Source organism: Zosterops lateralis (genome assembly GCF_965231275.1).
Source record: "Zosterops lateralis genome assembly, chromosome: 7".
NCBI lineage: Eukaryota > Metazoa > Chordata > Aves > Passeriformes > Zosteropidae > Zosterops > Zosterops lateralis.
The window spans coordinates 12,501,408-12,605,335 of NC_139767.1; the positions used below are offsets into that span (position 1 = coordinate 12,501,408).

Here is a 103,928-nt window from a genome sequence, read left to right on the forward strand (position 1 = left end):
CCTCAGCGCAGGAGGAACCTCAGTGCCAGATATGGGAAACCCTTGGACATGGGGCTTTCAGTGTGAGTCCCCATGGCACCTCAGTGCTCCCCCAGCAAACACCTGGGGCCTGAGTTGGTCACACGGGGGCTGAGCCTGCAAATTAGCACCACCATTCAGGTGTCCCTCAGTCTATACTGATGCCACATGCTAAATTTATTCTGCTCCAGTTCCCTCCCCTGTTTTATAGCCTGCAGTACACTTATTCACCTCTCTGTTGCCCACCAGGTTACAAAACCTCACAGTTGATCAGTGCTCTCCAGCCAACACTTGCCATTGAACTGCCCAGGTTTGTTAATACACAATTGAGAAATAAGTGTAAATGTGTCAGGGTGATTAAGATATACACAGGTGAAGTGTAAATGTGCCAGGATGATTAAGATATACACAGGTGTCACCAGAAACAGGAAAAAGAGTGAGCATTCGGTGTGTATGAGAGAGCAGCCCGTGCTGCTTCATACTGACTCATCCAGGACTCTTAGCATCCAGATGATGCCAAAGGCAAAGAGGCTGCCTTGCAAAACCACTGGGCTGTGCCTCTGGGATTTCTTCATGCATTATCATTTTCATCTTGCTGCTGTTGGCTATAAAATAAATGTGTACATCAATACAGTAGTGGAAAGCAAGCGTCTGTTTTGAAGAGATGTTGGCATTGTTTTATAAATGTCAGCAGCTGAACAGCAGTGGGCTCTGTCACCTGCTACTGCTTCTATCACTTCCCTTCTATTAAAAATACATATTGACAATAAAAGCTCTGGCTAAAAAAAAAAAGCCCCTCCCTCCCCAGAAGAAAGACCGTGCTCTGCTCTTCTTGGAAAATCTTTAAACATGTGCTCTGTGAAATGACCTTACACATCTTCTCCCCTCCTGTGAATGCCATTGAAGTACCTCTTTTAAACCAGGCAGTAAAAAGTGAGGCTTCTGTAAGTGGTTTAATAGCAGTGCTTCTCACAGCCACAGCAGCAGCAAATGTCTGAGCTTTCTAAAATACTGTATTTTGTGCAGGCCAGGCCATGCTGTGCTGTGCCAGCCTGTCATGCACACCTCTGCACAGCCCCTGACCCTTCCCAGTGCTCTGTGCCTCTGGGCACACACAGGGCTTGTGCCACAGGCAGCAGGAATGGACATGGCCTGGCTCCAGCACCTGGTGCTTCTCGCTGAAATCCTGGGACACTGAGCACGGAGGGCTTTGCTATGCTTGGCAGGCAAGAGCTGGGCTGGAGCTGCTCCTGAGGGCTTCTCCCATCTCTTGGGGGGTCAGTGGTGAGGTCAGAATCCAGGCACATGTAGAGGTGAATTATCACATCTGACCATGCCACTGTGGATGGCACTGTTATTGTTTTATAATGGTATCAGTTTAAATTATTGTTTCCTTTTTGGTAGGTAGCTTAAGTTTTAATTGAAAAATTTTTAAAAGCATTTATTTCCTTTCTACTTAATACAGGAGAGAGAATTTGGAAAAGCATCCCATGAAAGCAAATGGGTTTCATTTCAGCAGTCCTTGCCTAAAACCTCTCTATTTGAGTTTCTGTCTCTTCTTTACTGCTTTACTTCACCAGGAGTCTCGAGGAAAGAAGGCCAGCAATGTTTACACCACAGTCCAGACTGTCACACATCTCTCAGGTTTGCAGTGGACATGCTGTAAAACACAATGGTCATGCCTGCAGTTTGCATCCCTTTACATCTCTGCATCAGAGAACTGGAAAGCAGCAAGTCCCAATACCTTTGCAGAAATCCCAGAGAGAGTGCTTTGTTCAGGAACTCAAGCACATGAACACTGCCATATAAATGTCAATCACCGTGAATCCTAAACATTGGCCATTTGTAAACTATCTGACTGCAAGTCAAATTGTTTTATGGTTAGAGGAGCATTTAATATACTATGAACAGTTTAAAGTTAGCATTTCATACTCGGAGTGATTAATGGCACCATATTGTATTTCAATTACTATGAGATACTTCCCCGTAATAAACGATGACAATAATATTCACATTAAGTCAATAAAAAGCATCTCTGAAGTGTGATGTATACATGCCATTACCACAGCCCAATGTGAAAGCATCATACAACAAGTTAGCAACACTGATAACAGAAACCCCAGCACCCCAAGCCAGATATCTGTGCCAGGCAGAGGCACTGCCCTCTACCTCAGCAATCTGCACCACCTTCTCCATTGCTTCAGGGCACAACTTCATAAACTCCAGCCTGAGAGCTGATCAGAAGGTGACTGCAAGCATGGACATCCTACAGTCATTTCCTAAGCGCTGCTACTACTACACAACAGGTCACAGCAAAGCTTTTCATCCTCTCTTTCTTTTTCCACGTGAAGCCTCATTAACTGAAAAGGGAGATGATTTTTTTCTCATACTCTTTTTAACCTGCTTGCTTGCTTTTTAATTGCTAGCTCTGATTTGAGTGCCCAACAGCACACTGACTGAAAACAGACAATTTCCACAGCCTCACACCTGGAATATAGTTTCCCATCAGAAAGTGGAAAATTAAAAAAACTCCCAAAGTAAAAACAAAAAACCAAACAAACAAAACCCCCAACCAAACAACCCCCCCCCCCAAAAAAAAAAACCAACCCCAACAACAACAACAAAAGATCAAAAAACCCGACCCTCCCAAAAAACGAAGAAAAAATTTAGTTTCAATAAACACTGAATTGTTTTGCCTTGGCATTTAAACTTAATTTTGTTTTATTTGACTAAAATAAAAAGACACTTGGCTTAGATGTCAAAACACAACAGCACATATTAAAAAATAGATATAATATTAAATAATATCTAGAAAAATATATTAAATTACTAACTGTTTTGAACAGTGTGTTTATAGTTAGCAGAAAATGTAGTAGAATGAGAAGGTGGGAGTAAACATTTTTTTTCATCATGGAAATCCAAACAAGACATTTCACCATTATCAAAACAAGAGAGAAACCCAAATAATTCACTTTGACTTTCCTGTGGAAAATCCAGACTGGCACATTCTCACAAAATGCTTCAATTAAAAAAAAACCCTGTGTGTTCTACAGATGAAAATTCCCTTCTGCTGTGGACCTTCACAGCTGCTGGTGGTGGAGGGCTCTGGATAACAGGTATCTCTCATCACACCTGGCACCTTTGTCTCTCCAATTAAGGGTCTACATCCCCATGCTGAGACCCACACCGTCCCTCTGCTCAGTGGAGGCTCACCTCAACATACCCCCCTGCTTCTCAGGTAAAATATCAGCAAGTTTGTCTCTCACTCTGTAAAAAGCAAGGCTCACTCTTTGGTGCAACCCTAAGAAGCAATGAGCAATGCACCAATAACAGTAGTATTTCATAAAACTCTACAAGGAATTTTAAAAAATAATAAAAAAAGACAAAGGCGAGAGACAAAGAGAAAAACATTTTTCTTCGTAGGTCAGCTCTAATGCACCCGGTATGAGGATTGCAGGAGTGAGAAAATCTCGGAGGGAGTCATTATCTGTAGATCACTGCCCGGGCAGACCCTAATGGCCTCTCCCAAGCTGTTAGAGGCAATTATTTCAATAAGCATTTGTCCTGCAGTGAATGGCAAGACACATGGGCATGCCTGTCCAGCCTCCCTGCTGGTCTAACGGGGAGGACACGGCCCCTGGGAGGCGGGTCCCGAGGGGACAGGAGCCCCATGCCCCCTCAGGGTGCTCTGGCCGGCGAGGACTGTGCTGGTGCCTGTTGCACAGGCCGGGTCTCTCCTCGCAGGGCTTCCAGTGCAGCTGGACCCGTGGGGCCGTGTCCTTCCCAGACTGGGCAGCTGTATTGCCGGCCATGGGCATGTCCCTCCTGCAGTCCTGCATGGACAGCCCTCCACCAACACGCTCTGCAAAGCTCTGCTGAGCTGTCCCACACCCTGCACAGCCACAGCCCCACACCACAAACTGTGCTGTTTTATAAATCCCTGATGTTATGACCAGTGGCTTTTACTAAAACAATTTAGGCCTGGCTAGAGCTCCCAGCACTGCTTTCTGGTGCTGCAGCAGCCAAGGTCTGCCCGGGTCCTGCAGACACACGGGTGACCATGTGGGCCAGGCTGGGGATCACAGTTGCATTGAAACCCTCCCACAGTGCCAGCTTCTCTGGGGGCTCGGGGAATCTTCATCCACTTCTCTGCAGCCAGCAAGAGTTGCATCTGGGGACAAGCACCGTGGCAGCCCTAAGGATCAACTCACCACAGCAATAGCAACATAATTTTATTAACTGTTTACTCTGCTCTGAAGAAGAAAATAGCAGCTGCTTCAACAAGTCTCTATTAAGGGATTCCTTTCCAAAGACCTCTTTCATTTGTACTCCTAGACTTTTCTACCAGCTTGTCAAAAGCAGGAACAAAACATGCATGACAAATACAGAGGCCATAAGCCCTGACACACACTCTATACAAGTCCAGTTTAAAGTGGAAATTACCGGTGGAAAACAAAGAAACCTCCATAGTTTATCAGTCCTAATCCCATTAATGCTAATTATATAGGTTTCTAATAAGAGTATGTAGCTCTCTTTGACACAAATCAAACTTGTACCGCTTAATGTACGGCTGGGAGATGGAGGCAGACATAGCAGTAAAACACAAGTTGAGTCTCCAGGTCAAACCAGGCCATGTCCTGATCACGCCACCCCTTGCTTTTCAAGTTTCACATTATTCATTTCTTGAAACACATGTTCCTACTTAAGCCAATGGGAAGTTTGCCATTGACTTCAAAGGGACCCAGAGAGAACTCCTGCAGCAGTTGCCCTTCTTAAGGAGAAGGGCTGTGCATCCCCAGTTTTGGCAAGGCATGAGCAATCCTGCTGGCTTATAAAATCGCACTTAACACCACAAGTGCTGGGTGAAAGTTTTTTCAGGAATACTCTGCTAACCTTCATCATGGCAACTTAGTGAAAACTACTTCCGAATTTGTGCAGAATTTAGCAAATAATTTAATAAAAATTATTAAAAAGTGTTTATATGCATGCTGTAATGACTTTGCCTAGAAAGGCATTTGTCATGGTTTCTCAGGACACTCTGTGCAGCAGAACTGCATGCTTGAAAAATGCAAGAGGGCAGTGCTTCAGCCCCCACAGTTGGTCTCCCTGGGTGGCCCCTGGTGAACTAGAGGGTAGAGGAGCCAAAGGGTGGAAAGTTTGTGGCCAGTGCTTTTCCTTCTTATCTGAATAGGAGAGGGGTCATTTGCCAACAGAGAGGTACTGACAGCAAGGGCATGGCAGCATTGTGTGTCACCCATGCAGGCCACGAAAGCCCTTGAGACACCCCTGTCAAAAACTCAGTGATGTCTTTGTGTGTTACCACAGAGAAAAAGTGATGTCAGAGACTGAGGCAGCCACTGAGCCAGCTCACCTGCTTCCAAGAATCTGTAAGAGTTTCTGGAGAGACATGTCTCCCTCAGCCTTTGCTCCTCCAAAGCTCTGTATCTGTCTCTCAACTCCTGGTTTTGGAAATCAGCAGGGATTCATCTGGCATGAAAGGCACCTGTCTTCTGCCTGGCAAGGCTGTGGCAGGCATGATGAGACCCAGCATCTCTACACTTGGCCACCCACAAACCAGGCAGAGTGTTGCAGAACAAGACTCAGAGCTTCTTGGCTACCACTTTATCACCTGCATAACCTCTTAATTTCTTTCCTCAGAACAACTTCTCAGCTCAGCTTCTGCAGGCAAGTTCTACTTTATAAAATTATTTCCCCCACTCCTTATAAAATAATCTCCTAACATTCCCTGTGACTTAACCAGTAATAACAGTTATGTGCTGTCAGCAGGAATTGCTATAGGTACAAAGGGCAGGGATGACAAACTGCTGGCCCCCTGCTGAGCACTGCCCAAGAAGAAAGGACGGGCCAACAGAGCTTCCTCAACTACCAAATCAAGTCAGACAGCCAGGAATCTCCAGCCAGAGAGACCTCAGAGGGAATCAGGTATGATAGCCACTGTGCATTAATCTGCAATTTGAGAGGATGTGGGTTCTGATGATTTGTCACTTTGGACTAAGTTTTGTTTCTCTCATGTTTAACCCACAAACTCTTGTGTTCTGGTACCAACACCCTAGGAATAATGGAGTGCTCTTGGAGTTACTGCCTTTTTTCCAGAAGGCAGGTATCTGTCTCACCCAGAGATGAGTGAGTATTCCAGTATTCCACAGGCTGAATGAGTAGCAGATGATCTGCCAAGTTCTGCTCATGCTATAGACAGAACCATGTAGACCCTCAAGGAGAATCAAAGCCAAGAAACAAAGACTGTAGTGGGGGAGAAGCCCAAAGACTGACTCTCCCTCTTGAACAATATCTGCTTTCCTTTCAGCAGTTCACAGTTGCCCAGCAGACAAGGACTGAGCCCCTAGAAGAGTTCATTTGTGAGGAATTTTTTTTTACAGGTTATGTGTTACAAGGCCTTGTTCAAAGGTCCCTCTTCAAGCAGGATGGGAGTGCAAAGAAGGAGAATCCCTGATGATGCAGCTGCTGTTGGGATGGGAAGAGGCTGCCCAAGGGAAAAGACATTTCCATCTTTTTTCATAAGAAGAGTCCCCGGTGAGATGCTCTTTAGAGGAGGAAATGCTGTGGTACCCAGGTGATGCTCCTGTGTCATGCCAGCAGAGCCAGCAAAGCCCAACCCATAAACAAGAGCAGAATTTGACTGCAGAATCTTTGTATGAATCCTGGCCACTGCTGTGCCAAGCCAGGTACTTTACTCTTCATGCACCTGTTGGGGAAGATGACAAGCTGGCCAGCAGGCAAGCAGCACAGGCTTGCTTCCCTACACGCCAACATTTCCTTATTAATTCACACATCCGCACTTGACTGTGAGAGCCACGCCTTCAGCAGCTTCTGGAACAGGACTAAAGGGAAACCCCAAGAGGATGTGAAAACAGAACCGTGAGTCTTGCAGCTTCCAGCCAAAGACAGGGTTTGCTGTTAATGCATTGCATCTTCCTCTGCAAAAAGTCTAGGGAGAAACCCCCAGTGATGCTGCTCTAAGCTTGTTTCCAGAGAACCTTCTTCTTCCCACAGGCCCCAAGTGATGTGCACAGCAGGCCCGCTCTTGATGTGTACGCTACCTCTGCTGAGATTTCAGCTCTTCTTAGCAGAGCTCTTACTGACAAAAAAGAAAAAGTCAAATCAACATTTGTCCAAAGTAATGTGTGCAATAACACAAGCCAGTCCCCAGTTACCCTCCACTGAACCATGCCAATGTTCTCATATTTTATTGTAAGACCTCCGGTAAACTACCAAAGTGTGATGTGACCCATTCATTAAAAGGGCACCAACTCAGAGATGCAGCACACAAGGGTGTCTGCTGACAGCTGCACAGCATCTCCCAAGGGTGCTGGGATCCCCAGCCCAGGCCACTCTCCAGCAGCAGCACTGCTCTGCAACAGCAACCCAGAAGGCCTACAGAGTGGACATCTCACATGGAAGCTGTAGGAGTCCAGCCTGAACTTGAGACTCAGAGGGCCTCCTTGCAGCTCATTATTATTTATTATTTGTACTGTAGAAGCACCTGAGAGCTTACTAATATGATCAGAGACTGTTTATGTCAGATGCTGAACACCAACAGAATAGCAATGATAACTGCCCTTGCCAAGAGGTTCAGAAACATACAGATGACTTTGGGCAGAAGGGAGGACTTGAAAGACACTAGAGAGAGTTGCTAGATCCAGATGGGTTCTGAGTTCTTGGTGGGACCCAAAGGAAATCACATTTCCCACTGGTTCCATTGGAGTTCCACCTCTCTGTCTCTGAAATCTCTGCCCGATCATCATATATACACAACCACAGTGGTCTTCTTCAGCATGGCTTTGTATCCTGGCTTTGAAAACTAGGAAACAGAAGCTGATCCTAATGGAAACACCACAGCCATAAGGTAAAAATTATTACAAGAAATACAAAAACCCTAGAGCACACGAACAAACCACCACAGATGAAGACTCCTTCCTCACAGTGGAAACTCAATCCTGTAATATGCTGAGCATGCTTGCTGCCTTTTCAGGACAGGGGGTCAAAAAAATCCATGACAGATCTGGATCAGACCCATTCAACTATGATTTCTAAATTCCCCCTTGAAGCATCAGGCGCTTTTTTTTGTTTTGTTTTGTTTTGTTTACCTCAGCCCAGAAAACTCAGCTGGATAATGTTTCTGCTTCAGGATGGCATGTCATGTTTTCCCATCAAGCATCTTCTGTGTCTGGCCAGTGATTAGCTTGCAAAGTCCACTGAGACTTCTGGGTGCCCTAAGCTATGATTTTGGGTTAGACCCATTCCATCTCTAATCCTGGAGAGTGCTTATTATCTGCCCTGCAATTAAGCCAATTGCAATGTCCACAGGGCACTGATTTGAAAGAGAAGGTGCATGTTTTCCAGAAGGAGGGGAGGCACAGGAACCTGCTGTGCCATAGTGTCCCCTTTTGTTGCTGAAGATCTGGGGAACAGCTTGTGACTCTCTGGAGGCCAGGAGGCACTGAGGCACCTCCACCCACTCATGCCCAGCACAGAGATGCCACCACCCTGCTTCAGTGTGTCCCGTCCAGGCAGAGTCAAGTGCCACTGATGGCTGCAAGCTACAGCCATGCTGCTCCCCAGCATGGAGACAGGAAGGGAAACAACCTCTGTTTTCTGTGTCTTGGGCTGCATCTGCCAGAAGGAAGCATGAAATACTGAACAGTCCTCCCACATCACTGAAATGTTGCTGTGCAGACGTGGGACCAACAGTATTGACCTTTCTCCAGGAACATGAGGTCTGAGAGAGATGAGAGATTGGGAAGTGAGGTATTGAGCTGGGGGAGGGATGGAGGACTTCTGGGACCTACAGAGAAGTGCTTCACTGTAGGAAAGGAAATTGTCTCCCTTTTTGCTGCTTCATGCTTGTTAGGATTTTGTTTCTCATCAGATGTGGACATGGATACAGATGCACAGACACATCAGAGTACCAGGAAGTGGCAACACTCAACAGCAGGGTCACCTTTGAGCTCTTCCACTGTGCCTCTGACAGACACCTGCCCATAAACCACCACCACAAACCTTCCACTTCCCTGGATGCAGCTTTCTGCATCCACTTCTGGAGAGGCTGAACTACAAATCCAAGCATGCTCCAGTGCATTTATCAGTACTTTCCCTCCTCTTTGATCTTTGCAAGGCTTTACAACCAATGGCAACCTCAAACCCACCAACCTGCAGGTACAACCTCTTCCTCTCTAGGAAGGACACAGCCTGAAGAATCAATGCCTCTGAACAATGCTGTCACAGGCTCTAAGCACAGCAAATCTGCATTAGCTCAGTCTGAGATGGAGGAGAGGAAGAGATGCAGCTGGCAGCCTAAACGCAAATGTGATGGTAGAAGAAACTGGTAGTCTGGACACCTAGACCAATCTGTCCTAGCTGGAGGAAGTGCTTTAATGCTTCTGTTGACTGTGCAGGAGGCCGTAGGGTTTACAATTGCATCATGAGCTGTGTACAGGGTAATTCAGTGTAGCTATTAAAACATCACTGGTACCAAAGGAGGTGTATTCTGTGAAATGTTTATAGTATGAATTGATATACTCCCTGATCGCTTTATGGCATCTTGTCTCTGCCCAAGCCAAAGCAAAGAAACACAAAATCAAGATCTAAAAGTTCCCTGCAAATCAGCCTTCTCTGGTGGGTCCCCACTAATCATCCCTTGCCATTACTTCTGGGGCAGTGGGGACACAAGTATCACAAGAGAAAGCAATCAGAGCAACCAAAATTGTGCTTCTGTGCATACTGGTGCCTTGCAGGGACCCAGCAAAGTCCTGGGAATGATTTTGCACTCCCTACTTGGAGAGGTAGAAAATGTTTTTGCCAGAGGACCTATGACAGACTCTGATAAATTCAAGCTTCTCAATGAAAACAGTGAAGACACCTTTCCTCTTTCTCTTGAAGAGCAGAAGGAACAGGGAAAAATCTTCCTTCTTTCTTCTTCTTTCCTTCTATTTTCTTTTCTTTTCTTTTCTTTTCTTTTCTTTTCTTTTTTCTTTTCTTTTCTTTTTTTTCTTTTCTTTTTTCTTTTCTCTAGGACTAACTGCTCTCATTGTCCCTTAATGTCAAGAATATAACCACTTCCCCTTTTCCAGGTGCCAAAGAGCACTGATGCTATAGCACAACCAGCCATACCACTTCCCTGCATCTTCATGACATTTCAGCAAGTCACAAGAATGATAAGTCTTCTCCTTGTGCAAGCTATTTTCTTTACCTGTTACGGGACAAATCTGTGCTCTGGCTGAAATGCCCATCCTTACTCCCTGCAGGTCCAGCCTGCTCCCTTTGCCTGAATTTTTGTGTAGTCCTCTATGCCCTTGAGCCCAGCTGTGTAGCAGTGGGGAGATATTGCTCCTCCTCCACATCTGATTGCGTTGCTCTCCATGATGGGTGGCGTGGTTGGGCCAGAGCAGGGAAAGCGGCAATCTGCCAGCAGAAAGGTCAGTACAGCCTGGGAAACAAGAGCTTGGCAGAAATCACCCTCTGTTACCTCTGGATTAGCACAGGTGGATGCCACCTCTGATGCTGAACTAACGGTTTTATACTCAGTGTATCACCACGTTCTTTTTTTATTTAGGTTTTTCTACTTCTGCCAAGTGATAACCCCATTCTGCTTTCTCGACTGACCTCCAAAGCAGAGTATCTGAGACAATAAAAATGCAATGTCTGCCTGGAAACCACCCAGGCAAGCGGCCAGATCTGTAGCCCAGCTCTTCACCTCAAGGCTCACAGCCAAAATCCTGCCCTCAGGCACAATTCCTCCTGAAGGCAGCCAGAGAAGCAGAGCAGCATCTGCTCATCAGATCTGCCCACCAGTTACAGTGCAGCCTGGGCATAGTCTGGGCTCTTTGCTGGTGTAGAGCAGCTGAGCTCCACAACTGAGAACAACCTCCTCCATGAGGGTGGAAAGCTGGCAGTTCCTAGAGGACATGCTTTAAGCAAAAAGTTCAGGATAAGATAGACAACTAGAAAGATTTTTAATTGATTCAAATGAGAGCTACTCAGTGGCAAGCAGAGATGACCATCAGGGAGGACTTGTGGGCTGCTTGTACATCACACTTTGCAGTAAACCAAAGCATGAGCAACCCATAGCTTGCCCAGGCCAGGCTAGAGGGGAGCTTGGACATCAGACTAAATTTCTACATATTAAAATGGTAGTTATGCTAAACAAGGTCAGAAATAAAACACCAAAATGGTTTTCAGCTATGGGAATTACAGAATTCAAAGACAAAACTCCTAAGACATTTAGATATTTAAGTAGCTGAGAGAATAAACCTTCACTACTTTTGTCCTTTATTTCTCTGCCTAGGTCAGAAAAGCCTCTGCATATGCATTTGGCCTTGTTCTGACAAGCTGTTAAGGATAAATGCTTATAGACAGCTTTTTCTGAAACAGGTATTTCTTGCGTAACCCTCTCAGTACAGGAGTGCGTTATGATACCCAAGTGCTGCTTCTTTCCACAGTCGATCACCTTTGTCAAGTTCTCTCCTCTACAGTCTTTAAAAGTTTTCCCTTCCAAAGATGTCCAGAAAAGGTGTTGCTTTGGCAGATTGAGACATGCTTGGAATGGGTAACGATGGTCTGCAAGACCTCTCCAGCAGTGCTTGCTGCACTAACCTTCCTCTCATCTTCCCACTAACACATACATTTACACATTTATGGGTATATTTATGAGAAAGAGTAGTTTATTATTCATGTCCAGCCTCACACACAGCTTCTCTGCTAAGCTAAAGATGCCAGGAATGGTCCTGTTTGAGACAACCTATGGCTCCCCAGGTGAAGGCTGGGGATGGCACCGTTTTCACAAGCAGCTCACAGGAGACATTCAGCTTCAGGGAGATGCCCCGGGACCATCCAGACCTGCAACCTCAAGTCTGTTTCTTCAATGCAGCCACAGAGTGTTTTTGTAGTGTTGAGACCATGTATTTGAGAAAATTGCCTATGTCCAGTTCTTTCCTGATTACTGCTGTTCTTCACCAGCTTAATTTCCCCTTTTCCTTCTACATTTTGACTCTGCAGACTAGAGGACTAGAGACATGCTTACTCTGACTCATCCTTCTTCACAGCACCTACAAGAACTTGGGATTGGTGCAACCATTATCTGGGCTTTCTGTAGACTTTTATTCTGACAAGCCTTCTTCAAATACAGTTTTCAAAACTGTTAACATGGACCCAGTTTTGGAAAAGGCAGTTTGTCTTCACTGCTGAGAAAGAAAACGTACCATGAACTAATCAGCACTGATGAATTCTGTGACCTCATACTTTCACATCAGTCTGACTGGGACATCTGGGAGGAGATGAGTCGGTGTTAATGGCATTGCACCAAATAATACCAGGTGAGGCCTGGCTCTGGCATGCTCATCCAGGTGCAAAAGGAGGAGAAGTGAGAAGAGACATCTTAGTCCTGGCAAGGAAAGTGTGATGCAACTGCTCTACAAGGAGATAGTTTAGCAATCCCTGGCAGCATCTGCTGCCCTGGTACCCAGTCCAACTTACAGTGCCGACAGTCCACCATCAAAGGGCACCAGAGGGACGTGCATCCCACAGCCTGGTGGCCAGATACAGCCCTGGCAATGGAACCGATGGGACCATAGGGCACTCTGAATTTGAGAGCAACAAAGAGAACATATTTCTTTAACTACTGGAAGCCCCTCCCCACCCCCATCACGTTCAAATGAGCACACTCGGTTCTGCAATCCTTCCAAAAGCAGAAACTGTGCAACTGTGCCCGGTGTCAGAGCGATTTTGGGGAAGCTCTGCACCACACTAACCATTTAAGGTCAAACAGCTCATTAGCCAACCCAAACCAGCGCTCAGAGAGGGCTCAGCCCACATCCCAGCCTGATTAAATGCCACGATAGATGCCTAGGCAAGTGCACGTGCATTTCTGGGGAGGGCCTGGCTGATCAGCACTCGGGCTGCCGTCCTCTGCCCACACAGGCACCGTGCATGTGCTACTGATGCCGGCCGCTCCTGCTCGGGGTGTATTCCCACTCCTGCTCCTTCCAGCACCCTCATAAGCCACGCGTCATTCCCCGGCCACCTGCGACTAGTCTGAGCATCCTCAGCCCCCGGGACTCGAGCGCTAGAGGCTGGGGAGAGGCAGAGGGGTACACACAGTGCGGGAAAGGCAGGGGGATCCGGCAGGTACCGCCTGCGGGGCAACCCCAGCCCGAGCGCAGCCGCCCCTCACCGAGCCACCGCTGCCTCCGCCGCGCGCCTCGCCGCCCTCTTATATAGCGCCCTAAAAATAGCTCGCCGCGCGCCGCCTCGCGAGCCTCAGGGAAAGGGGCGGGAGCGGCCCTGCCGGCCAATCGCCGCCGGCGCCGGCGCTCTGGCCCCGCCCCTGCTCTCCGAGCTGCGCCGGCATTGGGCCGCAGTGTCTTCAGGCGCGCGGCGGGCCCGCCCCTCCCGCCCCGCCGTTTACCCTACATGGCCACGCGCTGGCTGAGCGGGGCCGCGCGGCTGCGCGCGCGGGGGGGCCGGGCCGGGGCGGGCCGGGCTGGCTGAGGGAGGGTGAGAGGGAAGCGGGGAGGGAAGCGGCGTGAGGGGGGGCGGGATGTGGGATGTGGTGTCCCGAAAATAAAGAGGGGAGGGGGCGGCGGGGAGGGCGGTCGCGAGCGCGCATGGCCGCGGCGCGGGGCTGCGCGGAGCGCGGCGGGGACGTGCCCCGGTGCGGCGGCCGCGGGGTGCTCGGTGCGCGCCGGCGCCGCTCGTCCTCCTCGGCCCGGCCCCCGAACCTCGCTGCCCCTCCGCGCTGATCCGCTTTCTCTCTCTCTTTTTTTAAAGTGTGACTGAAACAAAACAAAGCCAAAGGGACGCTGGATCTATCATTGGTTGATTTTCCTCCTCCTTTTTTTTTTTATGACCAAAAACAACCCCCCACCCGAGCAAACAAACACACACAAAAGCAGAAAGAAAGGGTCTTGCTCAGCAGCAGCATGGATGTCTTGGCTAGTTATAGTATATTCCAGGAACTCCAGCTTGTCCACGACACCGGCTACTTCTCAGCTTTGCCATCCTTGGAGGAAAACTGGCAGCAGGTGAATCATTTAAATTACTCCTGTAAATCTCTTAAGCGCAGACAGTCGGTGCATTGAGGCTGCATTTCTGACTTTATTTTATTTTTGTTCTTTAATTTAGGGTTGGGTGTTTTTGGTGTTTCTTTTTTTTATTTATTTTTTTTTTTTCTGCGTGGGTAGACCTTTAAATCTGTATTTTTTACCGTGACAAACTGAGCAGTCCATTCAAATCTGTCTGCCTTCAGTCCTTTCTGAGCACACCCGACAGTACCTGAGATCCGGTGGCATTCTTTAGGGTTTTGTTTTTATGATGACTACTATTTATTTTATTTTTGATCTTAGATTTTTTTTGGTGGGGTTTGTTTTGTTCTTTTAAACAAGCCTGCTCACTTCTAGCCAGTGCTGACAACTGGCAGCTGGTAGAAATGGAATAGATCATTCTTATTTTCAGGTAATTAGTGTGTGTCAATAAAAATCGTAGCTTAAGTCGGAGGTGGAGGGTGGGCAGGTGTGTGGAAGCACTAGCAAAAGCTTTAAGGCTGAGTTCAGTAACTACGAATGTGACTTCTTTTTTTTCTTGGAAGATGAGTAGAAACACACACTTCTTGCTGTCTTGAAACAATGACGCCTTAGGCTGGTTCCAGTAAACCAGTGTTTTGAGGCACTGTAGGGCTCATGTGCATACAGAATAAGGATAAAGATGGAAATCAAGTATTATAAATGCATTAAAATGATGAATGGTAGCATGACTGAGACCAAGGGGAAGAGTAGGTTGCAGAGAAGAGCTGTATAAAATACGCTAGGAATCCAGTTGTTAACTATAGTTATCAGCTGGGATATTGAGGGAATAGGAAAGACAGCATTTCTATTTACGGCCAAACGTTGTGAGATAGTCCTCACCAGATGTGATTTTCTGGTGGAGGTGATACGCCAGGTGAAATTATGGAAACTGGTGTCTCTTTAAAAGAAAAAAAAAAAACATCTCCTGGTGGGTAGAAATAGTGGAGTGGCTGGGATGACATGTGGTGCTATTGCAGCGCACGGACCCGTGGCACTATCAGTGTGAGAATAATGAGCCACTGGATTTCATCTTGCCAGCCTTCACCTGAGTCTTGGCTACTGTAAGGGTAGCCTGTGTTAGATCTCCAGTAACCCACAGTTTTGGGATGCTAATTTAATTTTTCCTTAGAAGTGTGTATGGGTAGAAGCGTGGATGGCAGAGCTGCTGGGGAGTACTCTGGCTGTAGCATTGTCAGCCAGCTGGACCAGGGCTGGATCTTCAAAGGTTTACCATAGCAAAATCATTTTGGCTTCAGCTTTGTATGTGTGTGCACACAAAGCAGAGGTTTATTGTTAGCTACAGGGTGAACACATTCAGGGTTTATTTTGCAAAATGACCGAACCAACTTTGCTTTATCCTCCAAGGGGGAGGGGATGCTTTTTGTTATTAATATTCAGTGCACACATCCATGATGGTCACATCTGCTTTCCTTTTATATTTTTAACATGCTAATTAAACTGAAGAGGTTAATATAATTTAATTTAAAAAATATTTCATAGCGTTGTTGTTGGATCGGTTGCATATTACTAACAGTCCAAACAGTCCAAAGCGGCATAGTGTGTTGACATAGCCAGCATGCTTCAGGCAGTGCTGTGAGTGATACTCTGTCTCCTTCTGCCTTCTTTTATGTGTGGAAGAGCAGCAGTTTGTTTTATACAGTAGCATGTACATACCCAATCCCACTGTTACCATTGCCGAATTTAAAGTCATGCTCCTGGTTAAACCCCATTGATTCTCCATGTATGCTTAAAAAGAGAAGCTGAAAATAATTTGCTGCATTTTCCCTTATTTCCTCTCAAATCCTGCAACCAGTGCCCAATGTTTCATAATGCATCCTGTATTTATGGTTTGTTCCCCTGTTGCTGCCTGGACTCTCCTTGCAAACAACAGGCAGCAAAACTGATGTGTCAGTGGTGGGAGCAGCTGAAGCTGGCTGTGCAGAGACCATGCTGTTTCACAAGCTTGGCAGACCCACTGACACAGAGACCCCAATTTAATTCTTCTAAATCACTTGCAATGTAATCAGGTCTTGGGGATTTACTTATTTTAGGCAACTCTGAGACAAAGAATGTGTGTGTTTCTAAAGTATCCTTTAAAACTAAAGGCTACATTTGAGACTCTGGGGAAGAGAGCTGACTGATCCCTGTGGGATGTGTCATAAGTGGGAAACAGCAGCTTTAGTTTTGAGCAAAAACACTTGAACGTTCAAGTCCTGCCTCTGCTCCAATAGTGCTACAGAGGCTCCAGGGCAATGCTTCTCCCATCAGCAAAGCAATGCCACGGGAGATTACTTCTGTCTCTTAAAAAGGCAGGGTTTGAGGGGGAAAATAGATGTGTGGGTTAAGAGCAAGCTTCTTTATCACATTGTGAGCTCCAGTTTTGTGCTTAGCAGCTGCTAGTGTGTGATGTGCAGAGGTTAGTCAGTGCCAGGTCCTGCTCTGAGAAACAGCGCTTACTGTGATACTGTGAAGGATGCACCTGCCCCACTGAATATCAGAGCATGCATTGGGGTGAAAGCATTGACACAGTCCTGTCTTCCTTTTCTTCTGAGCTTGGAAAACAGTCTGGTTGCTGCTGGCTGAGGAATATACAGCTGGGCCAGTTGCTCGTATTTCAGATTGTGAAACACCCATTACTCACAGAGGGCACTGACAGCAAAGGCAGGTTGCTAAATGCTTGCGTGCAGTCAGCTGATCTCCCGTTTTTTCCTTCCCACTGCAAGAGGAATGTGAGCAAGTTTGTTATCTGTGCTTTTGACAATTAGTGTTGGAGTTGAATGAGTGCAACCCAGCAATATGTACAAAACAAACAGATTTTGTGTAGGAACAAATTGTCTCCTTTTGTGTAGGTTTCTGTTTTAGAAGGCAAAAATACAAAGAAACCCCTATTCCACCCTGGACATAGTTTGCATTGTGGAAGTGGAAATACTTGAAGTGGAAGCTGCAAATGAACCTGTGATATGTTTGATGTTTTTTTAAAACACATGTTGGGAAGGGAGAGCTTGATTTTTAGGCAACAAAAGCTGAGCTCCTCTCTGAGCTTTGGGTGTACTCCTTCAGGCAAAACACTTTTGAGGTCAGAAGGATTTTTCTTGGAGTGGGGATGTCAGAATCTAATGAGTAATCAATAGCACAATTCCATCAGGAGGGAGAACTTTGTTTAGTTTTTCCAGCACTGTTGAGCCTCCGTGGCACTGAGGAGGGATTAAAGGAAGAGGTGGGCTGTGTGCATTGGGAAATGAGTCGTTTGCACTAAGTCAGCTGGCTGGTACCTCGTGTTTCTTCCTGGTGCTTCATCCCGACTCTGACTGAACCGTCCTAGTTCTCTCTGTCCCTGTGAGCTGACTCTGCAGTTCAGGACCAGGGCGGGGGGAGATCTCAGCACCTGCGTGGCTGCTGCACTGCTGCAGGACGACCTCTGGCCACATTTGCCGTTGCTCTGGGGTGGCTGTCTCATGTGGCATCCCTGAGATTGGAACCAGACTGCTGGGAGAGGCAGCAGGAGGCTGAAGAGCGCCTCATTACTCTGCAGAGGAAGGAAGTGGGTAGGAGGCTGTTCTTGAGGGAGATAACTCTGAGGATCGTAGCCTGTACAGCTGCACATGGTCCCACTTAGTGTGCCAGGCTGCAGAGAGGGGGAGAGTGGGGCTGAGAATTTGGAAGGGGTGGACCTGGGCTTCCTGCTGGGCCTTCACAATGTCATTTAGGGGGTCATTGAAAGATCAGGGTGCAGAAGACATCTTTTGTAATCATATATACCTCTTCCTAGGAATGACATTTTGAACATACCTATTGTCCTCTGCTGTAGGCCCCTTGGTGGACTCAGAACTCACCGTCCTATTGTGAAACAGTGGTCTGGTCAGGAAACATTTTGGGGCTGTCGTCATATTCATGGGGAGGGTAGGGCAGTCTCTAGCATGGCAGTTCCCATAATGTCAGAATATGGGAGCACAAAGAGCAGGTGGATGCACAGAGTCATCATGTGTAGCTGATGCAGCTGTATAAAAACAGCAGGGCTTAGGTGCCAAACCCTGGTTTATTCTGGAGGAGATAGCATTTCCCACATGTGTCAGCAGGCAGCACAGGTCTAATTGGCTGGCAGAAGTGGAAATGGCATTATATTGTTTGCTGATAACCATTGCCTGATAACATTTCCTTTTGCCTTGGCTGACCCAGCTGCTCTCAGCTGCAGCAAACAATGATCCTTTCAAGAAAGATGCACGTTTCCTGTAAAGCACAGGATCGAGGAAGCCTTTGTTTTTCTGTTTATCCTTTCGTATGGCCTTCTTTGCCTGTTTTTAATCAATTCTTCAAGCCTCAGTTTCCCTCTTTCTGAAGTGGCTGACAACAACAATGCTAAAGCCTAATGGTTTTTGTGGAGCTCAGAAGGCTGAGTTTTGACCCATCCTGGAAGAAGGCTTTGAGATGCCTGTGCTTTATGAGAGCAGAGTATCCCAAGGTGACTAATCTAGCAGAATTCTTATATCTTAATGCTGACTTTTGCTTGGCAGATGGGGTCATTTTCAGGCCTATAGGAAAAATTTCCGCTCCTACTGGAAAGGAATAAATCACACTGAGGAACATTCCTGCCTCCCCATCGTGTCCATTGTTCTAGTTTAATGGCATAGTTGGCCACTACATAAACTAAACCATCTCTTCTAATATTGCTATTTCATCTTAGTTCCAGTCACAGTGTAACACATTTCTTAAGTGCTTATAGTACATCATGCCTCTTGAGAATAACTTTCAGAAATGGTTGACTTCCAAGAACAGCCACATGTGTAATGCAGTGTATTTCAGACTCTGAATGCCGCTCCATTTATACCTGCAGTCCCTCTGCTTGCTCCGTGTGCTGAAAGCATGCTGCTGTCACCTTACAGAAAGAGATGGACAAAGAGAGGAAAGACAAACTTGAAACTGCTGTCTCTATTGTTACATGATTTCTTAATTATAGAATCCATTGTTAAAAGTGATTATTTCTTGGCATTCTGAAAGCATAGAGTCCCACAATCCACGTTACAGGTCTTAAAATAGCAGATTATGTGAATGACTTCTATCAAGTGATTTTGAAATGGGGTAAGTACCTTTAAGCAGTGCACAATCTTAATGTGGGTACTCAGCTAGAAAATATTTTCTCTTACTTGTTTGAGATGCTTAAATCTACCTTTCCCCAAGCCCATACACTTCTGTACGTCCTCCTGAATGGGCAGTGCATAAATTGGAATAGGCTACTTGAAAATCATGATACATAGCTAGTCTGCAGCGTGATACTTCCACATAGAAATAGCAGAAGTTTTGCAGTTCCAGATAGTAATTTAATACTCAGGGTCTCCAGGTTTGAGGCAAATGGTATCTTCAGGGTATTGTTGGGGGATTTTTTGAGGCTTTGTCAAATGATTTTCCACTGAGAAACATCTAGTGTGTTGTTTGTCCATTCTGAGTTAGGAAACATTTTAGGGAAGCAAGAAGGAAGCTGCTTCTCTTTGATTTGTAGCTGCATGTGAATGACCTTGATTGCAGTTATCCTAATGAAACAAAGGGATTTTGCTCACTGACTGAGCAATACTGCTGTTTAGTGTGTTAAGCAATGGATTAGTAGTACACCTCATCTCCTATCAAGTTTGTCACATTTTGCAGAGGGGAAGAAGAATTGTAGACTTTTGATCATCATGCTCAAAACCTCACTAAAAGTTACACCCAGGCATTGTAACTGATGATGGTTTTCTTTTTTTAATGCTAAACCTGAATTTTTTGAGACTTAATAAAGGTGTTTTCAAGAGTAGTGCTGAGTTCCTCTTTCTGCTTCCCTGGACTCTCAAGTGCCTCCTGTCCATTCCCTACATCTACAATGTCTTCACCACTTCCAAACTCCTGGCAGTGCTCAGGAGCTGGGAGTGCCATTTTTGTGGTGTCTTTTAGACTGACATTGCAGGAATCACTAACCTGAATTACTGAATTTCTTCTCCCCATGTGTCCTTTTTGTCCTGTGGGTGCTTCTGCCTTGGTCAAAATTAGTGTGCATTCACTTGAACTGGAGAGTTCAGTGGATGCTGTTGCAAGCAAACAAACTGCCAGGAAAAGAGCCTCCTCCCAACATTGCCACTGCAAGTTAAAAAATCATGCCTAGTTCCCAAGGCACTGAGATTGTCTGTAAAGTCACAGACCTTTTAATTTTTAAATTTTATATTTTTTATACTTTCTTTGCATTTGAGACACTGAAGATTTGTTTTGTTCTCTTTTATTATCAATAAACCCCAGACAGCCTGTGATTTCCAACTCTACTTGATTCCAGCAGCATTAAGAAAATGAAGGTACTGTGGCATTTATAGGTGTGTACATCAGAAAAAGCTCATGTTTTGCTTTGGTCACCAGGCTGTGTTTACCATTCCTGCTCTGGCAGCAGCGGGTGAGGAAGACTGCTTGGCTGCTCGGGTTGTTAGGCTGCCTGTGAGAATAAGCTGCCTGTGAGTTCATGTTTCAGCCTTTATGCTCAGAGATAGTTAGACATCTTGGATTTAATCAGGACACCAAACCTTTGCTTCTCAGTTCTTCAGTTACAAGATGCGTTGGCAGCTCTTATGTTCTGATCTGCTGCTGTGGGGATTCCTGTTCTAGGTTTGTGGTGCTTGGGCACAGTGGCTGGGGCAGGGGAGGGTTGTGTGAGGCCATGGGGACGTGGGCAGCCAGCTCTTCTGGAGCTGTGGGCCCATATCCTGCCACACCAGCTGCCAGGACAGCTCCTGTGCAGAGAAGCCCTCAGCGGGGTGTGGCGTTGCCTCTGTGAAAAGAATCAAAAGAAGAATCTGAAAGGTAAGCTTAATGCCCCTTCCCAGAGGTCTGGGTTGCCTTTGTGACAGCCTATGTGCATGGCACTCATTTGACCTTTCTCAAGTTTTTAATAGGAGTTGGAGTTGAGTGTAGGAGATTGGGCAGAAAGCATTTAATTTTCTTTTCTTTTAAAGGTTTAAAATATTAACTCTGATTTATTAAGCTGCTCTGGTGCTGTTAATGCTTTTGAAGCAGGTACCCATCCACTCCCTGTTCTTGCATGTGAAGGATCCTTTCCAATCCAAAGCATTTCCACTCGGTGCAACTGTGTATTCATTACATGTTACTTTTCAGAGAACTGTTAAGGGATGTGTAGTGTACTGTACAACACCCAGCAAAGAGTCCAAGTCATTTATGTAGAAACGTTTATGTCATTTATGCTTGCTGAAGGCTCACCAACCATACTTTAGTGTCATACTGATTTTGAGCATTATTCTTACCGGCAATGTGTCACATGTCCTAATCCTCTTGTTATTTCCCAGCATTGTGGACCTTAATGCAAAGCTGGAGTTTAAATCATAGGTGGGGTCAATACCACCTCCTCCTCTACAAGGGATAGAGAAGTAGACAGTGACACAGGCAAGCTTGGGAGACCGTGTGATTTATGGGAAAGGATGCAAAGGAGAAGGACACGGGCTTGTGAGAGGCTCTTCTGAGACATTACAATTAGAATCTCGATTTACAAAACCCGCCCTTTAAACCTGTAGCCTGAGAAGGTCAGTTTTAAAGGGATGCTGACATAGGGGTGATGTTTGACCGTAAAGGACCTTTGTAAGGTAGCATATTCTGACAGAAACTGCAGTCAATGAAGTATCTCCACCTAGATAATTCAAAAAGCCCTGGAAACAGAGTTTGGACAGGATCCTCTAACCCACCTTCTGCCTTTGCAGCTCTGTCACTACAGCATTCTTCTGGTACAACTGAAGTGACTGGGAATCACAGTGAAAATAAGTGTTTATTTAGATTGTGCAGTGAGGAAAAAGGCATGTGTCAGGACAAGTAAATTAAATTTAAAAATGTTTTCACTACTAATAGGCTACTATAGAGTTAGGCATTTGGTTTTAATCCTGACTCCCCAGTGGGCAAAGTCCACTTCCATACATAAGAAAAGTTCTTGGGTTTTGAACATGTGCAATTTCTGCTGACTTGCCTTCACTCCAGCGCAGGAGGGGAATCAGCATTGTGCTGAATTGCTTTGTGCTGGTGGGGGTGAAGTACAGGACTGCCTTTAATCGCCTGCCTTTGTTTTCCACCAGGGCTGGATAAAAAACAAAGGTTTTAGTGATCAAAGGCCACAGTGAAAATTGTTCATGGGGTGGCAAGTAGAAGGGAGGTGAGAGGTGCTCCTGTTTGCTTGCTTTTTACACCCAAAACGCACATCACAGCACTTAGGTGTGAGAGCCAGATTTGAGTCACTGCATTGCTTGATTCAAGTCTGCCCTTACAGATTACATCTTGGATGTGTGAAATTTCAGTGGATAACGTGTTGACTCTAAAATGAATGTATATTCCAATAAAAGATTGGGCAAAAGTGTATTTATTTTCTGAGAACGTTTGTTAGAAATCTTTCAACTAGTTGTACTTCCTAGAATTTCCTGAAAGCCTGGCACTTTTCAGTGTGAGAGACTTAGTTTGGCTGACATCTTCGTCTTGCACCCCTAAAAGTTGATTTATTTTCCCAGCAATTAGCAATTTGGCTAGTCAAAGGTATCCAGACTCTCTGCATCCTGTGACTGTTGTGTCTCTGGAGAGCCGCATCCACAACACTACGTGATGCCCCAAGCAGTGTCTGGATACCTCTGATCTCTTACTTGGGTGCCTGCTCTCCCTTCCTCAGGGAAGGGCCTGGAAGGCCTGTTGATATACAAGATGCACAGAAGCAGTGCAGGCCCACGTGTTCCTTGTCTCCTTGCAGCTGCTCCTCTCTCCTCTTTCCTTGGCTCAGCTGCTGCCGGTGAGGTGCTGTGCTGGTTTGGAGTCAGTGCACTCACTCTGCCTTGGCACCTCTGGCTTGCTGCTGGATTCTGGAGATGAGCTGCCCCACATCCCTGGGTGCAGGGTGGGCTGAGTGGCTCAGGGGCTTTGTTCTTTTCCTGTGGCTGTGCAGTGGTTTGAAGTGTGCCAGCCCTGCAGAGCTTGCTGCCTGCTTCAAGCTGGTGAAAAGTACTAAATAATTCTTGTTGGGGTTTTTTCTTTTCATCCTTTTGGCCTTCCCAGTCAGCCTGGAAAAATTTGTGCAGCTCTGAAGAAAATATTCCGCTCATCTGCAACCTACTACAGCTGCTATGTGAGTAATTAAGTACGGAAAGGAGGAAGACAGAGGGGAGAAGAAAGATGGGATGTAGTGTCTCATATGGAAAGCATCAGGCCAGAAGTGGCTTTGTTTCTGACACGTGGACGGTGGAGAGGCTGCATTTGCTGCACAATGGAAGATCGGTGCCAGTGGAAAAAGCCTCCCTCATTAGTGTCTAGATCAAATGGGGAGGAACTTCAGCGTCTCTTGTTTTTATTTTTAAATTTGTCTGCATTTTAAGGTAATAAGGGAGAAGCAAAGAGCATTGGACTGGTTTGAGAATACAGTCAGTTTGGGTAAAGTATCTCTTTTCTGGCTCCACCTGATGCTGCTGACACACTGTCAGAATGCAATGCATTCTGGTAGTGTCACAGTCCTCCCCCAATTGTTCATAAGCTATGCCAGCACCTCAGAGTGGTTGTGATAATCTGAAGGTTGCTGTACATGAGATTCTTACCAAGGTATATGTTTCTTCCATTTGTTTTTGTGGTTTGATCTCTCAGGGTAGTGTTGAATTATGCTTTCCAGCACAATTGAGGAAACTGGGAGTTTGGCTTTGGGGCTGAGAAAGGTGGTTCTGATGTAAGCAGAAGTCTGAGAATTGGGGTTCTAAGAAACATGTGGAAGAGCAGGGGGGTTTAAGTCACATAGGGGAGAGTAAGGCATGTTTCTGTCTGGTCAGACCAGAGGAAGAAAGCACTTAGAGGTTTGACAGTCTCCAGTATCTTGGCAGACTGCTTTAAGTGATGTGACACAGTGAAAGAGCTTGTAAGGTGCTTTTCTTTCAGGGTTGAGAATTTCAGAGTAAGTGGATGTCACCTGGAGTAGTTTCCTACTTTCTACTGCAGAGAAACAGTGTGGACTTCTCTTATTGGTACTTCTCCTACCTCTACTGTGTTTTTAAAGTGCAAAGAAGAATTCTTGTAGTCAGTGTTTGAAAACAGAAGAACCTGGTTTCACCTGAGGGGCTTTTTTAGAGGGAACAGGTCAGTTAAATTCAGTGGGTGGTTTGGTGTTTGTTACATTGATTACAGGTTGAAACCTTCCAGACACAGGCTAAAATACCTGTCTCCAGTGCCTCCTGGATGAAGTGTGCTTGAATAAAACCCCTTCAGAATCTGTGGTGATTTGGGGGTTTAAAAGGTAATACTAGGGCCTTGGGACCACAATGTACTTCTGAGTTGGGTGCAAAGCTCATGCTTTCTCTTCAGGCAGCTTTGATTTTCTCTTCTCTCAAGACAGTTTTTTTCTGGGAGTGATTCCTTTATTATTCTTTCTTGGATCCTGGCAAATAAATTTCAGGGTGCCCAGTTTAAATACTCTTTATCGAGTGTGCCTAACTTGTCTTGGGCTTCCTGATTTCTGGGGGTTTGTTTAAAACATGAAAAAAGCCCAGTAGTGTGAGGGAGAACAGAAGAATTCCAGTGCGGAGTTACTTTCTGGTGTGAGAGACTTGGTAGACAGGTGACTGTCTGGGTGACTTCCCAGCATTGTTTCTGAGTACTGAGAAGAATGCCAGTAGGTACACAGAGCTCTACAAAGGCTGCACTGGGATTTCTTTTTCTCACATGAGAAGTGCATTTCTTATAAGAATACATTTGAGGGAGAGGAAGGGAGGGAAAGCGTTGGTGGTTTCTTACTCCCAAATGCCTCTAGTATATGTGATTCCAGGTCCTGAGTGCCCTAGCTGTACACTCAGTGGATGCTTTAGGTTGAAGGCTTCTCCTCACTGGGACTGTCTCATGAGAATTATTTCATGCAGCGAGAGCTATGCCATATACCATTCAGTCAGTTTTGTTTGAGCAAGCTGCATCTCTGGTCAGGTGATGTTCCAATATGGTGTAAAATGGGAATTTCTGTCTCATTTCCATTTCTTTAAGTAGAAAAGGTCAAGGAGACCTTTGGCATTCATTTCTGAATGGTTTTTCTCTTTGTAAATGGAAAGAATAGTATCCACATCAGATTGGGGATTTCAGATCAGTCAGTGAGTGCAGATCTGCCAAAGTTACAGTGAATTTACACTGGCCCAGTGTCCACGAAGTCACTTGACACCTTTCAGGAGAATAGTCTATACAAATCCCAGATCTTGTCAGGATGTGGACTAAATATCAGGATGTGGGCAGAAAACAGCACATCCATGTTAATGATTTGATTAAAACAATCTTGTTGCTCTATAACTCTCATAAATGTATTTTCACTGGCGTTGGGGAGGAGATATTCTCAAATGCTATAAAGAGAGAGTACATTTTTTAAAATGTTGCACAACAGGCCACTAAGTGTGCTGTAGCTATATTGACTTACTCTGTTTTATAGTGAGCATGGCCTTAGGCATCCTATAAATACCATTTCTCCCCCGACCTTCAGCTAATAAATAATGGAAACTATACAGAAAGAAATTTTCTTTCCATGAAGAAATGAGAGGTCCTGAGCTGCCCTCTATAAAACTGAGAGTGAAGCATGATTTGTTTTCACTGGTTTTATAAATGAAGAAAATGTGGGTGTGGGAAGGAACTAGAAGACGTTTCTAAGAGCTAAATGTGGCCTGCCCAACAGTGCAAGGGTAGGAGAATGTCTGGTGTAGGCACAGCTTCCCCCAGGACAGTCATACCCATCTGTGAAATGATGACAGGTAAGAGGTCTCTTGAAAGTCCCAATGCATGGATAGAAGGGAGGTTCCCATTCTGATTTACCCTCAGACTTTCATATCTAACAGTGGAAACCAACCTGAAAGTGGTTATAAATGAGTGTTCAAGGGAGCTCTTTGTGCACTTCAGTGAACTGTCATCCAGATGTGATACTAAATTATCAGAGTGGCCTTTTTGACATTAAAATCCATCTTTGAGGCCTTTTTGCTCTGTTTTGATGATGTTGAAATGCTGTGGTATAAATGTGAGTCATGAAGGATCCCTCTGTGTGCACACATGGATGGCCAGACACGTTTCATTTTGAGGATCCATCAGGTGTACTGTGTGTCAGGTTGGAAATGTGTATCAGAGGAGGGACCAGGTTCATGGCAGTGGGGTCTTCCTTCTCCTCTGGCTGGAATCCAATGTGAGTCTGTGTCATGTTATGTTATGTCGTGGGGGAAAAGGGCACACTTGCACTGCAGCTTGGCCTCTAAGGTTAGAGAAGGGTCAAAGAAGACCTCGTGTTCAGCAAGTGGGTTTTACTGGCTAATTTTGAAGGCAAATGAGATTCAAGAGCAGGGTGCACATGATGAAAATAATTTTTGGTCTCTGTCTTAGTCCAGCAGCAATAAACTGCACATAAGCAGATTTGGCCCAGAAACAAACAAGCAAATTCTGGAAATTGGCACTGTTATGATGAAATTCTGCCCAGGTGCCATTTCTTAATGTATGCCTCAGTGGTGCTTTCCAGTGTCCTTTGAAATCCACCTGGTGTGAAGCCTTGCATTCTTTGGAAGCCTGTGCTAAAACCTAATTTAGGGGAGGGATATGATATCTAAACACACTGTCTTTTGCTGCCCAAGTCTTCTCCCTCCCATATTCTCTCTGTTCTCCATGAGCAAGTCCGTTGCTTTGTTTGGATTCATCATGTTCATAGTTGCACAAAGTTGTGATGCTTTTCCCCATCTTCATCTATATTACCTATTTCATGGATTTTTTATCTAAATGCGAAAGGAGGCTCCTGCTCATTGACTGGAGATTACAACTCTGGCTGCAGAACAGACGCGATAAATAGTAATAAAGGTGCATGTCCTTTTGAGTTTTGTCATACTTTCCATCTCTCTGTTCCCTCCAGTTTTCTTGTGTATCAGATGCTTAGAATGTGTCCTTGAAGCTATATTGGTCTTCTCTGTGTCTTATCTGTTCTGGGACTCTTGTCAGCCTTACTGGATCTCTGCTTTGTGTTAGGTGTGCATGTTTTGTTGCTATTTCTTCCATAAATGCATTAATTTATGTTTTTCCAAATTCAGTCTCAAGGATTTATTTCCTGCCACTATGTGGCTTTTTTTATAAACTGCTTCTTTCTGCTGGCATCACAGAAAAATGTACCATTTCCTCCTTAAGCCCTTTTCCCTGCTTTTCTTCCCAATCAAAGCTTTTTATGAGTTTGCTTAGTTTTCCAATTTGTTTTTATTAAGCATGTTTTTATAACAAGGGCTGTGATCCATCAGAGTAAGGGGAAACAAAAAAATGATGCCAAATTTGTGTTTGTTTGTTTAATGAAACAGACTTTAAATGGGATGAAGTCAAATTGGTGTTGATGACTTGACTTGATGGTAGCTGGTTCTAAGTGCTGGCTTTTGACGGCAAGTCATGAAAAATCTCAGCATTTCAAAGAGCCTAAAAGCACAAGTATAACTGTGGGGTGGTATTAGTATTGGGAAAAGCTGTTAGGGGCTGCAGTGCATTGACCTTCATTTGGGAAAATGTATTTGTATGCTGCTTAGTTAGTTAAACACCACTGGCTTTGTGGTTGATGGATGTGAAACAGTGTTTAACCTGGACCATAGTTAAAGAGTAAAGGCCTCTTGAATTTGGGTGTCTTCCCAGCACACCCCTACCCTTCTCTTTACAGAGTCACAGAGTGGGTAAGGTTAGAAGGGACCACAGTCTGTCATCTGGTTTAATCCAGGGTCATCCTGGAGCACACAGGATTGTGTCCAGGTGGTTCTTGAATATCTCCAGTAAAGGAGACTCCATAGCTTTGAGCTCCCTCAACCTTTCCTCATAACAGATGCTCCAGTTCCTTAATTTAATCATCTTTGTTGCCATCCTCTGGACTCGCTCCAGGAGGTCCATGTCTCTCTTGTGCTGAGGAGCCCAGGCCTGGGCACAGCACTCCAGATGTGTCTCACCAGGGCTGAGCAGTGGGGCAGGGTCACCTCCCTCCTCCTGCTGGCAATGCTCTTCCCAATGCACCCCAGGATCCCACTGGCCTTCTTGGCCACAGGGGCTCACTGATGGCTCAGGAACAGCTTATTGTCCACCAGGAGCCCCAGGTCCCTTGCCACAGGGCTGCTCCAGCAGGTCAATCCCAGTCTGTGCTGGTGCATGGGGCTGTTCATTCCCAGGTGCTGGATCCTGCATTTGCCTTTGTTGAACTTCCAATTGTTCTTTGCTGCTCACTTCTGCAGCCTGTCGAGGTCCTTACAAGGGCTGCACAGCTCTTCAGAAAGGGAGTTGCTGCAATGTGGGCAGGGAGCAGCCTGCCTGAAATGCTCTGTGGTCAGTAGTGGGGTCCCACTGTTGTCCCTCTGGAGGGTCCCCCCACTCTGCCACTATCCACTGTAGTGGCCTTGAGCAGTGTGGCTCCCAGCACCCTGGCCGTGCACCTTAAAAGAGGATTTGCCAAAGCCCCTCACACAAGGCAGAGGAGCCTGCCAGAGCCAGGGGAGGGATAGAAAGAGGACACATGAACCTCAAGTGCTCTAGGCTGTGAGGTGCTCTCCATTTGCTTGTTGGGACATCCTGCACTCTGGGCCTTCCTGCTTTGTTTGTCCACTGTGCTGCTTAACCATCCCTGCTCCTTTGAGTCAGCTTGGGCTGCTTGCATGACACAGAAATATTTTCCTGGTGTTTCAGAAGATGGGTGATTCCCTTTCCTTCCTGTGCGAAGGGAAGCTGCTGGCTCCATGCAGAGTCTGCTGAGGTTGTAACAAAACAGTGGGGCCTCATCAAATAGCAGTGAAGAACACAGCTGGCTGCAGGCAGTGGGGCTCTCTGGGTTCTTGCTTGGTTCTGCCTCTGTGAAAACTTCTCTCAGAAACTGTAATCTACCTCCCCTTTATTCAAAAAGCTCTTAAGCTGTGGATATTTGTGAGAGATTTTTGCATGGAACATGAGGATTGTAAAAAAACAAGTCCTAAACCTTGTGCCGTTGCTAATGATTCTGCAGACCAGCATGTAAAGAGCCAAATGTTTTAACAGAAATTGAGGAATGAAAACAAAGGATCTGCTACAATGAGATATCACGTGGCACCATCCTTATGACTTGATCATGTGATTGCACCGGTCTGCATCCTGGGAGTATTTTTTCATCTGATGACTTCCTGAAAGAGTTGAATATGCAAAAAATTCACTGTCTTCCCAGATGCTAATCATAACAAAAGTTGAAGTTCAGAAATAAAATAAGAATGACAAAATTGTAGGGAAGCAATACTCTCTGCCTAACTCTTACTTCAGTACCAGAACTGTGCTGGCAAGTTTGAGCAGTCTGTAGCAGCAAAAATCCTTAGCAGTACCCCAATAAGTCACAGAACCTGACACCTACAGTCTTGGAAGCAAAACTTGCAAGTTGCCTTTTTGGAATTTGGAAGATCAAATTTTCCAAAAGCAACGACAGAGCTGTTTCAGCAGAGAAAAATACATCTCCTTTCATCCAGGATGTGGAGGTTTAGAGCATTCAGATATCTGTTTGATTTGATGGTTGGGCTTTGAACAGATAGGATGCTTCACAGCCATTGTCCTCAGAAAGAAGAGAAGCTGCAGCATGCCGATTTTACAGGCTGGGAAACTGGGACACCCAAGCTCTCAGTTGTTGGAGAGAGGAAGTCAAGAGCAGAGCTTGAAAAGGATACCAGCTCCCTGATCTCCATTTTAATTAAATTATTTCTGCAATTGTCTGCCCTGGCACTTTGACTAGTGGAATGTGGTCTAGCAGAGGAATTTTTGGCTGCAGAATTTATAGGAATATTTTTCTGGGCCAGATACTTGCTCAGTGTAAATTAAGATGACTCCACTAGCTACGATTATGGCCCGAGCTATTTACTCCTCCTTCTGAGAATCTGGCCCTGCTGTGCAGACAGTGGGCAGTGTCATATAATTTTTATTTTTAATTTTAGTCTGTCTAGACACTTCTGCAGCACCCTTTTCTGGGAGAACTTTATGTCAGCAGCTCTGAAGCAGCACCACACTTCTCTGGTGAGAAACACTTACCAGATACAATGTGGAGGTGGCCTAGTGTGCTTGAACTTAGCATTTTTAACCTTCTTGGTATAGGGTTTGGGTTTGATGGTCTCAGTGCTTTTTGGTGGAGAAGTGGCAGAGGGAAAGAATGGCAGGATTTCTTCCCAGTGAAGAGGGAGCGAGTCTGTCATTTTGACAATGTGTTGTCCCAGATGAATTCTGGAGAAAGGTGGCTGGTGTAGTTGCACCATTTCTGTGGTAGGTTTTTTTTCCCCAGCAATGTGTGACAGCTCTCTTTGTGGGTAAGAAAGTATTTTTCGTGGTTTTAAAGACCGGTTTATTTGCTGTTTTTTTGTTTATTATTAGTCAGTTCTTCCTCCCATGCCATTACTACCATTTAGCCTTTAGCTTCTCTGATACCTTTTCTCCCAGTCTGAGTCACCTGGCATATTGGGGTTGTACCTCTGTAGCTTTCTGCAAACTTGTCACCAGGCACACACAGGACCTAGTTTTTACAAAATTCTCAGATTTGTTGGCTGTGGTTAAGCAGGTGATATGCTAGGACTGTTTTTCTTCACCCTCCCATTCTCTTGCCGTTCCCAAATTACCAGGACTGTCTGTAAATGTGTTTGTCAAGAGCCAAATACAGAAACACTCCTGGCTGGGGCTCAGGAGCAGCAGCAAGATATATGTGTGTATCTATATATATAGAGATATGCCTTTTTGCTACTAATATTTCTGCTTGAATCCAAATGCACTTAATTGCTAATTCTCATAATAATTAAAAAAAAAATGCTAACCATTAAGTCCTACCTTCTGTTGTTAACCACCTACATTTATGTGTCTATACCCAACCTCCACAATGGAGGGTATTCATGGCTGCAGAAACAAAAGCCTGAAGATAGAGATCCTAAGTTGTTAAAAACAAAATTTATTTTTGAGAAAAGCATAAAGCACATACTATTTCTAGGATTCCACCCGAGCTTGATCGATACTAGTGAAGCAGAAAAGCAAAAAAAGCAGCTCCCAAAAAAGCAGCTTCCATGAAAATGGGTAAGAGATTCTTTGTGCAGGCTTAATGATTTTGAGAGAGACGTTTCCCCTGTGAATTGTTGTAGGAGTTTGCACCCCTTCCCCCACTCTCAGCAGAGGCAAGAACATATGACTATCCTCATGTAAGGCAGGGCATTGTTAATAATGCTGCTGTATTGATCAAATTGGGTTGCTTTGTCACCAGGGACATCTGGGAGGATTTATTCTGACTCCTAAGGCTGTGCCTCCTAAAGTGCATTTTCCAGGCCTTTCACTAGGCAAAGGGTGTGCTATGTTTGTTGTCTAAGCCTGGAGGAGCAACATTTTCAAAAGATTTCGTGGTGTCCCATGATCCACTGCCTCTATCACTGCTTCTCACAGGGCTCCTACCTCACTCCCACTCACAGCTGGATGTGGCTCAAGTTCAAAATTGCATTGTGGCAAGATCCAGTTGTTTGTTTGCCCTTGGAGAGCACCTGGAGGAGCAGCCACTGGTTGCTGGAATGTGGATAAACACGGGGAACAGGAGAAGCTTCCTCTTTGCTTAGATAGTGAGCAAAACATCAGTAAGAAAGCAGCACAGAAGGGAAAACATAATGCAGGATGGTTATATTTCTCCTCCCATGCCCTCAGCTGATATTCATGACCTTGTTAAAAAGATCAGACTGCTTCAGAGGCTGCACGTGGTCATTTTTAAGTGTAGGGAGAAACCGAATGTGGCTTTTATTTTTCCATCTGATAAATTGCCAATCGCAGGTTTTACTTACAGAACACTCTGAGTAGTCTGAGAAGAACACGATCACCTTGATATTATATTTATGAGTAAAAATGGTATGAAGCAAAGAAAGCTCTTAGCTCACATGTAAAGAGGACTTTTAATGCAGTTTTTGCTTCCAGGAATGCATCATTACTCGTGGCAGAGAAGGGACACATTAGCAAGCTTGACAGGAGGACTGAAATGCCTAGGGGTACTCAGGGGCTTGGAGGAGCAATTTGATATCATGCTTCTTTGACAGGTGTTGGGAGCTTGTTGCTGGGTAGTGATGGGGCACCTGCAGAGCAGGGAAGGGTTAGAGACACTTGAAACTGAGGAAATCCCTTGAAGCTTGTTGTGGTGATGATCAGAGCACTTTCAAGGTGCTCTGAGCAGAGCCCACGTGTTCAGAATTGCTGTGATGTATCCTGCAGGGGCTCAGAGTGACAACCAGGTCACAAGTTGTGCCTGGAAAATGGTCCTGGATGCATAGGCTGTCAGTAGTGCTAGCTATAGCTAAAGAAACACAGTTTGAGTGTGTTTCTGTCTCACTCTGAGTCCCTGTTTCTGGACTGCAGGATCTGATGCAGATCCTCCAGCAGCCTGGGCCACCACAAGGCATTTGGGCTTTCCCTTGAGCTTTGATATCATGCAGCTGCTTTGGAAGTGCAACTGCTTGGGAAGCTAGGCACTTGGGAAACAGAGCAGGCTGGAGGTGAAGCAGCAGACTACTCCCAGGAATGTTGCTGCAAAGCAAAGACTCAGCCTGTGGTCTCACATGTGGCTACTCTCCCACCATAAAGCCTACCTTTGTATGTTTATAACCAAAATAAAATTGCAGTTCCTGAAAGCTGTAATTTGTACTTGGAGGAACATAATGTTTACGTTTGCAATTGCAGGGATTGTACTGAAGGATGGTGACAGAGGTCTGCAGTGTTTGGGATGACACAAGCTGGCTGCAGACTCCACCTTTGAGGGCTATTAAAAAACAGCTTTAGTTAAACAGTGTTAATGATAAACAAAATGCCAGGAAGGATTTGCTGGATTATGAGAGGACCCCTCTCCTGTAGCTGGAGAGGCTGTCCTTCCTCAGTTCCCGCCCATCCTCTTCCTGCAAACCATGCCAAGGAACCTGACTGTAGTCTTCCAGGCCGTGACATTGGAGATTTCCATCACATCTCAGAAAGACAATAGAGGGAAGGAGTGATAGAAAGCCAACCCACAAAGGCAGGCTTATCTTGGGAGATGCTCTGTGGACTTAGGTAGACTGGAAAAGGGAAACTGGGGAAAATAGGATACTTAATGTAAACTAGCTACATTTTTTGTGGAGTCCCTCAAACTTTAAATGTATGAGTTGGAAATATGCCAGATAACATGTCCACTGCTGGGCTTATAATGACTACAGCATGTTTCCTCTTTTCCTTGTTGGTAAGTGGATTTTGTTTGTTTCCTTTTTGGAGTGTGGTGGGGGACTGCAGTTCCCTACAATGCATTTTCAGTAATGAGCTGGAGCTCTCTATGGTGGTTGAGTGAGTAATGCAGTAATGCTGTGAACATGACATCTTCCAATTCCTGGCATGATCATTTGGGCCTTTTCCTCTTAGGGAAAGATGCAATATTGAGTTTCATTTGGTTTGGTAAAGGAGAATACTTAAGGATGGGGCTGGAAAGCTAAAAGCCTCACAGAGAGCTTCTCAGCAGTGTAGGTGCAGGCAGAAGGGATGCCAAGAGCCTTGCCAGTGGAGAGATGCCTTCCTGTGGTATCATCTCTGCAAGGTGGTGCTGAGTGTTGTGCCCAGTGATGCACCTGGAATTAATTTGGGAACCCTCCCAATTAATTTTAGGTGGGAAGGTGCCAGCAGAAACGAGTCAGGGTCTGGTGTTTTCCACAGTATTCTCCAATGCATTCCAAGGATATTGTGCTAGGAGAAGCAGGAGGTATAAAAGAGAACCTGAGAAGGGACAATGACTTGCCTTGACTATGAAGCTCTTGCCCAAGTAAAGAGTGTTGCTGAGGAAATGCAATGTGAATAAACAAGGGAAAGAGAGAGTGCTGACAGGGAAAGAAATGTTGAAAATTAGAGCCTCTCTGAGGTCCTGGGGGCAGACAGATTTCTGAAAAGGGCTTAAATAGGTTTTGTTCCATCCTTGTCTTTCAGGGGGAGTAGAGCTTCTCCTAACCTGTTCCTACTGATGCTCTGTCACAGCACCCTGCCTCTGCTTTTCACCAGGCTACTTAGAGTAACCAAGTACCACCTTTTGGGCCTTTCTGCATTGTAGTCTCTGTGGGCTGCTGCAATGTGTAGGTCCTATGAAATCATGTCATGATGGCTTATCATATAGTGACAGAAGACAGGCTTGTGCATAGAAACATCTTGAATTAACCCTGGTGGTTTCTTGGATGCTGAGAAGTCATCCTATCTTCCAGGAATGCCAAAACATTGCATTCCTTCTAGACTATTTTCTGGCTGCTTTGCTATTAATAACTTTGTCCTGAAATAGCACTTTCATATTGCAGCATATTAAAATCATAACAACTGGGTGGGTGTCCACAGTCAACAGACTGAAGAAAGCGAGCCAGTGTGTGAGCTGTGGTTGTGTCAATTGGCTCACAGAGGTGTGCTGACTCTGAGCAGCTGCGGTCTGACCTGATGAGCTTCCTCAAATCAACAAATGGCAGGGCTCTTAGTGGGATCTCTCCAAACCCAACCTTCCCGTGCCATGTGCAGCCAGTGCCGTACGGCCTGCTGGGAGCTGACATGAGGCTCATCTGTGATCCTTTCACAGGGGGTGGGCAGTGCCTTGTCCAGTTCTGACAGTGCACCTTGTGCTGCTAATGATATTCACAAAAGGCTGTGCCAGATCTCCTCTCTTTTTTTTTTGATCTAATGCATTTTTGGGATACAGATCTCAGATGCTTGTGAGCGGCTGCCTGGGTTGCTGCTGAGCATTTGAGCCAATACTGGCAGGCTCTTAACCAATGTACTCTCACAGATTGCTGTTAAAGAGGACCATGCTGCTTTTATCAGGGTGTGTGACAGCCTGAGTCCACTGCCTGTGAGATTTCAAGGCTGATCAAAATCCCTGGTGGCTAAGGGTTTTGGAACAAGAGCCTTGGCAGAACAGCGTAGAAATGAAAAGCAATGACAAAACATCTTTGACTGTAATGTAGCATCCTTTGGAAGGCACCTGGCTTTAAAGTGAGTTGCACATTTACCTGCAATGGGACATTCAAGCATGGAGGTTGTTGTTTCCGTGCATGGATGATGAAAACTCTGGCCAAGAAATGGCAGAAACCAGTTTGTGAATACCCCATACAGATGACCCAAACTTTGAAAAAAGAGAGATAAAGAAAAGAATCAGGATGTCTGAGAGTTGTTGTTTTTAAATTCTTCCTATTTTTCCATTTAGGTCACACTGTCCTTAATAAAGTAGACAAGATTTGTAATAGAAAATAACCATCTCCAGCCATCAAAAAACATGTCAAATTCTGTTTAATGTAAGCCACAGAGTTAAGTGGTGCTAATCAAGAGCAGCATTTCATGGATTTTGAGTGTTGGCAAGGTCCCCAGCTGATGTAAACAGGAACCATGAAATCAGGGCTGCTCTGTGCTGATTTACCCCAACTGAGAATCCGGTTGTGCTTCCCATCACTTTGTTTCTAGTCTGAATTTTTTTTTCCTTAGTGCAATAGCAAAACTCAAGTCTGTTGTCTTCTCTTTTCCTTGCCCAGATTGGCATATTTATCACAGTAGCACACACATCTTCTTGCTCTTGTAAGATAACAAATTGTCCAAATGATTAAAAATAAATCAAAGAATAAAGCAGCAAATGGCTTTTTGTGAATGCACTGGGACAGTTGCTCCCAATAAAGTCTAAACTTCAGCCAAATAGCCCACTGCTCCCCACATGGCTGGAGGCAGGCTTTGGTCTATATGTTTATTATCGTTTAGAAATGGTGTAAATGCTCTTTTATTCTTTTTTGTTCTGCCCTTATTCTACAATGCATTCCCCTCCTGCTTCCTGTTTCCCAGACAGGTCCCCACCTCTTCCTCCCCACAGCCAAAAATAATACAAAAGGGAACATACAAAAGATTTTTTGAGCCCTGAGATGTGATAATGAATGGGCGTCATGTACAGGGTAGTCCCAGCACAAAAATGTTGATCACGCAAAGTCAGTGTGAGGAATTGCACGTTTTGGGTTAGGAATTCAGTGTTATGCATCCTCTTGTTTAATATATTTTTAGGTCAGAGCAGATGAGATGACTCAAAACCCAGGACTCTTACGAAACGTTCCATATACTGAGTGTATTGATCACATCTCTTCTCCAGGTTTGGTTTAATAAGCTAATTGTGCCAGACTGTGCTTATGAATATGCTGTGGCCTGAGAGTGCGCAAACATAACTGCTGTATACGTTTGTGTCAGCTGTCGAGTAAGAAATGTTAAGATAGCTCTGGATGTTAATAAAAGGTCTCTAAAGAATACATTTTTTCATTCATGAACCTAACCAGAGTAATTATAAGGAATCCAATTTTGCTGTGTAACACCCCTGCAATACTTTCTAGGGATGAATCTTAATTGAGGATTGAGACCTAAAATATTGCTCTGCTTTGTACATTCCACAGTCGTCAGCATTTGCTCTTGCGTATCTATTTCCTGTGAGAAGTTTACCACACTCTGGGGCATGCTTTGAACCTGATCCTTTGATTTCAGTGGGAGCTAGGACTGACAATTCAAGGAGCTAATTGTGCTTTTTTGCTGTTTACAATGCTAAACCAAAGCTGCTTCCAAACTGGACGACCACAGGTTAAATACAGGCTTGATGAACTTTGGAGAAAAGTTTGCATTGAGGGCCACTAGCCAGTTCACTCAAAGCCATCCAAGGTTGTTATATAAATAAATGCTCTCTTCAGAAACATTTTGAAACACTCTTACTTTATATATAATTTTTCAAATGGTCGTTGTATGGCTACTTGCTGTCTTGACTGTATGGCAGCATGCAGGGTATGTGGTGGTGTACAAGCACACATGGCTTTTATCATATTTTGATACTAGCACAATGCACTTGCTTGCACTTTTGAATTCTTGATTTGGCTATCCTTAATCCTTTGCTGACATTGATGCTATTTTTTGTTGTTGTGACTGGCCATAGATATTTTTTCTGCCTTTATTAAACGGTCAGAAAAAACAACAAAAGCCCTCCAAAGCCCTGGTTCAGTGTTTGCAGATTTCTTTCATCCTTTTTTTTTTCCCTATCTAGATGCCTATCAAATTTAGCCACGCTTAGCTGCAGTCCTTTGTTCAGTATCTCATAACCAGTGCACTGACATTCTCTATGCTTAAGGCCCAAATACCACAGATTTTTAGTGAAAAAAAATTGGCTTGTCTCTTCAAAACAATATTTGTTAGATAAAGATGTATTTCATTAAAACCAAGTTAGGGAACAAAGCCTGATTTTGACTCCTTGGTTAGAGTTATGGGTTCAGACTTTTTTTCTATTTGAGACATTTGTTACCACCCATTCCTGCTGGTGAAAATTGGTAATTTATGGTAAAGTTGATTTTGATCTTTTGATCTTTAGAGTCTGATTAAAATCTTTGCTAATCCTGGTTACATCATGCTCCAGAGCGACAGGAAAATGAATCATGTTTATATGAAAGTAGTGATTCTGTCGTTTATATCCACGTTTTTACTTTAAAATTATCTTTGCTGAATGCAGTTGAGGCTTCCGATTTTAGCATTTCTAACACTTTGCAGAAGTATAAGAGGAGAAGATCCAGGGAGAAAGTCATCTGAGTCATGGTGGGAGAGTTTATTGAGAGTGCTGTTGTGCATGAATAACAGTGAATGGGCTGATTTGGCTAAATACACTTCCTTAACGGTTCATTCTTTGGGCTGAGACCAAGAGGGAAAATGGGCACAGGCCGTTGTTGTATTGAAGAAATTAGCAAACAGAGACTTTAGTCCTGTGTCGGGGAGTCAAGAATTAATAGACTTGTCCATTTCAGACTGGTGTCCAGTGTGGCCCATTTGGGTGGTGTTAGGGAGGACAGGCCTGATGCCTCAGGCATATGGTGAAGTTACCACAGGAAAACAAGCCTTTACGTATCTTACGATCTTTTGTTGCTGGCTGTGCCTGTGCCTGCTTTTTGCACTTGGCAAATGTCTGTTTGTTGAGCATCCAGTTAACTTGATTTCCTTCACATATACAAGGGATTAGGAACAAGCATACAAATATTTACCTCAAGTTAACTGTCAATAAGTATCTTATTGTTGTACCTGGAAAGTGGTTTTAGCTCTCTTTTTTTCAGTGAACTATATAACACATAGGCAAGATGTGCTGGCACGGGACTAGTTTTGTCTTAAAACCTTTGCAATAGAAATTATTTGCTATCAACTGAAACTTTTTCTTATATATGTTGATTTCAGGCTGCAGTTTTCCATTTTTCCAAAGTGTATTTTGCAAAACTACTTATTTTAATTCTAAAACTCTGTTTATTTTATTCTGTCCCAAATGTTAAGCTTCTGATGTGCTGCAGCTTTTTCATGACTAGCAACTGCCCAGTAAAAGTTGCCAAGAGGAAAAGCTGGAGGTTTTGGCAGCTGGGTGGGAACAGATGACAGTCTTGGAATAGATGGGCAAGAGTATTGGGCTTTGTTGTTGTTGTTCAGGAAGTAATGAAGGCTTCTGGCAGTGGGAAGAAGATCCATTGTTCAAATCTGGTTTTAGGGTTAAGGATAAAGAATAGCATGGCTTTTCAGGGGAGGCAGGTAAGTTTTGAATCTCTTATTCCTCTTAACTTCAGGGCTGTCCCACAACATCCAGTTCATTTTCTGCTTGTGGTATCAGCAATACAGGTGTCAGTGCTGCTCCGAGCTTTTGCTGTTTTGCTGCACAATGAAACACTGAGACTGTGCCCTGGACCTGGTGCCACTGTTTGCTCTGAGTGGGCATGAACAGTGATGGCACTGACCTTACTGTTTTGGGTTGTCTTCAGTTGAACACAGTTTCTCCTCCAATTCAGTCTTTTCACTGTTTTTAGAGATGAGGCCCATTTTTTACATGCCAGTGGAAAAGCAGTGGGTCATGATGGAAGTTGAAATTTGACCTTCACTATTGCGTGTGGAATTCTGCTTTGCTTGTGTAAATTACAAAGAGAATCCTTTCAAGTATTGTAAACAGACCTGGTAGATCAGACCCGCATGTCAGCCACATTCAACATTTTCATTTTCTGTCACAGCCTGATCTAAGTATCCAACTTCCTAATTAGGTTTTGGATAACTTCCAAGTTCAGTGCTTGATGTCCAATTATATCTGTAGTAAAATGGCACTTAGAAGTAACTAGCACTTCCAGATAAGAACTTCTAATGATCTGCTAGAAAAATTCAGAATCAAGATACTATAAAATACTTCAGCATCAATAAAAAAGAGGAAGCCAATGAACATATTGATAAAGTGCCTTCTCTGATGTTCTGTCCTCAAATTATTTTAAGTGTTTGGGCTTTTTTTAAACCCTTGTCAGAATGTTACTGTTGCCATACTGACCTGTGTTTGTTTACCTGTGCAAAGCTAGAGAAGTTTGAGTGCTTTAAAGACTTGACAACATGGACAGGTGCTTCTCAAGCAACCTGTTATTTTTCAGAAGTCTGCATGTATGCATGAAATTCCAATACATAACATGGCTGTCAACCAAGACTAGTTCTTTGCATTTCATTGGAGCAAGTTTGGATTTATACCCTGAGAACCGGGACTGTATTTTGGTTCATCACGTGCGATTAGGTTTTCCAGAGCTGTCTGGACATGAGCCTATATGCCAAACTTGTGTCTCTGCAAAGGCTCCTGGGCCTTCGGCATATCTTTCCCCTGGCGTTCTCTAAAGGGGAGATACTCTGCCTTGAGGCTTGGCACATTGATGATGGTGGTGGTCACAGGTAGAACCTTCCTCCTGGTTCCTCTCTGGGGGAGAGAGATGAAGTCAAACAACAGCATCATGAGTGATCATAACTCCAGCTCCTTCATGTCTGCATTTTGAATGTTCTCGGTCACCTTTAACCTGAATAGCTGATAGACACCTTAAAATACAGACTCTGAATCAAATCCAGTATCTGCAAGTCTGGGAGGGATTGCAGAGTCTGAGGTTTGTCTTGTTGTAGTTAGTGGTAAAACTATCTTGATTTCTGGCTGTAGAGTTAGGTGAGTACTAAGCTCTGCTGAAAATGGAATACATGCATCACATCTCTGCTGTCAGAGACACACGCTGGATTTCTCTTGTGTTGTATTTCATAGTGGTGAGCATACTCAATGTGTTTCATAAATAATCTTTACTTTCAGTAAATGAGCTTTAGAGGTAAGAATCCAACCAGATTAGAGGTCATACCTTTCTCAATTGACAAACGTACTGAACACTGAATTTTCCTGGACTGATGCTATTGCAAACTCTGAAAGGACTACCAAGAAGTAGGTCCTTACCAGGCATAGGATAGCTCTACAGTGGCTGTCTTGTACTGTCTGAAGGATATGGTACTGCACATGGAAGTGTCATGGTGTGCAGTTTACATGTATTGGGCCACTACATGTGCCCCAGAGGACCTGGATGATAGTGTAATATGGAGAGCAAAGAGATGTTTTGAGTTACTGGAACACACAGCATTTCTTGCAGGTGATGGAAATGTTCCTCTGCTGGGGAAGTGAGACTTTTCGCAATTGTATCCGAAACTGAAAAATCAGAAGGCAGTCTTGACAGGATTGTCCACATGCCAGAGTGTTGTCCTTTTCTATCTGGCTTACTTCAAGTGTATGGGGTCTCACAAAGTCACATCCTATTATTTGTCAGCCATGAATCGTCATTTCTTTTAACTGGTTAAATTGAGGAGCAAGGTGCAAGGAGAATGACCCTCATTAATCTGGGCAGATCAGTTGAATTAGTGGGTCACACTTTTTTATCCTTAGTCAGTGGAACTGGCTTGACAGCCAACAGCAGTCTTATGGATCTTCTTTTATTCCTGAAGGGAGCCATCTTCTTCCCTTTGCAATTTTTAAAGTCTTTATTGCTGTGTATGGTACAGGCACTGGATATGAAAGTTTAACACTCACCATGTTGCCTGCAATGTAGCAACTAAAGGGTAGTGGGACTTTATGTCATGTGTTATGTACTCCATTTGTTACACAAAGGGCTCTCTCTTGCAGTAGTGGTGAGGAGAAGCTGGACGTTCAGCAAAACTTTGATAAGGGCATGACAAGAGCAGCTCACTCCTGTCTGAGATATTCTTGAATTTTTTTCCTACCAGGCTGGTAGTGGAAGTAGGACATCTGTAGGGATTTACCATCTTCTGAATTCAGCAGTTTGGATTTGTATCTCTGTAGATAGTGGCCAATATCCTGCTCCTCCCGCAAAAAACAAACAAACAAACAAAAAAAAAAAAAAAAAAAACACACAAAAACCACCCAAACCAAAACAACAACAACAAAAACCCAGTAGTTTTTGATGTGCTCAGTGGCAAATAACTTAGTGGGAATGGAGACCAAAGAATTTTCCTGCCCCTCCTGGTGGTCCACCAGCCTGGAGTGGGGACCTTGGTGGTCTCAGCCTGACTTGTTTCTCCAGGGCAGAGTTCAAGACAAGGTGGTGGGCTTTGTTGGTGTAAAAATTGTCGTGCCAGGGCAAGGAGTAAAGAAATCAGGCTGGTTTCTAAACCCTTCCTCACCACTCCCTGGGACATTTGGACCACAAGGAGAGAAGGTTGCATAAGGTACTTGGCATAAGCTGGGAAGTGCATTTGGGGAAAGATGCTTTGTTTCTGCCACCAAAAAAAAAGCACAGCAGCAGGTAGGGCCCTGGTGGGAGGTAAGGGAAGGGCTGTGGCCGTAACCCCTCAGCAGGCTTTGTCTGCCATGCAGATTAGGTGCAGGGCTTTTCTGGCTCAGCGTTGATAGGTTCTTCCCTGCTATTGACTTGGTGGAGAGACTGAGGGGGGCGGGTGGGAGGGACTGCGTTACATTGTTTGAGTTGTTTTTCTCCCCCCTTCTATGGGGAGATAGGCTTGATCCACTGGTTTTGGATTTCAGAGGCAGAAGGCAAGACATGACCAGCTGGTGTCTTGAAATGGCACAGGTGCAGTGGCTGCGGGAGGGGGGAGCCAGGAATAATTACAGGTTTGTGAAGCATCAGGCTTTGCCTGAAAAGGGCTCATCGAGAAACTGCTCTTTATGGAAAATTAATGGTGAAGCTGGAAAAACTGTCAGGCCCACTATTGTTGTCATGGGGTAGTGATGCCTTAAAGGAGCAGCACCTCCTGCTCGCCTCTCCTCCATGGGCAGCCCAGAGCTGGCATGCAGCTTTCTGATGCCACAGCAATTGAAATTTCATGTCACTGTCATCAGATTTAATGGCCTTGAGTCCTTGTCTCTCCTCCTGCTGCTGCCCTCCCCGTTTCCACCCCTAATTTGTGATTATGCTTGCTCTTTCCTTTGGAAGCCTTTTATTTATTGGGCCCCTAAACCTGTTTCTGCCCCATTGGATGAAGGCTAAGTGGACCAGAAAGCCCAAATTACATGATGTGGAGAACTCAAAAGGTATTGCCTCTCCTGGTGGTGGGGGTTATTACTGAAAGACTATGTGGCATGTTGGAAAGCTTCTCACCAAACCCATTAGGATTTATCTGGGGGGAGACCAGATTCCCAGCTAAAGCTGTTTCTCATAGTCCTAGAAATGCACCTTATAAAGAAAATGGAAAAGTTGCTTAAGGCAAGTACAGTTGGTAAGTGTCCCACCTCCAGGCCTGTTACACACAGTCTCATACCTCTGAATATAACACACATGCTGAATATAGCATGTCTCACCTGCATATATTCTGTTTTGTTGCTTTTTGTCCATCTCTACAGCTCAGATCTATAATCAGCTATTATTTAAAAAAAGAAACAACAGTGTGGCAGATTTTGTTGTGAACTTGAATGTCATCCCACCACATTGTATCTGCAACCACCAGTGCTGCTTCCTGGGAGCTTTTGAAAGTAATAATCTCAAATTACCTGGCAGTTCCTAGAGAGCCATGAGTGGGGCCTACTTATTCCTGTTGATGGGACCTTCATACTCAGAAGGCAGAAGTCTGTCTCGCCTCTGGTCATATGAAGCTTTTATTTCTTGATCAGATGCTGGACTCTCCAGATAGAGAGGTAGTTGGGTCACCAGCTCCCATAGATTAATTTTTTTTTACTAAAACCCCTTTCTTAATATTGATAGAAGTGTTCTCTGAGGAGTAGTTTTTAGAGGTTTCTAAAATGTATTAGTTAGAATGTCTCTTTCTCCAAGCCCTGTGAAATCACAGTGGTGGTATTAAACCAGCTATCCTTTCAAGCTACAAGAAATGAGAAACAGTGCTAATAAACTCCATTAAAATCTCCTGAAACTACAGTAAATGGTTCTCTATAAACAATAAAAATTTATAATGTTGGCTGTGGAAGACACTGGGGCAGTGCTTTGGTGGCTGAAGGCTTTATTGGGGCAAGCTCAGGGCACTTGATAATAAGGCACATTCACGTAGGAGGCTCGTCCCATTCTTGTGCTGATGATCACTGCTGTAGAGGTGCAGGAGCACATTTTTATATGGCAGCCTCTTTGACTGCAACTTCACCTACTTTTTAATAAAGGGGTGTGTGTGTATTTGTGTGCAAGTCTGGTGTCCTGTACACAGGAAGCTCTGTTTGACCAGATGTGCCAAAACTCCCACTAAAACTGACAGTAGATTCTTTTGTTTCTGTCACCTTTCCTTCTTTCAGGCCCTTTAAACAAGCTGTGGTCTCACTGGAAGCTTCTCTACCTCCTATCTTAAATGCCACACTTCAGAATTTTGCTGTTTAAGGATGATTGGGCCCCGGCCAACTACACTGAGTTAAATTTGGAGAGAAAGTTAATGTTTGTGAAGGAAGAGGAAGCAGTTATTTGGAGAGGTGACTTTTTGTTTGTATGTGCCCAAATGATGAGTCTATTGGGATAGTTTCATATGGAAGTGACTGTTAGACAGATTATACTTAAAGTTGGGAAGGCCCTGGTACCCATGGAACAATGTACAGACTAATGAAAATGTAGTGGATGCTTTCTGGTTGTTTTATCTTCACTTCTAGTATAATACTTGCTGCCATATGTGGGTATTCCCAGACTATCTCTGAGCAGTCTCAAACAAGTGTCAGATCTTCACGTCTCCTGATGTGTGACCATCTCACGAGAAGATGTTGGTGTTGATGAGTGCTGTCTTGAAATGCCTCTGGACCATGTTCTGCTGCCCTCGGTGGCAGCTGTGCTGTAATCTTGCTCTAACAGTGGTTTCTCTCCCTCCCCTCTCCCTTTCCCTTCTGCAGACATGCCTGGAGTTGGAGCGATACCTTCAGACTGAACCACGGAAGATCTCTGAGACCTTTGGTGAGGATTTGGACTGCTTCCTTCACGCCTCCTCAGCCCCAGATGCAGAGGACAATATACGACGGCTGGACCCCATCCTTTTACCAGTGGAGACGAGTACCTGTGACAAAAGCGCCAACGTGGACATTATCCTGTCCCGTGACAAGCTGCTGTCTGAGACGTGCCTCAGCTCGCAGTCCACCAGCTCTTCCACAGAGGGCTACACAGCCGTCAACCAGGCCCAGCTCAATGCAGTAACCTCATTAACCCCCCCTTCCTCTCCAGAGCTCAGCCGCCACCTCGTAAAAACCCCACAGACTCTCACAGCAGTGGATGGCACAGTGACGTTGAAACTGGTAGCCAAGAAAACTTCACTTAGCTCTGTGAAAGTGGGTGTAGCAACAGCGACTGCAGGGACAATAAAAAGTGGGCAAAGTGACAGTGAGCAAGGAGGTGCAGGGACAGACGCATCCCCAGAAAACAAGAAGAGGGTTCATCGCTGTCAATTTAATGGGTGCCGGAAAGTTTATACAAAGAGCTCCCACTTAAAGGCTCACCAGAGGACTCATACAGGTACTTGTGTAGGATGCTTTTCTCATCTTGTCCTCCTGCCACCTACCCGTAACCATCTCCTTTTATTCTCATTTAGAAAAGAAAAAAAAATCTCTTCTGAAAGTCCAAGCTTCTGTCTATGAAATAGGGCAGTGGAAAATATGGTAGGCCAGCAAATGTACCCATTATTCAAGAGAACAGAGGAGTTCACCATCTACCATTAAATACCTGTTGGGGTTTCATATGTGTTATGGGGCCTTGATGCAGAGTAATTTTAGGATACCTAAGGGATGGAGATGTATCATTTATGTTAAAACTATGTGCATGTCACTGGGTTTTTAGCACTCACTTCCTCAAGATAACTTTAAAAATGTAAAGTTTAGTCAAGTGTTATTTTCTTCAAATAGAAAATAGCGTGGGTAGGGTTTTGGTGCCTTTTGTATGGGAGAAAGAGAAATATGTTTCAGATTTTAGATACACAGTTTAGGAATACTCTGTGCATGAGGGAGCATGTGTAGATGTAGTTGTGTAGGCACTCATGTAGATACTCATGATCTTGGATTTCTCCAGTCCTAAAATATAGTGGGAACAAATAAAAGAATGATGTGGAGTTTGAATTAAATAGTGTAGGTAGAAAGGGAGTAGGATGTATGGATAGATATCAGGCTGGTTTTTTGGGTAACATTTACAAATGTTATATATACATCTGTGTGCAAGCCAGTTGAAGCATACCGCATTGGCTTAGGCTGGCTGTTCAGGTTCCCTCCTCTCATTTCTTCATAGTCCCCAGCAGCTTTTCAGCTGGTATTCATTGGCATTAATAGCTATGCAGTTCACACACGTTGCTGCTTTGTTCTAAGCTTCACACGTGATGAGAGATGATAAATTCCCATTAGCACTGTCTTATCATGTGATTATTCTTGTTTCCAGAGGGATTGCTATAATCGGTTTTCTCAATTTTACTGTAAAATGTGTGGTCTCTTACAATAACTGCACATTTAATTCACGATCTTATCATGCAGGCAGATTCCTAGAAGTAGGGTTGTTCTTGCAAGGTAGAAAATAACACGTTGGACCAACGCAGTAAATCAGATAAATATGTGGGTTGTTAAGAGAGCTGCATCCATCACATACTAAGCAGCACTGTAAAAATTACATGGTCTGAAGTATAAATCATAGTAAGACATAAAAGGCATTGATCTTTTTATATGGGCTTTCTAGTGCTTTTACTGGGGATAGCCACCTTGCCAGGAGTGACCTCACCTGTGATTCAGTGATTTGAAAGCCAGTGAAAGAAGTACAATAATTTTAAAATCAGCATCAACATGGTCAGAATGTTGGTTCCTTGTAGTGCCTATGCTGCTGTGAGAGCTTGTCCCTGCTGGGGCTGGCCAGTGGGACATCCCAGCCAAGGCCTTCCAGCAGACGATGGCCCTTCCATGAAAGCACAAATGAAGAGTGGCAGAGCTGTTGACCTTGTTGATCTTGTCTGTTCAGATATGACCCCCATGTTCATCCTCAAGCTGGAAGTGATGGGTCTTACACAGCTTTTCCTGAAGTTAGTCAGCGATATGACATGATAGCCTGGAAAGGGTAAACTTGTGAAGTTTTCTTGGTGTTGTCACACAGATGGGGATATGGACAAGGAGTCATGAGGAGCACTTGCAAAAACTACTAATCTCTCAGCACCTTTGCCCTTTGGTGTCAAAATCTTGTGAGAGTTTGCATGCTTTTGAACCCAGCCTTAGGCCTGGTTGTATTTTCTGAGGCCAAAACCTTTCCCCTCTAACATTACCATGTGAAATCTTACATTTTACAATTAATACATGATGAGAAATGTTTCTCACTGGCCCTGTGATCTTTCTGTTGAACAGCCTTGGATTGTATGTGGTGCCATGGTGTGCTGAGCCTGCCCATCCACAGCAGCGCTGGATGTGGTGAGAAAGGCATGTCCGCCTTTGCCAGCAGATAGGGAAGACCTTTATCAGATGATACGACTGCAGCCGCCTGGGTGCAGAGCCCAGACCTCCCATTCCCAGCACCTCACCTGGTGGGATCAGCTACCCCTCTGATCTTGCCAGTTAAACCATCGGTGGTTTAAACAGCCCCAAATTATGGGAGTGTTTCTGTTTCCATTCGCCATGTCCTGAGCATATAGCATAGGTTGTTAGGAAAGCAGGAAGGCAAGAAACAAGAAGGAATACAAACCTGGAATGATGATCTCTCCTGTCCTAACAGCTGGAAAACCACGCTGCCCCTGCCCATGTCCTAGCTGTGCACAGCTTTGTAGAAAGCATGGTTTCCCTTTGTGATCAGGACTGAATGCAGCCTTGTTGTTATAAGACATCTTTGATGCAGAACTTGGGAACAGGAAACCTGTCTCTCATTTTTGTCTGTAGAAGGCAGGTTGTCTAAATACCTGTGAACATTTACATCCTGGGATCAACCTGAGTAAATTGAGGGGAGGAGTGTGATAGGCTTACCTAAACAGCTTATTTGAGTCTGGAGCACAAAATCATTCAGAGCCCTTCATAATGCTTACGTGCTCTGTTCCCTAAAAACACACTGACCGACCATTGGATGCCTTAAATGAGAGCTGGTACAATCAAGACATTTAATGTGTTCACACTGACCTCTTCAGTGGGGTTCCCCACAGGGGGCCCCTGCCTCTGGTAAGTGGGACAGAGGGGAGTAGCTATGGATATTTGTGACTGAATTATGAATGTCAGGCCTGTGTCCTCTCCCATGCAACCTTCAGGGCATGGGACAAGGAGCCCTTTTCTCCATGGGTGCTTTGTTTTTTCCACGCCTTAGCTGAGTGTGCTGTGGGTTGTGAATGCACCCAGCAGTGCCAATGGCTAGTAGCCACTTGGCTTAGTCAGTGGCTGAGCCAGAGGGTCTGAAATGATTGCAAGATATTTTCCTTTGGCTGGTGGTTTGTTAGTGTGTCATGCGAGAGCAGTCTGCCAGTGTGGGCTCTGTAAACGGGTGTGAGTGCCCCGACAGACAAGAGCTCCCAGTGTGGGGTACAGAGGCAGACGTGGGCTGGTCACCCAGCTTGCACGTGCAAAGTCCACTTGCTGGATCAAAGGGATTTACTGCAGTGCATGAAAACAAGAAACCACGGGCTGGGGAGCGGGTGGGGGGTGGAAGGCAGCGGAAGGAGGCTGCATTCCTTTCGTTCATATGTAAGGCTGACCAGACAGGCGCTGGCTGCTGTTCCTCGCTGCTGCGGGATGGGCCAGGCTGGGCTGCAGGCAATGCAGGCTGATAGCAGCTTGCTAGATTGGGAACAATCCTCTCTTGGGGTTTTGCTTTGCTGGGAAGCCCAGGGACCATCAGACCCCATATTACACTTGGTGCATCTTCCACATTACTGTCCCATATCTCATCTGCAAGAGAATCAGGGCAGCGCTATAAGGCCCATCAGTGGTTGAACTGGTTATGAAACCACCTTCTGGATGACCTTTGGAGAGGGAAAAACAATCATCTGTGTGGGAGAGAATTTAATCTGGAAGGGAAAGGGAAAAACACTGTCTGTATGGAAAGGGAAATGAAAATATTTGACTGAACTCAAGGCGAGCTGGGGCATCTGAAGTTAAGGGTGTGTAAAGGAGCTAAGAGCAGTGGTGGGACTGACTGCCAGAGTGCAGCAAAGAAGCCCCTCAGGGAAGAAATAGCAGCTGGGCCTGTAAAAGGGAGGAAAAGGTGAGCTGTAGGTTTGGAAAAACCACACTTACCAATGTGAAGGTGAGGTAGAAACATCTGAAGAAGGAGCAAACCAGGACTGGCATGGTAATTCAACCCTAGCACATTCTCTCACAGTTATTCATGGAGCAGACATCAGTGCTAACAATGGTATTTTCTCTCTTTTGAGAGAGGAAAATTTTCATCCTGCCTTCACACATGCATGGAGATGAATTGTCAATGTAATGGAGAGTGGAGAGGGAAGGAATTCCAATGAGCCAAACCCCATGTATAATCATCAGTACTTCCTAAATTAGAAAACAGGATATTGCTGGAGAGTGTCTGAATGCAAATAAGTATAAGGGTGAGCTGGCCTGTGACCTATGGAAAGATTAGTCATGGGATGTGACTGTGTCTCCCAGATCAAAGACTGCTGGAGATTTCTATCTCCTGACAAAACCATTCCTATCAGCCTTCCTTTCAGTAATGTGCAGGGGAAGGTATAAGATGGCGTGGATACTTTCTGATGGGGGATGATGCATCCCATAAAAACTGGCCAGGAAATTCTTAAGATTGGGACAGTAATAAAAAAATTACCCTTATGGGGTTCTGCCAGGATTTGCAGAAGTTGCAAATTTTCAGGTTTTATGAGTACCAGAAGGTTTGCCTTTTTTTTTTTTTCTTTATCCATCCAGAACCAGGATTGGATATAACTGAAGCTTAAGTCTGAGAAACAACAGTTGGACACCTCACATCTATATTTAGGTTTCTAAGGGCTAAACAAGTGGGAAATACCCATGTAAATAGATGTTACTAGTCTACAAGTGATCTCAAGATAGCACTTCTTCAAGTGGGGTTTGTTTCACATTGTCAAGACATCTTACTTTAAATTATATGGTTCTTTGATCCAAAGTGCTGAGTGAGAGTAACTAAAACAAACAAATCCACCCTGTAGGAAAAAAAAAGTACTGCATTTGCAAAAAAAAAAGATGAGACACACAATAGATTAGAAAGAGCATTAACCAACAGAAGATTTTTGCGACAGCATATAAAATAGTAGAGAAGGTTTCCCACGTCTTGGAGGTGAAAGAGTAAATATCTGGAATCTGTAAACTATTGGAGTGGACAAAGTTGAGGAGAGTAGGCTGGATGACAGATAAAGAAGATGAGTAGAAAGTAAAGGAATAACAGAGAAAATAAAGACTCTGTCAGTGATAGCACATGAATGGGAAGCTGCATTGCTGTATTGTTTTAGTGTAGTAGCATCTGGGAACAGAAAGCCAATGAAGAGAAGGGAAAAACAAGTAGCCAAGCACAGCACAAATTCTGCAGGATATAAGACTGAATAATGACTTAGGGAAAAGCATTTGGGAGAGCAGTTATTGGTGGCATAGGAGAAATTAAAGCCAAAGCCCCAGATGTTTTGTTGTACAGAGGCCCATAGCTTTGTGGCAAGTCCACAGCTCTGTGTGCAGGACTGAAACCTGCCCAAGGGGACATGGAGGATCCTGAAGCTCCAGTGGCAGCAGCTGAAGGAACAGATGAATACACTACTGGAAATGAGAGCCAGAGAATTGAAGGAAGAAGGGTGTATGAAAGACCTTCATTCAGGGCTGCATTTTTGGGGGAGTACAGTTGCTTAACCAATTTGGAAAGATATGTTTTTGTTGTGATGTTGGACTTCTAAAAAGCTTTTTGTGTAAAAACATAACAAGTCTTTATCAAAGCTGATTAAAATAAGCCCAGCTTGATCCTGAGCTCCTTATAACTTTCTGATCTTGAAGCCTTTTAGCCATTTGGCAAGTTTGGAGGGGAGTGTTTTGATTTCATTGTGGAGAGTCAGAGCTTCACTTCGTTAGAGCTTAGACTTAGGAAATGATCTTTGAGGACCACCCAGGTAGCAGGAGGATGGCCCCTGCCAAAAGCAGCCCTTGCCATTTAAAACACTAGTGGTGCTCATCCATAGCTTAGTTGTCAGTACCTGAATTCTCAGTCCTGCGTTTCTGCTCCATCATTTGCCAAATCAATAGCATGGGACAATCTTATTGTTTGGGTTTGAAAATGTAAATAGGTGTTATTTGTTTGTTTGTTTGCCATATGAGAAGATTTCTGGCACAAGGTAGACCTAGAAATTGATGTTTTCTGTCTGTTCAGCAGCTGCAGGAGGGCAAGCACATGTGCCTCCAAGTGTTAGGGCAGTCTGCCTTGGTAAGGCACAGAGGAGCCTTCTTGAGTTTGTAATTCAGTGTTTTCTTTATACCCATCCATCCACTCCTGAGCCCCTGTGAAGCACCCAACCAGTGGGCAATGATAGAGATCACAGAAAGAGACCCAAAGAAAAACCCACTAATTTGCTTCTGCCAGTTTCCCTTTGTGTTGCTGCTGTCCCGCACTGGATAGAATTGGCAAGTTAACAACAAGAAGCTATTATTTTCTTGTCCATTTGTCCAAAAGCACTGTCATTTCTAAAGTATTTGAGGTCACACCAGGGATGAATTGGAGATGGTTGCTCAGAAATGCTGTTTTAGGCTGAGGTGGGCATGACTGGGAGACGTGAAGTGCTCTGGGCAGGAAAAGCCAAGTGCACTATCTCTCATCTTAAAAGCAGGTGCTGCGTTAGAGGGTTTTCCTAAGCGCAGTGTGGGTGTTTGAGTCTGGCTCATATCTGGGCAGATAGTAGCCAGCAGCCTAGATGGACCTCTCCTAATCCAGAGCCTGTCTTTCACACCCCATGTGGATTGAAAGCAGGAGCAGATGAACTACAAGGCTTCATGGAAGCTGACCTAAATACAGCAGAGGTGTCTGTGCTTTTGCCAAGGGGGTGGGGTCCCAAACGAAACCATGGGCACAATGGCATAAGCGGAGCCCACCTTATAGCAAAAACCAGCTGCAGGTAGGGAGACTGGCCTGATAGGGATAGGGAATATGGGACACCCCTTCAGTCCCATGCTCTCTGGCCCAGGTGTCTGTGACACTATTTTTGAAATAAGTTCCATTGTCTGACTCAGGTTCCATGTCACCACAGGACTTGCTTTTCTATGCCCAGGATGGTGTTCTGGGCAGTGGTGTAAGGCACGAGTGGTTGTGTCCACCATTGTCAGCATGTAGTGCCTGGCCTGGTGGGTTCATGGGAGTGTGATGCAATTGATCTTCCAGGCCCGCCCACACTTATATTTCAACCATTGTCCTCCTATCACAAGGGCTTTACACTTGGTCTGCTTGATTGTAGCACATTTCACAGTTATGGATGACTTGGAAGATACTGCCTGTGGTTAAATCCACCCCTTGATCAGGAGCCCATCATGTTGCATCTTTTCCCTGATGACCTGAGCAGTCATGGACCCACCAAGCCAAAGACAGTTCACCTTTATGTTGCCAGTCCAGATCCACCTGAGACACTTTCATCTTGGCAGCCCGATCCACCTGTTCATTGCTGCAGTAGCCCAACTCTTGGGTATGTGGGCATCTACATGGTGTACTTTTACAGCCAGCTTCTCTACCTGTGGCAATGTCTTTTCACAATTCAGCAGCCTACATGGGTTTACCTCTGTGCTGCCAATTGGTCTAGCCAGTCCCACAGAACATTTGACAGGAACAAAGGCATTAATATTCCTTGGCTACAAGTCATATTTCATATTATTAAGTCATTAATAATTATTCAATTTTCTTTTGGTTAAATTATTTGCTCCTTTTGCTCAGTAGTCTTCTACTTTTGAGTTCTTGAATCAGTGCGCCGTGAGTCTATGCTCATAATCTCCCTCTGCCAAAATTACCCTTTCCCTAGTTTGATGAGTTGGCGTTGTTTTTTCCTTGTAATCTGGTCTTATCTTGGTTGTTTTGTCAGTTGTCTTTGGTTCCTTGGTGTCAAAGAGCTCTTTCATGTGCAGGTGGTAGAAAAGCCTCATGGCCCTGCATGGCAGGCTGGTTTTGGCCTCCACCCTGTAGAACAGTTTGGACCACCTCAAGGTGCTCTTTTTCCAGCAGTCTGTCCATACTGAAGATGAGGACATCCATCACCTTCCCGGCCCATGAGGTTTCTTCACATTTCTCCAGATGCAGGAGGCAATACAAGCCATGCTGAGCAGCCCCACAGGTTGCCAGGCCGTCCTGAGCAACCAGGTCATGTCAAGGGGCGAGGTGGTTCCAAAACTGGCACAAAGGATATGGCAGGCTAGAGGCTGCACTCTCTGGGATAATGGGCGATTGCTTCAGTCACTCAGGAGCCATGTCCAGCTTCTCCCTGACCTCGTCCTGGGAATTGCAAAGGCCAGTGGTGCTGGTCCTTTCAGCAGTCGTGCTCTTGGCTGCAACAGGCAGTTTCTTCGGACCCTCGGGAATGATGTCCATCCTGAACCTTACCCAATCTTTGGGACTGCAAGGGTCGAGGCTGCTGGTCCATTCTTCAGGCGTACATGTGGAAACAATGAATGGCAGAGACAGCCTGTGGAGCACCATGGTCAGGAAGACCACCAGGATGAGCCTCCTTTTGGTCTTTTGTAAGGGCGACATCTTGACACGTGGTCTGCCTCGGCCTGCCATGTTGGTCGGAGTTCCAGCTGTGATATTTGGCTGAGTGGCTGCCCAGGCTCTATGGGCTTGCACGTGTTGGCAATGTGACATCACAGGCTGCTGTCGCACAGGGCTCTGTGATGTCACAACATGTCTGCCTGGCCGGCAGGCAGTGAAGGCCAAAACACAGCTGGGAAGGACCTGGGTAGATGGGTTTGGAAGCCTGTCCCACTGCAATGCCTGCTGGCAGGCACTGAGCCCAGCAGTGGAGTGGCACTATGTCCCATAGGATTTGCACTGTGAGCTGTGCCCAGACTCCATCCAAACTGCATTCAGTGCTGTGCCCCAGCTGGGCAGCCATGATATATTTCCACACAAAATCCTCTTGAGGGCAAAGTGGCAACCCATGTTAAGAGGAAAGTCAAAAATTCATGCATTTTGACAAAAAAATCTTAACCCCTCTTGAGCAGGGTCTTGGACAAACTGATCTGTAAGAGGAATAACAGATCATTCTCAACGTACCATTACCTTTCGGATGTGTTTAATCGCCTTTTACCACCACAATGTCAACTGGATAAAATTTACCATACAAAATTTCAAAGGGGCTTACTCCCTTCATAATACGTGTGGTGATTCAGATTCTCACTAAAGCAATAGGTGACACATCTACACTCACCTTTGTGGATTTGCCACCCAGCACCTCTTTCTGCACAGAACTGTAAATAAATACCTCAACTCTGTGTGTGGATCAACTTCTTGCACAGTGGGTGAAGCCACCTGTTTCCGGACAATGACTGCAGAACCAAAATCTTTCCACTGGCCAGCTTTAAACATGATAAGAAGGCTTAATAAGAATCAAAGTCTTTAAAACACTGCAGGCCAGTTTGCAATCCCAAAAGTCCCCATTTGCAGATAAGCACACAAATGTTGTGTTAGGTAGATTTGTTCCTGAAGATGTCTGGCTTTCAAAACTCAGAACTGAAAATTGTGGCTGCAAAAACTGAGTGCTGAAAAACCATTTGCAGGCATACTAGCTAAGCTAATGATGACAAACATGAGTTTCGAGATAAAAGCTGATGCCCAGCTGAGTTCTGAAAGGAAGGTGTACTCAACTGTATGGCCATGCACATTCAGAGGCTTAGCAGGGATTTATTCCTTCCTCCTGTACATCTGGACTCTCACCACACACAGAGAGGTCTTAATAGCTGAGTTAATATAAACTTCCATTTGTACATCTTGTTGGTCACCTGTACAGTTTGCAAAGCCTTTCCTTCTTCAGAGTGAAATTTTCCACATTTGAGTTTTTTTCCAGTACGGTTGTTTGTTATTTTAGAAACTGGAGTGTGTGTGTTGGAAAGAGGCGGGGAGAAAAGAACTGTGCACAGTGTAATAAGTTTAGCTAAAAGCTTGGCCCATGTAGTTGAAAATAATAGAAGACTTCTATCTGTGAATATCTGGGTAAAAATTAACTTGAATGGATTAAGCTATGATCTGTTGTAAACTGACTTCCATATGAGTGATATTTTATAATTAATTCTTTGTGAGACCTGTAGGTGATTTTTTTCTTGGGCTTTGTTTGGCTTGAATGTGTTAGTAAAAATGTTTCATACAGAAAACGTCTTTTATTTTTTGAATTTTCTCCCTGAAGACGTAATGTCACCCAGCAATGGAATGTCTGTAATACATTTGTGTTCTCCTTTGGCTACTTACACTCACCGGGCGGCATGAATGATCTGGGTGGTTTCCAGCTGGTTGCATGTAACCCCCTTAGAGCTAAGGACAGGTAATCCTTTGTGCCTTTTTCAAAATCCAGATGGGGAAGCTTCCTAGCTGGTAAAATTAATTATCTTTCCTTGCTGCCTTGTTCTCTTGAGATTAGTCTGCTTGGTTCACCAAGGGTTGCCCAGCAGCATTGCTGAGGCCTTTTTACTGAGCCCTGCTCAGTGTGGAGCAGCAAAGAGCTTGTGTGCTGCTGGGTGCAGCCTGCCAGCTGTGCCCAAGGACAGAGAAAGCACCAGGAAAGGTGAGATCTCCTTCAAACGTGCCTGCCAGCATGGAGTTAGCTCTGCCTTGGCACCAGGGCAGCCTTTAGTGAGAGAACTTGCCAGTGTATTCTTTAAGCCTAAGCACATGATTTCCCTTTTGCATCTGTCCCCAAATCAAATCCACTATCTGAATGATTGAGATCCTGGATATTTTTCTGGTTTTGTTGTTGACAAAAATGGGAAATCAGAAGGAATCTGTGTTCCTTTCCCCTCGTGTTTTATTCCTGTGCTGTCTCTGTCAGTCTGCATAATTTTTTTGGTTATCTTTTCTCTGATTTTCTAGTGACTAAAGGGAGAAGATGGTAAATGATGAAAAACATCAGCACTGCAATAGTTTGAATAAGCAAACCTCACATTCATTATCAAAAAGATGGAGCAAAACTATTTAAAATGTTAGCATCAGGAAAAGGGGAGTCTGTTCCTCTGAATTTTTTTGTATTTTCTGAACAGGGTCTGTGATACATACATCCCATATTTTTCCTGGCCTGTTTGCTTTTATATATAGTCTAGAATTTCTCAGAAACTCTTGAGCTAAACTGTAGGTTTCCAAGGAACACATCTTTGATATGCTGTTCTGGATTATGTAAATATGCACTATGTCCCTTAAAGGCTATCTTATTGTCCACCCTCTAAGATACCTTACAAAAAACAAAGGGGAGAGAACATGTGTCAGAGTGCTGGAAAAATCTGACCCAGTGAGCTGCTAAGTTTTTTTCCTTTTTCATCTGTTCCTTCTGCTGCTGCTACCTTGCTTTGCATCTTTGAGCTTGCAGAGCTCCACGGAATCTGAAACTAGAAGCCCTTATTAGAGGACATTTTTAAAAATTTCTTGCTGCTCCTCTGGGGACCTAAGTAATGGCAGCTTGAAGCAGCAGAGAATGTGTAATTAGGGCAAACAGCGATGCCTCGCGTGATCGGGAGAAACAGGAGGAGAGGAGGGGAAGCGCAACAGCCCGGCGTGCACAGGCTGTTACTAGGAGACCCCGGCACGAAATGCACGAGATGCGGGGTGCTAATGGGCCGGCCCCGCCGCCTGGGTACCAGCCCGACCTGCTGCACAGCTGCTTCTGCCCGCCCGTTGCCAAGCAACTCCTCCTCTTCTTCTCTTCTCTTCTCTTCTCTTCTCTTCTCTTCTCTTCTCTTCTCTTCTCTTCTCTTCTCTTCTCTTCTCTTCTCTTCTCTTCTCTTCTCTTCTCTTCTCTTCTCTTCTCTTCTCTTCTCTTCTCTTCTCTTCTCTTCCCTCTCCCTCTCCCTCTCCCTCTCCCTCTCCCTCTCTCCTCCCTTTTTTTTTTTCATTTTCCTCCGCCCTCCGCATTCATTCGGGAGGCTTAATTAGGTAGTTTTGCTGCTGGTGTTGCTGCCGAGTGCTCCCTGTCCCTACCGCTCTGTTGCTGTCCCCAGGGCCCGGCCCAGGGCGCGGATGTGCCGGCAATTAATGGGGCAGAAGTTGGGCTTGTGTGCTCAGGCTGGCACCAGCATCTGTCCCCCAGCCCTGCTCCCCACCATCCAGGAGCTTCCTTCAAAGAGGAGCTGTGGAGAGGGGTTTGAACGGGGAGCACGTTGCAAAGGCTTTATCATTCTCAATGGGAGTCTTGCACAGACCCAAAGAGATAAAGCCAGGCGTTCCTCCCCTCCTTCAGGGCTCAGTAAGGAGAGCAGTGTGCGCTTGTTAAATGCAGCCTCTTGAGTAGAAAATGGAACATTTCCATTTCTTTGAATGTTGCTGCATGCTTTGCTTTTCTCAGCTTTTCAGCTAGGCAAGTGGGCTTTGTGGATGTGCATTAGGTGCTTGTGTGTGCATAAGACATAATGCTGCAAAAATTGGTTTCTTTTTGTGTCCTGAATGGCTACATGCTGAAGACTGCTGCTTGGTAGACAAGCCTTGGCAAGGCCCTCAGGAACTAATCCGGAGCTTTGAAGTTTGTAGAAAGACTGATTGGACATTGAGTCTGCTTCTTAACCTCTTATCTCCCATCTCTAATATAGATATGTTCAGAGTCACCTCTCTGTAAGGGCACTGCTGACCTTTTTGGATGAAAGGAGCTGTACATCATTCATGGAAATATACTGCTTTTACACTTGATCATCCCTGCCCTCTAAAAATAGGTACAACCTTCTCACATTGTGTATTTCACAATCCTGTCACATTCCTCTTCTGCCCCATACTGTCTTCTGCCAGCTTTTCTCTTATGCTTTGTCACCTTTTCAAAGGCTTTTCCATTTTTCCAGCAGGTGGCAAAACTGAATAAAATGCCAATTTTATTTTTTTTCCTCTTTTTTTTTGTGTAGAAAACATTTCTGGGCCACTTAAGCACTGACCATTACCCCCTCCTTTGCATTCCTTTTAAATAATAAAAATATTAATTAGGCTTTCTATTCTCCAACAAAAATCAATTAGGAGTATATTGAGGAATGAAAGGCTCAGAAAAGTATCTGAAATTGATTTTTGTAATTAGTTTTACTGGTTGATGGGTTGCACGCACATACGCTTAGATATTAGCATTGATCTCCAGAGGATGTGTGTATTAAATAGCCTGCTCTTCCTTTTTGCTAAAGAAATGAACTTATTAATCTTGAAAAGAGGATGATGTTGTTGTGCTCTGGACTGCAGCTGCTCACCAGCTTTTTTGTAACCTTACCAGCAGAGCAGCTGCCTGAGCCATGTGATGGTAACATGCTGAATTTAGTGTGAAAGTGGGGAGCGGGTCTGGGACAGCTCCTCTTCTGTGTCTCATATTTGACAAAGTGTGTATATGTAATGAGGGGAGACAGGCACTGGTGTTAAGGAGACCTGTCTGATTACATTTAATTTTTCAGGGATCCTTAAACCCAAATGTCCTTCTGAGACATGTTTCTATTAAATCTCATATAGCACTTTACATAGGAAGAGAGGAGTGAGCAGTAACATTTTCTGTTGTGATATGTGCTCTATGCTGTGTTCAGCTAATTAAAAGAATTATGGCTTGACTTCATTGGTATGCCATGTATGTAGCTTGTAAAGCTCTCAGGGACCCTTGGAGATGAAGAGTGCTACATAAATATAAAATATTGGTAATGTGAAGTTCCACATTAGGCGTCTCATTGTGCTGAGGCAGAACTTTCATCATAAACTGCAGAGCAGCCAGGGATGCCTGCCTGGCATTTCTCTGTGAGGTGCTCTGGGGGGCTGCTTCTCCCCCAAAACCACACCACCCTCTGGCACTTCTGAGCGACTCGTGTCTGCAGCAGCAGCATCCCCACAGGCACTGGCCTCTGGAGGATGCCTGGGTTCATCCTACAGTGACACTGCTGCTCCTGCAATGGCATGGTCCCACTCACCAGCCCAGGAAGAGTAGGTCCCAAAAGGATTTCTCAGGAAGGGTAGCAAGAAAAATCATTAAAACACTCATAGGGTAGCAAGGAAAGTTACTAAAACACTTTTAAAATCACCACTTGATTCTTCACACATTTCTTCACACAGCTCAGACCCCCAGAGCTTCCTTACAGCAAAAATACAAGAAAAAAATGCATTTAATTTGTTTTTTTTTTTGGTTGTAATTCTACAGTTTGTCTAGGTCTCTGGGAACATCAGTCTTGAAACAAGTGTAGCTGAAACTGTCTTTCAATACATATTTTTAGACATCGAGACTTTCAGAACTACTTTCATTTTAAATGGTTTTTAAATTACAGATTATAAAAAGGAAGGAAATACTTGTGTTTCTTTCAGACAACGTTTTCTTGGATTTTGAAACTATATATAAAAAATTCTCAGTGGATTAAAACACATGCTGGGGTTTTTTTTTTCTGTTGTTTTCTTAAATACACTTTCACATGCTAGCCTTGTGTAGTTGTGTAATATTAAGGAGCTCTTCAAACATAGTGCAATGAATGTTTGCTTTGAATGGCCTTCAAAATATGCATATAGGCAGAATTTGGGGATTTACCCTCAGTTTCTTTAAACATTTTTGGCTAAATCAGAAAAGAATGTCAAGGGACTAAAGGAGTCCCATGACACTACCACATTTTAACACAGAGAAGTAGCAGCAAGGATTTTGACTGTGATTCTCCTCTGAAGCTCACTGCAGGGCTGGGAGCTTAAACTACTTGATTGTTTTACTAAGTGCTGGGGAGGGGTAAGAAAATAGATATGGATAATCATAATATCTTTGCTTTCAATTCCATAAAGGTACAGGGTGAAAGTTGAACCTAATGAACATTTTATCAATGACTTGGATGGAGCCAGGATTTTACCCTATCAGACTGGAACTCTGTGATCTTTTTGTGCACATCCCAAAATCTGGAACATTTTCTTCTTAAAGTCCCTGCTGTTGAAATTCGGGGAATAGAGAGGAAATTCCTTCCTCTGTATTTCAAAATAAATGTTACTAGCCTGCAGGGCTGCAAAGAGAGGTTTAAAACCATGGCCCTAGGTTATCTACAAAGCAGAAGTCAAATGGTGTCTGAATATTATTGTTTTCTTCTTTAAAATCTTATTATTTCTGTAGAAGAGAGTGCACTTGTTACTTTTTAACCCTTGGGACTGGCAGTAAAGAGTGCAGCTATAAGAAACATAATGTGCCCATTGTGTGCTGTAGTTTTATGATCATGTCCTCAGCTGATCTTGAGTAGGTAACTCTATCCTGTAACCTAGTGTTTCTACTGATCACTCTGCTGAAACTGCCTCTCTGAGATGTTAGCAAACACTGTATTAGCAAACACTGCCTTACTTCTTGGACAAGGGAAATATGTCTGGGACCTAGAGGGTGCCTGTGGGATGTAAGTGGCAAGGACAGAGTGTCTCTGGATCTTGAGTAGAAACTACATCCCCATTGCTGTGTTTTGTGAGGAAACATTTCTTGTGAAGGTTTGTACAGAGTTTACAATTTAAATATGTGAGCAAAAACCTGATGTTCTCTGGTTTGTCCTGGAGAACAATGATACAGGTGCCTGCAGCTGACCTGCTTGCCCGGCTCCCTGCACATTCAAAGTGGAGAAATTCACCTCCAATTCCAGTCTGCCTGGGTATGATGTGTCACAATTCACCCATGCCTTTGCCTCCTCATTAGCTTGAAAAACAATTCCATAGGTGGCAGTGCCAGATGATGGCTTTCAATATCTAAAGCTGCATGAAATGAAGCTCACCAAGAATGCCTGAGGCTGGAAAATGGAGGGAGAAGTTCCAAAGACCAGTGTGGTGGTCATTACAGAACCAGCCCAGCTCTACCCATCATGTTTTGCTGGAAACCTACTGTGTGTTTGCCACAGGAGTGTAAATGGGATTGTGTGCTTGGCTTTTTCATACCTTCAAATGATAAATTTTTGGCTTTCAAGAGAAAGTTGTACTAATCATTTGTTTATTTTTGTAACTAGATGCCTAATATTTAGTCTTGCATTCTTCTTAGTCACAAAAGAATAGTGATCTGATTTCAGGGCTGCCAGTCTGATGGAGTTTTTGTTATGATGTATAATTTTAACTTCACTATTGCATGTTTCCCATACATTTCATTTCATCTTTGTCCTCCAGTTACCGGATTGGACCAGGCTGGATGAAATAGAGGATGGAGGGCCAGACTGTACTGAAATGTGCTTTGGGGCTACTTTTAGAAGAAGAGCTCAGTTGGGTGAGGTGTCATAAACAGAAGTGGAACAGAGAGCCTACTCCCCAAGCATCCCAGTCTCAGGGTATAAATTGTGCTCCAGGAACATGAAAAGGTTAAAATGAGGTGTGGACCACAGGACATAGCCACAGTGAAGAGAGGCTGCTTTAACAGAAGTGTGCAGTCATGATGAACTGAAACCCTAAAGTATATCTGAAGGGCTAAAAACATTTCTGTAGGACTGTTTTGGTGACACAGCCCTTCCAGACCAGTAGGTTTCAGCACATGGCTCTGTGCACAAACAGGTGTATGCAGGCTGCTTCTCCAGGATCCTCAGCAGGCAACTCAGGATGTGTCTGATGTGAGTGTTTCCTGCTGATCAAGTGACCTCTTTTGACATGAGGCTTTGGTTGCCCCCATTCAGCCTGGCCAGAGTGTAGACATGTTGTTTTTTTCCTGTCCCAGGAGCTGCAATGTGAGTGCACAGCTGGCATGCTTCACCTATGGCCCAGCTCAGGCCACAGGATGAGGCTGTGGCCAGCCAGAAATAACACCTTCCAATGCACACAATGTAGATGTTGGGTCCTGTGCACCCACTGTCTCACTGCAGCTCTCCACTGTGCTGCACTGCTCTCTCATGCACGTGCTGCCCATGGAAACTACAAGTCAGTAAGCTTGGAATCACTAGGTAGTGTCTCTGACTCCCAGGGGAAAAAGTAGAAGCAGCTGAAAGCCAGTATTCTATGTTGCTTACAGATTTTCCATAAACAAACAACACATTTTTTTTAACACAAGTGCTCATCTAGGAAAATTGCATCATTCACTGCTTGAATGTATCTGCACTGCTTCCCAGGTGCATTTATGGATGTGTGGAATCTGAACCAGCCCCATGGTGTGGAGTAAGTTCTGAACTGAAAGAACTGAGTATTTAACATGCTCCTAGGTATTGGCTTCTTTTGAGATGATGACTGGCTCCTCCATTGAGTGCATTTATATAAATGTGGATTTATGGATTTGTTTAAGGACTACACAGATCCTTGTGTTGAATAAAGGTGACTTAAGGAGTAGAGCCTCCTTCCTGGGAGTGATTTTTAATTTGAGAAATTAGAAAAAAAGTCAGTGTGGCACAACTCCGTGATGTTCCTGCTTTTAATTGGATTTTGCAGCTTATAATTAATTTCTTAAAAAGAGGGAGATCCTGGTCCTGTACAAGTGAGTAGGAGTTTTGCCATTGCCTTCAGCAGAGGAAAATTTCATCATGTATCTTTTTAGTCTCACTAATCCTCTGAACAAGAGAAGAGCAGCCTAACACATAGAAAGGATCCTTCCCATTTTTTATCCCTGCTATTGCCAGTAGTGAGGTAGGAGGATCCTCCCCCTTTTTCATTCCCATGCATTTTACATATGTGCACCTTGGCAAGATACACTTCCATTTGTTCTTCGTGTAAGGTGAAAGCAGCCATTAAAGGAGCAGTTTGTACATAGTCTTCACAGGCAGAGACAGGCAGGTCTCCCTCCTCCTTCCCTCCTGTGTTTTTGAGTAGCTGCAGGAGGGCAGGAAATCTAACCTCTTTGAGGTCTCTGGGTCAAGGAACCATCTGACATGGCTTTAAAGGTCACCATGTTCCTTTGCATTTACCTTGTGCACTGGGAGCATGGTATGGCAGCATGCAGTCTGGAGCACTGAGAGGTACTGTCTGACATTTTGCTGAACAGGGCTTGGGTTATGAAGGAAAAACAAAACTCAGCTCAGGGCTGTGCAAGGAGCCCCTGCAGCAAGTAACAGAGATATGTGTCATTCTGTGGGTTTACCAGTAATGGTGCTTGGCTTTTGTGTCTCTTGTGTAACCTATATATAGCACTGTATATTTGCAAACCTCTTGACAAATTTTAACAAGCCAAACTCCACTTCAGTCCTAGTAGCCTATATAGTTTCACAGAAAGCTTGGGATGCTTTTCCTTCACCCTTCTGCTCTGTAGATGACTGTATCCTTCAGACTGGCTGTACCTGCCAGATTTGGCTGAGCAGTCATCTTCTGCATTTGCTTTGCAGTGTGTGTGGCAAACTGCTGCAAGGCATTTTCTCTGCCTGGCTGTCTCCACTCTAAGGTAGGCACTAGAGAGCGTCAGAGAACCAAGGAACTGTATTATCATCAAGGCTTGTTTACTGACAACTTTTTAAAATAATGCATGAACTGTTCAGACAAAACTGGTGCTCCATCACAGGCACAGGACTAGGCCTGGGAAATCCTTTTTTTCTGAGGAGCGCAGATACTGTTTGTCAGGTAGGGTGCAAAGGGCTGGGGGGAGACTGCTGCAACTGCAGCTCCAGTGTGTGGGGTCAGCACTGGTGACAGTGTTTGAGGTACAGTTGAGTAACTGACCCAGAAACAAGACATCAGCACCTTGCTCACTAAAAAGAAGATTCTAACTTCGTATTTTCCTAAATAAATCCTGTTCAAAGAATAAAGGAACAAGAAGTGAATCTGCAGAGATGACCAAGCAGGCCCATTCTAAGTGAGGTACTGTTATCGTTGGCTCAGTCCATTATCCTATTTAGCATTTTCCCATGGAGGACTGTGACTCGCAACAGGGCTGGCCTTTCTTCATTCAGGGACTGTGGGATAAATGGATATTTTGGGGTAGTCTTGCCAAATGCTACCCCCTCTTCACAACTTCATCCCAGTGAATCCTTTAATTGAACTACTGAGTCGAAGAAGCTTTTCAGAAGCCAGTAAAATGGCACAACTTCAGTTAAGGTCTCAGCCCATTGTGCTGTTCTGTCTGGGGCAGATGACCACTGTGCAGCAGAGCTGCCTGTACAACAAGAAGTCTGAAGAAACTCACAAACGTGAGAATAGCATTTTTTCATGTATTTTGCTGCAATTTTCTTTCCCTTTTCACTTTTCTTGCTCTTTTTGCCTCTCCATTTCATCAGCATGATATACATAGGTCTCCCATACCCAGATCTCTCTTCTTCTTGCTGAATAGACACACTAAATATAACAATCTGTGTCTCTGCATTGTCTGCTGTGGTCAAGTGATTGTTTTGTGTGACTGGCCTAGAGGCGTCTTACAGATTGCAGCCTTGGTGTGGCCCATGGTGGGTTTTTTAAGATTACCTTCTTATCAATTTTAAGAACAAATAAGTAATAATTCACTTAGAAGCTTAGTAATGAAAGTGATTTCTTGTCTGAATTTTATCTCAACTGACTGCATGGGGAACAGTGACATGGAGTTTATATAGGAGGAGATGCACTGGAGCATTTGTTTTGGGGGGAGATGTTCAATTTGAATGCATACCAATGCATGTGGACTGAATAAGGAAAAGGGAGTCATGGCTTGGGATTCTTCGTCAGGAAGTGCTAATGACTCCACAGAGGTTACACCATGCAAGACTTTGGTCTGCAGAGGCTGATGCGTATTAGAAGATAGTTAGATACTAACACAGAATTGTAGAATATCCCAGGATGGAAGGGACCCACAAGAATCATTGAGTCCAACTCTTACCAGCAGACTAGAATCTCTCTTGTCTTACCACTACACCATTTCACTGCCTTCAGTGGTAGTGTTAATATTTTGAGGCAGAAAAACAGTTGACGAAGGTGTAGTATAAGAAGCCTGAAGGACCAGCCCATTCAAATAAGTAAAAATACATCCTCTCTCACTCAATGACCTGACACATAATTTCTTGGTCCTAGGAGAGGATTTTGTTGTCAGAAGGAAGTAAAAAAGGTGTAGTCCTTGGAGGCGGCAGGCATGAATGCTTGGCTTGTGGGGAACAGATATGAGGCTGGCCACACAAAGGGTAAATAGAATCGGGGTAAAGCGTGCGATGCAATGGTGGTGGTCACTCAGGAGTGGTGCACACCTGAACAGTGTTCAGGTGTTAGTACAGTCACTCAGATACCGCAGTAATACATCTGGTAAGGTTAGAGTGAGCTGAAAAACTGTTTGAAAATCAGCCATCCAGCTGCTTAGGCATTTGAGGACATTCTTAGGGCTTCTTCAAATGCCAGTTGGCCGGTTCTGTTAGAAACAAGATACAATGTTGTGTGAGAATTTTAGCTGTGGTAAAATCTGGACTGGAACTATCCTCAGTACAATATATCACAAGCCCTAAATTATTTGCATCCAACACTGACCATGAATTGTGTGATGGGCTAACCTACTTGAATGGGTTAGAGGCAGGGTGGGAGGACACGGGGCTTTCAAGTTGAGTGCTCAGTGATGCTGCTGCCACGCTGACTGTTCTCTCCTCCCCTCTGCAGGTGAGAAGCCTTACAAGTGCTCGTGGGAAGGGTGCGAGTGGCGTTTTGCACGGAGCGACGAGCTCACGAGGCATTACAGAAAGCACACGGGTGCAAAACCCTTTAAATGCAACCATTGTGACAGGTAATGCAGCTCCTAACATGGTGTTCAAGAAACCTGTGGACTTTTGTGACTGGCATGGAGCAGCCAGCTCCCAGAGACAAGAGACCTGGCTCCCAGCAGAGAGGCCCCTGCTGTCCCACTGCCTGGATCCCTATACCATGGAGGGACCCTCTGCTTGGTCCTCAGTGGCTAGGCAGGCTGGCAGATGGGGAATTCATCCTAAGCAGTCTAAGCTGTTTCCATCCCACAGCACAGAACAAAATGCAGGACCAGGTGTAGGTCTGACTGAACCCTGCTGCTGGTGTCTGTTGCGGGCACAGGATCCAGTTCATAGGGCAGTTCTTGTTAATATTCTTAAAGCAGAGAAGACCATCCAGAGGGCCTTAGACCATTTCAGTGATGGACCTCTCCACAAAGCATCTCCCCAACTTTCTGTCTCCTGATCCTGTGTAAGCCTGCTGTGCTCACAAAGGCAGAGCTGCCTCTATTTGCTCTGCTTCAAGGACAACCCCAAGCACCACTGCTGGCTACCTGTATTTTGGCAGCGTGGGCCTCACAAAAAACATTGGTGTATGGCAGGAGGAATGGGGAGTGTGTGGCTGTTGTGCCACAAAGTGGGCCAAATCTATAGGAAACCTCTAGGGAAAAAGCATTTAATTTCTGCATGATCATTGTCTTCTCTTAGCACTGAGTCCAGGGCTCCTAAAGAAACGAGAGCAAAGGGCATCATTTTCAAAAGCCCAAGTGTGATTTAGACATGTTTTACCGTTCAGGTTCATGGGATTGTTTTGTGTAAGATCAGTGATCTCTGCACATTCCTGTTAATTAATGAATTTTTCCCTACAGTTTTACATCTCACTGTTGACATCTGTTTGAAGTGGGTAATACACTGCACCTTCATTCCGTGAGGGTCCAGATTTCAAATCCTGAGAGGCGCGCAGGGCCGAGTTGCTGGGAGCCTGTCAGGCAGCGGTGCTCTGGGCGCTCAGAGATGAGGCGTGAGCCGAGCACCCACAGCTCCCGGAGAGCCGCCCCTACGGCCGCTCACCGCCATTCGTTTGTACCGTCCTCGCTGCTTTAGCTGCTTCAGTAAATACCGATCTCTGAAAAACCTGGTCATGCTTGCTTGGTGCTGAGAGTTTTTGAAAGCTGGGTTCTTTCAATTTAGAAACAAAACCAAAAGAACACCCTTCCCCACATCCCCAATCCCAACTGATAAGAAATCAGGGTGGAGCAAAAACAATTACCCCTGTAATGACTCTTGACAGCACTGACAGGATCGAACAATGAGCACTTCTCCCCCACTCACCCCCCCAGTTGAAGATTGGCAGTGCCCTGGGTGAAACCTGGATCCACTATTGAGTAATCAAATAATGTGCTTGCATCTGAACATGTTATCCAGCTAATCCTATTTATATATATTTTTAAAAGAGGCTTAAGAAAATTACCCATCTTTTTAATGCAGCACTAAGGTTCTCGACTGTGATAAGGAAACGTTTTGTAATACAATAAAGCCTCTAGGAAGCCTCTGGGTACACCAGACCAACAGAAAATATGCGTGGAGAGAGGATGTGTGGGACATAAAGAAGGGACACCATCCTTTTATGGGAAGGAAATTTGATCATTTTCACATCCTGCCTTTCCAAGAGCTTCATCTCCTTAAGTGCTCTTCTGCCCTTGTCTCCCCTCTTCCCGTCCCCCTTCCCCCACGGAGGGCTTCCTCTTGGATTATCTTTTGTTTTATCCCTGGATCATCTTTTGTTTGCTCAGAACGAGGGACAGGATAAGCCAAGTAGGGACCTCTGCAGTTTTGCTTTTGTTTAAGCACTTCTGTGAACGAGAACAATTATGTTCTCTGTTTTAAATGTAAGGCATTGCCTTTCTCTTTTCATTCCTCAGAGTGGCCCCACAAACACACACACACATACACACACACACATATACACACAGCCCCAGGGTTCCTATGTCAGGACAAACAATATTTTTAGCAGAGATCTAAAGAAATAGAGCCAGTATTTTCAACTCCTTGGTCTTTTTCAGCCCTTTGTTAAGTGTTCGTTATTCTCCCTCTATGTATTATCCCATTCTACCGAGCTTTTCTCTTTGGCAGCAAACTCAGTCACTGCAGTCAAGACATCCTGTAATCATCTAATGCATTTTCTGCTCTTCTGCTGAATCTGTAAATGGAGGAAAAACATTATTAATAAAATTCAGAGTGCTGAGGACTGTGCACAGTTAAACTCTGTGCCCATACTATCTGTGTGTGGTGATAGGAGGCAGATTTGTCCTTATTCCCCCAGTTATATTGTTGCAAGCTTTTAGAGTGACAATGCCAGTTCTTTTGCCCCTCTCTGCCATACCACTTTTCTCATTCTTTTTTCATTCTCAGGCCTCTTTGCTATCACCTATTGCAGAGGTCATCTCAAGCAAGCACTGAAACATGAGCCTAAAACTGCCTTTAGCCACTTAGGCAGACGTTTAAAGATGTGCCTTCCTGAGCCAGGGTTCCTGCTGGAGAACAATTTCTCTGTATTTGAACTGCTACCCTTTATTGCACTCGCCATTATTGACAGAAGCTGTGGCCACTCTCACAGACATGCCGGCTTGTTAGGTTTTAAGGAGCTGATTGGAGCTGTTTTAACAACACTGATGTAGTACAAAGCCTATGCCTGTTGTTCAGAGCTGAAGGCTGTACCTTGGCAAACAGAGCATGGAAGGGGTGATTCAGATAGCAGAGGGGGATGTTGTTCACACAGTCTGGCTGCAGCTCCCTTCCAAGACTGTTTTTAGATGTGCTTGTGTCTCACCTTCTGACCAATGTCAAAGGAGTATTAATGTCCTCTGTGTACAAGTCAATTTTGTAACAAAAGAGATAAGGAGATTCTCTTCTCCCGCTGTCCCAGCCCTATGCCAACACCATGCAGCCCAGAGATCACATTGTTAGTCGGAGCTGGCAAACTACCACTTGTTTGAGTAACATTGTATGCAGTGCAAATGGTGTGTGGCTTCGTGGCAGCAGGAGAGAAAGGAGAATCGGCTAAAGTGCTGTGGAAAGCACCCCAGGAAAGTCCTTAGTGCCTTCCAGATGCCAGGGTTATGCTGGTTATTAGCATTCCCCAGGAATTTTGCTCTTCAGAAGAGCAGGCTGGGGTTGTTCCTCACGCAGTGCAAGCCCTCCGCACTTCAAGGGGAAGAGTTTGACAGGGTAGTGGCACTTACTGATTCTACATAAATAGGTGTTTAGGAGACAGCAGCTTCGTGCTAGACTGTTGGGATGCATATTCCTCTCTGCCTGTGTGCACATGTGCACATGGTTTTCTTGGTGATAGCAAGCTAAGAGTGCACTTAGCTGGAATGAACACATCCCACAATGGAAAATCCACAGTAGAAAAGATGGCTGAGCAATATATTTTTTCTCATTGTACTTACCTTCCCTTTTTCTCCTTCAGAGGCTTCAGTGCCAAGCAGTATTGTGTTGCTAAGGAGATACAGCAAAAAGAGAAAGGGAGGAATCATGTTTGGGAGCAGGGAATTCGTGCATCACACATCCCTGTATGACTTTTATAATTAGAGTGTCTTATTCTAGCATAAACTGTTCTTTCTAGGAAGAGCTAGACTGGGGGAAGGATGACAGAGAAGGCTGTGATGGGCCCATGTGTGATGTGCAGAGCTGGTCTAGAACTGAAAGTTGTAGAGCCAGAGGTGCAGAGCAAAGTCTCATTTCATGGGCAGGACTAGAGACCAGCAAGCCCCTGTTCCTTGATTTTTGAAGAGAGTAGTTTCCTTTGACAGCTTATCCTGTGGAGCCTCTTCCACTGCTGCCTCTAGTCCCAGAAAAAAAAAAAAGTCCAGTAATCAATAGGCTTTTTGACAGTGTAATTTAGCTGCAAAAATTTTGTACAGACTTTTTTACAGTTGAAAATAAATATCCACATCCATCAATCTTACCAAGAGATAGAAGTAACCAAATTAGTCAGTGGGAGAATGTGAAGAATTAATATTGTACTGTTTTATTAGCTATAAACTAGCAAATATGGCACCATTTTATTACCTATAAAAATATTATAGATGCTAATATGGTAGTAATTGATGTGAAACAATGTACTGAATCTACAATTTTAACAGATCTGGCTATGGTGTGACTCAGCATACACTTTCCTGGATCGCATCTATAAAAGAGACAATTGGAGAGGAAAAGCTGTGCTTGGGTGGGGGTCTTATGACTAGTCCTAGACTGAAGTGCCAGCTGGTGCATGTCTTTTTGGCAGCCACTCAAGCTGTTGTTTTGTTTTGGCAGCCCATGTAGCCAGAGCATGCAGCTTTCTCAGTTTAAGACTGATCAGAGAGACGTTGGTCCGAGGGTGTATTTTGTCACTCTAGGGCTAGAAAATTCTAGCTGTGCAGAGCCTGCTCTGTTGAAAGCCCAGTGCCCATTGTCAGATTCATGTCTGTCTTGCTGTGGCTCATGTAGGACTTTGGAGGAATGATTCCTCCGTCCTATTTTGAAGTCTTTAATACTGAAGGTATTAACTCCCTTGTAAGCCCTGCAAGCAGAGAAGAGATGACTTGAGAAGAGCTATGCTCATTGCTCATTCACAGAAGATGAGTAAATGACTTTTCTTGTGGAAGTTGTCTTGTTTCAAGGTTTCTTTGTCTTAAAAATGTACCTCTTGATCACTCATCTCTGTGTGTAGATGCAGATCAATTACACGTGCAGTGAAATACTTCAGCAGGACAGTAAAGGTCTCCAGACTATTTTAAATAGCTTCATTTTTGTAGCTCTCTTTCTCAGCCTTTCTCTGCTTAGTGTGCTTATCCTTTTAGATTGACTGTTCTTTTTTTATCTATCAGTATTGGCTTTTTTGGGGGGTCATTCAGTTTTTTTTTCTACTTCTTCTTTCTGAAAACTACAAAACACTCAACTACTCCTTTTTAAAAAATACACTCGGTGCCTGTATATAAGCTATCTTGATTCTCACAATCTCACAATTTGGATATTCTTCAGACCATTATTGGTGGCTGCTTTATACTCTAGTTCTGTGGAGCACCGAAAAGACATGCCAGGCAAATCAGTTATTTAAGTAGCTTTTCCCAGTGTTCTTGGAGCCTACAGAACCAGTTTACTCAAAAGCCACAGTTATGTGGGGGTTGGTGTGATATCTGTAGTATATGTTTTTAAAATAAATAAGCCAGTGTCTTGTAGCTTAAGGTGGAAAGAAGGTAAGCCAGAATTTGCAGGGAACTTGAAAACCTCCTGGTTTTAAATGCTCAGCTGAAGTTTCTAGTAGAAGTTTAACTTCTGTGTGTGTCTGAGTCCTGCCCCTGTGACAGGCTCCATTTCAGGGCTGTGGGGTAGGCAGCCAGAACCACTGCCTGCTTCTCCTATGGTTTGCTTTCCAGTGCCATACGTAACTTAAATGACACTGTGATGCTGGGTGTAATGGATTGGTACTTTGAATATCTAATGGGTATGGAGTCCATCTCATCAGGATCCAGCTACATGTTCAGAATGACAAAACATGTTTTCTTATGAGATGGAAAAGTCTTTGTGGATGAAGAACAGAAGTTAAAAGCTCAAGTCCTTTCTTTTTTATTTTCCCCTTGGTTTTACCACACCTGTGTGATTTACAGCTTCCTTGCCTTCTCTGTCTTTCAATTGTCACTCTTACAAAACAGGCATAATGTCTTCTGTCAACATCCTTCAGGGAGATAATATTCATCAGAGTCCACATATTACCACCCAGATTCCCAGCTGAGAGGAAGGGAGAGAGATATGAAGCTTGATGGATTGTCAGCCTCCAAACTCTGAGCCAGTTTTCCTTCCAGTTTGGAGTTAGAAATGAGATTTCAGCTTTCAAAACTAGCATCATTCTTTGGTACTTTTTGCAAGGAGTGGGCACTTGGGAAAGCTGGTATTTTTAAAAATGGTGTTGCCGAGCACTTGAATAAAACTGATTTATTTATTTTTTTAATACGCAAACACTCGCATACTAAATATTTGGTTTTTTAGTACAGTGCATAGATGAGCACTCTTCCCTGATATCTGACTCAATGAAAGAAGCGAGAGGGAGAGGAACAGGGAAAGGATAAAGTCATCTCTTTAGCCGCTGAAGAGCCAGGGTAGTTGCCTGTCTGTGGTCACAGAGGTCAATCATACAGGCTTTGGTGGCGATCCATAGATAACCCAAGGAATGTCTCTAAACTGGGATTTGCGTTTTTCTGCTGTACATAACAAGGAAAGAGCAGAAACTCTGTTTTCCAAAATCCTATACTTATTTCATTTCCTGCTTGCTTTATGTTGCAGGTGTTTTTCCAGGTCGGATCACCTCGCCCTCCACATGAAGAGACACATCTGAATATCAGTCAGCTTGGCGTGGATGTCATCTGGGCTAAGTGTTGTGAGATGAAAGTGGAACTCAAGTTACAACGTGCTACCTTTACAGGAGAAGAGAACTTGATCCCGTGTAATCCTCTGTACAGGGACCACATGCTCACAGTGTCATGCACCCAGTTACACTTCAATACCTACATTGGCTCTTTTATGCCTTGCCCCAGCTGGATGGGAGAAGATGCAGGCGAGGAAATGGTATAGAGGTGAAGTCAGTGAAAAAGAACAGTTACTTACAGTACTTCATCACTCTTGGATTTGTTTCCTGTTTTTGCCAATGGAAATCAAAGAAAACAGAAGAGGCTTCCCTGCAGGTGGACGGCAGTAGGAGGGGCTTATCTAACTTGCTTCTCAGTGCAACTCAGTAGAAGAATATGTCTTGAAGTTGCATATTTGTAGCACTAACTTTCTTTTTAAATAGATGGGGGAACAACAATGACCTAGAAAACCAAATCCCAGTTTGGTAGCCAAAATTAACCTCTTGGTTTTTTTGTTCTTTCTCTGAGAATTCCTAATGTTTAGTGCATCAGACTTCTCACAGACACTTTTACCTGTCTTGGTTTTGGTTCTTCTTCCTAGAACTGAGCTATTGAGATCCTTTTAAGTCAATACCAGTGGCCTTAATGGCAGTAGACTGTGGAGTGACACTTATGACACAAACATCCTCTTTTTGGCCTGAGTTTATGTAGACTTCACAGAGGATTATATTTTTGTTGGTTGTTTTTATTTTAATTTTTTTTTTTTTTTGGCTATTGCACAACATATGCACTAGGGACTCTGGAAGCTGCTGCCCATGATGGCTAAGTAGCCAAGGGATAAACCCCTGAGATACAGCACCTAATATCTCTCTATAAGCCTCACCTTATTGCCATAGCTAGGACTTCTTGTTTATCTTTTGAACAAAAAACTTTAAAAGCTTGTTTGGAAGCTTAAACCTTTTTTCTCTTTTCTCCACAAACAAGTGATCTTCAGAACTCCTTGTCTTCACCTGGATATCAGTCTGGGACTGGCCACACAGGCATGACTACAGGATTCCTCCCACATCATGTGAGCATATTAGCCACAACCCACGGTGATTTAGTGGTGAATTATGTTGCTTTTTCTTGCAGTTCTTCTATTAACCAATTTAAAACATTAGCCTTTTTTTCTGTAAAGAGCGCCTGCAGACGTTTTAATTTAAATCTGTTTGTTGAGCATCTTACACACACAAAAAAAAACCCAAGCCAAAAATCCTACTCCAGTCTCTGAGTAGGAAATCAAGAACCTCTTCCAAGTACAATGGCTTCATTCAGCATTACCCCATTAAAGAAATTATCAGTCCTGCTTTTCTGTTCATCAAGTTGATGCTGTAGCCCATTCCTATATGAAAAAATGTAACTATGTGAGCGATGAAGGAAGGGATTTTATATACAGCAGTGAGGCATTTCCAAATGATTGGTCTAAAGTATTACTAACCTAGAGGTCCATTTTGGCCTACGGTGTGAATCATCAAGGAGAAGTGGAGGTCTCATGCTCACCCTTCCGTCATATTGATAATTTGATTTCTTTGGCTCAAAGTGGATTAAAGTCTTCATTACAAAAGGAAAAAAAAAAAACCTAAAAAATGTATTGCCATAACTTGTATTTGAACCTATTTGGCACTGGCCCTGACTCCAAAGACTGCATTTAGGACCATAAAAATGGCCTATGCAAGCAGGCAGGTGGTCATTAGGTTGTATATTTTGTATATTCTTGGACCATCCCTACAAGATGTGTCTAGAAATGAAACAAAATAGCGCGTGGTCCACAAATGATTGCTGCTCTTTTATAATGTATTAGCCAACTGCCCTTCTTTGACTGTTTTGACTCATTGACTGTTAAATATTTCCCTTAATTTATGCTTTGGGAGGTAAAATTTTACTCTAAGGGGAAAAAAGAGCAAACAAGAAACTCAATAGATGTTTTTAAGAGCTGTCACCGGGATCCTTGGCACTTGAATTCTCAGCATTTTGCAACCTTTGATTCCAGTGAGAGATTGAATTTATTCAAAGGATGCTGGTTTTCCTCACAGTTTTCACAAAACACTGTGACTGTCAACTGAACACTTTGGGGACAGGGGGGAAATACGATGTCTGGCCCATATGGCATGAAATATGGACCAAAATCTAACCATCTTTTAGGGACAGTGATGTATTATTCGTGATAAGAGCACGAGAGAGAGTGAAAGAAAGTCAGAAAGAATGAGAGAGAGAAGAAAAATTGATTTATTCCAAAGATTTAAAACTAACTATACTCTATATGTGTATATATATATGCTTTTATATATATATGTATACATTTAAAAATTGCAGAGCACTGCTTGCTGACAATCTCGTATTTCTCTACTTCTGTATTTGCATACTTTTTATGGCCATTCCACCCAGCTGTTTCACTGGGACTGAGGGCCCTAGAATACAATTTGTGTTGGAATTTATAGAGCATCCTGCCAGATCACAGAATCACAGACTATCCTGAGTTGTAAGGGACCCACAAGGATCATCAAGTCCAACTTCTGGCCCTGTGCAGGACACCCCAAGAATCCCACCATGTGCCTGAGAGTGTTGTCCAAATGCTCCTTGAGCTCTGGCAGGCTTGGGGCTGTGACCACTTCTCTGGGGAGCCTTTTCCAGTGCCCAACCACCTTCTGGGTGAAGAACTTTTTCCTGATGTCCAGCCTGAACCTCCCCTGACACAGCTCCATCCCATTCCCTTGGATGCTGTCACTGGTCACCAGACAGCAGAGATTGGTGTTGCCCCTCTGCTGCCCCTCAGGAAGATGTCTAATGGGAACTGAAACCTCAGCTGTGTGAAACTGTAGAGCATCCAGTGAGTGCATTAGATTTAAAAAGTATAGGAGAATCCTAGAATTTTCTACTGTAGTGTCCTAAAATTTATGCTCTCAAATTCTCCACTATGATATTCATTGGCTGTAAACCTGCATAAATATCCTCCTTTGCCATCTGAACACACTTGCCTTTAGACCTGCTACCAGTAGTATACAAACCTTCATTATTAAGTGATGGTTTTAACGTCAGACTGTTTAAATTGGAAAAAGTCAAGCAAGACTGTTTTTTAGTTCCAGTTGTCATTTATGTTCTTGTTGGCATCTTATTTAAATATGCCAGAACAAGGTCCCCAGGGGGAAAAAATGCTGAAAGATCTCTTTACTTTGTTCAAAAGGCAGGCCTACATCTAAATCCTGGATCCAAATAGCCTAAAAAACATAGAAAAAAGGGGGGGGGGGGGGTAAAAGGCAGACTTCAAATTTCTCAGGCTTTGTAGCAGATCTTGAACTCTGAAGCAAAAATTTGAGCTTTGGAACCACCTCTTATGTTTGAAAAGGGAGATATTTTTCAGCTCTATATATGGCATATCCAGTCAATCTCTTGACTTCAGTTTTTGGGTGCTCACATGCTAGTGTCTTAGTCATTATTAAAATTTTGAACCATAACTTTGGCATTTTATAGAAGGAGTCTCCATTTTGGAAAGGCATAATTAGTGACACATTCCAGGATTGTTTTTTTTACAATGACAAGTTTTGTTTCTTTGCGGATATTTTAAGCTGTACACTTCAAGCTTGTAGTCTGTTATAATTAGTCCCTTTTTGGGCCTGTGTCTCCTTGCTAAAGCTGTACAGTTGTCCTCTCTCTGTAAATTATGAGTAGAATCAGACTAAAGAAGAAAGGCTCTGTGTAAGGCTTCTTGAAAGCAAACCCTTAAATTTGGTGACAGTTAAGGACTGAGTTATCCAGCTGTAGAAAGGAGAAGCTTTGCCTTGTTTCCTTCAATGCAACATTTATGCCTCTTTGCAAAAGAGAAGCCATTATAAGAAAGTCAGATGGTGGTTTCCAAGGCCATGGAACTATAGGATGAAAACAAATTGAGCTAAAAGTATCACAAAATAGTGTACACAGAGAAAACCACTAAAACAAATGTGAGTTTTTGTGATTAGCTGAATAATATTCTGGATCAGAGCAGTCAATCATAGCATCATGCATGTGGAAAAGGGGCCTCCAGAGGCTGTCATAGCCAACCTCCAACTAGGGCTGATTGCTCATGGCCATATCCAGCTGAGTTTTAAATATCCTCAAGAATGGAAATTCTGCAACCTCTCTGTTCAAGCTGTGCCAATATTTAGCCACTTTAATTGTAAAAAAAAAAATCAAAAATCAGTGTGTCAAGCAGGAATTTTCCATGTTCAAACTTGTTTTCAGTGTCTCTTCCACTGTGCACCTCCAAGAAGAGTGGCTTTTTCTCTGTAGTATTGGTTAGATATTTGGACATAGCAATAAGATCTACACTTACCCTTCTCTTCCTAAGGCTGAATCATGTGTCTCAGCCTCTGTTCTTCCATCATATGTTCCACTACCTTCATGGTGACTCTCTGCTAGATTTCTCCCATGTCAATCATTTTCTTGTAATGGAGAGACCAAGACAGAATATTCCAGCTCAAGATGTGCTTCTTATGTGACAGTGTTGATAAAATTAATTTATTTTGGATTTTTCCATTATCTGAGACAACTTAAGGTCAAGATTCTATTTTGAAAACTGATAAAAATAATTTAGGAAGCACTGTTATAAATAGTTTTCTAATCAAATTTGCCAAATCTGTGCATAAAAATATGCTTATAGAAATACACTTCTGTACTGCCAGCTTGAGGCCTGGCTAACAAAGTTCCATTTTTCTCAACAGGATCATTGATGGTTCACTTTGAACTAAAAAATGTGTAATTTCATTTGTACTGGATCAAATATGAAAACACATGATGTATTTTAGTCACTTCTTACACTAAAACAACACTTCAGTGCATCTTTTTTCTGTTGGGTTTTCCCCTTAGGAGATAAAGAGCAACATAAATATCAGATATATTTTATAGAGATTGGTCTAAAAGTGGATGTTAGAATCCAGAGTATTTTTCATTATCTCTGAGTTTTTCTTTTTCAGTAGCTAGTACTCAGTCTAAACAATTACATTACCTGGCTAAACTGGCAACTGAAGTGAAATTCTAGATTCTTTCAATGTCTTGGATGAGGCCCTGAGCAGTCTGATCTCACTAATCTTTCTTTAAATAAAGGGTTGAATGTTGGATTAGGTGACCTCCAGAAGTACTTTCCAATATTAATTTCTCAGTGTTTCTATGATTCATTTCACAGCTCTCACTGATTAATTGTGTACTGGTTCTATTTCTTCATAGTTTTGTGCTGATGAAACAGACTGTAGGGCAGATCTGTAGGTTTTTTCTTGAATTCTGAGAGTTTCATCCTTGTTAAAATTTATAAGGTTTCTTCATGAGGGAGACCTAGAGAGGAAGAAATCTTTAAAAAAACATAAACCCTTAGCAAACCAGTTTGAAGCAATATCATACCTTGATATACAGTTGCAGGGCTCAGCCAGATATTATGGAAACAAGTTTGCTAGCCTGGAAGACCCATGTGATGTCTCAGAAATGGTTTCCTGGACCTGAAATCTAGGCCAACATATTTCTACAAAGGTGAACTTTTTTTTTTTTTTTTCATTTATTATTATTTTCCTCAGAGATTTTGGAATTGCTATTTTTGGGGCAGCACATTTTCACTTAATGCATGGGAAGCACTAACCAAACACAAATGGGGAAGAAGAACCTGAATGCAGGAGGATCCCTCAATCCTTGCTTTCAAAATTGTTTTAATTTCAGGCATAAAAAATTAACTAATCACTACAGTGTGTAGCTAAAATGGAGTTGATCAATATGATTGTTGCAGTGATTGAGTGTATCTTAGCTGTGACCTTTCTGATATCTACAGAATCAGGCTGTCTCCCTCATTTTTATCTGACCCTGGACAGTTTGGGTCTAATATAATGGTTGCTCCTCCTATTTAACACACTTTATTTGTCTGTATACAAAAGAGGTGGTAATTGGTACTTTTGACAAAGCTGATGAAGTACAACTTCCTTAAGTGTTTCCCTTCCTCTTCTCTTAATGTATGTCAAAATCTTTAAAAATAAAAAAGAGGAAAATTTGTAAATAATTTAATGTTACAAGGCAAGCACTCAGTGGATCAAGGGCTTTTACTCTTGATTTCATTCAGGACTTGGCACATTCTTTCATTCCATCCAGTAAGGCTGTTTTTGAGCTTTGATATCCTGGGCAATGTTCTAACCCAGAACTTCTAAAGTACTTTTTGCTGATTTCACATAGAATTGCACTTGTAAAGATATCTACATACCAAGAAAAAAACCAATGCTTGACAATAACTATTTAACTCTGCCTTGAATAAATGGAAATATTTTCTTCCCAAGATATTACAACTACTCATTGACAAGTCTTGCCTGTCTTTCATTAGCTTTTAAACTACACCTTCATGAATGATATTTTCCAGATCAAACTTGGATATTTTTCTTCCTTTTGTCACACTTGTGTCTCTTTTTATTAATAGTTTAGGGATGACTACTGCAGTCTTTCTCCTCCACAGCTCTGCACAGGCTTCAGTGGCAAGATTTAGCATTGTAAGGACTGTAGGATCTGGCCTACCAGGTACTAAGATCAGTGTTGTAAAGCTGAGAATTTCCTCCTCTCTCAGAGGAAGATGTCTTGAGAATACTTGTGCTATATAAGTTATATATATAATTATATAGTTGTATATATAAATTATATACATAAAAATGTTGAGATGGGGAGTAGACTGCCTTTATCACCTCAAGAATGAGTTTCCCTACCTGAAAACTTTCAAATGCAGGCGTCATTTATAAACAGGGTTTTATAGTTTTCCTTAATGCTTGCTGATGGCATTTTTGGTGTAATAATTGAGGTTGGAACTCTGTGATTTTCAAAAGGAAAACTTTGATGATTTTTTTTTTTTTAAGTGCTTTGGTCCTAACTTCTATATACTGCCAGAAAACAGGTTCTCCACCCTGTCTCTATGTGGATGTACAACAGTATACTGTATATACCTACACAGAAGAACAAACTGAGCTACTGACTTACAGTTTGTAGTAGCCAACCGTGCCTATTGCTTTCATTTAGGGAGGGCACTTGCTGTGCATTTTAGGAATCATGTCAGCTTCTGTAGGAAAATTTTCAACAGTGCTGGGAAATACATGTTGCTGTGTACTGTGAATGAGTAGGCTGCAAATTTGGGGATTGGGAGGGGAGGTGGGAAGGGAGGGGGATGAGGGCTTCGCATGTACACACTAAAGGGAACTAGAATGGACAGAAACATGGCAATTTTAGCCTTTATTGTTGGGCTCTCGGGGAAGTGAAAAGCTAACATGCAGTCCCTGGAAGGCCTGATGGCTGAAGGGCTGATCTTTATGTTTTGCAACATATGTTTTACCCATCACTCTGTATTTAAATCCCCAGACCTGTCAGATTCTGGAAGTAGATCAAAACACTGGTTTAAACACTACATTGTTACCAGGGCCATGTCTCTACGGGGGAAGCTGCCCTACATTAAAATCAGTCTAGCTAAATCACTTCATAGCTGCACCTGTTTGTGATTGCCTGGATCAAGTTTGCATTGGCATCCTATGCAGTTAAGCTGATGTGTAAGAAATGCTTCAACTAATTAAGATGCCTCTACAGGAAGGTTCTTGCACCAATCTAAGTACCTGATTTTGAAATCACTGCATATAAACCGTAACAGCTTTCCTCTTAGAAACAAGGCCTTAGTTTGGCATGTCTGCTCATCTAGTTGAAAAAATAATAATGCAGGCTGAGAAGTGTTTTTTTTTCTTTGCAAAGTGACCTTTTTTTCCTCTTGTTCTTTGAAACTTTTCTTACTCTCTACCACACATTAGATTTTTTGTTTGAGGAATTTTTCTTTAACAACAATGACAAAAACAACAAAATGTATGAATGCTCCCTATTAAAAGAAAAAAACAACAAAAAAAGAGACAACAAACAAAAAGAAAAAAAACAAACAACATTGCTTGAAGGACTTTCATTTTGCACTATAATTTTTCTTTTACCAGATGTGTCTGACAAGTGCATTTTGGAGATGCCCTCGGTCACGTTCTCTCAGGCCTACTCTGGTATTTCTAATATATCACAGAAGTACCCAATCTTGTAGCCCTCAGTTCTGCCTTTTTTTGACATTTTATTTTTTTTAAGCTTTTTATATATATATATATATATAAATATATTACTTTGTCAGTTTTTTTGCTGTACAAAAAGTCTTAAGATTTAAAAATATTATTTGTATTATATGATGGTGGTATGTTAATGTTACAAAATTATTAATGAAGAAAAAATTTATTTTTGTTACTGGTCTGTTTCATAATTCTTTTTTAAATTGGTATATTGTAAGATATCTATGCAAAAATGTTATGTGACGCATTTTTATTTAAGAATGTAATATGTGTAATAAACAGTAGAATGTGTTTGGCCTGACAGCGTTTAGTGTGCCTTGTACATTATTTCTTTATGAAAACTTCTGTGAAGAGTGAAACGGCTTTTGGAGTATCAATTAAGGCTGTGGTTCTGTAAACAGTTATTGCCATAAAAGTACAATTTCTAAGTGTGCTTTAGCCCATTAGAATAATTTTTCTGGATTTAAGTAATTTATTTTTAATGTATTTTGTAATAGTTCAAGTGTTGCTTATATTCACGCTGTGTCACATGTTGCTCTTGGAAAAGATGCTCAGGAAGGAAGTTTTTATTCTTAAAAGCTGACTGAATTTGGCTTGTAATCCAGCTTCTTTTGGAATCAGTGATTTCTGTTATTTGATAGTTTACACTTGTTGAAGATTTCAGGCAGTATTATTTTTGTAAAAGACACAGAGAACAGTTGTTTTTTATTTTCCATGCTTAGCTTTACAACATTTGTCAGTCAGTGGTCAAAACAGGACTAGACTTTGAGGCTCCTGAGAGCTTGTGCTGTGCTCTAGGCCGTGTGTCAGGCTGTCTCACAGGAGTGCAGCATTGTTCTCTTTCCCCGCCTCAGTCATTTAGTCTCCCTCGTTAATGTCTGCAAAATTGCAAGCACAATTGAATCCACCTGGATCCTCAAGTACTAAAAACGTATTTAGGCAGTAAAACCAGTTATTTTGAGCACAATTACTTTGCAGCGTCATGACATAAAATGAAATTACTTTCTCAAGACAGGCCAATATCCCTTTGGGTTTTTGCTGCCTTTTGCTCACACACTGCAGCAACTTCAGTGGGCATTGCAGCAGGACATTCTCTAGGGCCTGTCTGATACCTGCTAGGATTGTTTATGTCAAACAGACAGAGGGTAGGGTTCCCCTCCTGACATCTGCGTCTAGAAGTCAGATGGTCATTCTAGCCGGCCCATTTATACTCCCCCTGTAGCTAATGAACAGAGACATGTCTAGAGGTAGCTCATGCCAGGGGATAAGTGGAAGGCAAAAGGAACTGGGGTGTTGTTAAGCATTTCTGAAAAACCATATGGGGTCAAGTTGGAAGACAATGAAGAAGTGATGCCCATGGCTGCTTTGCTTGCTCACATGTTTAATGATGGACGCAATTTGTAGTATTTGAGTGTATGTTAACAAACAGCACTTGAGCACTGAAAAACAGCTCAGCACAGGTCCAAATTTTGGGCTTGTGTTCCAAATGGTCAAAACTGGACCATGATCTGTCTGCTTCAGTGTGACAGTGGTATCCTGGTGTCACAAAGTTTGAGTGATTGAGACAGATGTCATAGCTGAAAAAAACGGTCTCTTTGTTGCGGATCGATTTGAATGATGTAGGTATGGATGGGGTTATGTTGGACAGAATTATTTCTGCAAATAGAATTTTCACATGATAATTTTTCCCTCCTAAAGATAAGGTCTAGGTTCCTTTACTTTCTCTCTTCCTTGAAAACTTCTGGAAGCTTTTACATCTCACCTACCTTGATCTGTCTGACAGTTGCATATTATATGTCTGTACATCTAGACAAAGATACTTCTAGTGTAATTTAGTGCTTTGCTCTCCACCTGTCAGAGGGACTTCCAGAGACTTCTGGAAGAACCTTTTGAAGGGCAGCACAGCCTGAAACCCAACCCTGGAGGGATGATTATCAATTACAGGTAAGCATATAACCTGGTTGTTTTCGCAAGTTGCAGAAAATACAATGTTTTGATAGCAAACGTGTCCTCTTAGAAGCAAGTAGGTTATTAGTCTGCAGGAATAGCTGTCAGACACTTCCCTGGGATGGAGGCCAGGGAAAGGACATAAAGTGAATGAACTCCTCCTCTTTGAAATGTTTCAGTAGCACACAATCACACACCTTGGGCAACTCCTCCTGTTGGGTACAGAGTTTTCTGAGGAAAGAAAAATTCATTTTCTTCCAGGGTTAAACTGTATATGAGTCTCCTCTTGAGCTCATCTGATGCAAACTCACCATGTGCAAACTTAGCATGACTTTTCAGACAGTCATAGAAAAGGCTGGGTTGAAAGGGACCTTAAAGATCAGCTGGTTCCAACCCCCCTGCCACGGGAAGGGATGTCACCCACTAGGTCAGGTTATTCAGAGCCCCATCCGGCCTGGTCTTGAACACTGCCAGGGATGGGGCATCCAGACCTCCCAGGCCAACCTGTTCCAGTGCTTCACCACCCTCTGAGTAAAGAATTTCTTCCTAGTACCCAATTTAAGCCTGCCCAATTTTAGTTTAAACCATTACTGCTTGTTCTGTCACTATCTGCCCATATGAAAAGTCCCACCATGCTTTTTATGAGCCCTGTTAAGGCACTAAAAGGCAGCAGTGAGGTCTCCCCCAAAGCCTTCTCTTTTCCATGCTGAACAACTCCAGAACGCTCAGGTTTTTCTCCCCTATTAAAAAAATCTTTTTAATTATGATTTTTATTTTTGGCTTTACTCACCTTTTTCTAATGAGAGTAAAGAAGGAGAGCAACATTAAATATGAATGAAAGCAAAGGTTTGCCACCAGAACCATGTTATTTTACTGCTTTTTACAAATATTTGTAATAGTTCTGGGTTTAATTGGTTTTTTAAGATACCAGTTTTGATATGAAATAAACAGTTTTTCATTAACAGTTTCTGACCACCTGGCTGGAAATCTTTCAAAAGGCCTAGTCACAAGCCATATCTGCTGACTGAGAGCTCGAGTGCCTCATCATGTGCCTCTGTGGTACTGAGAGCTAATGAAGATTTTTGGAATAATTACTTCCAGCAGCCTTCTGTGTCCATGACTTGTCCATTGACTTAACTTTTCTAGAAATCTCTTGTCTGAAATCATAATAGCCACATCCTATTTTCACAGAGCCTTCCTCATGTACCCCTGTGCATGATTTTAGATCCATTGTCAGCTTCTGTTCTGCCAGTTTAATGTTCACTGATGAGAGACAATAAAACTGAACAACAAAGATGCTGCAGCTAATTAATCTTGAGGTTAAATTTTTTCACGGCTTTGAATACTCTTCCAAACTCAGCCAAGTTTATCTTTATCTGCTGAATTTCTGCTGGGCTTTTTGGAGGTGCAAACTGAACAAAAGTATCTGAAACAGGTAGAACAAGAATTCAACTTGAGATCCCCAAGTAACATAGAGTGTGGGAACTGGAAAGCAGAGTCTCACTCCATGCAAATGTTTGCCTTCTAGTCTGAAGATCTTAGCTAGTACTTCTAATTTACTCAGGTAATCAGGAGGCCCTTCTCTCAGGGTTCAGTCTAGCTGATGTCATGAAACCTAGGACTACTACTAAGCCCACAGGTAAGGAGAAGTGTAGTTGAGTGATGATACCATTTTAAAAGCATTTTGGAATTTTCAGGAAGGATCTTTGAGAAATGGGAACTTTCCTGCCCTTCAACAAAAGCTTCTTATCCTTGCAAAATAAATTCAAGTACCTAAATTCAGCGGTGAGAACCTTGGCCTTCTCAGGTGAATATTTTGGTCCCAAGAATAAATGTTACTCTCCATCTCTTTCCTGTGACTCTGAAATAGTGTGGGTGCCTTAAGGAGCTGCTAGAAAGAAGATAATTTGGAATAGGAAGGAGGGCAGAGTCCTCATGATCAAGGAACAACACCCGATGCTCCGGGAAACAGTGAGAGCTGCCAGCATGTCACCTCCATGAGCTGTGGCACAGGAGGGAAGGACTCGGCTACACATCTTTGTCTCCATGGAAAGTCACACAAGGAGCACCAAGGCATCACCTCAAACACTGCAATCCCAAGTAATGGTAGTTAATAAACCTTGACTGTTTCCATTCTGCTTTTATTTTCCCATGCTTATCTTGCAGGCATTTCCCTAAATTGTCTCAGCCCACTCCTCGTTTCTCTCCTTTTCCATGTTTTTATGCTGCCAGATGACAGTTTCCCCTCCTGTGCCCCGCGGGGAGCCGGGCCCCAGCCGGGCCCAGGCGGAGCCCCTCACGGCCGCGCCCTGAGGGAGCCGGGCCTGGGGATGGCGCCCTGCTCCCCTCGGTGTCCCGGCGCCCTGCTCCCCTCGGGATGGCGCCCTGCTCCCCTCGGTGTCCCGGCGCCCTGCTCCCCTCGGTGTCCCGGCACTCTGCTCCCCTCGGTGTCCCGGCGCCCTGCTCCCCTCGGTGTCCCGGCACTCTGCTCCCCTCGGTGTCCCGGCGCCCTGCTCCCCTCGGTGTCCCGGCGCCCTGCTCCCCTCAGTGTCCCGGCACTCTGCTCCCCTCGGTGTCCCGGCGCCCTGCTCCCCTCGGTGTCCCGGCGCCCTGCTCCCCTCGGGATGGCGCCCTGCTCCCCTCGGTGTCCCGGCGCCCTGCTCCCCTCGGGACGGCGCCCTGCTCCCCTCGGGTGTCCCGGCACCTTTTGGCATCGACTGAGGGAGCCAGCCCTGCTCGGGGCCTCCGCTGCTGGAAGTGCTGCCATCAGCAGCAGGAGCATTAAGGTTGAAGGGAAGCCCAGGATGACATGTTGTCCCGTCAGGTGGGGCCTTTCCCGGCACAGGGAAGACAGGCTGCCCTCTCCCCGTACAGTGATTGTCACCCCTCTTCTGCCACCCCCTACCTTACTCCTTTGGGGTGCCTCATTGCAAAGCTGTCCAGGCTTTCTGTAGAGCCAGGAGGGGGTTTATTTTCACCAAAGAATTATAAAATGTAACCAAATAATTATAAACTGCTGCCATGATCTTTGTGGTAGGCATTGCTATTACCTCCTTGTTCTGCCTTTCTATCAGCATTCCCGATCCTGGATGCCTGCTCTCCTGAGCCGTGGTATAGACTGAACTCAGCCTCCTAGGCATCCTCAAGTCTCATCTTCATTAGTAAGCTCAGCACAGAGCCAGAGTCTGGTTGTCTCTACTGTTAAATTGTTGGTATGGCCCTGTCAGACCCCGCACAGCCCTGCCTGGGCGGGACCCATGGCCAGTAGGTGCCCAAAGGCAGACACATGAGCGCTGCTGTGTGGGGAAAGATAAGAGATTTCAGTGGTGTGAGCTGTGAGCTGTGCTGAGCAGGCGGCCCCAGGAGGCTCCAGGTGCATTTCTGTGTCCACATGAGCACCACCAACTCTGCCACACGGTGCCTTTCCCTCCAGCAGCTGCCCTCGGGCTCCCTGACCACCACCGCTGTCTGTGAGGGGAGCACCAGGAGATCACAGGGGCTGTGTCGCTGTGACCAGGGATTGACCAAAATTAACTGATCTGCAGTGGGAGAAGTAGCTGCCCTGCTTTCTGAATGCAGCCTCTGACAGTTGGGCCACCTCAGCTTGTCGCCTCAGCTGTCCAATGTGGTGCCTCCAGATGCCAGCTGTGCCAGCAGCAGCCAGGCTGGCTGCCAGGCTGGGCCGGCTCCTCCTTCCCTGCATTGCTGCACTGGGTGTCACTGGCAGCAAGAGCCACCTACAGCAGTGGGCAGCTGAAATAAACATCCAGAGGCTGAGCAATGCTGTTCAGCCCCTGAGCAAAAGACCAGTGAAAGACCCCATGGCAGGTGCTGGCTGACAAGCTTAAGGAGGGCAGCTTTCTCTTTGATGTTAGTGGAGTTATGTTATATACAGATCAAGAGGAGAATGTGCCCCTAATTAATCAGAAATCATTGTCAGTGAGTCACTGTGTCAGAAGGGTTTTGGCCAATTATTCTTCACTTTTCAGAAGTGCCCTATTTCCACACAGGGAAGGACTTGCTTGGAAGGAGCTTAAACAGATGAAAAGTAGACAACAACTTTGAGAAAATTGCATGTATATTTGTGTCAATTTAATAGAGAAATGTTCACTCAGATTTAAATGCCTTATTTTTATTTTTTTAACAGAAGAGAGAGGGAGGAAGAGGACAATGAAGACAAAACATTCAAAGAAAACCTCAACTCAAGTTTGATTTTGAATAGAGCAAGATGTTATGAGGAGCTGTATGGTCAGGAACTGTCGGGAACTTCCACAAGAATGTGGAAGAGCCAGATTGTACCTACACCACTGCAGACATTTTAGGTAAAAGTAAAGTATAAGTATAGTATAAGTACACAATGCCCATGGAATTCACTTGCTCCACAGCTCTAGCAAGCACACAAAAAGTTGTTAATATCCATGTAGACTTTTTTTCCCGGGTGATTCTGCTGTGAAAGCCTAATGCTGATTTCCTCTTTCTATGGGGAGAATAGAGATGGTACACTTAACAGAAGTTCAAACATTAATGATAAGCAGTGGGGGAAAGGGTTTCTACTGACAGTAGCCAAGCTCAAGAGGATGGTTTAAACTATTATTTTTTTATTACTGATTTCTATGCTAAATCCAGTTTCTAGAAATTTACAGCCTAGTCTGCAGAGGACTTGAGTTGACTTTGACACCAAGTTGGGAACAGCATCTCTCCTTGACCAAAACCAGTTCCGTGTAACTCTAGCCATTGGTACAATACCCTTTATATCTACAGCAATTTTGCAGTAAGGCACAGAGTAATTTATTTTTTTCTTGTGTTGATTTTTCTGAAAATAATTTATGAATAGTTTCAGGAAAATCTATGGTTCCAGTAAAAGGATGTGACTCTCAGACTGTGCCATAATTTTTATTCATCTGATTATAGTGCCAGTTGTCTTACAGTGTGATTGGACTGAAAACAAGGACAGTCTGATGCCAAAATCACTTTATGCTTATGAAGTTTTTTGTTTTGCTTTGTTTGGTGAAAAAATGTGGCTGGTGAAAACACTTGATAGGTCAAGGATGTTTATGACTCTTCCTTCACATGCCTTATGGCCCACAGCTGACCCAGAAGAACTATTTGAAGTGGAGGACTAAACTACTTTCTGCATCACTTAAATTTAAGGCTTATTGACTGTAGTCACTCTCACCTATGCCAAGCATCTCCAGCTGTGCAAGGGGATACACACCTATTAGGAACCTATTAGACATGTATTTTGTGTGCTGGCAACTGTCAGAGTGAACAGCCAGGCCCCATCAGCATCATCACTGCTTTCTCTGTGAACCCACAGATGTGCATATGTATTTATACAAGTGCATACACACAGGCACTTAGGAATAGGAAAGTTTTTGTGTTCCCTCCTTACCTTTCTGGTGGTACCAGAATCCTTCAGAGCATTGTCCTATCCCACCCCTACAGTTAAACAATGTCAGAGAGGAGAGGAACAAAGCTCTTCTGAGTGTAATGCAAGTGTGATGTTAAGAAACCTCATGTGTCAAGCCAGATACTGCTGTGCCTCTGTAAACCTGTCACTTTGGTCCAAATTCACAGTAGAATTCAATGCTTAAATATCTTTTTTGGTATTTGGAGTCTTTAGCCTCCCATTAGCTTCCTAAACCAGGGGTGGTGGCATTCTTCTACCAGACAGGGTTATCTACATTAAAGAAATCATCAGATTCCAAAGACACAGAGGCTACAAACTGACTTCCCCAGTCTCACCTTTCTGCTAATCTGTTTACAACACCATGTCATTCCTGGTTTGTATTGCCTTCAATCAAGTTATATCCTGTTAAACACCAGCTTCTCCTTAGCCGACTGCCAAAGTGCTGAAGTGATACCTTCAGTGGCAGCACCAGGTAGGTGAACTACCAATCCTGGAGATGAAAGCATGGATTGCCATGGTTCTCCCCCTCCCTGCCTTGTCCTCTCTGCTGTGTTCTTTGTTGGAATTGTGTGATGCGTCACTCAGGGGCTGTGTGTAATCTGGAAAGGACCAAGCATGTGCTTGTGAACTGGATGAGCTCTCTGTCTCAGTAGGGCTTACTTCTGGTCACACAGACACATAAATATCAGGGGGTGTATGTGTTCAGTTTTGGCTGATGCTGATGTGCTACTGATACGTATTTTGTGATGCCAGTGCACCTCTGCTCAATCATCTGGAAAGGAAGCATTGCTGAGAATTCTCTGTCAAAGGTGGCTGTGCTGCAGATAAAATATTTTGAGGACAGGGCAAGTAATACTAAGAAATTTTTTTTGTTTGTTTGGCATAAAGCAGGTCTTTTTTGCTGTATCCTTGAATCTCTATTGTCAGAAAAGACAAAAATGTACCATAGTTATGTAACGCATGGTGAGTTAATATACTTAAGAAAAAAAAGAGGGTATGTATGGAAGAGATTGTATGTGATTTATCTTTGGGAATGCTTAAGGGCATCAGTGCAAATTCCAGTCTTCCTTTGTTGAAGAATTGTGAGAGTGCAGGTGTTAAAGTTTGTGGTCCATATGTATTTGAGAAAAGAAAAAGGACTTCAGGGTATTTAGGTAGCAGTTGTCCAGTCTGATGTTTATGGAACAAGAGATCATTTCCAAAGAGGGGAAGATGTTAACTTCCAATGTGGCTGAGTGGATAGATTTTTATGGATCACTCCTCAGGGCTGAATACAGAAAGAAATTTCCTTTTCTGAAAAGTCTTCTCTAGCTTGGTGTCTGAGCTAAAAATCACTAAAGGTACTAGGTAGGTTTTCAATTTAAGTAGCACTTAGACTGCAACCTTAATTCTCAGTCCTGAGTATGGAGGTCTTTTGATTCATAGAAAACTTTTTGTATTTTGCCATACAACAACAACAACAACATTTTTTTTTTGTTTTAAAGACACCAATGAAAGTGCTAAAAGACAGCCAATATAGTTTTAATACTTCTGTTGGCACCCATTCTTTTTGCCCCATAAGTAGCAGGCTCCTGCTGTGGTTCTGCTCTTCCACATAGTTCTGATTTTGATAACAGAAGGAGGAATATAGAGAACATGACATTTTCTGAAGGGGACCAGTCCACGCCTCAGTGTTACAAATGCAGCAAATTAACAGCCTTCTCCAAGAACTGCTCCCTTGTCTGATGGCAGCCCAAAGTGCTTCATTTCCTACAAAACCGTAGTTTATGAGCAATGTGCTGGTCAGATGTTACATGTACATTCATCTTCAGTGATGGCAGTAGCAATGGAGACATTTTCCAAGCTTTACACAGACTTTTTCTTTCCATTTCTTTTTTTTAAAAACTGAATTATCAGTTCATCTCGAGTACTTATTTTTTCCTGGTCTGACTGTCCCCATCCCCCTCCACACCCGTTGAGCTGTGTGAAGCCTTTCCAACAAGACCTAAAAGCATGTGATATCTCTCGGATTCATGTTTCATGCGGAATCTCAAGCTGAGAGAGGCCTCAGGATAGAGCCCTTACTGACAGGGGAATGGCAAGGCACTCAGGATTGTGTGGGCGTGCAGAACTGAGGAACCAGACCTGCTCAATATGTTTTTAATGAAACTAATAAATACAGCCGTTGAATGAATAGAGCTGATTGACATGGGGAGTTCCTGGTTCTCCCCTTCCATCTGCAGCCTTTTCAGTAGCAGAACAGAATAAAGAAGTTTAAAAGGAAACTGGGACATGTATTTTCAAAGAAATGTTACACAAAATTGAAGCAAAATCCTGGATAAAAGGAAAATTGTTCTTTTGCTACAAAAAGCCTAGTAAGGTTTTTTTTCCATGTTCTTTCCACAGAAAAGAATCAAACCCTCTCTCACAGTTTCCAGTGAGCCAGTGGAAGGTTCAGTAATGGAATAGCTGAAAAAATTCAAAGTAGAAATTGTTTTTCATTATCATTTTCCTGACAGGGAAAAAATTGCTAGGAAAAATCAGCTGTCCTATTGCTTAAAAAAAAAAAAATAAAAAATAAATAAAAAAAAATAATAATAAACGTGAGCTTTTGAGCTTTGAAATGTCTTGATGATAAAGAGGGGGATTTCGAAGGGAAAATGCAGCCCTTATCTAATTATGGAAAGGGGTTTGTGACCACACAGCTCTGATCTCATTGCAGCATGCAGGATCAGGCAGTGAATTGTCTGCACTGAGTAGGATGTGGGTAGTCATGTCTTTGGGTAAAAGAATGCTTCCATTTCCACATATCTTGCCCCCATTAACATCTTAACTCTGTATCCAGTTCTAAAAGGTGGGAACAGGGATGGTGGATGACATTGAGGATAACGAAACTGAAATCACAGTGGTACATTCTGAAGCAGGGAGCTAAGCAGAGGAGTTATTTAAAAATAGGTAGATGGCCAAAATCAAGTAATATCAATGTCTCCATACCACAAGCTTAAAAATTATAACTGGTGAAGGCAGAGTGTAAGACCATGGAAGGAGAACTTGATGTAATAGGTGTTCCTGAAGAAAGAGGGAATGTTAAAATACAAGGGAATATGGTAAGACTTACTATAATCTCTGGAGTGAGGACACGTTAGGTTGTGGAGTGAAGAGGACTCTGCAGCTGCCAGATCCTTTTATATAGAAAAGATTTTAGTAGATGAAGAAAACCAGATAGTAAAATATTTATCTATTAATGGCTGACAAGAAACAACTACTGGAGTTAGGAGTAAATAAAAGGGACCACAGCAATACTGAGCAACCTCCCCTGTGTAAGCAGCGTGCCAAGGTGTCACTTGAAAATATTCAAATTTATAAAGGAAGAATATTCTAATAAAACCTACAAAATCAAATGGAGAAGCTAGTGAACAAGCTGTAGAACTGCAAATAAGGATGTTCAGGGCCTTAGGCTGAGCAAGGGAGTTTTTTCTGAGTAACTTATAGTGGTCACAAATAATATCCAATATGTTCTAAACTCTAGATTATCTAATGATGACTTCTCTACCTTCCCATGACATACCCTAAATTTACACTGAAACATTTTCTAAGATATTCTTCTTTCTGCTAGTTCTCTTTTTATCTTTGTCACACAAAACTATGATGACAATAATCCACGTTTTCTTGCTGATGGGGATATCTGCAGAAGACTCCCACATCCCTGTGCAGATGATAGACCAGAATGCCTCAAAGCATCCTTGAGCTGCTTAATCTTATACCTTGCACATGCTGAGATGAAGGAATTAAATTTGCAAGGTGTAGAAGGCTGCTCCATGAAGTTTAAGGTCAAATATCGGGACAGCTCTTTGTAGGAATAGATGTCCAAATGTTATGAAAAGTTAAAAAAAAAAAAGGCAAACCAAACCCCAAACCTGTTTATTCATACTCACAACAGAGATGATTTGTATTTGAAAAATTATGTGGCCAGGGCCTGATGGACAATGGCTAACATTCCATAACTAGGTTAGTCTTGCTGGCTCTCCACTGAATCCCACAAATATCCAAATTAAACTACAGTACTTCAGAACAGATTTTCTGTAGCTCTCACTTCTCATTCTGGATCCTAAATAAATAGGTGCCTGGTGTGCATCACATGAAGTGGACAGCAAAGCTGAGCTCTGACCAGTCAAGGAGAAAAGTGTATTTCAGGGTCAAACTCACTGGTATCAGTGGAAGATTTATCTTAACGGTGAAAGTGGATCAGAGTCCACTTGTTGTGAATGCTTGTGCTATTGATAGGCTATTCTAGGATGATGAAGTTTTTTTAAAGTACAGGAAAAGGAGTCAGGAAAGTCACTCTTTGTTTTAGTGAACCATGTATTTAACCAGGGAATGTTCATCAGATGAGTAGTTTTTGCATTCATAAGCACTTAATTCACTGCTTGTCAGAAATTTGGCTATCAAATCTTGATAGTCTTCAAGATTTTATTCCTCCTATGGACAAACAAGCTGGAAACCTTGTGATAAAACAAATCTTCATGAGTAATCCTTGTAAAAACATGAGATTATCTTGAAGGAAGTGACAAGATTCCTTTCAAGTACTGCAAATAAAACACACCCAAACCAAATCCTCCAGTTCATTAATTATATTTCTAGAATTTTGTTCACTGGAACTCAGATCCAAAAAGCAAAACTTCAGCCAATGCAAGAGCTGGATCACATTTTTGTGAAGATCAGAATCATTGTATTGGCTTTACAGGCAACACATGCAGGCTCTAAATATCTGATTAAAAGATGAGAGTTTTCTATTCAGATATTTTAAAAACATTGGCAGTATTTTCCACATTTGCAACATGTGGCAGCATTTTTTGCCATGATCACAAACATTTAAAATTAGATGGGTATTCAAAAGACGTCCCAGAGACTTGGGAAGGATAAAGTTTTGCATGGCAGTTTTATTCTTTTCTTTTGTTTTACTTGCAATTTGTGCAGCTTCTTGGTGCTAATTTGTGGTTTTCAGAAAGTTATGTAATTAATTTATAGAAGATAAACAATTAATTAAAAAGCTGGATTCAGTCTTATGTGTACTTAGTCCTCAGACCTCCAGAGAATTTTTATTGTTTCAAAATTACAAATTCCTGGTAAAAAGTTAGGAATATGCTGCTATTTTTATAACTTATTCCCCCACCATATAATTTAAATAATTGTCTCCTTGCGCACCCACCATGTTTAGGAAAGAAAAGAACTTTGCACTGTTGTATTACATATGACAGGGGAAAAAGAAAAGAGGAAATGTTCATTTGAGAAAGAAAAAGAAAGAGAAAATGAAAAAGAAAAAGAAAGCACAACCACACAAATATGGAACTGAAGAGAAGACGTAATCACCAGTTTCCAGAAAAACTTCCTGTTACTAAAAAGGTGATTAATTGTGCTTGAAGATAAGCACACACTTATGAGTCTTGCAAAGTTGGGTTATGGGAGGAAACTGTGTGGAGTAAAACATCCTGATCTTATTTCTTGAAATGTCTTCTTGTTTTTGAGATTGTCTGTTTCTGTCTGATGGGAGAACTGATAATCACAGGGCAAAATCGATCTAGGCTCTGGAGCAACTGATTACCAGCAGGTCAGCTGAAGCATATCCTGCATTGACGACTAATTGATGGAGTTTTCCAGTTGCTAAGGGAGCTGCTGGAGAAGATTGAAACCCAGCATGTGTATTTCAGACTTTACTGGTACTGGGACAGAAATTGGGAACAGATCCTCATTCTTTATGTCCATCCATATTTGCAAATGTCGGGGTGCTAGAAAAAATATTTATGGACAGATTCTTATTTGCATTCTGGTACCTTTATGTAGCTGGGTAGAAGAGCCTTTATGTAGAAATAAGAAAAAGAAAGATATTAAATTATAAAGTGGTATAAATAGCTTTTCTGTAAATGTGAATCAAGTATTAGGAGCTTCAGAGTGAAAGAATAGCATTGCTAAAAGTTAACAGGGCAGAGAGGCTTAAATTCAGATACCTAACTGCTTTGCAGATATTAAGCATGCAAAAATACAAGGCAAAAACTTGTTAGGAAGGGTAAGACAGTCTGATACGTAAAGACATAAAGAGATTTACCTCCAGGTAAATCGCTAGTTCTCCTGTAATCAACACATTGGTGTAAATTGATCCTGGTGCAAGATAGGACTCTGAGATAACACTTCTCAAATAACTTCCCTTAATATTGTAAGGATTGCCAGCTGCACCGGTGCAGCACCAGAAGATAAAAGGAGAATGCTTGGAAACTAATTAACAAGTTACCAGCTGAGTGGGCCTCATTATTTTGAAATGTAAATACTTTTGTTGATTAAATCTGGATCATTAACTCTGGTCTTTGATAGAGGAAGTTTCATCAGAAGTGAAAAATGAGGAAGCAAAGAACTTTGTGGTGTTATTGAAATATCTGATCCTTTGGGAAATGTTCAAGAATGTACAGAGAGCTGAACACACAGGCTTTAATATTTGAACTATTCTGTGTAACTGGAGCTGTGAGAGGCTCTTGCTCTCTTCAGACTACACACAAAGAAAAACCTGACTTACACTGCCCAGCAGTTACCAAACAGTTTAATGACAAGACAAATTCCTGTTTAGCAGGATCTTGGTAATATAAATGTAAGCTCTAGCACAGAACACGCAAAAGTTTCTTGTCAGATCCTTACCATAGGTTTCGGGTGCCTGAAGTTCTTGTTCATGAAACCAAATTTCTGCACATGTAAAAAGACATATCATGGATTTAAACACCTTCCCAACTGACTTTCATAAGATAGTCATTAATTTAAACAGCTACTGAAAGGCATATTTTTTTTATATACAAGGTCAGACTGTATCCCGATTATAGAGCAGGGTAGAGGAAAAACATTGAAGTGAGCAAAACAACCATGGGTAACAAAGCTGTCCTTTCAAAACTTCTGATGCTGTGCCGTGGATTTCTAGATCTGAGATATGTGTTCAACTTCCAAACAGCATATTCTTGACATATGTCAGGGAGCCAAGACCATAGTATCTTGATTTTGCAATCCACTTTTCTTCTGTCTTCTTTCCAAGCACAGCAGGAGACTCCCCAGGCATTTTGTTACCAAAAATCTTAGTGAACTTCCATCTAATTTGGGGGACTGTTATATGAAATACAGTTACCTATATATTGAAGGACCAATGGGGTGAACTGAAGTGTTATTGCACAGCTCTACAGCTCAGTCACTCTGTCAAATTACCATACTCTGGGTACTGCAATTTCATGCAAATAGTGAGCACTGTTTTTTTATAGAGTTTGTGGTGAAGGCTTTGGGTAAGCTGACCACACTTGCAATTATGGGTTTATCTCCAGGTTCACTATCACTGATTATCACTCAGGTTCTGGATTTATTGCATGACTAGCAGTTGTTTTCTCTGCAAAGTAAAATGCAAAGAAAATAGCACAGAGTGGGCAAACAAGATGGTTTTTGTCCGTGAGTTAGTTAATACATCTCTAGCAGAGCATTTTCCAAAATTACTTATACCCTCTCAAGCAATGATAGCTCTAGGAAAAAAAAAAAAAAAAAAAGCAAATATTTACACTGATAATATTTACCCAGCAATCAGTGGGTGGTATATACATCATTCAGGACATCTTTGTTGCAGGTACCTATTAGGAAAATGAAGACCTGAGGTCCTCCAATTAGGAGTACATACAAATACTGACATAGAAGATGTCCACTCTGTGATTCCTTCTTAAGTTATACATTTGTCTTATTCTCAGTCGGTACTACTCCTACTTCAATTGACTACCTCCTAGTATCCAGACCTTCCATTTTAATGTTACCTCTCACATATGAAAATAGATGTTTGTCACCCTAGGTCCACAAAGCATCTGCTGGTTCTGCCTCCAAAAATAATCAGTACCAGCTTTACCACAGGACATAATCCTGCATCTGGGGAGATACTGCAAATATGCTGCCATGGAATGTTTCCTCCTATTCCTTTTAATTGCATGGTGTCCTGACACTGACTTCATATACTTTGATTACGTTACATTCATCTTCTTCCTGAAAACACTTGTTTCATTCTCTCTGCTTGACTGATAGTAAGATTTGTCTTCCTGTGTACCAAAATGTTGAGATTTGAAAATAAAAGGCTGGAGTCTTGAGTAAATTTTCTTCCCCACTTTATTTTGCTGGGGAGGCAAAGGAGTCAGCAATACTCTTCAGACAGTGAGGGCTGGGCTTCCATCTCTTTTGTGTCACTGGAGCACTCAAAGCAGTTACAGATTAGGGCTGTGAACCCCTCATGTTCAGTGGATAAAAGCTGGTTCCAGCTGTTTGTATCTGTAGTGCATGGGGTTTAGAACCTCTTACAGGAGAGATTCAGCAACCACTCTAAGCAACTCCATCAATGACAGTCTATTTCCTATATGCTATTTTCTGATTCTGTTAGCATCCATAAATGTTTCAGTATCCAGCATTTTTCCTTTACGACCTTTATAATTTTTCACTGCTTCTCCCAGGAAAATACTTGCTGTGGAAAGATGAATCTGACTGTTTTTTTCTTTTTTTAAGATTGTAGCCTTTTCCTTTCCTTCTTTTCTGATAGTTTCATTATTGGTTTTGGTATCTGAGTCACAAATAGATGTTACGCAAAGGGTATTTACAGTATAAATGAAGTTCAATGGTGTTGAAAGCTAAAGTTCATTAGCCTCACATTTAAGACTATTAGAGCAGAGAGGCTGTAGTGAGGCATTGTGTTTGTCATTTGCACAATGTTTCTGAAAAGCAAACAGCTCAGATTCTCCGGACACTTACTGTCTTCCTTTCTCTCCTTGGAGCTCATCCTGATTGGCAATAGTGTCCAATATTGCAGAACGGGGATTGATGGAGCCGTTCAGCACAATGTCAGCAAGTGCACGTCACCTCTGCTCTGACCATCGCCAAAGTTACCGGGAGAATGAGTCAGAAAGGATTTGAGCAAAAGATGTTGCCGGTACCATAGTGACCATGCAGTTGCTAAGGATGTGATTAGCACTCCGATTGCAGGAACGGGAGAGTTAATTGTTGTGTCCTCATTCCATTTCTCTAGGGAAATACCTGTTTGCCAGTTCTACAAGACAAAAAAACCGCTCTGCCTCTTGATTTTACAGCATCTGAAGCCCGCACCTTGTTGACCCTGAACATCTCCATTATGAAACTGGAATATATAAACTGTTATCCTCTAAGTGCAGCACATGCAATGCTGACAATTGCTCTTTTACTCTGTTTTTATTTGCTGTATTTCCCCCTCTCATGCACAACATTCATTTACACTCATTCCCCTCTGGAAGTTTGATAGCTTTTTTTTTTTTTCCTGTAAGTCTGAAATGCAGCTATTAAGCTGAAGAAGGCTCAGGGAAATGAACTAAAATGTCTAGTGGGAAGAAAAATGGCACTGTAAGGAAGGGATAAAAAAAAAAAAAGCTCAGTGTAATAGAGATTGATCACTCAATCTGTCTATGCCCTCAAATAAAACCAAGTGAATTTAACATGTTAGGTTACAGTTAAGAAGCTGAGTTGTTTATGTGGATAAAATATAGTTTCAGATTATCATGGGAAGACATTTATTTATTTTTGCATATGTGAGTCATTTAGGCAGTCCGTTTATGTGAGTGAAAATATGTTTATTTTCCCACTCCCTGCTGCTGTGTGTTCTATTAATATCACACTAGTTGCAAGAGATGGATACACTAGAAACTATTTGGTGTTGAATTTGTTTTTCACATTTCTTTTTCTCTTCTTTTTTTCCTTCATACAGCTATTTTTATAAACCAGTTCAAAAGCCTCCAGGCACTCTTCATGCAAGTTTTCCTCCATTTTTAAAACAGGGCTTAACCCTGCAATAACAGTCCACAAGGAAGCAGTAACCTATGTAAGGTCAGATGTTTTTTATCCCTTTCAGACAAGGTGGAAGTGACACTGTATTTCCCCAGATTCCCAAACCAAAGCATTGGGCACTCAGAAGTGGCCCCTCTTCCAACTGCTTCTATTTGATTAAAATAAAGAGGAAAAAAGGTAGAAGCTGTCAAAAGAGATGCTGAAATGAATTTATAAAGGAACGGTGGTGTGAGATACACAGGTGACTTGTTTACCACCAACCACAACTACCATCTCCCCCACCCTCACTAAGGACATTCCTGGTAGCTGCTGCCACAGCTATTGCCCCTTTCCTAATGGCAGAAGGTAACGGAACACTGATTTTTTTTTTTTTTCCCCTCTTTTTGCTCCCCATAACCTCTTGGAGTTGTTTTTCTTTTCTCTGCCCCTCCTATAGCTCTCTTTGAATTTTAGTAAATTATGGATGCTCCAAGGAGGGATCTGGCGCCATGTCATGCTTGGTGCTGTACATACAGACTACAGTGAGGATACTGGAGAACTTATTATCTAAAGAAGTGAGGCACAACAGGTTTACAAAGGAAATCAGCAAAGAAAATGGATGTGAAATGTTCCCAGCTGAGGGAGGTAACAGACAGATGAGAGCTCAGAGTCCAGGAGCTGGAGCCAGAAGGCCTGACTTTCAAATCTGACTCAGTTGTTCTTGCTTACATTAAAAATGAGGGGGAATTAAAGCAACTACACTTGAGGAAAGTTCTCTCTCTGTGATGGGGGCAAGGGGATTGTACTGTCAGTTCCAGGCAGTTATCTGTGGGCTCCTGAAGTCACATTGTGCTTTTACCTGCTGCCTGTAGCAAAACAGGATGGCAATGGAAATGAAATCTGCTTCAGATCCTCAGCCAGCATGATCCAGGTAGCTCACAGCAGACATCAATCAGGATGTTTGCCTCTGCCTGTGACTGAGTAACAAGCCTGCTCTAGTGTCCCTGGCTTGGCTCTTGCTTTGCCCCCCATATATCTCCCCTTTGCAATGTGTCACTCTCTTTGTGCTCCATACTGTGTAGGTTGCAAGGTGCTTGCTATCATGGGGAAGAAGAACTGTCTTTGTTTTAGCTGTCACTATACCTTTTATAGTGTGGCCCTGACCTCTTGGTATTGGTCTTGAGAGCTACAGAAATAGAAATTAATACATAAATTCTCCCAACTTAAGAATAAAGGAAGGGTGGGCTGGTCATGACCCTGTCTTCAACCATAGCTTGTCACTCCACGATAGAACACATATTTTGAATGTAACCTCATCTGCTTTCTTCTTTTGGGAAAGTGCTTTTGTCTCTTTGTCCTTTCTTGATCATAGATTTTGGTTCACATACAACCCATCTATGTCCTTGCCCCTGCCAATGGGAGGACAGTCATTTTGAAAGGGTATTAACAGTCTTATCATTTTGTCCATGCTTCAGATAGATCATTGAAAGTACCAGCTCTTCCAAAGATACCACTGGCTCATAAGAAAATGTTATATAAAGGAGAAGAGCTACACTGGCTTAGGCAAACAGATAAGAAGACATGAACAAGCTTCCTGGAGAGGGAATCTAAAAAGACAAGTCACAGGGAGCTACAGATAGGAAGAATGCATTGGAAAAGAAAGCAGGAAATTAAGAACTGCTATATTGGTGTCAGTCCTACTTTCCTGAAGTCCAAGGGAGATGTGTCAGCATCTACAAATAAGAGCAAGATCAATACATAAGAACTTGTCCCCTCATTGCCTGCTGCTTGCATTGGATATGCTGATATTATCTACTTTCTCAGTCACTTCATTCAGCTAAGGAAATAATCATGGTAAAATGTGTCATATGCCTTCCCCAGGAACAAGTTCACAACATCTGAGTGTTTTTGATCTAGGACATAATTTTCCTCTGGTGTTACTAGCAAAATCGGTGGTATAACCTTATGAGTCATTTTGTACAGCAGAAGTTTTTGAACGTGTTCTGCTTCCTAATGCTGCATAACTTTTAATAAGTCTTTTTCCAAAGTCCTCAGGCCCTAGGAAGCCAATTTGTAACACATCCGTTTTCAAATGCATGTGCCAGAAACCTACACTTTTCAGCATGTCAAGAATAGGAGCCTGACATTAATTTCTTAAACCTGTAGCTGTGATCCTAAAATTAGAACCAGAATTTTCAAGAGATTTGAAATCAAAAGAGCTTCAACCCATTATCAAGATATTACGTATTTGGACCTTTTAAAAAATGAGAAAATAACAAAAGACAGGGCTTGTAATGCAGGGTTCATTTTCTACCATGTGTGAAGTGTTGTAGAGCATTTTACACTGGTTTCTCTTTAGAGTGATAGTCATGACTCTAGTCATTAGAAGACTGGACCAGAATCCAGGAATTTTCAGCATCTCTTGTTGACCAGAGCTCTTGGCTGCAGTTTCACCTTCTGTAAAGTGAGAGTTTGGAAGGGAGGATAAAAGGCGAAGAGAAGAAATGATGGCGACCAATCTTAGAAAGCAGGTTGAGGTCGCCCGATGAAAACATGGCAGGAAAGTTATTGTGGGGCTTCACAGTCATACTGAACTAGAATGTGTACTAAACAACCTCCTCAGGAAAAGAGGTTGTTCTTATATTTACATAGGGAAGTAAGTATAATTATTATACTTTTTTGTGACTCTGTCTTCCAACCAACCCTCTCCCACAAAAGTCATTGCCCAGTTACACGATTCAGATGGAGAAACTTCTGTTACTTCACCAAAGACACAAAAAATAAATCTCTACTACCTGGTTTTTGGAGAGCAAACTGTGTCTGTGCCTGAAAAATGACTTCCTTGGCAACTATTTATACTAATACAGCATGTTCCTTCTGTGCAGGCAGATATCCCAGGAGGGGAGAGCATTCAGCATTCTATAACTTGGCGTAGCAGTGGCATGACTAGGTCTTGCTTCTTTTTTTTTTTTTTTTTTTTGTGGGGATGGGAGGGGACTGTGTGTGTTTTGGTTTTGGTTGTTTTTTTTTTTTTATTATTATTAATTTTGGGGTTTTTTGTGGAGTTTTTTCGTGACTAGCAGTCTCCTAAGCAACAAAATGGGTAGGAGGAAAAATAGCAACTAGGCTAATAACAAAACTAAGGGAAATCCTTGCCTGAGTCATTGCAGGAAAGGGAATTAGTAGTCCCCTTGAGCCTTGTGACACTTACACAACAGAAAAAGTTATTCAAATTATCATCCTGTCATCTGATGAAGATATGGGGTATGTGTTCAACAGATCTTTCTTATTGTAGAGCAAAACTCCCTCCTTGCCTTGCCTTCTGTTTGCTTTTTTAAAAGCAGTAGTTCAACAATTGAAGAGTGAGACAGTCCTTTCAACAGGAGCTAAATTTGTAGAAACCGGGTTTTATTCCCAGACTGCCTTTATATTGGGAAAAAGCCCATCATTTCTACAGGCTTGCTCTTTCTTTTCAAGCCACGAATGGGAGCAGAATCTGACTCTTCAGTCACTTCCAAAAGGGCAGCTCCTGCGTAGCTTATAGCTTCCTCATTTCCCACAGGCCTCATCTCAGATCTGTCAGAAGGATGTGGTTTCTTAGGGCTGACGCTCGCTTTCTCTCTAAGCATTTATCCTGATGCTCTAAGCATATTCCTACAAAACTGAAACTTGTTAAAGTGTGTTTCTAGAGCATGCAATGGTCAGCTCTGAGTTAACACTTCCACAGGAAGCCAGAGTGCATGCATAAGGTCTTTCAGTTTGTCCAACTTCCCAAGGGATCAAAGAACTCTCATAACCACCTTTGGCTGAACTCTGGTATATCCAAAAACATACACCAATTTATGAAGGTGCCACCCTTACTCTAAATGCCCTGCAGGCTCTTTCCTATTTTTGAGGGCTTTCAGCACATACATTACTTTAGTCAACATGCAGTGTCAGTTATATGTTGATCTTGGCTTTTCTTCTGTAAGACATTTTTCACGGTTTCTCAGTATTGGAGCTTCTTTTCTCATCATCCCCTTGTGGTTTTGTTAAGACCTTTTCATGTTGGTAATGCAATTACCAGCTATGTCTAATAATCCTCATCATTTTAAAAGAAAACAATAATACAACCAAGCAGCAGAATTAATGAAGTCTAGTTTTCTCAGAAATTGTGTCCCTGCCCACACACAGTCTGTAACCCACTTCTCTTCAATTTCCATCATAAGTGTGCCAAAAGGCACCCGTAATTTCCTCTGCTCTTCTCTTGAAGAGCCTCCCCCCACCAGCACTTTTCAAACAAGTCCTAATTACTGACCTCAACGTGCACCCCTTTCCCTCTTAAAGGCACAAACATGGGCTTTGTGCTCCATGCAGGCACCTTTTCTTACAGGGCTTGCAAGTACTTCTTGCTTTTGTGATCTCTTTCACATTGCCAGTTTGGCTGAAGGCAGCCAGCTGGTTCACAAGTTATTAAGGAGAGGCTGAGAGATAGACAGTATGATCTCTCAGGCCTTATTTCTTGAGGAAAAGAGGATAAAACCAGAAGGTGATTAGAGCCTAAGTGTTTATGTCTATGGCCCTGAGCTTTTAGAGGCATCTTTATACCATAGACCTGGTGATTTTGTGGAGGAGTTATTATGTGTACTCCTGCATATTATCTAATCATTACATTTTATCATCATCCACAAAGGACAATATAAATGTTTTAGTATAATGGTTGATTTGTCTAGTTGGCTGTGAGAGACTGGGAATTGCATTAACCAAGGAAACAATTCCCTTCTCTTTAAAACAGCTTGCAAGTTTCCAGGGACCTTGTCTGACTCCTGATTCCCCGCCCTTACTGTTCCCTGTCCTCTAAATTGGCACATGTTGCCAAAAGTGCCTGCTGCCCAAGGAGTAGATGGCATGGCTTCCTGTAGGGCTGTCAACATAGTTCTTTTAATCAGTCAGGGATTTGTTGCTGAATGAAAGAAATCTCCCCCGGACATCTTAGAAGTGAATGGCTTCCACAGAATTCCCTACCCAATTTGCCGTGGGAAAGTGGGTAAAAAAGGTTTTAGAAATCAAGCTGTGGGCTCAAGTATGTTAGGATTTACAGGGTCAGATCCAGCATTGCTAAGGCCAGGAGAAGTCTGACTATGGACTCAGTGAGTGAAGGATTAAACCCATTGCCACTTAGCTACCATGGTGACAGAAACCTTAGAAATTTCTTAGACACTGTTGATGTGCTGGACTAATTTCAAGCTTAAATTTGGAATAGTCAGTACAGGAAGTTTAACATTGCCTTTTAAATTGTAGTCAGTTATCTTTTCTTCTTGAACACATTTAACAATACTTATTAACAATATTTACATTTCGGAGGTACATTGTGATTTTACAAATTCTCTTCAACTAGAAAAAATGACTACTTAACAAAGAGGACTATTTCTCCTTAAGCAGCTTCTGTTTCCACTCTTGGGATAGAAAATGCTGTTGTTCTTTAGTGAAGAGTCCTCTGAGACACTCCAGCTTTCTGTGAGGTCAAAACTCCTCACCAGCTCACTGCAGCCTCCTCCTGACACAGCATCACAGTAATGCTCCTGATGGGTTTCTCTCAAGTATTTTTGTGTTTTAAGCTGAGAAAGAGTTGGAGTCAGTAATTTCAAAGAATATTATGACACCATGTCAATGTTTGGGTTTATTCCTTTAAGTAAGACATGCTGCACTGCATATAAAAATCTAAGGTCTCTCCAAAAAAAAGTGACCTTTGAGTACAGTGTATTTCACTGGAATACCTGTTAAACAATCTATCAAATGCTTTTCATGCTTTTTCTTTAGAAAAGCAGAATGAGAAATTTGCACTACATTACTAAAAATACTTTGTGGAAGAAATGTGATAGGCAGAAAATATCGATTAGCTCTAGGATGCTATGTATTTTCAGAGTAGACCTGGGCTTGGAAACAATTTCTTTTCCTTTGAAACACTTTTTTGTTTTGAAGTTCTGTGTCTCAGTTTGAATACAGGGCTGTGAGTAGGGCCCATTCTGTGCTCTGTTGTCCATCTTGCCAGGTACCTTATGTAAGTGGGATCTCTTTCCCTTCAGTTCACATATGCTTTGTTGAGTAGTCTCACTTTCTACTGAGAGTAACACTTTCAGTAGCCATGAGGGCTTCACTGTTTTGCCCTCACTAGAGGTACTGAAGTCCCATAAAAAATTTCTTTTTGCTGTTCAAATAGAACCCAAAAATAGTACTGCAGTAGGTGTTGTTGTATTTGATGTACAGGGAGGCAAAATAAATGGTGTCTATCCCTGAAAGTTTACAGCATGGGATAGTGCCATGTTAGCTGATTCAGGAAATAAATAACTTGTTCTTTTCTGGTCACTTTTGCATCAACATAAATCCTCTAAGAAGACCTTCACCTAGACTGAAGAATAACATCAGTGGGACTGACCAGACCACCCAATTTGAGTGATCCTACACCAGTAGGTATAGGGTTTGAACAAGCATTGTCTCAACAGCTAGCTCAGTTGGAGAACTCCAGTTGAGTTCCTGATTTTCCTTGGCAGATAGTTGAAGAACTATATCTGTTCTCTTGAGTTGAAGAACTCAATCTTCAGATATTTTAAAGAAAGCATACAGTAGTTAAATATCAGATTGCTAGTAGCCTATATATTACTACTGAAAAAACCTTTTATGATCCATCTTATCCATACAGTCTAATGGGAGTGACAGTTTCTGGAACTTACTCTTTTTAAATCCATGGGACACTGTGTGTCACAAGATAATCAACATGTGAAGCCAGTGGCCATCCTGGATCTTTGGAAGTCCATGAGATCCACAGAAGTAGCTAAGACAAGTAAACCTTGCTGAACAAAACAAGTATATGTATGAAAACTGTATCTGCTGAACAAAGTCATACACATTGGGAAAGGAAAGCTGAAGGGCAAACATACAACTCCACAGATTGAAGGAGAACACAGAAGAGGAAAGCTTGAGACTTTATTGACTCAAGTAGACAATCACCCAGGAATGAACCCCAGAGAGCAATCCTAGGAGACAGATAGTCTTCCATTTTCCATTTCTAACTTCTTTGATTCCACACATTTCTGTGTCCTTTAAATAGAACAGGACTCCTACCAATCTCTTGATCTGTTCTGCTGGCACACAGAATGACAGTCCTATGTGCAGATGAAGCCATAAGGGTTTTACTGACTTTTTTCCCTAAAAATGTGTCCAAACTGCTTTTGGATTCACTGCTTCTCCACCTTATCATTCTGCTAC

General features: G+C 43.1%; 1 protein-coding gene across 1 annotated transcript; it reads left to right on the plus strand.

Annotated features, from left to right (window-relative positions):
- The first annotated feature begins 13,633 nt into the window (after window positions 1–13,633).
- KLF7 (KLF transcription factor 7) lies at window positions 13,634–73,202 on the plus strand. Its single transcript, XM_083865800.1, has 4 exons — window positions 13,634–14,075; window positions 44,251–44,863; window positions 64,931–65,054; window positions 71,338–73,202. Exons 1-4 carry the CDS (start codon window positions 13,974–13,976, stop codon window positions 71,387–71,389), a joined length of 891 nt encoding a protein of 296 aa, XP_083721926.1. The 5' UTR covers window positions 13,634–13,973; the 3' UTR covers window positions 71,390–73,202.
- The last annotated feature ends 30,726 nt before the right edge of the window (window positions 73,203–103,928 follow it).

Excerpts from the sequence above, each read along its gene's own strand:
- KLF7 (XM_083865800.1), top strand. The coding sequence starts at position 13,974 with ATGGATGTCTTGGCTAGTTATAGTATATTCCAGGAACTCCAGCTTGTC. Across the intron at positions 14,076-44,250 it reads TGGAGGAAAACTGGCAGCAG|ACATGCCTGGAGTTGGAGCG; the intron begins GTGAATCATTTA and ends TCCCTTCTGCAG. Across the intron at positions 44,864-64,930 it reads TCACCAGAGGACTCATACAG|GTGAGAAGCCTTACAAGTGC; the intron begins GTACTTGTGTAG and ends TCCCCTCTGCAG.